We start from the raw sequence: 142,804 nt of genomic DNA on the forward strand, positions 1-142,804 counted from the left end.
CTGGCAGTCTGGGGTTGAGGTAGGGAAACCACCATAGCAGTGCTCACTTGACAAAAGCAAGTTTAATGGCTTCCAGTGGTGGTTCACTTGGGGCATCCCCCAATCTCTGAAAGATCATTTTCAAATCTGGCGCTTGTTTTGTTCTCTTCTGAAAAAAGTATCCGTCTTTACAAATGGGCAGGCGTTGGGATTGGATACACAACTACGGGGCAATCAAAGGGGTAGATCCTTTTCTGCTTACACCTTGAGAGGACAAAGAGCTGTTTGATGGAGACCAACGATGGGAGAAGTGCCTCAATGTGCTGAAAAGGGAGAGAAATCAGGCTGCTAGTCAGGCTGACTCTGAAACTCAGGGCCACAAGAAAATCAGGACATAAAGTTCCCTGGGAAGAAAATTTACAGAATTGTTCAGTCTACAGTTACATTCCCTAATTAGAAGGTGGCAGATTGCCACGGCTTTTATTTCCAGATTTTTCCAAAAGCAAACAGTAGCAACAACATTCTTTTAAAATGGCTTTTATTGAAACACTTTTAGGGCTTCTGCAACATCGTTAGTTGGGGATCTTCTTTATTTCCAATTCTTAGGTGGCTAAATTCTTTTTTGAATGTCAAGAATGCCCGTTCCCACCACCTTAGTGAGGAAGCATGTTCGTCTGTCTCTGCTCAAGTGTCCAACCAGGAACTTATTCCCTCCCCTATTCTATGCGTCTCTTTAGAACTTCACGTAGGCCTCACAAACCCAGGCTTCGTTCTTCCCTGTTCATTTGTTAGGCAGACTATTTGAAACCAGGGGTGGAGAGGGCTTCAAGTCAGCTGCTATTACTATCTTTTAAGAGACCAGCTTTCTCAGTGCCAGTTCTTCTGATTTGATAATCTGTGGCATCTTAGTTGTGGACACCCTGTCTTAAATATCATTAGCTTGTTGTCTATAGAATTTATAATCTCTTGTAGAACAGACTTCAAATAACTCCATGCTAGCCCCCGACTGCCTTAAAGGTTCTGGGCTATTGTACTTTCTCCTGTAGTTTTTGAGAAGCAGGACATTAACATTTTAGAAGGAGGTTGGTCAACTTTCTTTGGTCTTGTTAATGTTGTTATAGCTGTCTTTTGGAAGGAGTCTTAGAAATTATGGAAGCCAGCCACTTAAGAACTCTTTATTTAAAACAATGTCCCCGAGAAGTGCTTGCTAGGCTTCTGCTCTCTGCATGGATTGGAGGTGTCCATGGGTTTTGTAACTAAGAAAAATTGGGGCTTAATACTGCCTCCTCGTACCCTTCCAATCTTTAGTCTGAGCTGCTCTTGGGAACCCAGTAGTAAATATTCTAATTCTAGCTCCTTCCATCTTAACAGCCCTTTAAAGTGTGTGATCTCCAAAGCCTTTTTAATGGCAAGATGGTCAAGAGAATTACAACAAAAGCAGAGAGTAGTTGTCTGTTTAGTACAACTGTGCCCGTTATAAGGTGAAAACTAACATTTACTTCCTTTAGAAGAAAGAACGCCAGGGCATTAATATTCTGCTTGCAAATTAATGCCAATTTGTTTACATCCTTTTATCATTGACACATTTACATATATAAGCAGGCTCCACTCCTTAACAAAAGGGGAACTGAAAAACTCAAGGATGTTTATTTTTGCAGTTAAAAAGGAAAAAGACAAAACAAAACCAAAAGAATTTGTAACAGGTGCCTTGAGAGAAAGCATTCTTAATGCCAATGGCACATCTTGCTTGTCTTCTCTGTAAGTTTCCTTGGTGGCCGTGGCTTCCGCCTCTGCTGAAAGTGAGCCATGGCATCTGCTGGCACAAGACCTAATGGACACATAAGACTGTAATGTGTAATAAAGCAAATATTTACATTAAGCACAATACAGCAATTTATTTAGATGCTTAAAATGAATACAAAGGGAAATAAAGATCACAAAATTATACATACTACAACAGTGTGTCATATATTAGATGGTATAAATGAATACACCGGGTGGTGTTTAACTAAAGATAAAACTAAATATTCAAAATGCAGCACTCATTGTTTTGCTGCTTCAACACAACACACTTTCATACAGGTCTAAAAGGTGTCAAAATTAGTAGCTGCAAAGTCAATTCTTGCATGTGATTTTTAGCTTAAAAGATTTCAGAAAACAGATCTGAAATACCAGTTTTTGTTTCTGTCAGCTGTAATGTCAAGGATATTCAGAACAAGAAAAATTCTATGATACAAGAGAGTCCAGATATATATCTTATGTGGCTGGCCTCTGTTGCAAGATTGTACAAGGTTATGTGCAAAAACTAAGTCTGTCCAAAAGTCCATACTAGCGCAGTTTCAAGCTTTTGCTAGGTAAACTAGATATAGCGTTTATTACACAGCAAGGGCAACACTAAAAAAAGAAACAAATCTAGGATGGGTACACAATAACAATATCATAGGCATCACTTGAATAGGTCTAAAAGACTGTACAAATATACATTTCAACTATTCAGAATGAATACATGAAAAAAAATTGATTTTCCCCAAAGTCTACTATACACATTGGACTGGTAGCTTGTATGTTGGCCCTATACTACCATGTGAATCAGGATAACGCCTCCCAAGAACATCCCACCAAACATTTTACAGAGGGAAAGAAATGTTGAGAAGGCAGATAAAATAAACCTTTGCTTTTCCTCATGTGCGTTCGTGAGCCACCAGCTTATTGGTTTTTCACATTTATTTACTCTGTCTGTCACAGCAAGTTCTGAAGCGAGATCAGCCAATCATGTGTCATAGACTCAGAAATAACCACTGGGGTTAGCAGCGGCCACACCTCCCCACAGCCCGATGACGCAGTGCTCAAGAGGCAGTACCAGTTAGAACAGAGCTTTGCAGTCCCGCCGCAGGGGGCGCCGAGTCCCAGGCGGCAGTGCGCAGCGCGTCCCCAAGGCCAGAGGAGCTGGCACTTACGCCTGCTGGCTGCTCAGTTTCACTCCGGTCAGGCTGCCATGCATGGGCTCAGCGACCCCGTCAGTCATGCTGTCAAACTGCTCCCCGTCCTCACTGTCCATTGTGCTACTCTGCCACTCAATCTGTGGGTTGGATAAGCGCTCATCACTTTCAGATGCGTTCTTCCACTGTGACTGGTCCTTGGACCAAAACCCTTCAACTTTTCCATAGGAACTATTCTTCCATTTCAACTGCTCTCTGTCACCTTGCATGGTAGCCTTTTTTTTGGCAGCTGGCTTACTGCTTCTTGCATCTTCACTCTGGGAAGACTCATCAGACCAGGTTCCTGCTTTCATTTCACATGTATTGTCCTCAAAGTCTGACACCTGTTGGGAACCAGGGCCACTCTCGGATGGAGAAGCACCATCTTTCCACTCAACAACATCGTCTTGGTCAACCTCACTGTCAGAAGCATCGTGCATTAGTTTGGTTGGTTCCTCAGTCAAATGAATAGTTTCATATTTTGAACCATCCTCCTCTTTTTGGTCTAGCTTCTCCTCAGATTCTAAAGCATCCTCAGAAATGACCTTCGGTAGGTGTTCCTCTGGGTTATCATTAGGGATTTTAGGCTCAACTTCAAACACAGGGTCAAAAGGGCTACCACTTCCATTGGATTCTTCTTCCAAATTTTCAAAACTGTCTGAGGAGCTGTCCTCTTCCTTCCCAAGGCTGAGCTTTTTGTCGGCAGTTTTACTAGCATTGACTCTGGAATCCTTCTCGTCATGATTCTCAAACAGCCACTCAGCATCAAAATCCATCTCGTGCTTAACTTTATTGAGTTCTTTCATGTTGAAGCCCAGTAACACACCAGGCTTATACTTTTCACAGTCTCGGACACACTTCTTCCTCTTGTTACTAAAATGGGAAGCAATATCACTCTTCCACAACCACAAACTGGCAGCTAGCTTCTCAATTTCTCTCCTGGTGGGATAGGGCTGTTTGTTGAAATACTTTGTTAGGAAGCTTTTCCTGGCTTCATAGGAATCATCTTCATGACCCTTGGGGTCTAAAGCTAAAACAACAGGCTCCTCAGGCTTCTCTTCAAAGAAGCTGGGTGAATCGCTATCATCGTCTAACTTTCGCTTTTTCAGCAAGGGAAATTCCACTTGCTCATAAGTGCGCTTGACAGGTGCCAGGCCCGGTGACTGATTAAGCCGAGAGGGTGCATTTGTCTTATCCTGGCCATTCTGGGTCTTTCCAACACCTCTGCAGTGAACTAGATGCAGAGTGATAGTCGAGGCGGTCATGTTGCTGGTGTATACACCAAGGCAATGGATGCATTTGTAGGTGAGCTTTTTTTCCACGGGATGAACCGTCTGAATAACTTGGTGCCTCTCTCGTAGGTGATGTGCAAGTGCATCAGATATGGGTCCTTTTAGGATTGAAAAGCAAAGAGGGCAAAGGGTTTTCCCAACATCTTTTTTATAGGGCACTGCAGCTTGAGGTGAACTTTTAACAGGGAGATCTGCCTTTTCCTGAACTTTTGGCTGTGGCTTTGGAGGGACCGGAGGGTTATTTTGGGCATGGTAAGCAACAGATTCAGCTGGGGCATCCCTTAGGTTGTATGTTGTTACAAGGAGATGGATATTAGTGTGACTACCCTGCTGCAATGTCAAATCAAAACTCAAAGTAGAATCTGTTTTAGGTCCCATCTCTTCATCAATGTGAACCATCCGCATGTGTGCCGCCATCTTTTCCACATCATTGAAAGTTGAGCGGCAGTATGGACAAGACAGACCATGAATTAACATATGGTTGAGCAGGGTATCTGTGGGCAAATAACGATTACAGTAGAGGCATTTGCTAGTAAAATTGTGTATTTTCATAATGTAGTTGGCTACTGCTGGGACTTTCTCAGCTTTATGTTCTTTTTCGAAGTGCACACTATACACATTTTCAGGAAAAAGCTCATTACAGATTGTACATATTTTCCACTTTTGAGTTGAGGAAGTATTGGCTGGGGGAGGGCCCGTGGCAGCTGCAGTAGGTTTGGAACTGGACTGACCTAATACTCTGGATGCCTGTGACTGGGAGAGGGAGGGAGACTTTAACTGGCCTGATGAGAGAGAAGAGGCATTAGCAGACTGCAGGGAGTATCTTGCTGGTGCCTGGGACCTTTGCTCTGACCCAAGCCCGTAAGATCTTCCATTTCCACTTGGAAGTAACTGCTTCACAGATTGAGACTGCTGAGGGATGGAAACTGGTGCGTTGCCACCTAGCCCCAGTCTCATTGACTGACCAACGCCATAGCCCTGGCCTACAGATTTGACTCCATAGTTATTCTGCTGTAGGTGAACATTGGACATCATGTTGACTCCTGTAGAATTTAAGTTAGGCTTTGGTATTGAGAGTCGATTTACCATCTGCTGTGATGGCAAAGACCGGACATTTCCAGAAGCAAGGGAACCAATTCTTGATTGGAGTCCCATGCCCTTCTTATCTTGAGGTTTGGGAGCAATTAGCATCAAGGGTTTGGATCGGGGAACCACCACATTTGTGTGCCCAATCATGGCAGTGACCTGATAGCCTATGCGTTCATGGTCTTCGATGACATGTTGTACCAAAGCTTCATAGGACTTTGGCATGAAAAGGCATCTCTTGCAGTGAATACTACTCTCTTCCCGGGCATTTGAACCTAAAGGGACTGCACCGTTGAGCGACTTCTCACCTGCCTTTGCTATGTAAGGCGCTGCCACGTGCTGAAAATGTTCCCTGTAAATGTGCTTCCTAACGATTTCATAAAGAGGATCTCGGTAAGTGCACTTCTTACAGTAATAAACAGCTTGTTCTACACTGTCAGCCTGCTTAGGTTTAAGGCCATCATTTTTGCTTTTATCTTTGAAAGTGCTGAGGCTGCTACTTGGTGCGCTGGCGTTTGGAGCGTGAAATATTTTAATGTGTGTTTCCAAAGTCTTTTTGTCTGCATTGAAGGTACAGTAGGGGCAATTAAGGAGAATCCTATTTTCAAAGTCTTCACTATGGACATTCCGGAAATGACTTTTGTAGGCAGAGAAGAATTTTGAAGAAAATGGACAAGCACTGCAGCAAAAAGGTTTCGTCCGGTAGTCCTAAAGAAAAGACAAAAACTGTCATTAGAATGCCATTTAAGATAGGTAGTAACAGGTTCTAGATTTTATTCCCCAGATGTTCTCTATTTCTAATAGAGATAGAATGCTATTTTTAGAACCTGGAATGCATTGATCTAATTTTTTTCCTTTTCTAAAATTAATTTATAAAAATATAAACCCAAATGAGAAAGCTGTTTCGGTTCCAGAGTAAAAATAAAAAACTCAACTCTAAGTTTCCCCTCAGTGTTTAGAAAAGATCAAGGTCACGTTTGCTGATTGGTTTTAGAGAAGCCAAAGATAAATGGTTTCAAAGATAAACATTTTACAGTTAGAAACAACAAGAATAAACACTGTGAAATCAATCTCACTCCATGAATCAGTAAGTTGCTAAAGGTTTCATATTTACTATTCAGTAAAACTCAGGGCCCAGAGAGCTGTAGTGCAATTAGGCAGTAAGGTACCAAGATGCACCTTTTATCCTTTCCATCATGCAAAATCTTCAAAAATCTCAAAACACTTTTTCCCTCTGATCGAAGTACAGTGTAGTATTTAGATTTCATTACTAATCAAAAAGCTACCGATTTGAAAAGTCGGCTTTCTTTTATAAGCCATGCTCTCTCTTCTCAAGTAAGAGCAGCTTCAAAAGAACTAATGAAGTGATAGCTGCTTTGATTCAAATTAAGAAGTTATATAAAAATTTCCTATAGACTATAAGGAGTGCGTGGTGTTAAAAAGCCAATAAAGTATTGCAGAGTATACTGATATCAAAGAGTAACTTCCAAAATTATGCTCATTAGCACTTGTGCAGTTTGTCCTTTGAAGACTGGTGAAACACAAGCTGGGCAAGAGATTATCTTTCCTTCCTAGAAACCCACTTTGCTTCAGATAACTGGCTTGACGCAAAATAAAATACTCCACGTCTCCTTAAAGCTCAATCCTTATTTAGTGTTAGAATGTGAAACTTTGGGATTCATAAAACCGAATTAAGTGACACATCCCACCTGAAAGCCTTTACATTTGAAGACTTCTGGTTAATGTAATTTTTTCTGGGGTACAGACAAGAAAAAAACCATATAACTATACTCAAATTTCTTTTCTTTTTTTTTTTTTTTAAGATTTTATTATTTATTCATGAGAGACACACAGAGAGGCAGAGACACAGGCAGAGGGAGAAGCAGGCTCCACGTAGGGAGCCTGACGTAGGACTCCATCCCAGGTCTTCAGGATCACAACCTGGGCCGAAAGTGGTGCCAAACTGCTGAGCCACCAGGGCTGCCCTATACTCTCAAATGTCTGAGGCAGAGTTTAAAAGTTTAAAATCCCTGCCTGAGTATATTCCAATAAACATATCAATAACTATAGAACTACAACCACTACAGAACTAGGTAATGGTAAAGTCTGCAGTGACAATCATTTCTCCCTGTGGAACAAGAAATCCCACCTGTACCACCTTTTTTCTGTCACATCTTCACCTGCTGACACTTGCTATCACTGGTGCCTTGGACTACCTAACAGTGTTTTTAATCCCAAATTGTAAAGTCACACCTCTATCAGACAAAGGTACCCATCCCCTTCCCTATGTGCTGGCTTAGCAACCCCAGAGAGGTTGGATGACACCAACACAGAAAAAAACACCCTCTCCAGAAATAACACAAACTGTGACAGACACAAAAAAATGATGGATGGCTTGGATGAACAGAATGTTGGAGGGGACATTTAAGAAATAGAAGAGCCAAAGTACTGCTGACATAGTGTTGATATACAGTAGGACCTTAGAACGTTTAAGTAACAAAATTTCCTGTTTGTTTTAGACTTAAAGTTCTGGTCCAACGACAAAAAAAGACAAATTCTTCCCAGTTTTCCCTGCCACTTAGGAAAATATGAAATAATTTTGACATTTTCCATACTAGGTTGCTGCCCACAAATCAATGCATCACTATGTAAGGCTTAGAGCCAAAAAATGCAGTGCACCAAGGATGTTGCCATTTGGGGAAGTCCTTGGTGCTACTTACCTGATTTTTTGTAAGTGAAGGGTCCCATAGTCCTACATCCTCCCATGTAGTGTTTTTCAAATAAAAGTCATTAGGTTCAAACTGTTTAAAATCCTAGAAAACAGTGAAAGAAGTTTACAAAAACACAGTGATATCAACTCTAGCCCAATCAATCTTACTTATAAATCTCATCTCTAAGCTATAGCTGGGGAGACAGAAAAACCAACCCCAGCAAGAACTAAACTAGGATGATAAGGCTCTTAGGAAATACAAAAAGGCATATGGAAGTCGCATTCGACATTTTCTAACAACCAAACATTCCCCTAATGGTCAGCCAGGTTTCTAAGGAAACCACTGGAAGTTCTAATTAAGTAAAAAAAAATTCAGCCACATATTAATACCAAAGCTCCTTTCATTAGAGTGTTGTAACTCATCAGTTGTAGTATTAGAATGGAGTATAAGCTAGCAACATTTGCTCAGAGCAGCATGGATGTGATGATATTCTGTTTCTCAGGGGAAAAGGGGGTAGAAATGGACGGGGAAGAAAACTTGGGATTTCTGAGCCCACAAAAGGAAGAAAGAAAGCTATTCGAAGAGAGTTCAGTAGTATTATGTTAAATTTATACTTATGTAAAAATTTTATGGTCCGTTTTTCTCCAGGCCAGGAAGATACAAAGTCTTAGGAGAAAATTCCCCTTGGCTTCTAAAAGGTTCACAGTTCAGTGTGGGAAAATCAAGTATTTATAAATTCCAGAGGGTGTAATGGGAGAAACACATCAAATGCAGGATAGAAAAGATACCTTATCATTTGCATTATTTATTCTTGTGCAGATTACTCCACTGAGTGCGAAGTGGAAGTGGATGGACTGTTTCACTGGGTAGATCCACCTGAATTTGAGGGGCTGGACTTCCACACTGGGGACAACAAAACTAGAGAAGCCCACTTTTGAGAAGCTTCAGTCTTCACGATATACCCACCCCCACTCCCCAGTATTATTCATGGGAATCAGGAACAGAAAACCTGTTACATGAAGGAAATTGCTTTTTAACTTTCAATTCCATCCAAACATTTCATGAATGCCTATTATGTACCCAGCACTGTACAAGGTGCTGGTTATACATGGATGGACAAGTATGGTTATGGTCCCTGGCCAGTTGTAACTTAAAGGCTAGTGGGGAAAACAGCTTTAAATATTTCAACCGGAGGCTTTGACCAACTAAACCACAAGACCTGGAGCAATGAGATCTGGAAAAGGAGGAGACTAGTACATTGGCTATCCCACAGGGCTGTTAAAAAGCTCATAGAAAAAAAAGTTAGAAAAACAGTTTGCAAAAGTCCAAACTGTTACACAAGGGGAAGATAATATGTATGATGGGTTAAAAGGGCCAACAAAATGCTCAAATCCTAAGGAAAGAGACAACAAGCACCCAAACTACCATGCCTCAACAATCAGAAGGTGAACCAGAACACTCAGGCACATCAGAATGAGAACAGGCTCTGGACTCTTGCAGACAGACCCTGCCATAAGCTCAGCTGTGAGGTGGACCTCTATCTTTACCAGTTCTTCATTATAAATGGGAGATAAGAATTCCTATATCTCCCCTCAGGGGTTGTTCTAAAGATCTGAATTTAGAAACAATTTTAAAGCACCTAGTTACATCCTCACCAGTGGAACTGCTTTTGCTTCATGATGCAAAGATGAAAAAGCCCATTTTAGGGAGAAGGAAACAAGTTAAAGCCAACTGAGAAAGCTCTGGTGAAGCTAATGCTGCAGTTACAATTCAGAATCACAACTAAGAATTAACCATCCCGACTGCTGACACAAAGTAATGGATCAGAAGCTGAGTCATGTTAAAATTAAAAAATGGCATGCTACTTACTTCTATGTGTTCTTTACAGTATTCCAACCCAATGTCACTAAGTATTTTTTTCACAGTTTTCCGGGCTTTTCTTAAACTGCCAAGATTGTTGACAGGAAGTTGGAACATAGTTTCTATTGGAAAAAAAAATTTAAGTCAAGTCAAAACACGTACAACTTGTAATATTTCCTAGTTCCACTGATGGTAGGACCACAAACCTTGGCCCGCTGACAAAGAAGGTGAGTAGATATCCTTATCTAATATGTTCTGATTACTTAAAGCAGGCAGGCAAAGTAAGTGCTCTCTGATCTTTTCTATTTTTAACAGGACATTTTATGCTATAGATCAACTATGAGTCTAATCTGGCACATTTCTAATTAGAATTTAAGTTCATCATCAAACTTTTTTTTTTTTTTTAAGTTGAGAATTAGGTTAAAAATACCAACCGATTATCTTAAAAATCAAGTGTGAGTGCTTTTCTCCTTGTGATGTTGAGCCTCTGAAAACAGAAAAATTTTCACCGTTTCAGCATCATTACCATATAATTTTGAGTGCCAGGGAAAAGAAGTTTTTGTTTTCTGGGAACTGTCCTGCACATTGCTATAACATTCTTAAATATCTTTCAATGCTTCCAAATACTATCCAAACTAAAGACACTAATGGTCTCAATGGTTGTGCAGCTCACCCCCCAGCCAGCACCACACCTGGACAAAGGTACTCAGCATCAGGGCAGATGATAACTGTGTTATAGACTTTAGGGGATCCTCTTGAAAAATGAAAAGCTTATATGTATGTGTGAAGGGACTGAAAAATTATTTAAATGACCTAATACATTAAAGCAGAAATTTAGATCCACTTCCCCAAGTTCCTTAAAAAACAAAAGTTAAAATAAAATTAGTTATTTGTATGGCTTCCATGTGACCATAAATGTTTCCTATAAAATATGGTAAGAATTTATCATCAATGTAATAATCCAAATAATTTTGTAGGATATAAAATAGTTCCAAAAACCAAAACCAGAGGCAAACCCAAAAGCCAAAGCAACAGGAATTAAAGTTTAATACATGCAAATCTGGTGTTCTAATTAATAAAGGCTGTTACTCTATAACACCACTACCATTTGTAAGTACAACCATAATCAACTAATCCAAATGTAATACAGTATCATGTTACCTCATTTATTATTCTAATCCAAAAATCAATATTAACTATGAAAAATGAAAAGAGTGAAGCCTACCCAAACAAACAACTCCTACAAATTCTGAATTTGGGTATGTCATCAGAACTTAGAAGTTTCAAAATACTCTACATGAATTACAAAGTATAACTGAAGCCAAAAAAGAAACACATTTCACTAAAAAACATTGATCAGCTTTCCCATCCTCAGCAGCTAAGAAGCACGACTGTGTGTCCTCCACACACTCTGCCATCCAGCAATCTGCATATTACTTAATAGTGGACTCAGAAGTCACTTTGGTTACAAATTAATATGCAATTCAAAGCTAAATCCATTATTTCTTGTGGAAATTCTATTGCTAAATTGTTTTAAACCATCTTTTTGAAAATTTTTAATCAATTGCTTAATAAAACTATTCCCATAACCAGGTCATTTAGAGAGAACCACCTGATATCAATGTTTCAGAAATACAGAAAATGTTACAGGCTAATTCTGAGACCAGGCATCAAAACAGATGCCCACAAACGCCCAAATCTGAGAAGAGACATCTTGTTTCTCCATTCATTTCATAAACTCTCTGTGGGCCCAAGTCCAGCATTTCTTTTGGAACTTCCCAAGTCTGTCCTTCGCTTCTGAGGAGAGATGAGCCCAGAAGGCAGCCATTACTCGTTTTCCCCGCCTCCTGGGTATAAGCAGCTCAACATCTCAGCAAAAACAAATACACAATGATTTGGAAATGTCACCACCACTGAAGCTACCAGTCTATACAGAAAACACTCGGGGAGTTAAACTGCAGCTGAGGATAAAGGAAAATGCATTCTCCTAACGAACAATACACATCACGCATTGTTAAGTGCCCACCACTCATGGCTAACCAAGCTGTTTTAAGACCTCCAGCTGAAGCACCTCACTGCATGGTAGGTACCCAATTTATACACCTGCAGTTCTGAAAAAGTAAATATGCTCATAAAGGAGCTCAGTTACAAGAAACTTGTAATTTATAAAACGTGGTATTTCAGCCATAGGGTAAATCTCAAGTTTACTTAGGCTGAATTAAACAGATATATAAATAGTGAATAGCAAAAAATGCTGTACAAAAATTTTTTTTTTTTTTTTTTTTTTTTGTGATTGGCAATAGGAGGAACCTAAGTTAAAGTTTATACTGAAAGATGTAGAATACTCTGAGTTATGATTACTGGTATTGGAAATGAATTTGGGGAATTCTATCTGCCCTCCTCCCCAGATGGAGGTATCCTCTATGTATTGCTTATGGAGGTCACTTAAGATTTTGTCCATCTGGAGCTAGAATAACACATTCATTCATATATGTTAGCATCATCAAAAGCATTTACAAAGACTCTTGTTTTTTTAAGTAAAGCATTCTTTACAAAACAGGCACACAGTGTAAGAATATAAGCAAAGAAGGCTCCCTCCCACTCCTACCCTCCAGCCATGGAGCTCCCCTTCTAAAAGGGGCCACTGTGACAATGTCAAGCTTTTTTAGGTCTGCAACAAGCCAAAGATTCCTTGAAAGAACATCTCCAAAAGATTCTGTGAATGTTAGGATTATCATGAATAACAAGATTAAAGAACTCAAGGACCTTCTGTTGTTTATTGTTGCTGTTAAGAAACAACTCCGTATCAATAGGTGGCTTCAGGGTTCATCAATGTTATCTATTTGATTTATACTTAAAAACTTTTACAAGAATTACTCCTGGCCTCCTCTGCACCCCTCAAAATCTTTTGAATGAGAAACCTACACAAGGGGCCCAAACTCTAAGTGACTAACTGTGGTAAAGGAACAGAGTAAATAGGAAATCAACCGTCTAGGATGGATTTAGGGCTGTTTCCTTTTGAAGAGAATGAGTTAAAAACAAAATATTTACAATAATTACTCTTAGGGAGGAAGATGATGCCTCAACAAGAACATCAAAAATTGCCTAGAGATGGGCTTACTTTCTCTCCAGATTTGTCCCCAGGTGACTAGTCCTTTTTCTGAGCCTCCTTGGCTATCAGGATGGCCATTTTCACTAGGTCAGCACCCTTATCCCAATATCCCAAGGAGAGCTCCCTTCAGTCAAACCATAGACCTTTCAGCTCATGGCAAAATAAGGGGGAGAATACCCAATTTAATGGGATGGAACGACTGTTCACCTATTCAGTCATTTTTGGAGAACCTATACTTTGTCAGTGTGCTGATGAATAGGACACAGTTCTTTCCTCCAACAGTCCATCGTGTCTAAGGGACAGGACCCAGAGCACACTGGAATAAAGATGGATGTTTTTTGCCTGCCAAACTGCCTCTTGGAGCCATCATTGGTGCAAACGATGTGTTATTAGGAGGTCTTTCTTCCACTAGAGCAGAGGAGGTGAGACTCAGGCCCACCAATTAGAGTATTCCACCCATACAGACACTGGATGTATACCCCAAAGAAGGCTGAGGGCGACGCTGAAGAGGACTCAGGACCTGACCACTTTTGCTTAAGCTTTGGTTCATGTTCTTTGCAACCAAAAATCTTAAGTAGACCCACCGGGCAGTGGGACACAGAAGAGGAAGAACAAGAGAAAAGATGGGGGGCTTTAAACCAAGTAATTACACTTGTGAATTAGGTCTAGTAGGAATAGTACCAGTTTGCTAGGAAAACATAGTTATTCTGAAAGATGCTTGGTTTCATTAATCAGAAACAAAAATGGGCACATAGTTTGAAGAGAGTCAAACACAGTTTTTTTTTTGTTGTTGTTGAAATACCGTTCTTTTTGTTGTTGTTGTTGTTAAGAGAGGGGGGGGGGGGGCAGAGACAAGGAGACAGGTGTGGGAGGAGGGGCAGAGGAAGAGAATCCCAAGCAGGCTTGTGCACTGTGCAGAGCCTGCTCAAGGTTCTCAACCTCACTCTGCCCCTCCCCCACTCCCTCTCTGTCTAAGAAAACAACGAAAGAATGAACGAAACATTGAACCATTAAAGGATGTGGGGCAAAGCTCAATGACCTACTAATAACAGAGTTAAGATTTTCAAGTATTTTATTAAAAACTGAAAATAAGTAGCGTTTGGGTAAGCATATGCCACCTGATGAACTAGGCTTAAAATATCAATTTTGAGAATGATTTAAATTCACTGCTGAATGATTCAGTCACATTCCTTCCTATTGATCTTTGCAAATTATACCCACATCTACTGATTGGGTCCAAAATACTAAAGTTTTACTAATAATCCTGGCCAAACTTCCTACTCATATGCTTTCTTAGAAAGCAAGAGTCAGATGGCAGAAATGAAAATCTGTAGATCTGTAGCCCTAGGCTACAGATGAACTGAAAACATATAGAAAAACGATCAAACACACATTTCTCTTTTCTCTCCAAATACCAAAACCAAAACTACTCCTTTACGTCATATACCAAAAGAATAAACGAGGCAGAGTTAGCCTGTCTCAGGAAGGAAAGATCTATAGGCTGGATCTGTTCAGGGGAAGGATGACAGAACCTCAATGACTGGGAAACCTCACTTAGGCAAAGAAGTCATTATCTGAGAAACATAATTATAATCATTTATAGGGCAGCCCCGGTGGCACAGCGGTTTAGCGCCGCCTGCAGCCCAGGGTGTGATCCAGGAAACCTGGGATCGAGTCCCACATCGGGCTCCCTGCATGGAGCCTGCTTCTCCCTCTGCCTGTGTCTCTGCCTCTCTCTCTCTGTGTCTCTATTAATAAATAAATAAAATCTTAAAAAAAATTATAATCATTGCCAAAAGGCTTGAATCAAGTCAAGTGGTGTATTCAGGCTATTCTGGGTCAGGAAGACAAGGGGAACCCAATAGCAGACAGTGCTAGTTTAGTGGTTCAAGGCAAGGTTTACAGGACCTGATGTACCAAGAGCCCATGAGACTTATCTATGTATGTGATAAGGTCCCTTGCAAAGCTACCAGATCAAAATGGCATCATTTAGTCTGTTTTTAGGGGTAGGAAAAAAGCAGAAAAACCTAACTCTGCCCACAGAAAGTTAAATCAAAAAACAAAAAACCCCGTAAAACCCAACCTTAAACCTTTGACCAGGCACAGTTAATCAAACAAGCCAGGAGAAAAAAAAGCTTCCAGATCAAACCTTTTCAGATTATATTTTAAGCTACTGCAAAGTGTGGATGTAACATGTCATTTTTCAAGATATAATTTTTCACATTTTTATGTGCATTCTTAGGTTCCCCAAGTTCTTAATAAGAACATATGGTACTAATTTAACATGCCAGAAAATACAGAAGTAAATATGATACCATGCCCTAATTTCCATCACCTGCAAGTATAACTGCAACTTTTTCTTATCTGGGAAATTCTGAACATACATCCAGAGTGACAACTAATGTATCAACTGTATCAGAAAATATTTCTAACACTGCATTGAAAGCTAGACAGGAATGGTTACCTCTTCCTGGTGACACCTAAACATAAGCTGCTTAGGCTAAATCAATGGTTTTCAACACCCACCAACCCCCTTTTAAAGAGGCAACCCTTGTTTCTAAACAAATCTTAGCTGAATTATAAAAAAGATAAAAAGTGGAGGGGCTCAGAGGTTGCAATGCAAAGAGGAAGAAGGATAAGTTCTCTGTTCCTAAGTATCCCCTTGAAATAGTTACTGGTCTAAGTTTCTAATGCAAATTTATGCCAAGGTGACAGTCTTCTGAAATGCAGAATTGGGACCTAGTGAACAATCAACCAAAGCAGGAACTTTGATGGCTATAGCAGAATCTCAAAGGTTTATTGAAAATCTCCCCCTAGTAAAATTACAGTCTGATCAGAATATGGTTATCAGAATCCTACAATAAACCTAAGGATTAGAATACAGTTTATAGGGGATCCCTGGGTGGCTCAGAGGTCTGCCTTTGGCCCAGGGCGTGATCCTGGAGTCCTGGGATTGGGTCCCACATCGGGCTCCCTGCATGGAGCCTGCTTCTCTCTCTCTGTGGGTCTCTCATGAATAAATAAAATCTTAAAAAAAAAAAAAAAAAAAAAAAAGAATACAGTTTATACTTTGGGGTTGTCTTTTAAACATGTCTACACTAAACTGTAAAGAAAAACACGTGTCTGAGAAAAAAACTTTATTGCGGGTGGGGGTGGGATCAAAGGTTGGAAATAATGCCGTTACTAGTGAAGAAAAATAACAGCTGTATTTTCTAAGTTAATAAAAATTAAGAAGACATTCAAACTACTACAATATAAACAGTTTCATTTTTGGTAACATCCATCCAAATTAACAGGTAAGATGAAATTCAGACCCTTGATATTGAATTAAGAAAACAAAGTATTAAAAAAAATATTCTAATGTTACACAGATACAAATATTTATACAGATCTTATAATCTGCACTGGGGTTTAAGGGTTAGCTATAGTTGAAGTTTCTTAAAACCACTAACTAAAAAAATATATGTATTTTTTAGGAGGCACGGACATTTTAGGATTCTCATACAGCTTCATGCTACCCACGATGGTACTTTTTTTTTTCCAACAGATTTTGTGATGTCTCCGTGGAAACATTTAGGACCCATTAAAATAAAAACTAGGCAGAAAGAAAATATCATTTCCATATTTATGTGCTCACTTTTCCTCCTACCACCCCCTCAGCAACATATTTAATACCTGTCAATATCACTGAGTAAAACTGTGGTCATTGTAAAACACTTTCTTTTTATAATCAGTAAGTGCTTATCTTTCCTGACTATTCTGAGATCAGAAGCAGTGAACAGAGACCCCTTATTTGCTTTTATGGGTGTCAATAAGTCCAACATTTAAATTAAACCTGTTGTAAAAAGGTTTGTATGTTTGTATTTTGAAAAATAAACCCTGTAAAGGCTTTCTAGAACAACCCTCCAATGAGTGAGCATGTTGAGAGCTCAGAGCCTACATTTGGTCTGGAAGCAATCATCCTACTCAATACTTAAAAACAACAACAAAACAAAAAATGACAGTCCTGAACAGAAGCAGCTAATCTTTCAATTTCCTATTAAGCTTGGGCAAAGGGCAAAGGGCAAAAGGCAAAAGATCTTGCAGATGCCAGAGGTTCTTCATAGAAAGGCAGCTCTAATTGTCTTTTTTTTTTTTTTTAAAGATTTTATTTATTTATTCATGGAGAGAGAGAGAGAGAAGCAGAGACACAGGCAGAGGGAGAAGCAGGCTCCATGCAGGAAGCCCGATGTGGGACTCGATCCCAGGTCTCCAGGATCACACCCCGGACTGAAGGCGGCACCAAACCGCTGAGCCACCAGGGCTGCCCCCGCCCCCCCCCCTTTTTTAAAGTTTTTATTTATTTATTCATGAGAGAGAGACAGGGGTACGGGGGGAGGGAGAGGCAGAGACACAGGCAGAGGGAGAAGCAGGCTCCATGTAGGCAGCCTGACGTGGGACTTGATCCCAGACTCCAGGATCATGCCCTGGGCCGAAGGCAGAGGCTAAACTGCTGAGCCACCCAGGGATCCCCCTCCTCCTCTCTAATTCCCAAATACCACAGAACAAGAAACTGACAATCCAGGGGCAAAATGCCCTTCTGGATTAGCAGATAAAACTGGGCAGTATGACAGTGGTAGGAAAAGAAAGTTTAGGCTCCTTTCTCCTTAAATTAATGGAAAACGTGCTGTAGGGTTGAGGCTAAAAAGGGGGCTTGGAAAGTCCAGGAGGATCATCAGGAAAAATACTTTGCAAATGAAGACACACTGTACCAAAAGCTAAATGTGAATACTGTACACCAATTATTTTGCTTAGGTTAATCATACTAGAACACCGTCAACAGAGACAAGAAACAGGCAGGAAATGTAACCAACTTCTGTCTTCTATTCTTATCTACTAACTGCATTGACTTTTACTATTCTCTAATGCTAAAAAATCCCAATGGATATAATTGTGTCAACTACAAAACTGCCTCCAGAAAAAAAGACTTTGGTTTTCTTCAGGTTTTTAACCAATAGTGATTAAATTCCTTAAGCTATCATACTGTTTTGGGGGGGGGGGTAATTAGATTGTCATTTATGAAAGGCAAAATGTGTGCACTTACCTAAATAAAGCATTCAGTACAACAATGCTTGGTCATAGGAATACTTTGCTGGCCACTGTCTACAAACAATGAGTGACTCCCGGCCACAAGCAGCCCTGCTTTAAGACTATCCCTCTGCCTGACCACCTCCACTGAGAGGAGCACAAACCCCTCTAGGCTGCTTGTTCACAAGCCTAGTCCTGATTTCAGCCACAGAAATCTAATTCCCTAGCCACAGAGCAGCCTTTCATTTTTTTAAGGACCTTCCTCATTACCTCTTAAGTCTTTTCCCCTTCTCTAAGTACCCTGCTCCAGTTCTTTTCACCTTTACTTCTGTTATCACAGGAGCTGATCTCCAGTAGATGTGCACCTTTAACTTCTGTTATCACAGGAGCCAATCTCCAGTGGATGCGCTCCTCTGTCACTCTTTGGTGCAGAAAGAAAATATCAGAATAAACTTATTCTGATAAATAAATAAACAGAAAGATAAACTTATTCCAGATGTGACAAGCAGGGCAATACTTCCCTAGTTCTGAGTATGATTTTTAAAAAAAAATTTTATTATTATGTTTAGAGAGAAAGGGAGAGAGCATGGGCGAATGGGGGAAGGGAGAGAGAGAATCCCAAGCAGGTGCTGTACCTGATATGGGGCCCAATGCTGCACACTCAATCCTAGACCCTGAGATCATGACCTAAGCTAAAATCAAGAGTCAAGGACTTAACTGAATCACGCAGATGCCCTTAAAGTTTTTATTCTTTAAAGTAATCCTTATGCCCAACATGGGGCTTGAACTCATGACCCAGAGATCACAAGTCACATGCTTCACTGACTGAGCCAGTCAGCCATGACCTGGATATTATTTTTAAATTAATGCTCCTAAAAGGTGCACTGTATTGGTGGCAGCCACTTTACACATGACAACAATCAACCAAGATTTTTTTTTTTTTTTTAATATGTGCTGCATTTTCAGTATTAGGTGGTTCAGTTGGTGAGAACAAAAATTTTCTGTACTGAATCCATGTCTGGTTAGAAGAGAAATAACTATCAAATCTTTAATATGTTAATTACAAGTGCATAAACATTTTGATTCCAAAATGTAGCACTGTGTATCAGTGGAAGAACCTAAGGATTGCCTAATCTAAACTCTTCTCATTTTACAGATGAGCAACTGAGGTGAAGCAACTGGCTAAAGGGTGATCAGCTTGTCAGTGACAGACCTGGGTCTCAAGGTCATCTCCAGATCTAGGATGTAGTGCTCTACTCATCACCCTCGTGGATGAAGCTCTCTGATCTTAGACAAAGGTAAACAAAAGCATGTTAAATATATATATCTGAAAGTGCCAGAACTTCATACTCAAGGTTGAAATGAACTTAAACAAGTTCAACCAAATGAGCTCAGGTGATAAAACAGAGATTAAGAATACACAGACATCTCAGGTCAGATGGTCCCGTCAGATCCAGAGAAGAACTGAAACAACTTAGCTCTGAAACCACTTGCCCAAAAGTGCTCTTATCATCACCTGGATGCCAGCAGTCATTAGATAGTCACATCAGAAAGATACCCAAATTGTGTCCTTTGCAAAATGATAACTACAACCTTGGCATCCCTAAAATAAAACGACAGCTTTTCATTTATTTTTATTTATTTTTTAATGACAGCTTTTCAAAAACAGATGTATTCTGTTTCTCCTTTATCAATTCCCATTATTAATAGTCAAACCATGCTATTCCAAAAATTGCTTGGGAAAGCAGAGGCCTTGGTGATTGTTCTTTCTCTGGAGAGCAGGGTTAGGCAGGATGCTAATTTGCTTTCAACTACCTCTCAGGCTCCTTTTTGCAAATAAAGTTCTATTCGTTTTTATTACAAAAGCAACTGGGAAATGAAAACATACACCCACACAAAACCTGTACACAAAGGGTATGAGTGGCTCACAGTTAAGTGTCTGACTCTTGATTTTGGTTGTGATCTCAGGGTTGTGAGACTGAACCCCGAGATGGGCTCTGCCCTCAGCTTAGAGTCAGCTTGAGGTTCTCTCCATCTCTCTCTGCCTCTCACCCTCTCTAAAAGAAATACAATCTTGAGGCACCTGGGTGGCTCAGCAGTTAAGCATCTACCTTCTGGCTCAGGGAGTGATCCTGGAGTCCCTGGATGGAATCTCACACTGGGCACCCTGCATCTCCCTCTGCCCGTGTCTCTGCTTCTCTCTCGCGGTATCTCTCATAATAAATAAATAAACAAACAGGGCAGCCCCAGTGGCGCAGCGGTTTAGCACCACCTGCAGCCTGGGGTTTGATCCTGGGGACCCTGGATCAAGTCCCATGTCAGGCTCCCTGCATGGAGCCTGCTTCTCCCTTTGCCTGTTCCTCTGCTCCTCTCTCCCTCTGTGTCTATATGAATAAATAAATAAAATTAAAAAAAATAAATAAATAAAATCTAAGAAAATAAAAATAAAATAAAAACAATCTTTAAACAATAAAAACACCAGAAAAACCTGTACACGAATGGTCTCCCAGTAGTCATTAATACCCAAGGAGAAACAACCCAAATTTCCATGAACTATTAAATGGACAAATAAAATGTGGTATATTCATACAGTGAAATAGGATTCAGCTATTAAAAAAAGGTAAAAGAAGTGAAAAAGAAGTACTGATATATGCTCCAACATGGATGAACCATGAAAAATTATACTCAGTGAAAGTCACAAAAGGCTACTTACTATATGATTCCATTTATATAAAAGGTGAAGAACAGGCAAATCTACACAGATAGAAATAATAAAGCTGCCAAAGGCTAGAGGAATTGGGGGACAGTAGAGGGCAACTGCTCATGGGGACTGGGTTCTTTGTGGGTTGATGAAAATACTCTAAAATTGATCATAGTGATAGCTGCATAACTCTATGAATATACTAAAAAAACATTAAATTGTACACTTTAAAGGGGGTGAACTGTATGATATATGAATTACATCTCAGTAAAGCTGTTACAAAAGAAAAAGGCAACTGGACCTAATAGAACAAATATAAAGGCAAGGAATACAAATAATTATAAAGACAAGAGTTAGCACTGGGTATACTTATCCTTCCAGATTTTTATGCACATGCAATTTTTCTTTTAAAAGGAAATGAATCTTATGTATCTCAGCATTTAGTCATGCAGCAGAAAAACCAATGCTGCCTGAAAGTTTTTAATTTTTAAGTGTCTTCCTTCCAAAAAGGTAGATGCTAGCCACAAACAACTATTCATCAGGTAAAATGTGGCTAGTCTGAATTGAATGGAGATAAACTTTTAAATTAATTAGTTTATTTATATTGTGGTAAAATATACATAAGATTTACCACCTTTGACAATTTTCAAGTATACAGTTCAGCGGTACTTCATCATAATATCATGCTACCATCACTACAACCATGTACCCATCTCCAGAACTCTTTTCATGTTGCAGAACTGAAATTCTCTACATTAAACAGTAACTCCCCATTTCTCCCTTCCCTTCTGCACTAGGCAACCAGAATTCTGTCTCCAGGACTCTGACTACTCTAAGTACTTCATGTAAATGAAATCACAAAGTACTGGTCTTTTTGTGACTGGCTTATTTTACTTAGCATCGTGTCCTCAAGATTTATTCATGTTGGAGCCTATATCAGAATTCTCCTCCTCTTGGGACGCCTGGGTGGTTCAGTGGTTGAGCATCTGCCTTTGGCTCACGGTGTGATCCCGAGGTCCTGGGATCGAGTCCCACATGGGGCTCCCCATAGGAGCCTGCCTCTCTGTCTCTCATGAATAAATAAAATCTTTAAAAAAAATTCTCCTTTTAAAGGCTGAATAACATTCTATAATATATATGCACCATATTTTGCTTATCTGTTATTCTAAGGCTGAATAATATTCCATGCTACATATATACACATTTTGCAGATGATGGGACACTTGGGTTGCTTTCACCTTTTAGCTATGGTGAATACTGCTATGAACATGGGTGTACAAGAATCTCTTCACACGGTAATTCTGTTTCCACAGCACTTCTACCATTTACATACCCAACTGTGCACAACGCCAACGCTTCGTATTTCTCCCCATCCTCACCAACACTTGCTAATGTTTTTTTATAATAGCTATCTTAATACGTATGAGGTACTATTTCATTGTAGGTGTGATGTGCATTTCCCTAATGATTAGTAATACTGAGTATCTTTTCATTTGCTTATTGGCCACTTGTATGTCTTCTTTGGAGAAAGGTCTATTCAAGTCCTTTGCCCGTTTGAGATAAGCTTTTTTCACATGTAAAATATACTTGGGATTTGCAGGGCTTAGAATTAAAAAATGCAAATTATCTTATTAATACATTTTCAAAAATACTAACATGTTGAAACAATACTTTGGATGTACCAGATTAAAAATACATTAAAATTAATTTCATCTTTAAATTAAATGTTAACATTAAATGAAATTAAATGTTAAAATGTGGCCAGTGGAAACTGAAGATATTATGCTAACTGAAATAAGCTGGTCACAAAAGGACAAATATGAGATACCGAAATTCAGACAGAAAGAAGAAGGTGGTTGCCAAGGGCTGGGTGGAGAGGAGAATGGGGACTTGGTGTTTAATGGATATACAGTTCAAATTTGTAAGATGAAAAAAGTTCTGGAGATGGATAGTGGTAATGGTTACATGACAATGTGAGGATATTTAACAAAAAAAGAACTTTACACTTAAAAGTCATTAAAATGATAAATTTTATGGTATATTTTACCATATATATGTACATAGATACATATACACATATACATATTTTTTCAAAATGTTACTAGAAAATTTAAAGCGACAGTACTGAAAATATGGAGCCAAACAAGGTTTGTTCATAATTTTTTTTTTTTGGGTTGTTCATAATTTTATGAGGATAGTCTGGGTTGAAAATTAAAGGCATTTATCATTGATGAGTCTCTGCCAAAACTATAAATATTAAGCATCTGTTAAGATTGCTTTGAACAGGACAGATCCTCTAGAGCAAGTTCTGGATGTAATATAGGAACTTTATAAGGACCTTTATAGATTTCCAGACCAGTTTGGACAATATTAAATGAATGACTCTATGAATGACATTATTAATGGCTCCCAAAGTGTTATTTAAAAAAAATCTCAGAACCCACTTTCCTGGCAAATTTGCTCTACTCCCAGAGGCTAGGAATAGAGGAATATATCACTTCTGTCAATGTCAAAGGCTCCAATTCACTCTGCCTTAACTAATAGATTTAATCCAGTTGGAGTTACTTTAATAAGTTCAACTATTTTTTAGTTTTGCTAAAGTGGAATGATTCTAGAGCACGTAGCACTACAAAAAAGGATTTCCAAAGAATATTCATGTATTAAATTTTTAAATAAACTTAAGTTTCTTTCAAACAGTTAAAAGGACAGAACTGCAAAAAGGGAGAGGTCCTAGGAAAAATAAATTAGCAAGCCTTTTCAAAGATAACACAATAATGAAAATTCAGATTTAGCAAACTTTGTTTTCTTTCACGTGCTGTGGCTCATTAATATCAAACCAAGAATCTAATGGGAAATAAGCATCCCCATTCACATTATCAATCTCCAAAGTTACAGTTACATTGTGACTTAAAATTTGCTGTAAATGCTCATCACAGGTGATTTCAGATTTAGAAAAGTATGACCTGAAATTATAATTGATAAAGAGTTATTTATGTCTATAAATTACAACCACTATGAATCATTTTTTTCAGTGGAGATTGATTTTCCTGAGCTCAACTGATGGACTTATGAACCCTTAAAATATGTAGGAAGACAAGGGTGCCATCTCACTATTCAAAGCAAAGAAAACCTATTAAAAAAGATTGTTTTTTTTTCTTTTTTTAAAATAATGTCTCTGTAAATTAGGCCTTTACAGATCACTTTATTTTTATTTTTATTTATTTATGATAGTCACACACAGAGAGAGAGAGAGAGAGAGAGGCAGAGACACAGGCAGAGGGAGAAGCAGGCTCCATGCACTGGGAGCCCGACACGGGATTTGATCCCAGGTCTCCATGATTGCGCCCTGGGCCAAAGGCAGGCGCCAAACCGCTGCGCCACCCAGGGATCCCTCGTTTTTTTTTCTTCCCCCTGCTAGAGATCAAGAATCTACTGTGTGGCTGACACGGAGCAGACACTCAATACATGTAGAATGAACAAACAGCTCCTGCCTAGAAAGGACTTAGAGATGATACCCCATAAATATCTATAGGAAAAGAGGCCAAGTGTCAGGTGTGTCACAAATTAAATGCTCTAACGTTTCATAAGAGGGAAAATTCATTCTCAGGAGGGGAGCTCAGGAGAAGGTGAAAGTAGATGCTAAGCTGGGGGCCACCAGGTTAGTTAAGGACCTGCATTCACTGCAAACAAAACAAAACACACACACACACACACACACACAAAAACAAAACAAAACAAAAAAAAACCCAAACCAAAACAACAACAACAAAAAAACACCCTCAAACAAACCACCTTGTTGGCACAGTTCCAGAGGTGGGACAGCAAGTTCTAGGAACTACTGTAGAGAGTCCAGAATGGCTATGTCAAACTTCTGAGTAATAATGAATGACAGGGTTGGGAAGGTAGGTTGGAGATAGAAGCCTTGAGTGTGAAACTAGAGTCTGTTGCTGTGTCTGGTAGCCTCTGAGGAGGTGCGGCAGACATTGAGGCAGAGAAAGGATATAATTCTAATGGAGCTTTAAGAGAATTAATCTGGCCCACTTGGCAGGATCGATTACAAAAGGCCTAGAGGAAGTCTATGCAGAGTAAAATACCAAACCTAGGCAACCCTCAGAATCACCTGAGGGTGCTTACACCCATCTCAGACCTACAGGATCTGAAAGGTCTAAAAAAAAAAAAAAAAAAAAAAAAATCACCAGAGCCTTAGGTGTAAGTTAATAAGATACTGAAGTGATGGCAAAAAGAAGATGAAGTTCAAGGATGAAGCCTATAGCGTACATCAACATTTGTTTCCCAGTAAAACTATATTGTTTTCATAAATAAAAATTTAGCTGACCTATCAGACACATGTAAAATTTTTACCTCACAACTTCAAATTTCGGTAACAAGTAGGGTGACAACACAGTAAAGCTTTCCTCTGCTCAAAAGAAAGATGGTATGACATAGCTATTAAGAATATAGCTCCAGGGGAGCCCGGGTGGCTCAGTTGGTTTAGTGTGTCTGCTTCGGCGCAGGTCATGTATGATCCCAGGGTTCTGAGATTGAGCCTTAACGTCTGGCTCCCAGCTCAGCAGGGAGCCTGCTTCTCCCTCTTCCTTTGCCCCTCCCCTGCTTATGCTTCCTCTGTCAAATAAAAATCTTAAAAAAAAAAAAAAAAAAAAAAAGGTTCGAGAGTTGGGCTGATCTGTATCATTACTTAATCCTTACTCTGCCACTTACTAGCTTTGTGAACCTAAAAATGTTACTCAACCTCTGGAGGTCTGTTTCCTTATGGTATAACCAGGACACTACTCCACTGTTCAAGTGCCAGAAGGATTAAATGAGATGATGCCTGTTACACATAAGTAGTTATCATTATTGTCTTAAACCAGATCAGATTCTGGAATAGTCACTTCTAAAATCATGAGCTCACACTGTGGCATATCTTTTCAAAAATGTGGGACTAGGGGATCCCTGGGTGGCGCAGCGGTTTGGCGCCTGCCTTTGGCCCAGGGCGCGATCCTGGAGACCTGGGATCGAATCCCACATCGGGCTCCCGGTGCATGGAGCCTGCTTCTCTCTCTGCCTGTGTCTCTGCCTCTCTCTCTCTCTCTCTGTCTCTCTGTGACTATCATAAATAAATAACAAAAAAAAAAAAAAAAAATGTGGGACTATTCCTGAGAATCAGATGTGGTTGCCATGTATCTGTCCCTAGATACATCAAAATGCACATTTACACACATAATAGTGTTTTCACATAATACTTTGCATTTGTGTGAGAGGGTCATGTTAAAGAGCATATTCTTAACTTTACAAACTCTGTGGCATTTAAAACATCTGCAAGTACCCACAATAAACCTAGGTGACTTAGTCACATAAAAACATAAAGGTATGATCTAGGTTTTACATTATTTATCTTTTAAAAAACTATGTGGGTCACTTTTTTTTTTTTTTTAAGATTTCATTTATTTATTCATGAGAGACACACGAGAGAGGCAGAGACACAGGCAGAGGGAGAAGCAGGCTCCACGCAGGGAGCCTGATGTGGGACTCAATCCCGGGACTCCAGGACAATGAATACCCTGGGCTGAAGGGAGGTGCTAAACCGCTGAGCCACCCAGGGATCCCCCCACTTCTCTTTTAAGAAGACTTTCAGACTAAAAGACTAGTTGCCTACAACTGGAAACTATTATGTTTTGGTTTATCCTGTTACTTGGGAGTATTTAGATTTTAGATGAGAATCCTAACTGTGACCACCCAGAACACCAATGGAACCAACGGCTTTCAGGGTGTTTTGAGAATGTGCTGAGACTATGACACAATACATGGATGGAAGAGAAGACGGAACTGGAAGGACAAAATGAAAGCTGAGCAACTGAAGGTTTGCTCCCTAACTACTGATTGAAATATTGAAGTTCACAAAAATTTTTTTAAAAGATTTTATTTATCTATTCATGAGAGAACACAGAGAGAAGCAGAGACACAGGCAGAGGGAGAAGCAGGCTCCATGCAGGAAGCCTGATGTGAGAATCGATCCTGGGACTCCAGGATCACGCCCTGAGCCAAAGGCAGACACTTAACTGCTGAGCCACCCAGGCGTCCCTCAGGAAGAATTTTATTTAAAAGGGAGAAAGATGCCTCACAGATTATCAAAAAAAAAAAAAAAAAAAAAAAAAAAAAAAAGATTGAGAATATCTCTAATACCTTTATCTAGCTGTAGGGAGTATGAGATGGGGAGAATTTCCCAATTTACTCCATTTTATTTATTTTTAAAGATTTTTTTAAAAAAAGATTTCATTTATTTATTCATGGGGGGCGGGGCAGAGACAGGCAGGGGGAGAAGCAGGGTCCCTTGCAGGGAGCCAGGATCACGCCCTGGACTGAAGGGGGCGCTAAACCGCTGAGCCACCTGGGTTGCCCTATTTTTAAAGATTTTATTTATTTATTCATGAGGTGCAGAGACACAGGCAGAGGGGAGAAACGGGGACTTGATCCCAGGGCCCCAGGATCATGACCTAAGCCAAAGGCAGATGCTCAACCACTGAGCCATCTAGGCGCCCCAATTTATTCCATTTTCTTTTTCTCTTTTTTAATAATAAATCTATTTTCTATTGGTGTTCAATTATAACACCCAGTGCTCATCCCGTCAAGTGCCCCCCTCAGTGTCCGTCAATTTATTCCATTTTAAATAGAATTCCAGGCAAGGCAGGATCACACCATGGGGAATGACTGCAATACCTTGCTGCCTACAGAAGAACTCCACAGTTGAGCGCTATTGCTGTCAATACAGGTAGACAACCTGGCTGAAGAGAAATGTGAACATAAGAAATCAATTCACAAGTAGGCCTAAGCAGACATCCAGACACATCCACTTATAGTCAATCCAGGACCATGTCACTGGTCTGCTCATATAAATGGCCTAAGACAAAAGTAGGTTATTTTTAATTCTTTAATGAGAAAATTTTCATGCTCTATCAAAACTACTCAGAAATAATTTTCCCAGAGTAAGGGAAAAGTACTTTTCTCCTCATTCATGAAAAACAGAATAATTTATTTGAATCACCTCAAGTTTTTCTGAGCCATCTCCTAGGAGTCACCGCCTAAAGGGCAAAGATTTCTTTGTAGCAGAAGCATTATTTGTGTAGCAGGCCTTTGCCACTTGGTGGCTCGACCCTTACGCTTTCTGCAGAAGTTTTTCTTGGTGTTGTTTTTAGGCCTACCTGACTGAATCAGGACTTTGAGCCGACTGCATAGTTCCACTTCCCAGTTCCAGTTCACCCTTTCACAAGAGCAAGAATTCCAAATGTTGACACATTGACAATGCCCAATTTAAAATTTTAATGAACTCTTCCATATTTTCACTAGAGTGAAGTTTCTTCAGATATACTGGATTTCAAAAGAAACCACTCATACAGGTTATCAATTGTTGCCAGTTCCCACCAGAAAAAGGTGCGAGTTTTAAGGGAAGCACAGGCTTCCACAAATTCTGAAATGGAGCAGAGGAGTTCAGAAAAAAGAAAAGGCAGAAGGGCCAAAAGCCAGTAATTATCTAAGCAAAAATAACTGTTCAGAGGAGAGAAAGAACAAGGCTGCCCTAAACCAAAACATTGGGAAAAGCAACAGGACCGTAAACAAACTTTCTTTTTAGATCCTTGTACAGGCAACTTCAAACCAGACATGTGCTGCTTCAACTAGTCACCCCCAGCACAATTATCGCTGGTACTCTCTTGCTGGGGGTATGGCCAGCCTCTTTTGTCAAGCCTATATAGGATCCTTGGGTATATTCACTGACACAAGCAAAGAGGAGCACTACCCAGTTATGAAGCATTCCTGTGAGCCTTCATGAGACAAAAACAAAAACAAAACAAAACTTGGGAACCCTATAAAGCCTGTGTTCCAAGACAGACCTGGCATGGACACATTCATTCTGTGGCTCACTTCAACTAAGCACATTGCAGTGCCTTGATTTCCCCACTTGTGAAACAAGGAAAATCCTGAGAACTGAGAACCTCTTGCTTGGCAAATAAAATGGGCACGCCATTAATATTACCCTAAAGGCCAGCAAAGAGGCCTTTACACTCACAGCTCACCCTTCTTCAAGACATCAAGCAAGTCATATGACAAGTGACACATAAACAGAAACAACCCACAGCTGAGTGACTCAGTTACAAATCTATACCCTTACTGGACAGTGAATTAGGATGTGTAGGGATTTATTTTTAATTCTAAGTGATGATGGTCAAACAATGCAGGAGACTCCTACAGATTACGTGCATGCTTTTGACTTAAACCTTAACTCTTAAACTGCAGTACATGTTCAGGGCAGTCTTCCTTAGTACCTTTATTTCTAGAAATTTCATTATTTCTCTAGCTGCTATCTTAGAACTAAGCCATGCATCAATAAAAGCAAGGAAGCTTGTGAGTCTGAAATAGAAAGAATTACAGGCAGAGGACAAGTGAATGCATATATGGAGACCAGAGAACCAAGAACTGAAATAGTGAAAAGAACTTTACATTTTACACTGATTAGGAAATGTGTGCCCTCAAATCACATCAGTTCCTGTATATAGTTGGCACACTATTAGGAAGTGTGACTTCCTAATAATAGACTCATGCATCACAACATAATCAAGTTGATATACATATATCCCAATTTGAGAAGCCTGATAATATGTGAGGATAGCCTTCTTCAGTGAAGCAGAATATAGACTCTCATTTAAGCCGACTCATTAACTGCCAGATATCAAAGGTAGGTCACAACCAAAACACAGGTCTGAAGAGTACTAAGACATGGAAAGAGACTGAAGGAGCACAATCATCCTTCCCCTCACTTTGTAATTAACAGGATCAGGCAAACAGAACAAGATAAAATCATGAAGTCATGATGGAACCATGGCCACTCATACTGTGCAAAACAAGGATGCCTTCTTTTGTAAAGTATCTCAACCATTAGGGCAGAAGAAAGTGCCAATGAGTAAACAAGAAACAGTTTCTACATTCAAAGTATCAATTCAGTTAGTGTGGGTGGGGGTTTGGTTCTCACCAATTTCAAATGCCAAGTTTTCAAACTATCAACATAAAATACATAACTGACAGTGATGCACATCAGCAAAATACGACATTTGTTCCAGACCTAATGACACAAGCTCTTACAAAACTAAAAGTCTGCATGATGCTAGAAACACATCAAGCTCTGAGAATCTAACGATAAGCCCCTTGGAAGTCCAGGATGAACACGCAGATTACTACACAATAGTATCGGGCATGTTGGTGTAAACTACAAATTAGCTTCTATTCTTATAAAAATTTCCTTTTGGGTACTTTCACCTAAATTAATCTCACTATGATTTTAATAGATTATTTTTCCAAAAATTATAATGTCTAATCCCAACATCTTTTTCTGTAGTTAAATGTACGGTTTCCCAATTATATCTCTAATGCTCGGATTTTGTATTTGATAATATGACAGTTATTTCCAACTCTAAAAGAAACGAGTTGTATTTTGGGTATATACACACTCACACCAATTGACGAAATCAACCTGCCAAGGCCTATTACAACTTATGCAATTTTGTTATAGTTCCCAAAAGACAAAAATAGTACTGAAATTGTGAATTTTTTCTTTTCTCTCTCTCTACTCAAGTACTGATCCCTATTTGAGCCTTTGTAACTGATCAGCTCTATCTTCTTTAATTTCCATCATTAAACATGTAGCCAGCATGTGCACAACATCATAAATGCAATCAACCAAAAGACTGCTGAATATTTAAAGTTTCAAAATACTAAAAATTGTGTTGAGTAGACGTTTTTCAAATTCTGTGAACAGTTACCAGGAAAGCCAACAATTTAACAAATAGTGCACCTTATTTAATCAAATTGGAGTAATTAAATAAACGTGTGCATATATGTTGTAACAAGAAGCAAAAATCATTTTTACTTGGTAAAAGCCTATTAGCTGGTTATCTGGTAGCAACTACATGTTCAGGAAAAGGCCTGTTCTGATCAGAGAATCTTTAAGGTTTTTAAAAGTTTAGCAACTTTTGAGATTGGGTCATCAAAATAACAATAATTGAGAACTTACTTGACACTTAATCTGTTCAACATGGTGACGTTTTATTTTTAATATAAATAGTATTAGAACTTTTCCTGCACTCTGGTTTAAGGAAAAAAAAGAGAAATTTAAGCAAAACAAATTCACAGTGGGTATGTTTACAACCAATGACTTCCAGGATAGGCAGGGCCAGAGGTCTTTTAGAGATTCAAAGCCCAATCTCCTATATTTTCTAAACAGAGACTATAAAAATCAAAATCAAAGGCTTAGTTCAATGTACAGTAGCCTCTAATATGGTAACTTTAGGAAATTTCAACAAAGGCTAAGTAAAGAAGGCATTTCTACTTAAAGCTCAATTAAACAGAATACCCATTCCCACCTTCCGCTTAATTGAGGCTCCCTTCCCCCAACCTGTACTTTTAACAAACCCTCAGTTTACCTAAATTCCAGCCTTCAAGCCCAATAGCCTTACTATTTATTATTTATTTATTTATAAATTTAATTTAGAATGCTCAAACCAGGAAACCTTGAAAAACTGCAGAATACATGCTTTCTAAGAGCTCATAGCAAGTTTTCCCGTAGGAGGAGAATGGCTATTACCACTAAGGATATCAGTTAACACTGCATCTTATGTGTAATTTGCCAAGTCAAATAAAAGCACCTTCACAAACCTCACCTCAAACATACCCTCAAATAAGAAGTGGTTTTCAAACTACTCCTTTAAAAACTCATATAACTATCTATCAAAGAACAAGTACAGGTCAAAATTATATCTGTTTAACAAATACTGATCAGTATTTAAAAATTATAAATATCACCATTAGATTTAATATCTGATTCTTGTGGCTACTAAAATATTGCAAAAGCAATATAGTTAGGTCTCCAATGGAATAACTGAACCAAGCTGCCTCCTTCCTTTTCACTCACCAAAAGGTTACTTGGCAGCAAATGTCCCATGAAAACTCTTAAGCACCAACTGGTTAACTATGTATCAAAGAATACACCCATTCATAAGTTTCCCCATAAACTTATCTTGGTCTGTCTATGTAACATACTTGCAACAAAGTCTTAAAAGTACCTTTGATTATCAACAACCACTGACAATCATTGGTAACAAGGACAGGTTCATGGAAGGGCCTGTTCTGATCAGAGAATCTGTAAGGTTTATAGAAACTATAGCAACTCTTGAGCCTGGGTCATCAAGATAACAATAATCAAGAACTTAACATACTTTATACACAAGAGTGCAGAATGCAAATGATTAAAACAGCATTAGCAACTTCAAAATTTTCTCTTAAACAAGCTACTATGTCATTTCTCTGTTCAGAACCCTCGACTGCAACCAGCTCTAACCGGTTCCTTGAGGAATGTGGCTAGGCTGAAATTTTGGAAGTGTTGGCTTTGGTGGTGACCAAGGAGGAAGAAGTCTCTGGCTTCCCTGTTGCTGCAGTTCCCACCCTCCAAAATGAATATACCCACCGGTGTGAATTGACAATGTGGTCCAAAGAGCAAGGCAGGAACGGAGTCCAGATCCTCAAAATGGTAGTACAGGGCATAACCACTAGGCCACCTATCAGTTCAGTACAAAAAGTACAACCCTGTGCATCATGGTGCAAAAGCTGGGGCCTAGGTTTCGCATTGTGCATCTCACACCTATGGAAATAACAAGAGGAGTAAAATCTACAGAAATCAACACACCCTAAGAAGGTGGGTGCTCACAGAAGACCGGTGTCAACACTTTTGCAAAGGTGGTTGGTGGTTGGCTACTGAGATAATGAATGGCGGCAATTACAAGTCCAAAGTTGGAAGGCAACAAAATTTTACAATCAACTCTGTTGAGTTTGACAATGAAGAATTCAACACGGGTTTGATGTTTACCAACAAGGCTTTGCAAATCATGACACCCATCTACATGCTTATGAGAATTACTACCCCACTAACATTCTAACAACATCCTTCAAGAATGATTTTTAACTCTCAAAGAGTTGGAAAGATTTGGGCCATGAAGAAAGGAGGCAATCAGCAATACCCCCAAACCAATGCATTACTCTCAGGTTTTACACTTTCCCCTTTACCATCTGACCTTGGAAAGACATGGTGACTCATTCAAAGCTTAAGGTGGAAGAATTCCATAATTCCAGAGAATAGAAAATCTGTGTACCAATGATGTGCCAAGAACAAATGTGGATTGTCTGAGGGTCAACAGTTTTGAAAAAGTAAAAAGAGAGAACTTTTAAAATGCAGGGTGGGTTCTTTAAAAGAAATAAAATCACCGCTCTTGACTCCCTTAATCCTTCGCCATGTTGCTGTCAGCTCACCAACTAAGAGTGCGAGAGTGTGTCTTGCTGGGTCCATTTTCCCATGGTCTGTAGAAGGCGCTGTGAAGCACATCCTGTTCTAGCTCTGGGGCCCTTCCCCCCTCTGCAGCCTTACCCAGTGCAGGGAATGCGCCCCCTACTGACTCCAACACTCATCGCCTTTAGCCGACTTGGCTGCGGTGCATTTTGGGTGGGGGCTGGTATTTTCTTCATGGCCATAAACCAGAAGCAACAATGCAGATTTATAAAGAAACTGTATCAAGCCACTCAGGAGATTTCTGTTTTTTGTTTTTGTTTTTGTTTTCATTTTGAAGGTTCAAGACACTGGTACGAGAAGCATCAGGAATAGGAATTGGGTGTGTGGGGATGGACAGCATTAAAATGGCAAACACAGGAAACAGTTTGGTTCTTTTTCCCTCCTAAGCCTTTGTCTGAGAAATGGGGTTATAGCAAGAACTGCCCAGAGGAATTGGTGAATGCAAGAACATCAAGAAGACTTAGTGTGGGTCCATGTGTGGCTAAAAAGGATATTAGACCTTAGCGCCTGATCTTGGGCAGAAGAGGAAGAGAAGCAATCGCGCCTTTTCCAGCAGACAGGCATCCAGGTTGAGGGGGAGGGGAGGGCAGGCAGGCAGCCCAGAGGAAAGAGAGGTGAATAAAAGGGTGCTCAAAGAACTCCTCCCCATTCATTGCATTAAAAAAAAAAAAAAAAAAATCTTTTCGCAGCTTTCTGGATTTCCTTTTTTTTTTTTTAGCCGTCTCATTGCAAAGTTGGGGCTCAGAATGTTCCTAAGAGGTCGTGCTGACCAGGCAGCTGCGCCTGGGGAAAGGGGGTGGTGGTGGACTCCGTGGCTAGGACAGGAGGGGAGCTGGCGTGCTGGGGAGGAAGGGCTGCACGGCGGAGGCAAAGACTTTCCACTCCGTGCCATGCACGCTCCCCGCCCCCCAGTGTCCCCCCTCCCCCAGCCGAGGGTGGGCAGAGGTGGCGGCGGGCTCGTCCCAGGCACCGGGGGTGTGCGTGGGGGGCTCCTTGCGGGAGGAAGGGCTCAGTTCCAGGGATGGGAGCAGCTCGGCGCTCGCTGGGGGCGGGGTGGGGGGAGATGCCATCAGCGGCACAGGCTCCGGGGCCGGGCTGGCTGCCGGCCTCGGCGGGCTCGCGGGGCGGGGAGGGGGGTCGGGCTGCAGGAGGAGGCGCCTGGCCCCCGGAGCGGAGCCCGGGTAGCGGTCCGCGGCGGGGCGGGCGCTCCGTCAGCACCGGAGCGTGCAAAGGAGCGTGTGTGGCCGGAGCGCAGGCAGTCGGCGCAACAATGCGCCCGCGGGGCCGGGGCCGGGGCCGGGGCCGGGGCCGGGGCCGGGAGCGGGAGCGGGGAGCGCGGAGCGGGAGCGGGGCCGGGGCCGGGGCCGGGCCGCGGGGTGGGCGCGCGGCGGCCGCGGGCTTACCTTGACTCGGCCTCGAGGCGCGCGCGGGGCCGGCGTGCTCGGGGGCCGGGCGGCGGCGGCGGCGGCGGCGGCGGGCGGATGGCGGCGGCACGGCGGTGGCGGTGGTGGCGGCGGCGGCGGCGGCGGCGAGGGCGCGCCCGGGGCCTCGTCGCGCGCTGGCTCGGCGGGCTCCGGCTCGCGCCGCGGCCGCGGCTGCTGCCGGGGGGCGCGGCGGGCGCAGCAGAGCGGCGGGCGGCGGCGGCGGCGCGAGCGGCTCCCTCCAGTCCCCGCGCGGGCGGCGGCGGCAGCGTCGTCGAGCGGTGCAGACAAAGGAGGGGCGGAGGGAGGAGACGGAGGGTGTGGGAGAGGCGGCTTCACCGGCGCGGGCGGGCGGGCGGCGGCGGCCGCGCTCCTCTCGCTCCTCAGCAGCGGGGACCGAGAGAGGGAGCTGTGTCTGAGGAGACGCCAAAATCCCCCTTAGCGCTGCCCGCGGGAGGGGGAGGGGGCACAAGATGGCGGCGGCCGGGGGGGGGGGCGGGAGTTCAGCTCATGGATCCCGGCGGGCGGCGGAGGGGAGACCGGGCCGGCGGAGGCGGCGGCGGCAACGGGCGGGGGAGGGGGCTGATCCCGCGTCTCCCCTCAGCAGACAATACAAGCGCCTCGGAGCGAGTCCCCGAACCTGCCCTAGCCAAAATGGCGGCCGAGAAAGAGCGGAAGTGACGTAAATACCTCATTAGCATAAGAGGACTCATTGTCCAGCTAAGTGGGGGGGGGCAGTGGGGGACAGCACCCCTTCCCCCCTTGTCCCCCAGGGACCACTCTCTCACTCCCACCTGGGCTTGCACCTAACTTTTTGGGAGGGAGGGTGGCACCAGCACCCCCACCTGAGGGAAATTATATAATCCCCACTGAGGGGGAGCTCTCGCGAGAACCAAGAGGATTTGCCATTGACCCACTAGGAGGCGCCGCGGATAATGGCCGCAGTGCGCTTCCAAGGCCCGTGTGCACGGCGGGCGCCTTCCTCTGGCCGCAGCGCCGGCGGCGGAGGCACCAGCAGCGGGCCGCAGCACGCCCTGCACTCAGTCAGGTGGCCGTGCCGGGGATCCCTGCGCGGGCCCAGCTGGGCCTGGACTACATCTGGCGGGAGGGGGCGTGTGGGCAGCCCGGCGGCTCCACGTGCTGGGAGGCCTGCGCGCTCACGGGCGGGCCGGGCCGGGCCGGGCGGTAGCGGGAGGGGCAGGGGCACCTGGCCGCTCGAGCGCGATGCCTCCTGCCTTAAAAGAGGTGTGAGGGCCTCGTGCTTCACACACCGCCTGGAGACGGGACACGAGCCCACGGAGCCCCGGTTCCTTCCCGGCGGGTGGGTTACCTAGTGGCCAGGGGCTGACTCTCTTCCAAGTCAAAGATGGGCTCTTCTCTTTGGCCTGAAGAAAACAAATGGGAGCCTAGCGTTTGGGGGCCTCTGGACTGGTGAAGCCTGAAGAGGAGAAAAGGTGCTGCTGATGGGCCTCCAGAAGACGCTCAAAAACTACACGTCAACTGTGGTCCCAAGGACAGTCATTCTAGCGTTACCACAATGTGGATGTCACAAGACAGCACATGGACAGCTCGTGTAAATTTAGGTCAATCCCAACCAACACGTTGTCTCAACATCTTTGAACCCACCTTTTGGAGTAGACTGTATCTAAGAGTATGTCATTGGCGAAACATACTGAAGAGTAAGGAACACCATCATGAAGGATTAACCAAGCCTGTTTTCCTAAGGTGTGCTCTGTAAATACACTGATCTTTGGCCGTTTCTCTAAATTTCAAGTTAAAACAGTTTCAAACAGTACTTAACATCTCAAAGATTCTGACTAAACTGAAAACAGTACAGATTGTGGTTACATATAGCTCAATGTCTAAGACTTCACTTAGCAGGTTTAAACAAGCCATTTGAACCAATACAGAATTCCATTAGTTTCTGAAATTGTGAGAAGATAAATCTTTAAAAGCCAAATCAGTATTTCAAAGGAAAACAAGAGCTGGAAAAGTTAAAAAAAAAAGGGTGTGTGTGTGTGTGAGAGGGTGGCACAAGCATTTGATTTAGAGAAACAAAGATGAAGAATCTAATTACATGTTACAGAAGACAGGCAAAATCTACTATGAAATCAGCAAAACCATTTATCTCAAGTTTCGTTTTCCTTAGGTATAGAGTTCATACAGTGATAATACAAAGGGAAAACATCTGGATTTTATCCTTGGACTAATTTACAAAGTAAAAAGAGATGCTAGGTTCACATATAAATGTTTGAGATTTTAGTGTTTAAATCATCAGATGTCTTACAGAAATGCATCTAAATAGTCCAGATTCTTTTCTAAATAACTTCTACATGAAAAAAGTCTTCACTGCTTAAATACTTTCTTTACTATAAATTCTAGTAGTGACAGTGTTGTGACTATGGGAGTAAGATTAAAAGATTAAAAAGGCATAAGATAGCTACCTACTCTAGTGAGGTCTGAGAAGGCAATAATTTATAATGAGTTCTCTGAGGTAGTTAATCTCTGCTCCATATACTTGACAATAAAATCTTTGGGTTTAGATGAAAAAGAGGAGAATCTAAACACTCCACAGAAAAGAGTATTGTATTTCTATTACATTAGGTTAATTCTACATTAAACAGTGATGAATTTTCTAGTTATTAATGATGAGAGATGTCACTTCCCCAAGGAAGGTGGGTCCCTGGTGTGCTGGATGGCTAAACAGCTCTGTGTAAAAGGGACATAGAATAGTAGAGGCCCTTTTGGAATGTGTCCCATGGATTCAACTATGGGAGTAGGTAATGTTCAAAATGACACCAAAGGTTTTATAGTCTGATATTAATTTCTGATTATGATCTGTTAGAAATGCAATTGAAAAATCAGATTTTAAATTTCTTTAGCAGTCAAATTAAGCCAGGAAAATGTAATTAGGAATACTGTTCAATAAATATGCTTATTAAATAACTTAGAGATGTCTCTTCCTTGCAAAGGAAAGTCAACTTGCTCTTAAGCTTATTTGCTCAAAGTATGCCTTCCCACAAATTTAAAAGATACCATGTGTTCCATAAGCTATGCTACAGTTAAAAATTTTTTTTTGAAACATTTAGCTTAGAGAAGGTAGATAAACAGAATATGTGTGCTGGCTTTAATGAACAACTAACAGTGCACTCACTGGTGGAACACTTAAAGCTTAGTAAGATGTTTAAAAATACTATAGCAGCTAAGTATTGAAGTCATCAAGACTACTGATGCTGACAAAATATTGTCATCAATATTTTTTCCTACTGATAGAAGGTACTGCTGAAGATAGAAAAAAAAAATAGCTATGCAATCAACGGATGTCAAGTTTCCAATTCACAATATGTATTTTAAATAAACTTGCTTTGACAGATGAAATTGTGACCTAAACATATTGTTTTATCTAGTTTAAGAAATTTGAGATACATTTTTAAAGAAGGGGCAGAGGTGTCTACTTCTTCATATATACAGAAACAGCCATATATATTTCATGAATATAATTAACATTCTTCTTACTTCTGGTATCTATTATAATGAGCTATGAATCCAGTTTTTTAATATACTTCAAAGTCTTTACCATGTAAGAAATTCTGCACTCACATACTCTAATGAAAGCTCAGTATTTTCTGAAAAACCCAATACATTTATTTACAAGTCTTAATAATACAGCAAAATGTAAATGAAAATTGAAAACACTGCTCATTTTTCTAATTTAATTTGACATATAAAATGGAGTTTCCTCAGAAAAAAAGATTTGTATGAAATTTACCTTACCTTATGATTTATGCTCTAAGAGTACATTTTATAAAAATCAGCAAGCAGGCTTCTTTTATGTTTAAATGAACTCAACATGATAAGTATAATGAATAACTTTCTTTTATGTAGTAGCAAAGAGAGTCAATAATCCTTTCAAGAAAGAGACTATTTCATTTCCTCCCAACTTGGATTCACCATAAACTCGATCCACAAATGATATTGGAACCTAGTAAAAAATATATATATACGTTAAGTCAGTCTTCAAAAATACCAGAAAGAAAGCACAGCATGCATACAATACAAGTAATATTTGTCTTATGATAGTAAGTCCTTCAAGTTGGTTCAGAATTACATGATTCTTACAGCAAACTGTACCTCCAAATCTTTAAACATTTCATTACCTAAAAATAAGTCATATGAACCAAATCTACACCCATATGAAAAGCAATGATCCTGAATATTAAGCTGTTGACAAAGTTTTAACCTGTATTTTGAGAAAAAATTATACTCCAAAAGTAAAATGGCCTTTCACTTAATTTTTTCAGTGGTCCATTAAATCTGCCACTATGTTTTAGTGTTAAGTTACAAATCTTAACACTTCCACAGGAGACATATGACATTCTAGTTATTTTCTTGCTATGAGTAAGGCATCAGGGTTAAAGGAGGAGAGCCTTTCCTAAGAGCTCACTAGCTAGCTGTAAATATTACTGACCACTTCCTGTCCCCATAATTCCTGTCCTCTTCATTTACTCATAGAAAATGGCAAATGGATTCATGATTTGAGTGGCTCCTGGCTATGGGAAAAAGAAAAGGAGCAAACACATTCATCCCACAATGCTGAGTGGTCAGAAGAAAGGGCAAGCAAGATGCAGAAGGTACCGGCAACTTTTAGTTCTTTAAAAGGGAATGGTGCCTTCTATTAATGTTTTAAATCTCGGTAGGTCAAATGTACTTAATTTGAAAGTGACTTTTCACCCTTTGGTGCATGGATATTCTAAACAATTAGAAGACTTCATATATTTAATAGTCATGCAAGTTAAACTTTTTACTAGAAGTCTAAACCTGTTTCTTTATGAGGAATACAACATACTATTTACCATCAGTCTGCCTACCTCGCCAATAGTATAATTCAACTGTCTTGCCCGAACAATCATCTCCATCTGGAAGACGTAGCCTTTAGAAACACATTTTTCTATCAATTTCTGTAGAACTTCTTTTCGATATAACCTGTGAGAAATTAAAATATACGTGAACACCTAGATATATACTTGTTTACAGGTATCTTGACTTTTTGAAAGTTCACTGGTTATTTATAAACCTAAAACTTTCATTAATCATTTGTATGTAGAAAAACTGTCACAGCTTATGATTATGATACATTTGTCCTGAACCGGAACAGTCATGAAATATTTAGTAAATAATTTAGAATAATTTTGAAAATGAATTTTTAGTATCTTTTAGGAAATTTTTTTTCTACCATACTACCAGAAATTGTAAAAATACAGTAAAGTGAATCATTTGAAGCAGAACCACCCACTGGTTTTAGCTTTAAATTTTAAAATTTATTTTTAAAGTTGACTGAAGAAAACCGGTTTCAAATATTGTAACAATACAGTTGATAGATGATGATTAATCAACAATATAAAGGAGATGACAAGAGCAAACCCAGTAATTAACAGGTGTTTCCTCAAAAATGTCTGAGCAGTTTCTATTTCCCAGAGATCTACTAAATAAATTAACCTGGGATAAACAAAGTCCCTTTAGGGGACTTAATAACAGGGAGCTCCTGAAGAAAGTGACTGGGTTCACCCACAGGACTTCCCAGCTGCTCTCTCTTTGTAAATCTGATGGGCTATGTTTGGCCTGCAGCCCATCTAAAGTGGGGCGGCACATCTGCCCATGACAGGTGTCTAACTGTGACCCCAAATGGTAACAGCTGTATCCTCCCAGGATTGCCTCAATCCTGCAATGCCTAGGTTCCTATCTTTTTTTTTTTTTTTTTTTTTAAGATTTATTTAATTTACTTATTTGGGGGTTGGGGGGCAGAGACACAGGCAGAGGGAGAAGCAGGCTCCATGCAGGGAGCACGACGCAGGACTCAATCCCAAGACTCCAGGATCACGCCCTGGGCCAAGGGCAGGCGCTAAACCACTGAGCCACCCAGGGATTCCCCTTAGGTTCCTATCTTAACCTAGTCAATTTTAACAAAGGACAAAAGAATTAACATCACTTAATGGAAAAAAGCAAATGCCAAGTAATATAAATTATCAACTAATGCATGAAGTTTGGACAGGCAACATACAGTTTCAGAGATAAATTACCCTCCCCCCAACCTGGAAGGAGGCTTTGTTCCAATTAAACAAGAATTTATTTTTAAAATTAAAAACATATAGAGGAGTATCCGGGTGGCTCAGTGGTTGAGTGTCTGCCTTTGGCTCAGGTCGTGATCCCAGGGTCCTGGGATCGAGTCTCACATTAGGCTCCCCACAGGGAGCCTGCTTCTCCCTCTGCCTACATATTTGCCTTTCTGTGTCTCTCCTGAATAAATAAATAAAATCTTAAAAAACAAAAAACATTTGGAGATCAAGGTAACTGAAAACACCCAAAACATTAACATTTTAAACTCTGTGGACAGTGCTATAAATATTCATAGAAATTGCAGAAAATTGCTGGAAGAGGTGCTGTTCTTTGGAGCATATTACCAGTGATAGCAATGTTCTGAATAAGCAATGGGTAGCCACCTTGGTTCCCTGGGTTCCCCGCTAGGGGCTGAGCACCAATGTGAATGTTAACAAGCATACTAACCTAAGCCCTGTCTTTGATGCTCTTTAGAAAGTACATTTTTCCTTAAGAAGATGCTCAGTCCTCATTAGCAACTTTTAAGGAACTTCAGTGTGCCTTTTTCTGTGTGTTCCAAAACAAAAATAGGGTAGAAATGAAAAGCGTTTCTAAAAATAAGCCATTGTATATGAAGAAATTTAGGCAAGAAGTTGGAAATAATAGAAAATATAAAACCACAAGTTTTTACTGTACCTGAAGCTTCCTGTTAAATCAGATGCTCCTGGTCTGAGCAAAATCTGAGTTAAAAAATTGGCCCCGCGGCTGTTTAAATAAAACAATTAGATTTTCTTTATAAAATAATTTTCGAAACAGAGAGAAACACATCGAAGACCAAAGTGCTAAAACTGCTACACTAATTCATACATGCAACACTATTTCACAAAAATGTCAATTTTATAGAAGACAAAGTTTAGTCAGTAAAAGATCTGATACTCTCGTTTTTGAGAAAATAGGGACTTTTATCCTTTGAATGGACATTTAGAGAGCACCTATAAAACAATCATTCTTTTAAGCTTTAGGTAAGAAAGATAACAGATTTTTAATTCAACTTCCATGTTTGCCAACAGTCCTCATTTAGAATTATGAACATCTCTCAGACAGCAAAAGGGATCAGGGATTTGGAGTCTCCTTTTCAGATTCTAATAAGCACAAAGGATCATGGGTTTCAATCAGGCAACAGGTCAGTCTGCATAAAAATGGCACTTTTTTTAAAAAAAAAAGAAGGTATGTAAGTGGGAAAGGGTTTTGGTTTCTGGCACTCTCTGGAAATTGAACAAAGGTTCATTTCAGTCTACTTGGGCCACTATAACAAAATACTAGAGACTGGGTAGCTAACACAACAGATATTTCTTTCTCCCAGTCCTGAGGGCTAGGAAGTCCAAGATGAAGGTGTAGCCGACCTGGCTTCTGGTGAAAACCCTCTTCCTGGCTTACAGAGGCTGCCTTCCCCGCAATGTGCTCACAGTGGGGAGGAGGGCAACAGAAGCCAACCTCTGGTCTCTTCTTGAAAGGGCAATAATCCCACTATGAGTGCCCCACGGTCACTAAATTTAATTACTTCCCAAAGACCCCACCCTCAAATACCAACACTTTGAAGGTAAAGTATTTTAACACATACATTTTAGCAGACATCCAGTCTATAGCAATGACAGCATATGTACTTCAAACACAACTAAGTATCAATTTCAAGCTATTACTAATAGCTATTATTAACATTTCAAAAAGATCTGAAATACTCTTGGAAAAAGTGACTTTTGTATTACAGGTATTTTAGTGAGCTCTAATTCAGGAAAAAAAAGTTTTCTGGGGCAGACTGGAAAGAAGAGCTTCTCTCCAAAGCCTAGGTAACTACCAAGGGCCTCCCTAGGAAAGGTTATTTCTATACAGATAACATGGTTAGGGATATAGCTGAGATAATGGCTAACAAAAACATTTTCCCTTTCAAGTTGCTTCCAATAACAATAATTCTAGGATACAGCTTACCCCTCAAAAGGGTTTAGTCAAAGGAAAGTGAGCATATGTGTATATAGGTGTACGTATACATATATATTTGTACCTCTATCAAGCGAATGTATTTTTAAATTGGGGTTTTTAACATTAAAATGCAGCAAGAGTCAAACAGGCTTGGATTCAAATTCTAGTCTATACAAATGAGTTTGTGGGCAAGTGATTACATAATCTTTCTCAGGAGTATATACTCTAAGTCAGAGTAGACATTAACAACTAATGACAAACGCTACTCAATACAACTTAATAATCCAACTAAAAATTGTAAAGGGTCTCTGACTGGGACTCCCTAATTTTAAATAAGAGCTGCAATGACCAAATTCAGAGGGCCTGAGAGATCACTCACTTGTTGGTCTCAACATTGGCTGCACAACAAAATCATAGAGAGAGCCTGTGAAAAATACTGTTTTGCCCCACCCATGGAGATCCATTCACACAGTGTGTGAATGAGAATGGGACAGATCCAGTCTACAGTGTGTGCATGAGAATGGGAAAATGACAAGGAACAGTTGTGTATGACTTTCTCTCTATGTGATTCCAATATTCAGCAGGATTAAAAAGCAGTTTTATCCAACCCCTTCATTTCACTGAAGATTGAGACTCTTACAGGTCTTAAAAGACTTGCCCAAGGTTCCACAGTTAAAACAGTCAGAACTGAGATTAACAGGATCTTCAATAAGAATGAAAAGAGTAATAAAAAGCACTAATACTAGTAAGAATACATATAAAGGTATGCTGTCATATATTAAGTAGTAAGCGACATAGATCCCTTATAGGCTAAAATAGATCTCATCTTCTCAACAACTACAAAAAGGTGCTATAGGTTAAATATGGTCAGAAATTCTTTGTGGGTCTTTTGATTCTCCTTTTCCCATCCCTTCATTATGGGCTTGCCTTGGCCAAAACAATAATGCTGTTAGCCCTGGGGCCTAAGACTCAAGAGGTCTTGCTGCTGCAGCCTTGGTACTCTTAGATGCTGCCCTTAGGATGCCATGTAAAGAAGCTGGTCTAGCTTTCCAGAAGGTGCAAGAGAACTGAGATGCCCCAGACAACAACCAGCTCCAACTACTAGATATGTGAATGAGGACATTTTGAATCTTCCAGCTCAGCTGACCCTCCAGCTGAAGAAGCTGCATGGATGAGCCCAGGTGAAACCCGCAGAGCCACCAGCCAAGCCACAGACTTGAGAGAAATAATACTTGTTTTAAGTCACTAAACTTTAACATAATTTGTTATATAATAATAGAAACTGAAACTGTTTTCTGTTTCCATTTTCATTTTATGTTGAGGGAAGTAAAGCCAGAAAAGGTACAATATATTATGCTAGGTGACACAGGAATTAAATGACAGTCAGGATTTTAATCCAGGTCTAACCTCGAAGCCTCCCTACTTTATGCTGCTTAGTGAAAGTTGAAATCATAAAGTGTCTCATTCATTTATAATCATTATATACACACACACACACGTGTGCACATAAATATAAAAAGACCACTTATTTAGTCCGAAAATACAAATAGGTTCACTTAAAGCTGAAGGTCCAGTAAAATTAATTTTGTTTAATTAGTCCATTTCTAACAAAGGTTCAAAGATTTATGCTGATTTTTCCTTGGTGAAAAATATCCAAAATAAAATACTTGAATCATGGGAAAAATTGTACATAAGGAGCTATCTGGGAGTCCATATTGGAAGTTTACTATCTGATCCCAGAAATCCCAAGGGAGCATGGTAATGTAATTCAAATGCCCGTCAAAAACAAATTTCCAATAGTTACACTAAAAACTATAGAAACCGCAGCATGTGTATATACCTGATTATTTTTCTTTTCAAATCCCAGCCGTATACACCTCCATTTCCTTTGTAGCGAGTTCCAGAGACAATGTCAAAATTACCCTCCTTCTGCTTCCTGTTGAAAAAAAATAAATTAGCTGTCAATTAGAAAAAGCTATTGACCTTTCAATAGTTATTTTCTTGAGCTACACAAGAAGAACTTTTAAGATTCGCCAAGAAAAACAATGTCAAGAAAACAGATGAACTATATCACCGAGAAATCTTTCAAAGTAAGATTTTCAAACCTGTTTTCCTTTATTAATTCCTAAAACTAAAAAATAGTTGTATTTGCTGATTGCACCATGTGAAACCATCCTAAAACGTAATCCCCCTCCATTCTGTTCTTGGCCCCATTAAACAGTGCTAAAACAGCCTGGTAACTCGCCATACCTTTCCCCTTCCAGAGAAATGAAGACACATATAAACCCCAGGGATTCTGGATGTTTAACAAAACTGGAACCCCAAAAGGTACATTCTGCCCTTTGTCAGTTAACAATATACATAATGGAATCATGGATATCCTATAGGTCCACAAAGACATTCTTTCTAATAGCTGCAAAAATAGCCCAGAGAACACTGGACCCATATACTTGTATGGTTGTTTTCATGGTGGGTCTTCTCACCCCCCAACACCACAACCACAATGAATAGCGTGTGGCAACATTCTTACAAATATTTATCCTCGTGCTTATACAACCCAAAGTGGAAACAAATGTTCCAAGTATTTTGAATAGTTATCACCAGAAATTACTTTCCAAAAAGGTTGTAGCAACTCATGCTTCCTCCAGCAATAGTTGTGTGTGTCCATTTCCTGCCATTTTATCTGTGCTAGATGCGCTGCTCTTTAAGTTTGTAATTGTGATAAACTAACAGGTAATAAAATACAGCCACAGTTATCTCGCTTCGTGTTTCCCTGACAACATCCCAGGGTGTCTTCCCTCAGGTTTATTAGCCATTGGTCTTTCTTCTACATATGGCCTCTTTGTATCTTCCACACATTTTCTATTCCCCTGGTTCCATTTCCTTGTCAGGTCAAAGGGGCTCTTGGGAATTTAGATTATACAGGCAGAGAAGATGTCTCTGAGGTGACTTTATGCAGAGATCAAAGGATGAGAAGTAGCTGGCTATTAAGGAGCAGGGTAAGGGCATTTTATTTATTTATTACTTTTAAAATATTTATTTATTTGTTCATGATAGACATAGAGGCGCAGAGAGAGAGAGAGAGAGAGAGAGGCAGAGACAGGCAGAGGGAGAAGCAGGCTTCACGCTAGGAGCCTGACGCGGGACTCAATCCCGGGAGCCCAGGATCATGCCCTGGGCCAAAGGCAGGCGCTAAAACCTCTAAGCCACCCAGGGATCCCAGGGTAAGAGCATTTTAAGGCAAAAAAACATAGCACCCTATGTGACACAGCAATGGAAGGAGTATGCCTGAAGCAGCGAGTGGAGGGGAAGAGCACAATGATGAGCTCAGAAAGGGAGGCAAGGGCCAGATTACATAGCGGTTTAATGGGCAAGGAAAAGAATGAGTTTCTTCCCATCTGTTAATGAGATCTTGCTGAAGTAATTGAAATAGGAGAGTAACATTACCTAATTGTTTTAGTATATTTAGTTCAATATAGAACAATTTCTAAATTCTTATTCTGAGAGGTTTCAAATTGTCTTGGATTTTCTAATACAACTATATTGCTTGCAAAATACAATTTTGTAGGCTTTATTAAGGTTTACACTAAATTCTTGTTCTCACATCACTTAAAATGTCTACATAATATATAATGACAGCTGGTATGTCTACCTTGATGCGTTTATTAACGATTCAACATTTCACCATTTAGTAAGATGGCTGTTAGGACTGGGCTGTCTTTATCAAATTTAGGTGGTTTCCTTTTATTTCTATTTTCAAGGTCTTATTAGAAGTGGCAAGTACAGTTATTGAATTACCTTTTAATATCTATAGACTTAACCATACTGCTTTGTTAATGTGACAAATAAGTTATATGGATGAATTCTTAATGATGAACCATTCTGGCATTCCTGGAATAAACCCTAATTGTTCATGGTGTTTTACCCTTATGATACAGGGCTAAATTTCCCTCAATAGGGAAGTGACCTGCCATCTTTTCCTGTAGTCTGGGAGAATTTAGATTAGATAATAAAGGAATTATCTGTTGACTATCCCGAAAATATTTCATTTAGTCACATATCTCTAGTTATGAGCCTCAGATCTACATGTTGGTTTCATTTCCGACAGCAAACTTAAAATAGCATGTGCATTTTTAATTAGTAAAAGATGAAAATAAGTCCAAAATTAACATAAATGATTTGAATTATAATTCTTTCAAATATTAAAAATACCTACCTAATGAATTCAGGAATAAATTTTGGCTGAAATTTAGAAAAAATAAACATTAGATGAGTAAAGCAGGCTTAGACTATCATGAATAACTAATAAAGAAAGATACCACTTACATGATGGGAGAGATCAGCATCCATAATAATTATGTAGTTTCCTGTGGCATGTTTCATTCCGTGAATATACGCAGTTCCTAAAAATGAATCCATTAAAGAAAACTGCCAGAAATGCTTAAATATATACCTGAACAGGGAAGAAATTAAGCATCTGAAAAGCATCATTAGTTCCTTAAAGGCGATACTAAACTATAATTAAATCTTTATTTATTCTCTATTAAATACACTTCTCTGTTCCATTCTTTCATCTCCAACCTCACCTTAGTCCCAAGCACCACCTTCTGATGCTTGGATCCCCAGCTAACAATTATTTCCCTGCTTCTGCTTTTCCCATCACTCCTGGCCGATTTCCACAAAAGCTACCCACTGAGTGTCATCTACACTGTAAGCCTAGTACACTAGAGCCCTGGCCTGGTATTTGGGGTCAAAGGCGCAGCCTGCAATTACTTAGCCACCTCCTTGCCTAAAAGTTCCCCAGGGACCTGGCAGATAAGGATAAGTGGGGATTTGGGACTTCCCGCATTCTCTAGTTCCAAACCACCACAGTATCTTATAACAAGGCTGAACTCTTCTAATTTCTTTTGGTAAAAAGTGAGGATCACAGCTTTTTGGATTTCCACTGACTGGTCAGGAATTCTTGGTTGCTTTCATGGCAGGTCCCAGATAATTTCAATCTCAAAGAACCTCTGGGTTCAGATATTCAGAACACTAGATGATACATGAGAACTGATGGTCTTCAAGACAGCAAATGCTCAATTTTTAAGAACTGTGCTTCCAATTTTTCAGTGAAATTATACCACTTCTCAACATAAGCAACTGTAACCAACAACAGAAATCAAGGCACTGAGATATTCATCTCAGAATGACTTAGTTCATCTGAGACTTTCTATAACCCTGTTTAAAAACTAGAAAAGTTTTTAAAAATAAATAACTTTTTGCAACTTATATAGAAATTTTCAAAGATTATTGGCTAAAGTGGTGTGCTGGTCCAAAACATTTGATACCTTCTCTGGCCCTTCCCTAATCTGCTCTACATTGATGGAAATACAGTTCCCAGGTGGTCTCTTCAATTGGCTCAACTGGATAGTTTTGGAAGGCAGGAGGGGATAGTTTCTAGGAGAGAGAAAAGGAAAAGTCTAAATGAGCCCCCATGCTCCTTACCCTGCCTCCCACCCAGCAATGACTGAATATCCTCCATGGCTCTAGCTCCTGTCAGGGACCCCCACTTCATCATTGTACCCCCTTCTAAACAGCCTAGGTTCCTGGGCTCCAAAAGCACCATCTCTTCCAACTGTTGCTCCATTCTTAGGATGGAAGCAACCTCTGGCTATTACTAGTGAGTAGCCTCACTGTTCCATTTGGCTTCTCAGCATTCCTTCACCTATGTAACCAGATTCTTCGTATTAAATTCCCTGTACTGAAAGACTGACAGTGGTTTCCGTTTTCCCAAGTGGACCTTGATTGATACAGGCAACTCCAGTGAAACTATTTAGATGTCATTAAGATCATTAAAAACCATCACAGGAGGTCACTGTATTTTGGCCTTGTTCCAAATTAGGAAAATACACACTGGAAAATCTTACCAAGGCAAGGAGCAGGTATGAGGGGTAAGAGGTTCTACTTACCTAGGCCTAACTTTTTCTCCCGTGGTCTCAGAAGCTGCAAGAATAAGAAATGGCATTTTAACACAAATACTAAAACAAACAAAAAAACCCCAAGAAAACAAAACAAAAAAAAACTTTATTATAGGTGTTTATTCCTTTAAATTAAAATATAGGTGCATTTATTAGACCTTACAGCCAAGTATGCTTAACATTTTTTGCCAAAGCAAAAAAAATGTTTAGTAACAAATCAAATAGTTTAACAGCTTGGAAAAACAACATTCTTTCACTTTAATCCTGCAGGTCATATTCTGAACATTTTTTCTGGAGCTATCCACCAGAAAATAGTATATAAACAATGTTATGTCTATTACTTGATTTATCATTTTGAACAATATCTGTTGATTCTTTCCCCCAAGAAAACCAAGGATTTAACTCTTTTTTTTTTTTTTAAGATTTACTTATTCATGAGAGAGGCAGAAGGAGAAGCAGGCTTCATGCAGGGAGCCTGATGTGGGACTCATCCTGGAACCCCGGGATCACGCCCCAAGCCAAAGGCTGACACTCAACCACTGAGCCACCCAGGCATCCCGTTAACTCATTTATCCTGTAACTTCTTGGAGTACTTGATAGCCACGTTTGTTTTCTCAATTCCTGTTGTGATTTTATTTATTTATGTTGATTTCTTTTTTCTTTGGCTTAAGGTTACAAGGCAGACAATATATGGTCATTATTTAATGGTAGTCAGGTTGGTTCCAGGTATTTGCTATTACAAATATTGCTATAGGGCAGCCCGGGTGGCTCAGCGGTTTAGCACCGCCTTCAGCCCAGGGCCTGATCCTGGAGACCCGGGATTGAGTCCCACGTTGGGCTTCCTGCACGGAGCCTGCTTCTCCCTCTGCCTTTGTCTCTGCCCCTCTCTCTCTCTGTGTGTGTCTCTCATGAATAAATAAATAAATTAAAAAAAAAAACAAATATTGCTATAATAAAGATACTTGTACATATATCCTTTTGCAGAAATCCTGTTATTTCTGTAATTGGCATGATAAAAGTGGAATCACTGGATGCAAGAGTATGCACACTTATTTCTTTGAATTCCTATTATGATTTTAAATGCTGCCATCACTGCATCAACTTATCCTGACTTTATGCTTGGAGACCTCATTACATTCTCTACTGGCCCAATGACATGACTTTAAGAATTATATGCCCAACAAGAAAACTAAAATTTTTCTTTTCTTACTGTTTGTCAATCACTTAGTCTATTATTATTATTATTATTATTATTTTGCTTCATATATAAATCTTGACTTACTTGCTTAGCTTTTTTCTTTTGTCTGGAAATTTATGAAAAAGTAGAATGCCAAGATTTTGACTCTAAGTTTCTGAGGTACGGGGCTCAAACAAACTCACTCCCGAGCCTATCTTGTCCCCTTCTGCGTATGCCAGGGTATAAGAGGGCTACCTCAGACTGCAAATCTCTAAACAAAGTATTTTCTGTTCAATTCAACCAGTTAATTTCTTTTTTTTAACTTCATGCAAACTGCTGTAGGTCTTGGGGAGGAACGCAGATAAAATACACTCCTGCTCAATTAGCTCTTATATAGAAAACTAGACATTCAGTGAACAAAATCAAAAAAGTTATGTTAGGTTTTGATTTTTTTTTTTTAGGTTTTGATTTTGATTGATAGTTACTGACAAAATATTGACCTGGTGTCTGCCTTGAGAAAAACAAATCCATTAAAGTTTACCTTAGATTTTCTATAATACTTTTCTTAGATTTTTCCTACTGGAAAATTTTTTTCTCAAGTTTTTATAAAATATAAATCATGTTGTATATGATAGAGTATTATGGAAGAGTTAAAAGAGTGAGATAATTTAGTGATAAAAAATCTCTCAGCTACAATTAAAAATCAACAGAATGATAGAGGCAGATTGCATTTATGTTTAAAAACAAAAAACACTACATTGCCTAGTTCTACAAATGTAGACACACAAACATATATGCACAAAGGTTTGAGGCAACCCACACCAACTTGCTGACTGGGGTCTCCCCTGGAGAAGGGACTAGGAGGTGGATCACAAAAATGCTCATCAAAGGCAACTTCAGTTCTATCAGTAACTTTTTCATTTTATAACAAGAATGTAGTTTTCCATTTATTATGCAATAAAAAGTTCCCATTGTTTCACTGCTTTACTTTCCAATCCTTAATTTCATCCCCTCCCTTTTCCACCCCTTCAGGTTAATGAGGATGGCATAAAGTAGTGAAATGCACCATAAGGAGAACCATTGTGAGCTCACAGAAAGTATGCACAGACATACTTTGAAGAATGCTTACCACAACTGCTTATGAGATACTTCATGTGATGCTATAATTTGTTTAACAAAAAAATTATTTTGTATAAAATTCTTGTCATAAAAAATCTTGATGACACTTTAGAAAACCTAGGATCACACGGTATTTGAGTGGACCACACTCTCAAATTCAAAAAGTTGAAATAAAGAAGAATGAAAAGAAAAACAAATCTTCAGCTAAGAAAGGCTGTTTTTGTACACTAAGGTACTGATCTTCCTGTTAGTTAATATTTTGGTACTTAGGGATAAACAACAGAAATCAATCTTTCAATCCCACAGTTGTATTAGACATTTTAAAATTAATGAACATATATTACATTTTGTTAAAATAACAATTTGTAAAAATACTAAACTATGAAATAACATAGGTGACTTAAATTAATCTCAAGTTGGAGGCTGAAACAGATGACCTAAATCAAATGTAACAGATGCGTTCAACAAGGAAAGGCTGAAGCCTAATCTCAGACCCTCCTGCCCAGTAACCCTGGTTAACAATACAGGATATGTACCTTCAATTTTTCTAGGGTCCCATCTTCACTGTTAGCTGTGTAACCTTGGAAAGTGACAAACTCTCATCTCAGTTTAGGTTAAAGGGAAAAAACAACTTTGTTTTCTGAAATATTCATTTTAACCAGTTTGAAAGACTAGCAAACAAAGCATCCATGCTGAATATTTTGATATTCTAAGAAATCTTCAATAATTTTTCTCCATCTCCTCTCCCAACTAAACACACACATCACCTAAAAGCAAGTAAGCACCATCCACAGCATGGCTTGATATTGTTGGGGGGAATAATTTTCTAGTTTAAATGATTCAAAGGTCAGTAATAAAATAATGAAGGAACGGGATTTCCCTGGTAATACAGGAAAATCCTAATCCTGATACAATTTTTTTCATTATTTTGAATTTTATGGGGTTGATGGGAAAAATGGAACTTTTTGAGGGCCACATTGTTTTAGAAATTAAAAAGCTCAATTTAGTAGACATACCCTAAGATCAACCAATCAATTACAACTCAAGGCTGAATGAAGTTCTCTGACAAAAGTATTCAAAATACTGTCAGGTTGCTGCTCCCAGATTAAGTAACAACATATAACTCAGAGTATTCTATATAATAACAAATGTGATTTAGTGCATTGGTTCACAGTCTCTAAAGAAAAACTGGGGAACTGTTAACCAAAAATATGAACCTGTTACTACTAGAAGGCTGAAAATCTGTCAATTTTTAATCTCCTCCTGTACATCAGGAGATATTCAGACGATTGGAGGTGTGATAGATCTTTGAGTTACCCATGTGTGATATGGAAAGAATAACTAGCATAGAAGAGATTTACCACGTGTATAAGAGTCAACCTCTTTCCTTTAAACTGTTCCTACTGACCACGACCTCATCTAACTGAACAAAAATTATTTCACTGTCAGGATTAAGTAAGAATATGTGTACCCAGTGAAAGCTTTTTATAATGCTTAATTGCCTTTTCTTAAAATGCAAATATCAATAAAGGTTCTCCAAGAGATTTTTGTTTATGTCTATACTGATGGTTCTCTTTTGGGAGGAAGGGACAATTTTGCCCAAAAGGGGTCATTTGATGCTACTCAAGAGACATTTTGGTTGCCACCTTGGGGAGAAGGGCTGCTAATGGCATCTAGTGGGTAGAGTCCAGGGATGATTTAAATGTTCAATTACAGGGATGCCTGGGTGGCTCAGTGGTTAAATGTCTGCCTTCAGCTCGGGGTGTGATCCTGGGGTCCTGATTGAGTCCCACAGCAGGCTCCTCACAGGGAGCCTACTTCTCCCTCTGCCTGTGTCTCTGCCTTTCTCTCTTTCTCTCATGAATCTCTTTTGAAAAAATAATAAAAAATAAATAAATGTCCTATTACAGCCCTACCCCCCATCTAAGGCAAAGAATTAGGTCCCAAATGTCAATAGTGCCAAGACTGAAAAACTCTAGTCTGTATGTAAAATACCCAATGCCTAGAATGTGTTTTCTAATTAAATCTGAACTTAATTGAATGCTTTTGGCCCAAGAATTATCTAAAGCTGAGCTCACAAGTATATTCAAACACTTATAAATACAAACCATTATAAAAATAAACCAGTGATCAAAAACAAAAATTATAAAGCCATTATAAAATGAATTCTACATCTAAGTTACTCCAGTAGAAAAACAACATCCTTTAAAGTACTGTGGGAAAATCTAAAATTTAAGACTTAGAAAGTCAATCCACTCTGGTAAAACTGTTCTACAGATAAAAAGAAAGATGGCAAGTGCTCTGAAAAATAGAAATGCCAAATTCCACATGAAAACAATCACCCTTCCCAGCTAACAAGGTTTTATAGTTCCAAAAAAGGGAGCCAGAAAGATCAAGACATGCATTACTAATTGCAATCTAGTTCAGTAACATTCCTTATCAATTCAGTATCATGCTTTAATTTTACCCTTCAAGGAAACTTATCTGCAGAGTAAGTTATAAAAACAGCTTATTTAAAGGTTGACTTGGGGCACCTGGGTGGCTCAGCGGTTGAATGTCTGCCTTTGGCTCAGGGTGTGATCCCACAGTACCGGGCTCGAGTCCCACATCCGGCTTCCTGCATGGAGCCTGCTTCTCCCTCTGCCTATGTCTCTGCCTCTCTCTCTGTGTGTCTTTCATGAATAAATAAATAAAATCTTTAAAAACAAAAAAACAAAGGTTGACTACTTTGCTGTAAAATTACTACTGACCCAACAACCAAAGGCATATAAAACTTTAATAAGCACAATGAAAATGCATCTGAATTCCAAGTGTATAAAATGCTTTCTATTGTTCCAGTTTCCAAAAAAAATAGATTGAATTTAAGCATTGTCATTTCTCGTCTTTCCCCTAGACAAACACAAGTGATATAAAAAAAATGTTCACGACTTACAATTTTGTCTGACCCATAGATCTTCTCCAGCTGTTCAGCAACGTCCCTTGTTCCATCTGGGCTTCCATCATCTATGATTATAATTTCATAATTGATTCCACTAAAATTAAAAAAAGTGAAAGTTTGTATTGTTTGGAGACAACATTTCAAATTAAAAAATATTTTTAAATTACTAATTCTTTATTCTTACGAGCATAAGGGGAATTTGTCAGAGTAATCACTAAGGAAAACTTCAATTACCAAATGAAATAAATGTCAAGCATTTAGTATTTCACCTCCAAACTCAGCATGTTGCTGAAAAATGCTATGATGAAGTCCTGAGATATTAAAAAAATTCTCAGAAAATATACTCTTTAGTTTAAAAAATCAGAGCAATTATATATATGATATCACAAAGTTTTACTTACAGACTTTAGAAATAGAATTGTATAACCTTAATATCAAATCTTAGTTATAAAAAATATTTCATGGATCCCTGGGTGGCGCAGCGGTTTGGCGCCTGCCTTTGGCCCAGGGCGCGATCCTGGAGACCCGGGATCGAATCCCACATCGGGCTCCGGGTGCATGGAGCCTGCTTCTCCCTCTGCCTATGTCTCTGCCTCTCTCTCTCTCTCTCTCTCTCTGTGACTATCATAAATAAATAAATAAAAATTAAAAAAAATATTTCAAAAGTACATTTAAAAGATATCTCAGGTTGATTGAGCTGAGTGAATATTCTCTTAAACTTAATCCCAAATAGATTTAAATAACATAATGAGGAACAATTATTTCATTTCACCCATTAAAAAAAAAAAAACCCTCTTTAAAATGGTGACACAGGGATGTCTGGGTGGCTCAGCAGTCCAGCATCTGTCTTTGGCTCAGGTCGTAATCCCAGGGTCTTAGGACAGAGTCCTGCATCGGGCTCCTTGCATGGAGCCTGCTTCCCCCTCTGCCCGTGTCTCTGCCTCTCTCTGTCTTTCATGAATAAATAAATAAAATCTTAAAAAAATAAAATGGTGTCAATCTTTTACACCATTATTTCAAATAGCTGTACCCGTTATCTCACACTATTAAATACAAAAACACAGAATTACATAAGATTTCAATGTGCTTCAAAATAAACATCTCTCTCCGGGCTTTCCATTCTCTTTATGTTATAGTTTCTATTCTAAAAACAAGCCAACACAATACTTGGTTGTACATGTGATCACTATTTTTTCCCCTACCCTGTTTTAGAAGATTTTTTTTTTTATTACTTTATTGGGAAACTTATGGGGAAACTATAGGAAGCGCAGCAAAACCCCTCCAACACTGTTTCCTCTTGGTCCATACTAAGAACATGTAAGAAAACTGATCAGAAAACACATTCCACAGTTAAATGTTTTAAAAAAGTCAGCCCTAACAAACTAGGAAGAAAGCTAAACTCAAACCCAGCCTATGGGTTAAGAGTAAATACCAGGACTTCAGTTGCTCGAGGGGCTTTTGGGCAATTGCTTTACAAGCAGAAATATGTAAGATGTTGACTCTAGTTGGTAAGTTGAAAGAGCCAAATTTCATAAATAAATGAAGTCATTTGTTAGCAAATTATACTTTCTCTCACTTCACGGTGCCCAGACCACCTGAGGGTAAGGTAGTTAAAGGAATTTGACTTCATCTGAAATGAAAATCGTTTCCTTCATTAAACATCTCTGATTAAGGCAAGAAATATGTGAGACTCAGAAGACACACTGAACAAGATTGACGATATGACGATTTCTCTGTGGAAAGTGCTTATAGAAACCAAAATAAAAAGATAATTAAAAAGAGGAGAAAAGGTATGAATTAAAAAAAAAAAAAAACTATGAGGAGCCAGGCACATTGAGATAATTATGCCAATGAAATAATTATAGTAAAAACAGCAATGTTTGGAGAGTAGCATTTCCAAAAACGTTAAGTTTACTAAAGCTCGGGTTGACTGGTTGGTGGGGAAACAGGCACTCTTCCAATGACAGTCCTAAGTCGGCACAACCTTTTTTTGGAGGGGGGGGGGTGAGCAATTGTATAATAACTGTCAATTTTTTTTAAAGATTTTACTTATTTATTCATGAGACACACAGAGAAGGGTGGGGGGCAGAGACGCAGGCAGAGGGAGAAGCAGACTCCATGCGGGGAGCCCGGTGTGGGACTCCATCCCGGGTCTCCAGGATCACGCCCTGGGCGGAAGGCAGGTGCTAGACCGCTGAGCCACCCAGGGACCCCAACAACTGTCAATTTTAAGCACATCTGTTGACCCAGCAGTTCTATCCTGAAGACTTTATCCCCAGTACACTAGTAAAAGTATGGGTGTTATTTGTTGCAACATTCTTCTAATAAATAAGCCCCCACTATGTGTTGAGCCCTTATCTAAATGCTGGAAAATACCGTGTGAACAAAGCCCCTGTTTTCATTTGTAAAGCAAACGTCAACAAGGGGAAAACAAAAAAGTCCTAGAAATAATCCGCGTCCAGGGATGACCCGGTTACATTACAACACAGTCATGTGGAATATGGTCTCATTTTCAAAAGTTAATTTCCTAAGTTGGTCCGTGTTGATAATGGAAAGGCCTTCAGAGATCCATCCGTCCCACCCATGATCCCGCTGGTGCAACCCTAAAACAAGTTACTTCTCTACCGATACCAGGATTTTTCTGAAAAAAATAAAAAAATAAAATAAATAAATAAATAAATTAAAAAAATTTTTTTTTCAAATATATCGTATAACGCTTTCAAATTCAAACTCTAAAAGGTCCAGTTTCTAACGACCGTTATCAGACATCCACGAGTGACCAACGAAGTTGCCCAGCCCAGTAGCAGCAGCAGCAGCAGCAGCTCCCTAACCCACAGAGATCAAACCTCATGCTTACATAAGCACTCGGCACGGGGGCGGGAGTGAGCGTGCTCAGACTCCCGGCTCCTGCCGCATCCTGACCACCTAGAAGTAAAAGAGGGAGGTCAAGCTTTCAATCTCGCTGCAAACCAAAGGATGCCCAACCCGACCAAAAAAAAAAAAAAAAAAAAAAAAAAGGAAAACAAGGGAAAGCACACGGGGGAAGGGGGAGGGGGACGGGAGTGTACAATAAACGGGGCGTCTCACAACACCCAAGGGCAGGCATGAGACCCCGACACAACCCCAGAAGCATCCGCGTCTGCTCGCCCCAAGGGTGGCCTCCTCTCCAGGGCTTCCCTCGAGAGCCGAAGGCAGGCCGCGCAGAGCCGCCTCGCGCAGCCAACCGCCGACACCCGGGCCGGCGAAGCCAGCTCATCTCACTCCTCGGGGAGGGAGGCGGGCACGCTACCTCTCGGAGAAGCTTTTCACCAGCAGCCACACGATGAGCGGTAGGTTCTCGCGCTCGTTGTAGGTAGGCAACAGCACCGAATACTTGTCCTGTCGCGGGGCGCGCCCCTCCGGCTCCCGCCGAGACCTACGAGGGCTACCGCTCGCTTCCTCGGAGGCCATCGCGGAACTGCGCGAGTCGCCGGAAGCGGAATGACGTCAACGCGGCGCGGGAAGGGGACGGGTCGGACCGTACCAAATCCGGAAAGGGGGGGGGGGAACGGGCTATGTGCGTGTCTAGGGGGAAGGGTTCTAGCTCTCCGAAAGCTCTCTTCGTGATTCCATTGGAAATATTCAGGAACTGCGAAACATTAATGTTGAATCTGAGCGTTTATTCGTGAGGTTCATGTCTACTTATCACTTTCCCCCCCAAACTCCGTGGCCACGCTTTAGTTTATTCCAGTCGCTAGGAGACGGCAAGCCGGAACCGGAAGTGCCTTTCAGGACGACTTCCAGGAGTGGCGCCATGGCTTCCAGGGAGGAGGTGCTCGCTCTGCAGGCAGAAGTTGCCCGGCGTGAGGAGGAGCTGAGTTCCTTGAAGCAGAGACTGGCGGCGGCTCTTTTGGCGGAGCAGGCGCCCGAGCGGCGGGTTCCGGTGTCACCCCTGCCGCCGAAGGCCGCTCTGTCTCGGGAGGAGATTTTGCGTTATAGCCGGCAGCTGGTGCTCCCGGAGCTGGGAGTGCACGGACAGCTGCGCCTGGCCGCCGCCTCGGTGCTCGTCGTGGGCTGCGGCGGGCTCGGCTGCCCGCTGGCGCAGTACCTGGCCGCGGCCGGCGTAGGCCGCCTTGGCCTTGTGGACTACGACGTAGTAGAAATGAGCAACTTGGCCCGGCAGGTGCTGCACGGCGAGGCGCTGGCCGGTCAGGCTAAGGCCTTTTCGGCCGCTGCCTCGCTGCGCCGCCTCAATTCCGCGGTAGAGTGCGTGCCCTATGCTCAAGCGCTGACGCCGGCCACGGCGCTAGACCTCGTCCGCCGCTATGACGTGGTGGCCGACTGTTCTGACAACGTGCCCACTCGCTATCTGGTCAATGACGCATGTGTGCTCGCCGGCCGGCCTCTCGTGTCCGCTAGCGCCCTGCGCTTCGAGGGCCAAATCACAGTGTACCACTACGACGGCGGGCCTTGCTATCGCTGCGTGTTCCCCCAGCCACCCCCAGCGGAGACTGTGACCAACTGCGCGGATGGCGGGGTGCTCGGTGTCGTAACTGGGGTCCTGGGCTGCCTGCAGGCGCTGGAAGTTTTGAAGATCGCAGCAGGTCTGGGTCCGTCTTACAGTCGCAGCCTGTTAATCTTTGATGCCCTCAGGGGCCAATTTCGCTGTATTCAGCTTCGGAGCCGCAGGCTTGACTGTGCAGCTTGCGGCGAGCGGCCCACTGTGACTGCCCTGCAGGACTACGAAGCCTTCTGCAGCTCCTCGGCCACCGATAAGTGCCGCTCCCTGCAGTTGCTGAGCCCAGAGGAGCGAGTTTCGGTCGCCGACTATAAGCGACTTCTGGACTCCGGCTCACCCCACCTGCTGCTGGACGTCAGACCTCAAGTGGAGGTGGACATCTGTCGTTTGCCTCATGCCCTGCACATTCCTTTGAAACACTTGGAGCGGAGGAACGCGGAGAGCCTGAAACTCTTAGGAGAAGCAATCCGGGAAGGGAAGCAGGGCGCACAGGCAGGGGCAGCTTTCCCAGTTTATGTGATTTGCAAACTGGGCAATGACTCCCAGAAGGCCGTGAAGATCCTGCAGTCTTTGACAGCAGTCCAGGAGTTAGAATCTTTAACAGTTCAGGATGTTGTGGGGGGCCTCATGGCCTGGGCTGCCAAAATCGATGGAACATTTCCTCAGTACTGAAGTGGATGGTAGAGCCTGACCTGAGCAAGATGTGGATTGATTGCCCTGTGTTACCCAAAAGATACATTTCTTCGTTTTTTTTTTTTTTTTTTTCCAGGAATGCGTGGAAGAGAGACTGGGATTGTCCAATAACTGAATACATGGGCTCCTTTTTATAAGGGGCTTTTTTGTTGTAATGTATTGGATGTTGTAGTTATTAATGGGTTTTAATACAGTTTCTGAGAAGTGGCTTGTGTTTTCAGCATTTGGAAGCTGTTTTGAACATGTGAATTTTATTTTTTATTTTTTTGTTTTTGTGAACATGTGAATTTTAATGTTAAGTGACAGGATTTTGTGTTTTGACAGATCATTTCTCTGTTCTGCTTTTTTTTCTCCACCTCCCCCAACAAAAAATACTTTTTTTAAAATAATATTTTGTTTATTTATCCATGAGAGAGAGGCAGAAGCAGGATTCCCATGGAGCAGGGAGCCTGATGTGGGACTCGATCCCAGGACCCCGGGATCACAACCTGAGTCAAAGGCAGACACTTAACCGATTAAGCCACCCAGGTGCCCCTCAAAAAATATGTTAAATCGTCTATTTTAATGCTTGGCAAGTTGTAGTAAACTTAGTCTTCCTGAATTGATCACAGATGATATACTTAAGGACAGTTTATTTACTAAGACACTGGGTCTTCTCTCTACTTCAAATGATAGCATATTTTCTAAAGAAATGTCTAAAAATGTAAATTAGTTTAATTATATGGGAAAGAGTCATTCTATTGAATACTTCAAATTAATATCAAAGATATTTCTAGTAAGCTTAAGGAAACCACCTTAGCATTCTGTCAGTTTCTCATAAATTGCTGGCTTAAAAAATATTTTTTTTCTTGCAGTGATTGTACTCTGTCTTACTGTGGTTTGGCTTGCTTTGGAATCTTCAAGCCTGAGCCCCAACCTCCTGCCCTCCCTTGTCCTTTCTTCCTTATCCAGTTTGTTCTTTTACTTTCTTACTGGCCAAGGATGCCAAATACGGTATTGAATTAAAGTGGAATAGTGAGCATTTTTATCTCCATGATCTCAGGTGAAAAACTTTGACTATTTGACCAATATTACTTGTTACTTTACTGTAGCTATCCTTTATCAGATTAAAGAAGTTTCCTTCTTTTTATAGTTTGGTAAGTTTTTGTTGAATTCATCAAGTCCTTTTTCTGCGTTATTTTGTCCTGTTTTTTTCACTTGGGTTAATGCAGTGATTAACATCAATAAATATTGATTCTATTTATGGTGGCAAAACACACAGCTTTCACCTTCTCATTAACTTCCAAGTGTACAATACATACTGTCAACCACATGCACATGCTGTGTAACACATCCCAGAACCCCATATCTTGCATGGCTGAAATGTTACACCACCAAACAGCTCCCCATCTCTCCCCTTCAGTTTGCCTTTTCTATTTTGATTTAATCTATTTTATACCAGTATTTCATAATAGCACAAGATATAGGTGTTTTTATGTTTATTTACTAAACAACATTTTCTTAAAATGATAGTCTGCCTAACTTCTATATACAAAATTAAAAGGAAAGATTTGGGGGGAATCCCTGGATGGCTCAGCAGTTGAACGCTTGCCTTCGGCCTGAGGCATGATCCTGGAGTCCTGGGATCGAGTCCCACGTCGGGCTCCCTGCATGGAACCTGCTCCTCCCTCTGTGTCTCTGCCTCTCTCTCTGTGTCTCTCATGAATAAATAAAATCTTAAAAAAAAAAAAAAGATTTGGTCAGTATCTGTGGTAAGTTGAAGAATACATGCCTTGTCAAAAGGGTCTCTGCTCTCCAGCTGATTGTCGCATCCAGGTCTATATTCCTGAGAAATGACAGATGTAAATGTGAAATCTTTGTGTTTTGTTTTGTTTTGTTTTTGTTTTAAAGATTTTATCCATTCTTGAGAGACAGAGAGGGACAGATAGAAGTAGAGGGAGAAGCAGGCTCCATGCAGGGCGCCTGACGTGGGATTTGATCCCAGGTCTTCAGGATCACGCCCTGGGCTGAAGGCGGCGCTAAACCACTGAGCCACCTGGGCTGCCCCAATGTGAAATCTTTGTATCTCTGGCTATAATTTTTTTAAGTTTAAAAGCTTGTGGATCAGACAAAGCCCTTGCAGGTCAGATTTACTCATCAGTTTGCAACCTCTGATATAGACTCTTAACATAAAAGGATGGTATTATTTAACCATCAAATTAAAAATTAGGATAATCCTTACTTTTAACTGTGAAACATTGTAACCCATGGTTTTTTGTTTTTTTTTTTGTTTTTTTTTGTTTTGTTTTTTTTGGTTTTTTGTTTTTTTGTTTTTTGTAACCCATGTTTTGAATGGGTATGCCTCAACCTTTGTTGTAAAGATGGAGCAGGTTTTTTGTGACTTTTTCCCAAGGAGTTGTGGAAATATATAACTGAGACCAGGAGAGCAGAGTAAAGATGGCTGGCCCGTGTCTCAGCTTCTTACTTCCAGGACAAAAGCTGGTTCTGCTAAATACCAAGAAACAAGAAAGTGGACAAACATGGGAACTATTGCTTGTTCTATAGAATGACTTCCTAAACAATTCTGGTAGTTCCTGCAAACTTGGTTCTCTCTCTCTCTCTCTCTCTTTTTTTTTTTTTTTTTAAAGATTTAATTTATTTATTCATGAGAGACAGAAAGAGAGGCAGAGGGAGAAGCAGGCTTCATGCAGGGAGCCTGATGAGGGACTTAATCCCACGATTTTAGGATCATGCCCTGGGCAGAAGGCAGATGCTCAACCGCTGAGCCACCTGGGCATCCCAAACTTGGTTCTCTATAGGACAGGTAACAACAGCAGGTGACTCTTGTTGCTTAAGTAGGAAAGGGGCTTATGAAAGTAAGATGAGATGCTTCTGAGAATCTTGGGGACAGCCTTGAAGCTGTAGTTCCAGGAGTGATGCCCCAAACCATGCACAGATCTGACCTGAGAACACTTTGCTATGCTGCCCCATCTAGCTCTAGAGGAAACTGCTAGAATAGCCTCACTGCTCTTCCAGAGAGCCCAGCACTTTGGCCACTGCTCAGGGGACAGGAAGCAGAATCACTTGACATGGATTGCTCTTTTGAGTCAGTCTCCTGAGGTGCGTCTGGTGGGGAGGGCCTAGTCCCATGCCTCCATCCCAGCTGCAAAAATGGCTGGGTATTTGAGTTCTGAGGTCTACAATTGGAACACCATCCGGTGTCTTCTCAAATTAGTGAAGGATTTTTTCAAAAGTTGGGCTGTTGATATGACTAGTGTCTGTTACAGGACCCAGATTTTTTTTTTTTTTTTTAATTCTTTGAAGTTTTGTTTTCTCTGGATATCATGGCCATTTTTTTTTTTTTTTTTTTTTTTTACATTCAGATGGGATTTTTAACTTGATTTCCCCCCCCCCCCCCTTTTCATTTAACAAACATCAAGTGTACCAGTTACTATTCTAAACTCTGGGATAAAGATAAACAAGAGACTTCCCATTTTGGAATTTACATGTAAATGGGGGGAACCAAACCAACGAAGTAGCATTAAGAGTCATAAAAGACATGAAACTGGTGTATTGGGGGTGGTGAAGGAGGATCTATTTTGGGTAGATGAATTAGAGGAAAGCTCTTTGCAGAAGGTTTGACATGAAACCCAAAACCTAAATGGTGATAAGGAGCCAGTTAGATTTGGGAGAACATCCCTGACTGGGAGAAAAACCAGTGGAAAGACCCTAAGGCAATTAAACTTGTAATGTTCAAGATACTGAAGAGGCGAGTGGGTTGTGAACAGTTGAGAAAAGTAGAACAAGGCAAGATTTATGGAGGTTGGGAACACATCAAGTAGGATGTAGACTAGAAGCTTGGTTTTTATTCCAAGCAAAATAACAGCTAACATTCACTGGGCACTTACTATATGATTTGGAATTTGAACACAGATGGTCTAGCTGAAGAGCCCGTGTTCAAGGCAATATGCTACACTGACTCTCAGTGAGAACTTTGTACTTGTTTTACATGTTTTCACTTTTGAAAAACAATCCATGCCCTAAGAATCAGAATGGGAAGGGCTTGGATTTCAGATGCAGAAGAAACATACTCTGACACGCTTGTCTTGCAGACTTCTCTCTAGGGAAGGAAATCCTGAGGGTAATCCCTGGGAGCCCTCTGACACCAGCGTGTCACCTAGGTAATGTCAGTTAATAATGAGCCACTTTAGTCAAGGAAATTGAGAAATAAGGTCTCAACGTGAGTCACAGCTGGTAAATAGAAGGGTTGCCAAGGAGGAGATCAAAAAAGGGGCAGGAAGTCTCTTGAGACTGTTCCCATGAGGGAGGAGCAATTTTTTTTTTTTTCAAGGTTGTTTTTAGTTAGCTGCTCCTTCCCACAGCAGCAGAGGGGTCCCTCAGAGCCTGAGGTCAGGTATGTAGCCCTGTTTACCCAGGAGAAAATTTCTTTGCTTTTATAAATTGTATCTTCTCAGGATTCCATATGTAACATGAGGTAGTCCTGTCCAGGTAAGAGTAAAATCTCACTTGAAATCATGCACCTGCCTTAAGATTCAGGATCATTCTAGAGTCAGTTTGGAATATTAGGGAAAAAATGGTGCAGGGGTGGGTAAAGTATTGTGCAAATTGTAAAAAAAGGTTCATCCATACCTTCAATGAGGATGTGAGAGAAAAGCTAATTAACCAGACCAGAATTGGGTGATAAATAGGGTACCATATATTATGATGTCCTATGTTGTGATACTGGTTCTGGCTTTTAATCTCCAGCCCAATTACTCAGGATGTTTAAAAAAAAAAAAAGCCAAAACAATGAATTTGAATTGTTCAGGTGTTCCATTCCTAACTCTTAATGCCATTTGTTGGACAGGCTGCTGAAGATAAGGAAAGAGTAAAGTCTTCTGTCTTAAAATTTCCCTTCTTGGTGGCACCTTGGTTTAAAAAAGTGCCAGAGTTATCTTTGTGTATGGTGAAAGAGAGTGGTCTAGTTTCATTCTTCTGCATGTGGATGTCCAATTTTCCCAGCACCATTTATTGAAGAGACTGTCTTTCTTCCAATGGATAGTCTTTCCTCCTTTATCGAATATTAGTTGCCCATAAAGTTCAGGGTCCATTTCTGGATTCTCTATTCTGTTCCACTGATCTATGTGTCTGTTTTTGTGCCAGTACCACACTGTCTTGATGACCACAGCTTTGTAGTACAACCTGAAATCTGGCATTGTGATGCCCCCAGATATGGTTTTCTTTTTTAAAATTCCCCTGGCTATTCGGGGTCTTTTCTGATTCCACACAAATCTTAAAATAATTTGTTCTAACTCTCTGAAGAAAGTCCATGGTATTTTGATAGGGATTGCATTAAACGTGTATATTGCCCTGGGTAACATTGACATTTTCACAATATTAATGCTGCCAATCCATGAGCATGGAATATTTTTCCATCTCTTTGTGTCTTCCTCAATTTCTTTCAGAAGTGTTCTATAGTTTTGAGGGTATAGATCCTTTACATCTTTGGTGAGGTTTATTCCTAGGTATCTTATGCTTTTGGGTGCAATTGTAAATGGGATTGACTCCTTAATTTCTCTTTCTTCAGTCTCATTGTTAGTGTATAGAAATGCCACTGACTTCTGGGCATTGATTTTGTATCCTGCCACGCTACCGAATTGCTGTATGAGTTCTAGCAATCTTGGGGTGGAGACTTTTGGGTTTTCTATGTAGAGTATCATGTCATCGGCGAAGAGGGAGAGTTTGACTTCTTCTTTGCCAATTTGAATGCCTTTAATGTCTTTTTGTTGTCTGATTGCTGAGGCTAGGACTTCCAGTACTATGTTGAACAGCAGTGGTGAGAGTGGACATCCCTGTCTTGTTCCTGATCTTAGGGGAAAGGCTCCCAGTGCTTCCCCATTGAGAATGATATTTGCTGTGGGCTTTTCATAGATGGCTTTTAAGATGTCGAGGAATGTTCCCTCTATCCCTACACTCTGAAGAGTTTTGATCAGGAATGGATGCTGTATTTTGTCAAATGCTTTCTCTGCATCCAATGAGAGGACACCTGCACCCCGATGTTTATAGCAGCAATGGCCACGATAGCCAAACTGTGGAAGGAGCCTCGGTGTCCAACGAAAGATGAATGGATAAAGAAGATGTGGTCTATGTATACAATGGAATATTCCTCAGCCATTAGAAACGACAAATACCCACCTTTTGCTTCAACGTGGATGGAACTGGAGGGTATTATGCTGAGTGAAGTAAGTCAGTCGGAGAAGGACAAACATTATATGTTCTCATTCATTTGGGGAATATAAATAATAGTGAAAGGGAATATAAGAGAAGGGAGAAGAAATGTGTGGGAAATATCAGAAAGGGAGACAGAACGTAAAGACTGCTAACTCTGGGAAACGAACTAGGGGTGGTAGAAGGGGAGGAGGGCGGGGGGTGGGAGTGAATGGGTGACGGGCACTGGGGGTTATTCTGTATGTTAGTAAATTGAACACCAATAAAAAATAAATAAAAAAAAAAAAAGAAATGTAATCTGAAAAAAAAAAAAGTGCCAGAGTAGGGTGAGGGTGACATTGATGGAAGATATTTTGGGCATATTTAAAAATTAATAGTGTTTTCTTTACCCAATGCTTCTAGATAAGGGAGACCAGAAATGAAGTAGGATTTAGCTGCCCAAAGTTCAGATGTGTTGAAACAGTAAAACTCCCAAGCAAGGCTTGCTTTATGTACGAACAAAGGGAAGTAGTATTTTACAATCTTGCCTTAATTACCCCTGGGGGTAAACTCTGGCTTGTCTATCCAACAACCTCCCCACTCTCACTTTCCTCCTCACTGGCAGGGCTGAAACATCCTTTCTTAACCTCTCTTGCAGTTTTTGAAAAAAAACTGCCCTTCTAAACAATTTCTTCCATCAAATACGTTCAAATCCATTCACTTCTCACCATCTCCACGGCTGCCACTCTAGTCAAGCCATCTCTCCATCAAATGTGTAGCTTTTTAGGAACACACACACACCATCAGTTGCACTGTTGAGTACCAAGAGTGCTATAGATCTTAGGTCCAAAGATAATAAAAGAGGTACCTTTGTACAGGGACCACAGCCTCAAATTTATGTTAACGTAAGTGTCCTTATTAGTAGTCTTGAGAGCTGTAAAGGAAAATAGGACTTTAAGATCACAAGTTTCGTTTGACATAATGAACAATAAATACCAATTTTGCACAGAGCTTAAAGGGATTTGTAAACTGCTAACTACAGTAAAAGTGGCCACCAAGGGAATGTGGTAGACTAGGAACACAAAGCGCATCTAAAGCCACAATACAGCTTTAGCCAACTTTGCCATGCGGGAATGTGGATTGGGTATTCCCAAATCTTTCTGTATTAAGGAAAAACCTGGACATTTGTAGATCTGAAATGTGATCCTTGGAATTTTCTGTGAAATCTTCTGATTTTAAAATGTTGACGGGGTGCCTGGTTGGTGCAGTCAGGTAAGCATCTGCCTCTTGGTCTCAGCTCAGGTCCTGATCTCAGGGTCGTGAGATCCAGCCCTACATTGGGTTCTGCACTTAGCATGGGGTCTGCTTGAAATTATCTCTCCCTCTCCCTGCCCCTCCCACTTGTGCTCTCTGTCACTTTCTAAAATTAATCTTTAAAAAAATAAAATGAAATGTTGAAGATGAATTTTAAAATTTCAAAACTGTTTAGCAGTTGAAACATACTTATAGGCTGGATAAAGCCTTAAGTTTAAATAAAAACAAAACAAGACATGATTTGGGTCTTATTTAATTTGGTGGACACAGAGTTGAGTGTTGGGGGTAGCTTAAAGCAGTTTAACAATTGAACACCTGTATTTTGTGCTTTTCATTTATACCGTATTTATAAGCTGATCACCTTAGGTTGTTAAAGTTTTGAAGAAAAGTATATTTCTTTCTTTGTTTTCATGCCATGTAAATTGAGTATCGCATACGGTGGTTTAAGATTGATATTTTTCAAAGACTGAAAAGTTGGGGAGCTGACCAAGATGGCAGAGGAGTAGGAGACCTTAGTTTTGTCTGTTCCCAGGAATTCAGCTAGATATCTATGAAATCATCCTGAACACCCGCGAACTCAAGCAGAGATCTTTTTTTTTTATTTAAGATTTTATGTATTTATTCATGAGAGACACACAGAGAGGCAGAGACACAGGCAGAGGGAGAAGCAGGCTCCCTGTGCAGGGAGCCTGATGTGGGAATGATCCCAGGACCCCGGGATCATGACCTGAGCCAAAGGCAGACACTCAACCACTGAACCACCCAGGTGCCTCTCAACCGGAGATCTAAGAAAAGAATAGCTGCAACTCTACAAATAGAAAAGTGACCACTTTCTGCAAGGTAGGAGGCATAGAGAAGTGAATCCGAGGTGATCTAAGGGAAGATAAACCACAGACAGGGAAGGGCACCAGAAAGTAGAGCAGCAGAGCACAAAATTGGAACTTTTAGAAATTTGCTCTGGTGAGGGACATCCTTGCCTGAAAGGTGCACAGGTGGCCAAGCAGGGGTGGAATTCCAGGTGGGACAGTGTGGTCTCAGGATCCGCAGGGGTCACAGGGAGACCGGGGGTGCCTAAATGGGGCAGAGTTTCCAGGCATGGGAGTGGGGAAGTGGGCTACAATCAGCAAGCCAAGCAGCGGGCTCTCAATTGGGGGTGGCCATAGACTGTGAACCGGGGCGCAGTCAGTGTAATCACTCTCTGAGCGGGACCCAGAAAGTGGTGAAACCGGAGGACCCTCCCTTCCTCCCCACGGAGGAGCAGTGCCCCAGCAAGCAGCAGCAGCCTACAGGGTTCGGAGACTCGAAAAGGGGTGATGTGCCTGAAATAGAAATGCTAGGTCACAGGCTGGGTGAGCACTGAGTGCGGTGGGGAACCAGGGAGACAGGAGTGATGGACTGCTTTTCCCTGGGGGTGCACTGAGCACTGAGGGTGCACTAAGGAGCTGAAAGCTTGGGGGCTGGAGGTTGGGAAGCCACCATTCTCACTCTCATCCTCTAATACAGCTCCAGAAGCCTTTAGGGAACAAAAGTCACCTAGAGCAATCTGGGGCAGATTGCTTAGCCTAGCCCCCTGGCAAGGGTGGCGTAAATCCACCTGGGGGCAAAGGCACCTGAGAATCAGTGCAACAGGTCCCTCTCCCAGAAGACCAGCAAGACCATCCAGCCAAGACCAAGTCTACCAAACATTGAGACCTGCAAAACTCCAGTGCCAGGGGCATATAGCATAGAGGATTCAAGGATTCCCCCCAAACACACAATTCATTAGTCTTTCCATTTTAATTTTTTTCTCTTTCCTTTTTCAACCAACTTCTTATTTTATCAACTTTAAAAAATTATGTTTTAATTTTCATTTTTAGTTACATTAGACTCATTGGTTTTAATTTTATCTAATATATATATATATATATGTTTTTCTTTTCTTTTTTAAAAATATTTGACAGAGAGAGACAGAGCGTGAACAGGGGGCAGAGGCAGAGGGAGAAGCAGAGAGCCCCATGTGGGGCTTGATCCCAGGACCCTGAGATCATCACCTGAGCTGAAGGCAGACGCCAAACCAACTGGGCCACCCAGGTGCCCCAAGTTTTTCTTTCTTTACAATTTTGGGATGCAGTTTCTTCTAACAGACCAAAATAGACCCAGAATCTAGTATATGGCTCTAGTCCCTTCACCTGTCTGATCATATTCACTTTCTTCTTCTGTTTTTTTTTAAGTCTTTTAAAATTTTCATCTTTATAGTTACATTCTATTCTTTCAATGTATTTAATTTTATTTTTGTTCATATGTTTTTCTTTCTTTACAATTTTGAGATATGGTTTCTTCTTCATTTTTTATTTATTTATGATAGTCACACACAGAAAGAGAGAGAGGCAGAGACATAGGCAGAGGGAGAAGCAGGCTCCATGCACCGGGAGCCCGATGTGGGATTCGATCCCGGGTCTCTAGGATCGTGCCCTGGGCCAAAGGCAGGCGCTAAACCGCTGCGCCACCCAGGGATCCCAATATGGTTTCTTCTAACCAACCAAACTACACTCAGAATATAGTGTGTTGCTCTGTTCTGTTCACTTGTTTATTTTCCCTCTTTTTTAAATTTTTCATTTTTACAGTCATATTCTTTCCTTTCATTGTACTTAATTTTTTATACATATAAGTTTTTCTTTCATTACAAGTTTGGAATCTAGTTTTATAAGAAACAGACCAAAATATACATAGGATCCAGTATATTGGTCTATTCTGTTCACCTCTTTGATTATATTCTCTCTCTCTCTCTCTCTCTTCAGTTTTAGGTCTCTTTGGATTTGTTTAATATATATTTCTCTGGGGTCATTGTTGCCATTTCAGTTTTGTTCTCTCATCCATCTATTCTTCTCTGGGTAGAAGGACAAGACAGAAAAACTTGCCTCGAAGAAGAGAACAAGGGGCAGTACTGACTGACAAGGACCTAATCATTATGGACATAAGTAAGATGTAGGAACTAGAGTTCAGAATAATGATTATAAAGATGCTAGCAGAGCTTTTAAAAAAGCATAGAAGACACTAGAGAATCCCTTTCTGGATAAATAAAAGTAAAACCTAATCAAGTCAAAATAAAAAAGGCTATTAATGAGATGCATAAAAAATAGAGGCTCTAATGGCTAGGATAAATGAGGCAGAAGAGAGAATTTGTGATCTAGAAGACAAAATGATGGAGAATAAAGAAGCTGAGAAAAAGAGAGATAAACAACTAGTGGATCACCAGGAAAGAAATAGATAAGTGATACCATAAAGCAAAACAATATTAGAATAATTGGGACCCCTGAAGAAGAGGAAAGAGAGAGGGACAGAAGGTCTATCAGAGCAAATTATAGCAGAGAACTTCCCTAATTTGGGGAAGGAAACAGGAATCAAAGTCCAGGAGGCACAGAGAACTCCCCCTCATAATCAGTAAAAATAGGTCAACACCCCAACACATAATAGTGAAACTTACAAATCTCAAAGAGAAAAGCCTGAAAGCAGCCTGGGACAAGAGGTCTGTAACCTACAAGTGTGGAAACATTATACTGGCAGCAGACCCATCCACAGAGACGTGGCAGGCCAGAAAGGACTAGCGTAATATATTCAGAGTGCTAAGTGAGAAATATATGATGCCAAGAATATTTTATCCAGTTAGGACCTTATTCAAAATAAAAGGAGAGATAAAGTCCTTCTAGGAAAAACACGCTAAAAGAATTTGTGATAACTAAATCAGCCCTACAAGAAATATTAAAAGGGATTCTTTAAGCAAACAGAGAGCCCAAAAGTAACATAAACCAGAAAGGAACAGAGACAATATACGGAAACAGTGACTTTACTGGAAATGCAATGACACTAAATCCATATCTTTCAATAGTTACTTTGAGTGTAAATGGGCTAAATGCCCCAGTTAAAAAACACAGGGTATCAGGTTGGATAAAAAAAAGCAAGACCTGGGGTGCCTGGGTGGCTCAGTTGGTTGAGTGCCTTTGGATCAGGTCATGGTCCTTGGGTCCTGAGATTGAGCCCCACATGGGGCTCTTTGCTCAGCAGGGAACTTGTTTCTCCCTATCCCTCTGCCGGCTGCTCCCCCTGCTTGTACTTTCTCTCTCTCTGTCAAATGGATAAATAAAATCTGTAAAAGAGAAAAAAAAAAGCAAGACTCATCAATATGCTATCTGCAAGAGACTCATTTTGGACCCAAAGACACCTCCATATTTAAAGTAAAGTGGTGGAAAACCATTGATCATGCTAATGGACATCAAAAGAAAGCTGGGATGGTGATCCTTTTTGTCAAATTCTTATACCAATTTAGATTTTAAGCCAAAGACTGTAATAAGAGATGAAAAAGGACACCATAATAGGACATCATAATTAAAGGGTTTATTTAACAAAAGATTTAACAATTGTAAATATTTATGCCCCTAAGTTGGGAGCAGCCAGTTATATAAGCCAATTAATAAAAAAATTAAAAAAACACATTGATCATAATACAATAATAGTAGAGGTCTTTAACACCTCATTCACTGCAATGGACAGATAATCTAAACAGAAAACAAGGGCTTTGAATAGTATATACTGGACCAGATGGGCTTCACAGATCTATTCAGAGCACTCCATCCTAAAACAACAGAATACACATTCTTCTCAATTGCACATGGAACTTCTCCAGAACAGATCACATATTGGGTTACAAATTAGGTCTCAACCTGATTGGGATTATTCCCTGCACATTTTCAGGGCCACACTGCTTTGAAACTAGAACTCAATCACAAGAAGAAATTTGGAAAGAACTCAAATACATGGAGGTTAAAGATCAACCTACTAAAGAATGAATGGGTCAACCAGGGTATTATATGGAGGAATTTTAAAAATTCATGGAAACAAATGAAAATGAAAGCACAGCTGTTCAAAAACATTTGGGATGCAGCAAAGACATTCCTAAGAGGGAGGTATATGTTTCTTTCTCAAAAACAAGAAAAGTCTCAAATATAACTAACATTACACCTAAAGGAGCTGGAGAAAGAACAGCAAATAAAGCCTAAACCCAGCAGGAGAAGAGACACAATAAAGATTAGAGCAAAATCAATGAAATAGAAACCAAAAGAACAGTAGAACAGATCAATGAAACTAAGAGCTGGTTCTTTGAAAGAATTAATAAGATTGATAACCCCCTAGTCAGACTTATCAAAAAGGAAAAAGAAAGGACCCAAACAAATAAAATCATGAATGAAAGAGGAGAGATCACAACCAATATCAAAGAAATACAATTTTAAGAACATATTATGAGCAATTATTTGCCAAAAAATTAGGCAGTCTGCAAGAAATGGATGCATTCTTAGAGGTGTATAAATTACCAAAACTGAAACAGGAAGAAATAAAAAATCTGAACAGACCCATAACCAGCAAGGAAATTGAAGTAATAATCAAAACCCTCCCAACCAACAAGAGTATAGGGCCAGATGGCTTCCCAGGGGAATGCTACCAAACATTTAAAGAATTAATACCTATTCTACTGTTTAAAAAAATGGAAATGGAAGGAAAACTTCCAAACTCTTTCTGTGAGGCCAGAATTAACTTGATCCCCAAACCAGACAAAGACCCCACCAAAAAGGAGAATTAGAGACCAAAACCCTTGGTGAACGTGGATGCCAAAATTCTCACCAAGACACTAGCCAGTAGGATCTAATAGTACATTAAAAGGATTATTCACCATGACCAGATGGGATTTATTCCTGGGCTGCAAGGGTGGTTCAACATCCACAAATCAATCAATGTAATACACCACATTAATAAAAGAAAGGACAAGAGCCATATGATCCCCTTGATGCAGAAAAAGCAATTTGACGAAGTACAGCATCCTTTCTTAAAACTCTTCACAGTGGAGGGATGGAGGAAACATACCTCATTATCATAAAATCCATATACAAAAAGCCCACAATGAATATCATTCTGAATGGGGAAAAAATGAGAGCTTTTCCCCTAAGGCCAGGAACATGATTGGGATGCCCACTCTCACCACCGTTGTTCAACACAGGAGTACTAGAAGTCCTAGCTTCAACAATCAGACAACAAAAAGAAATAAAAGGCATCTGAATCAGCAAAGAAGTCAAACTTCCATTCATTATCAGATGACATGATAATCTATATGGAAAACCCAAAAGACTTGACCCCAAAATTGCTAGAACTCGTATAGCAATTCAGCAAAGTGGCAGGATATAAAATTAATGCACTGAAATCAGTTGCATTTCTATACACTAACAATAAGACAGAAGAAAGAGAAATTAAGGAGTAGACCCCATTTATAATTGCACCCCAAACCATAAGATACCTAGGAATAATCTTAACCAAAGAGCAAAATATCTGTACTCAGGAAACTATAGAACACCCTGAAAGAAGTTGAGGAAGACACAAAGAAATAGAAAAACATTCTATGCTCATGGATCGGAAGAACAAATATTGTTAAAATGTCTGTGCTACTAGAACAATCTATACATTCAATGCAATACCTATCAAAATACCTTCTACTTATTTCACAGAGTTGGAACAAATAAACCTAAAATTTGTATGGAACCACAAAAGACCCCAAATAGCCAGAGGAATGTTGAAAAAGAAAATCCCAACTGGCAGCATCACAATTCTGGACTTCAACCTCTATTACCAAGCTTTCATCATGAAGACAGTATGGTACTGGCACCAAAACAGACACATAGATCAATGAAACAGAATAGAAAACCCAGAAATGGACCCTTAACTCTATGGTCAACTAATCTTTGACAAAGCAAGAAAGAATATGCAATAGAAAAGACAGTCTCTAAAAAAGAAAAGAAAAGAAAAGAAAAAAGTCTCTTCAACAAATGGTGTTGAGAAAATTGGACAGTCATATGCAGAAGAATGAAACTGGACCATTTTCTCCTACCATACACAAAAATAGACTCAATATGAAAGGATGAAAGACCTAAATGTGAAACAGGAATCCATCAAAATCCTAGAGGAGAACACAGGCAGCAACCTCTTTCTTCTTTCTTTCTTTCTTTCTTTCTTTCTTTCTTTCTTTCTTTCTTTCTTTCTTTCTTTCTTTCTTTCTTTCTTTCTTTCTTCTTTCTTTCTTTCTTTCTTTCTTTCTTTCTTTCTTTCTTTCTTTCTTTCTCTTTTAAAGATTTTATTTATTTATTCATGAGAGACAGAGAGAGGCAGAGAAACGGGCAGAGGGAGAAGCAGGCTCCATGCAGAAAGCCCAATGTGGAACTCGATCCCAGGACTCCAGGATCACACCCTGAGTCGAAGGCAGACTCTGCTCAACCACTGAGCCACCCAGGCGTCCCTGAGATATATATTTAAGAAAGACCACTTGGAGGAGAAAGTCTACATTCCTTAGCAAAACAGTTTTGAATGAATTCATTTTGCAGATTTATATTGAAAGTCTACTATGTACTGGGCACTGATCACATTCTGGATACGAGATAATTAGGATGTTAAGCTTGCCTTCCAGGTGTTTGTATCTCATTTTACAACTTTATACGTGTAATTTACAGAGCCTTTGCCACCTACATTATTTCATCTAATTCTTCAACAGGGATTTAGTCCTTCATCTGAGATACAGAGAACCAACTCTTATTCAGAGGTTCCTCTTATGTGTTCTTACCAGTAATAGATTTCCTTGAAATAACTTAGTTGGTGGGGAGCCTGATTCTCAAAGTGGAACCCTTCCATCACTAATGAGGTCAGCCTCTCTTGTCCCTGTACAGCATTTTAGAAAAGATTTTACTGTAGCCTGGGTGAATTCTTTTTAGGTGTTCCCAAGTGTTTTATGTGTCCTGACTGTCATCAGAAAACCTTTTTCTTGGAGCCACAGTGGGTCATCGTAAGCAACGAATGCCACTGTAATGAGGCTTGTGTCCTGTTGGTCCATTGTTGATGGCTCCTTGATGGGGTCAGTGCCATCTTGTGTCTTAATTTAAGAGGAAATGGTTGAGGTCAAGGCACTTGGGACACCTAGATCGTAAGCTAAGCTCAGATATTTCTGACACACATTCTTTATTTCCAATGCATGGGTTGCATATACTATTTAAGATTCCCTGTGTACATATTTATGATATAATTTCACACTTGAGGTTCTTGACTTGAAAACAAACATATCGTGGGGACTAGTTCTCACTGGTTGAATTTCTGAAAGCTGGATATACAGGGATAATGGTTTTAGCACTTACCACTTTTCCAAATCTTTGGTCTCACTTCTCCATTAGAGCTCTAGCTCCACTAGAGCTTCCTGGGATCTCCTCCCATAAGGATGGCTCCACCCAGATTCTTGTCTCAGGACTGCTTCTCTCACTCAACACTCTCCTGGGACCCGACACAGCAGGTATCCAGAAAGCCTTTAAACAATGCCTCTGGAAGCTGAAGTATATAGAGAAAGACCGACATGGAAGCTTAGGATTTCATTTCTTGTTTGGGTTTTGACTTACTTTTTAAAAGGAGGACTAGAGAGTATATTTGTCTTGGTTCATACCGGATTTTACCTAAATGGACTGCATTACATTTTATGCACACCACAAATATTCTGGTTTCTTTTACATACCAGGTACTGAAACTTCTTCTCCTCTGGAACTTTATTCCTGGGGCCTTTAGGAAGCATACCAAAGGGACTTCTGCTGGGGCCTCCCCTACCCCAACACCTGGTCTAGGCCCCCCGTCCAGAAGGTTGCACGAGGAGGCAGAGCTGTCCTATCACTGGATTCTTCACTAATGAAATGACCAGGCAGAAACAAATGCCTCCTCACGCCCATCACTGCTCCAAACTAGCAGATTTGCTTGGCTGGGTGCTGGGGACATCTGATGGTCCCCAAGAGATTGACCAATGACAGTCACCCAGTGAATCAAATCTATTGTAAATCTCACAAAAGATGCAGGATTTCAGAAGGCTAATAAAGGTGATGTTGGAAAACTTCTTGAAACTCCCAAAGGTGCTACATGAGGATTTGGAAGACAACAGCAAAGAGGAAATCCACATGGATGATGGTCCAAGTGGCACTCCTTTAGGAGAATGATATGAAAACAATGAAGAGAGTTATTTAGAACATCAATGAAACTTCATGTAATTTCCACGAGTGTCCAGAAATTATATTCCAGAAACTAATAACCCTCCTGTTTGGGCTATGAAAGTGGATGTTTGTTGGACCATGGAATGGTTTTTGTTGAAAAGTTACCAAAAAAAAAATCTATTCCTGATCTGTTCTAGCCTTTGTTCTAAAAATGAGGTCATAGTCTGCAATAACCTAACTTATTAAGTCAAATTACTCAAAAATTATTTTTATTTTAGAGTAATTATAGATTCATATGAAGTTGCAGAAAATGTACAAGAGGTCCATGTACCCTTCTGTAGTTTCCCAAGTTTTTATCTTTTTTTCTTTTAAAGATTTTATTTATTTATCCATGAGAAACATAGAGAGAGAGGCAGAAGCAGGTTCCCTGTGGGGAGCCCGATGTGGGACTCGATCCCAGGACCCCAGGTTCACGACCTGAGCCAAAGGCAGATGCTCAACCACTGAGCCACCCAGGTGTCCCTCCCAAGTTTTATCTTGCATAAATAACTATGCAACAATATCAAAACTGGGGAGATACTATTATTACAATCCAGGGTTCATTCAGATTCACCAGATATGTACATTCATTTGTGTGTAGCTTTGGAATTTTATCAGGTGTAGATTCTTAGCTGCAAAGATACAAGCCTATTCAATTACCACCAGCATCCGTCCAGCTAACCCTTCATAGCCACACCCACTTCCCCCTATTCCCAAGCCTTGGCAGCCACTAATAATTTTGTAATTTCAAGAATGTTATATACACAGAGTTGTATAGTGTATCACCTTTAGCAATTGGCTCTTTTTCACCCAGAATAATTTCCCTGAGGTCACCAGTGGGTTGAATAGTTTCTCCACAACAGATAGTTCTTAGTCCTAACCCTTGGAGCCTACCAATGTGACCTTAGGTGGAAATGGAGTCTTTGCAGATGAAATTAATTTAAGGATCTTGCAATGAAATTATGCTAGATATATGCTGGGCCCTCAGTCCTACGATTGGGGTCCTTACAAGAGAAAAGGAGAGAGGTGAGACAAGGAAACACACAGAGGGAAGGCCACGTGGAGGCAGAGGCAGAGATTGGCCTGATTCAGCCACAGGACCAAATGCTAAGAATCACTGGCAGCCCCCAGGAGCTGGGACACAGATCTGGAACAGATGCCCCCTCAGAGCCTCCGGTAGGAACTAACCCTGCCCAACCTTTTGTTGGGTTTCTGGCCTCCCGAGCTACAAGGATAAAATCCCCTCTTTTGTTTTTTTTGAAAATTTTGTTTATTTATTCATGAGAAACACACACAGAGAGGCAGAGACATAGGCAGAAGGAGAAGAAGGCTCCCTGCAGGGAGCCCGATGTGGGACTCAATCCTGGGCCTTCAGGATCATGTCCTGAGCCGAAGGCAGATGCCCAACCGCTGAGCCACCCAGGCGTCCCCAAATTCCTCTTTTTAAAGCCACTAAATTCATGCTAATTGGTTACAGCAGTCCTAGGGAATTGATGGAAACCCCACCCAAGCTGTTGTGAGGGTCCCTTTCATTGCTGAGTGGGGTCCATGGTGCAAAGGGCACAGTGGCTTGTTTCATCATTTGTCTGGTTATTTCCAGTCTGGGGCCATTTCTGAAGACAGCTGCTGTGAACAGAAATAGATTTATTTTTAAAAATACATTTTGCTTTCATTTTTCAAGATAAAGCCCCAATACAATTTCTTCCCCTCCACTATTTACTCTGAAACTTGGGCCTCCCTTTTAAGTCGATTTACCATTAACAGCCTTTTTAAAAATAATTATTATTATTTTTTCTGGTGCTAGTCCTCCTTGCCTAGCTAGGGCCTGCTCTCTGTAGCTCGTCTGGCTCTAAGTATTGCAGCCTGGTGGACCCAGATTTTTGGATGGGGGCGCAAGCTAAACTGGCCAGAATTAATGCAAAGTGAAAGCCTGCTTTCAACGGGCAGAGTTTAGAAATTCAGTGTGAGGACTCTCGCCCTGGCCCTGTCTTCTTACATCTGGGGATTACTGATCAGTCCAGCTGACATGGCATATGGAGGGCCACACAGGGTACACTTGCCGCTTGACACGCATGAGGAGTTTGGAAGAATGTTCCGGCAGCCTTGGGAAGGAAGGCTATTGAATAGAGCGACTTCAGCGGGTTGGCTGAGGTTATATTTCCTTTCTCTTTCTTTGCCAGGAGAGGCTGCAGGGCCTTGATTCAGTTTCTCCCCTGCTCCTTGTCTCCTTCAAATATTTTTTGAGCACTTTCTCTGTGCCAGCACTGGGGTAACAGCAGTAAATGAGGCAGACACGCTCTTCACTCTTAAAGCTCCTGTTGTAGTGGGAAAGAAGCATTAAAAAAAAAAAAAAAAGACCCAGGCACAGAACTAGAACCAGCTTTATAATTTAGGGGACCCCTTATTCAAACACTGCTGAAAATTTCACGATGGGGGCAGCAGAGCATTAGACCATATGTGGGACTCTGTGAGTACAGTTGCAGCTGGCCTTGAGCACAATTATAGCATGTAGGATATTTGGTGATGTCACAGCTGGGGATGGGCAGGGGCGTGGGGTATTGGCCCCCAGTGAATGGAGGTCAGGGATGCTGCTAAACATCCTGCAATGCACAGGACAGACTTACAACAATGATTCGTCTGACCCCAAATTTCAGTTGTATCAACATTGAGATATCCTGCTTCAGTCAATGACAGTTTGATTTTTATTTTAATTTTTTAAAAGATTTTATTTATAAGAGCACAAGCAGTGTGGAGAGGGAGAAGCAGACTCTCCACTGAACAGGGAGCCCAGTGTGGGCCTCAATCCCAGGACCCCGGGATCATGACCTGAGCCGAAGGCAGACCCTTAACCGATTGAGCCATCCAGGTGCCCCTCAATGACAGTTTTAATAGGTGCCAGAAAAAAAAAAAAAAACTCAGAGGATTTTATGAAAGCATACAGCCAGGAGACCTCCCTTAGTCTGGGGAAGGCTTCTTGGAGGAAGGCCCTTTAAATTGAGACACAAAGAATGGGTATGAATGAGCCAAGCAGGAGGGGAGATGTCAGCTGGTGAGGTCTGGGGGAGGGGGAGCCCTATGTGGGAGGTGAATTTTTAGCATCCTTTTCATCCCTACGGTGGTTCAAAACCAAGCAAGGAAGAGACATAGGATTTAGGTGGACAAAAGTGACACTTCCACCTTTATAACTAAAAAAGCTACTTGGGGACTGTGTGCAGGTGTGACCACACTTGCTAATATTCTGTCCTGGCCACGCACTCACTGTGCCAGCCGGGGGCCTCACCCTGAGGGACAAAGCTGCTCTGCTCTGCACCACAGCCCCCACCAATCTCCAAAAGAGGAGATTGCCCAGTATATGCCCAGTACTTCCCCCCCAACCCCTTGCAACTCACCGGCTGGGTCAGTCGTCCCCCGACCCAGGGCGTGAGAGGGTAAGTGAGGATCAAGGGAAGACAGACTTCTGCTCCAGGGCAGTGTTCCCCACCGTGGATGCTGAGTAAAATAACCTGGAGACCTTTGAAAAGCCCTGTTGCCAGGGCAGCATTCTAGCTCAATGAAGCCAGAATTTAAGGGGTCGGGCACTGATTTCTTTTTTTTTAAGTTCTCCCTCCCAGGGTTGTCAGAAAACCCACAGGATGCCCAGTCAATTTTCAGATAAAAAAACCCATACATTTTTTTAGTTCAAATATATCCCAAAGATTGCGTGGGACATGCTTATAATACAAATGGGTGTGTTGTTCATCTGAAATGCAAAGTTAACTAGGCATCTCGTTTTTTGATTTGCTCAATCTGGCAACCCTGTGATTCCAGAAGATTTCCACCTGCAGGCAAGTTTGAGCCCCATTGAACCAAGGATGCAGGAAGCGTAGGAAATGGTTGTCCTCCCACATTTTTCTTCCTTTGGTTGTCTTTATCCATTAAGCATTAACTATTAAGCCTGCGGATAACCAGTGTTGGGCTGTCCCCGTGGGTGGAGAGCAGTCCCTCTGGCCCAACTTGGGCCTGCCTTCCTGGACCCCAATATCAGCTAGTGTTCCTCGATGATCCTCCTGGACTGATTGGCTCAGCAGTGGGCTGGGAAAAGCCTGGTCTTTAAAACCACACAAAGCCTACTCAGTACTCTTCACCAAAAATGAATCCCCTATTTATTTTCCTACCTCAAATGATGCCCAGCCTTGTTATCCAATGTGGCTCATTAAGGGTTCAGTAATGAGATTATATATACTTCTCAGAATAAAAGCCAATAGTGTGTTCCCCCGCATTTGAATATAAAGTCTTTATTATATTCCCTGAGATGAATTAATGTCCAAAGATTCCTTGTAACTGAAAGTGCAAATAAATGGAAGTCCAAAGGAACTAAAAGCTGAGCTCCAATCCACTTGCCTTGTAAGTTATAAGATCAAAGCAATTAGGCTCCAAATTCATTTTCCCTAGTTCCTTACTCAGCTTAGTCTGAGCCATGAAGGGTCTCATTACTATGACAGGTAGAGCTGGGAGTCCTTCAGGAACAGTGGTCTGGGCTGCTTCCTCCTGAACAGGTGTAGTTCCTACAGGATCTCAGAGGTTGAATCAGTCTCCCGGGGCCCCTGCTTCCAGGGCTGAGAGAAAGTGAAACCAGCATATGGCATCACCAGCCCCATGCCCACAACATTTTCCGAGGAAGCAATTCCCGCTCCGAGCAGCCCTTCAAGCAAAATGATTATGTCACAACCTTCCTCCTAATATCGCCCAGGCCCACATTATTATTGCTAAGGACAAGACCAGACAATACCAACTTCCTCAGGATGCAACACAGCCAGGCTGAATTTCCACATGCCCATGGCTAGTAAACATAAATCCAGTTGGAAAAAGAATCAGAAAGCTTGTTCTGTAAAGGGCCAGAAAGTAAATATTTTTGGCTTTGCCAAACATATGGTCTCCCTTGCAACTACTCAACTTGGCCACTGTAGCGTGAAAGCAGCTACAGACGGTATTCAGCTAAAGGGTGTGACTGTGTGGCAATAAAACTTTATTTACAAAACCAGGTGGTGGGCTGTGATTGGCCAATCCTTTAATTGGGAGCAATCTCCCACCAAAAAGTTACTCTTGGTTCTAGCCATTTACCCTACCTGGGGTGAAAACCATGGACTCATGGGACTCTCTTCCTCTTAGAGTAGCACTTAAATTGTTTCTATCTTTTTTGCCAAGCTTTAAAATAGGATCTTATTTGAGCTCTTTTCCTTCCCACATAGGATAATCATCTACAGCAAATAATGATCCAATTCAGGTCACTGTGTCCAGCACAGATCTGAGTGTCTTATACATATTTACTTATTTGATCTTCATGAGAACTCATTAGGCAGATTCTGTTAATATTCCAGTTTTACAGTGAAGGAAACTACTGTACAGCAATTAGATAACTGGATCCGAGTCTACACAACTGAGGGGGTAGTGGTAAAGACAGGATTTGAATCCAGGCAGCCTGAGCTGGTCCAAAGCCTAAGTTTGCTTCCCCTGAGAGCCTGTGTTTCCAAGGCCTTTATGAAAAGCAGGCATGGGTTTTCGGTGAGAACCTATGTCAAGGACTGGCCCTTGGGGCACCTGGGTGGCTCAGTGGTTGAGCATTTGCCTGTGGCTCAGGTCATGATCCCAGGGTCCTGGGATTGAGTTCTGTATTGGGCTCCCCGCAGGGAGCCTGCTTCTCCCTAGGCCTGTCTCTGCTTCTCTCTGTGTCTCTCATGAATAAATAAATAAAATCTTAAAAAAAAAAAATAAAAAGGGCCTGGCCTTTATGTCCTCAGGAGGACGTTCTGGCCTCCTTTTTTTTTCTGTGGGAGTGAGCTACACTTGGCTAACAAGGGTTCTTAATTTGGGAGGAGGGCATGCCCTAGTGCCTTTGGCAGATTAGGGCTGCCCATGAATCCATTCTCAGAATATCTAACTGGTTTCCTTTGTAAGCCTCTGTATGACTTACAGGGAAACACAGTTACCTTTTTATAGAGACAAATTTGTGAGGTAGGGATATTTGTGCTCATTGTGGTTTTCATGTTATTGATGACTTGGATAGCAATCTGATGGCAAGGTCAACCGCCCCAACTCTGAGCAGAAGCAGTATTTTGAAATGCTTGCAACAACTCTGATGCATCATAAAAATACCTATGATTTCTGCTGGTGACCAAGTCCTAGGTACTGTTAATCTGCTAGTACTGAAACATAGTATGTTGGTTAAAGGTTAGTGAGAATAAAGTTGTTGTTTTTTTTTTTTTCCTGATCCAAGTTCAGAGACACCTTAGGTGTTTCTAGAAGTCTATGGACCTAGCTTAAGAACATCTGCAGTCAGATTTCTCCTGCTAGTCTTATCCCATAGGAAAGGCTCATTTGGATTTATTTATTTATTTATTTATTTATTTATTTATTTATTTATAGATTTTATTTATTTATTCATGAGAGACAGAGAGAGAGAGAGAGAGAGAGAGAGAGAGTCAGAGACATAGGCAGAGGGAGAAGAAGGCTATCTGCAGGGAGCCCAATGAGGGACTTGATCCCAGGACCTTGGGATCATGACCTGAGCCAAAACTAGATGCTCAACCTCTGAGCCACCCAGTGTCCCTACTGTATCTTTTTATAATTTTTAATTTTTATTTATTTTTAATTAAATATCTTGTTTATTCATGAGAGACACAGAGACATAGGCAGAAGGAGAAGCAGGCTCCCCACGGGGAGCCCGATGCGGGACTCGATCCCAGGACCCCGGGATCACTCCCTGAGCTAAAGGCAGATGCTCAACCGCTGAGCCACCCAGGTGCCCTGTATCTTTTTTTTTTAAATAAAAGATTGTATTTATTTGACAGAGAGAGAGCACAAGCAGAGGGAATAGCAGGGGGAGAAGGAGAAGCAGGCTCCCACTGAGCAGGGACATTTAACAGGCTGAGCCACCCAGGTGTCCCCATTATTGTATCTTAAAAATAATGATTATAACTATTATTGGATATTAACTGGATATTAATTGGATGTGAACATCGATAGATATCCAGTAAATATTCATATTTCTAATTGTCTCCTAAATATTAGCATTAAAAATTGAATGAAGATTTAAATAATGTTCACATATTCTAGTTGATTGATATATGTTTTATGTATCTTTTAATCTATAGACTTTGTGCTCCACCTTTCCCTTCTCCCTGGCAGTGTGTTGGTTGAACACACTGCGAGGTGTGTCCTGTAGGGTTTCCTGCAGTCCGGGTTTTGCTGATTGCAGCCCTGCACTATAGTTTAAAATGTTCTTCTATCTTCTGTGTTTCCTGTAAATTGGTAGTTAGATCTAGTGGCTGAATCAGATTTAGGACTAATTTCTTTAGACAAAACATCTTCATAGGTGGTGGTACGTTCCTCCAGCAGGAGGTTCATAATGTCTGAGTGCCTCTCTGTGATGTTAGCTGCCCTTCATGGTCTACAAGAATATGTTCACCTGGAGTTGCAAAAACTTGAGTGACCCATATTAGTTTTCATTTTCCCACTATTTCTGCTCTGATGTTAGGAACAAAGCTCATAGGTTTTGGACTATCTCTGTTCCTCCTCAATTCCCTGATCAGATCTGACTTTGGGAAGCAGAGCAGAACCCAAATTTTATGACTATTTTCGAGGGAAGTATTAAAAACAGTAATTCCCTCAAAAATAGTCATAAAATTGGGGGCAGCCAATTAAGCAGAACCAATGTGGGCCTGGCAGCAATTATTTAAAGCCAGACTCTCTGTAATGTGGTTGAAAAGTCTAGCCTGCAGACTGGGCTGGAAGCCACAATAAAATCAGCAACAATTGTTATCAAAACTCAGTCTCTTAGTAGGTGAGGCTTTACTAGAACCGGAAGGTGATCGCTTCCAACCTAATCACAGCCTGGACCCAGACCTGATGAGTACCAATAATCAATCATTTGTCCTCCATAATCAAATGTCAAGGTATGCCCTAGTCAGTGGCCAATTCACCATGAAGCTAATGAAGCTTAAGCTTTGAATCCTTTTTCAAGGCCCTGGATGGGATCCTACTAATTTTGTAGTTAGAATTTTGTAATTTTTTTTTTCTTAACGAGGATCCCCAGATTATATGAGAATTGGGCTCCTCAGGCCTGGATCCACCTTTCAGCTCACTTTCTCTAGTGCCTCAATCCCAGCCATGCTTCGACCCTGGGGCCCTACAAATCCATGATCCTACAGCCTTCTCGCTGTACCCCGACCCATAATTTCACTTCCCTCTAACCCATTTTAGATTCTATCACTATCACCACTTTCTGCCATACTCCACACCCTTGCTCCTCCTGCTGTGTTATATGTGCTGTTGGCAAAATCCCAGAGCTAACTAACTCCAGACTCTGATCTACTTCTGCACGTGTGCAGCTCAACACCGCTGGAGAAAACACCAATGTGCTGCTTGCTGCTGTTCAGGCAAGTGGGGTCCGGCCACCCACGGGGGAAGGTCTGCTTGAGAAGTGAGCAGAAGAGCAAAGTAGACACCTGAGATCATCTTCTCAAGCACTTTGCCCATTGCGCTAACTCAAACCTCAAGACAGACTCTCACTGGGCATTTAACTGTGGGAAGCAGGGATGGGATGCCCTGACTGGCCAGGTCTGGTTACCTATGCTGCCCTGGAACTGGGCTAGGAGGGGGGGAAGCTCCACCTAATGCCATGGACTGCAAGGTGGCTCTGGCTAATGCAGGGTTTATTATTATTCAGGAATGGGGAGGTCAGCAGATCAGGAGACGACTGCTGTTGATAAGATGGTTTTACACCCAGAGCTCCCAAGCGGAGGGGTCATGCCATGGGGGAGGGGGAGCCACATGGGGAAGCACTGGCATTGGGCAAGGTGCGGGGGTGGGGGGAACGTGAACAAGTGCCTTTCTTGTGGTTTCTGTGAGAAGGAACAGGGAGACAGGGTAAGCAGCCTCAGGATTGGCTAATTTGAGTCATTTCCCTGGGCTCTGGGGGCAGGGGGACTGTCCCTAGCTGCTTGGTACCTGGTGCTGGGGTTTAGGGCAGGTCATAGCCACCTGGAAGATAAGAGGAGATGGAGGAGAAGGTTGGGGATGCGGCTCAGGATTGGTTGATCTGCATATGAAAAGTGCGCTCCGGGGCAGAGAAGCTTTCTAGGAACTGGCTAACTTAGGGCAGCCCCTCCATGGGCAGCAAGGCATAAAAAATACATAATGAAAAGACATAACTAATACAGCTCTCCAAATAAAAATCCAGTTTCCGTGGGCAGAAGTAGAGACAGGTGCTGGGCAGGCAGAAACAAAAGATGCACATTACAGAAATGCAGTTCTAGCCGCTTCTGACCCCAAATTAGAGCCTGGCTCTCCTCGTTTCTCTACCCTCGCGCCCCAGGAAGGGCCATCTCTCCCTGTCGATGGGGCTCGCTGCACCCAGGGCCCCCTGGTTAGCCCTCCTTGGGTCTGACGGAGGGTCCGGGTCTTCCCCAGGCTTCTCCGCCCCAGGTCACGGGCCCCTGGGTGCACCTGCCACTGCGCTCCATTCGGGACCACTGTCAGTTTAAAAGCTGACAGTGGCTGCAGTTCTCACCTCCCCTGGCACCAGCCCCTCCTGCTTTATTCACAGCCATCCAGAAACTGTGCCTGCTGTCGCCGGGAGCGAGGGGGTGATCTGAGCCATTTAAGATGTTTGTCTTCAGGCGTTGAGGGGAGTGGGAGTCACCTGAGAGACGTGGGCGTTGGGCGAAGTGAGAGACACGCGGCGGGGCAGCTGCCACTCTGACGGGTGCTGCTGGGAGGAGACTGGCAGGTTTTGAGACACGTCGCATGTTAAGGGGTCTTGCCCCCTTTTGTTCCTGCCTTGTTCCTTACTGAGATCCTTCCCCAGGGAGCCTGGCGTTCATCAGAAGCTGCAGATCCGAAGCCCCGTCCTTGGCGGTGTTGTGGTTGTCACATCAGGATGGGGGCATGGATTCCGCGTGGGGAGAGGGCTTGGTGCCACCCAACTCCCGCAGGAGGCCTTTGTGCTCAGCCTTCATCCTCCCCCGGGCTTTAGCCGCCCCTTTTGTTCCTCATCGGATGCCAGCAGGAGCATCCGCACACCCACGTTCAACGGTTTTCTCTGCCCTTAGCACAAAGTGCCTGAGCTGAGCAGCCGCCCTGGCGCTGGCCTGATGGTGGGGTTTTTGTGAGGGGTTGGTTTGGGATCATCTTGAGCTTTCTGGACCCAAAGAAGCTTGGTTTGCTAACTGATCTCCCCAACCGGCCCCTCCTCCAGCAGTCTCAGCTTTGAAAGAGCCACCACCATCCTCCCAGGCTCTGAGGCCACAGACCTGGGACTCACCCTCATCCCCTGTCTTTCTCTTTTCCCCACATCCCACCTGTCATCAGACCCTGTTGGCTCTCCCTTCAAAATACAGCCAGAACCAGCCCGTTCCTCACTGCCTCCGTTAGTCCAGGCACTACCATCTCTAGGGCCCCTGGAATCCCTGTGTCACCTCGCCCACCTCAACCTCAGCAGCCAGAGGGAACCTGTAATGCCTAGGTGGTGTCCTGTCACACCTGTACTCTAAAGCAGGTCTAAGGAGGTCCTGGCTGGCTCCCATCTCACTCAGAGCAAAAACCAAATTGCCCAGAGGACTGCCATCTGCTCTCCTCCCATCTCCTGCTCACTCAGCCCCAGTCACACCGCCTCACTGCTGTGCCTCAACACACCAGATGTGTGCCTCAGGGCCTTTGCACAGGCTGTTGCTGCCTTGCCCACATGTCACTTTTCAGGGAAGTCCTCCCTAATTAGCTAATTTAAATAATTTAAAATTAAAAACGCAATTTCAAATTGCATCTCCTTTTGGGCTTTCCTGCTTTGTTTTTCTCCATAGTGTCACCCTCTGCTGTACCATATGCTTCCCTTGTTTATTTGTTTACCATCTGTCTCTAGAGTGTCAGCTCTGCAAAGGTGGGGACTTGTGTCTGTTGTGTTTCCTGCTGTATCCCAGTGCCTAGAACACAGTAGGTGCTCAATAAATATTTGTCAAATGATTGATCAAATCACCCGGGCAACCACCTTACGGTCTGAATAAGGGCTTGGAATAGCCAATGACTCCTTTTTTTTTTTTTTTTTTTAAATCTGCTTGATGTGTCTGAGTTTTGAGTATGCACAAGGGTTCCCCTTCTGTCCATGGCCCCAGAGGCAGTTCACTTGCCAGTTTGGTGCCCGAGGGAATGAGTAATCTATTGCTCTTGCCTGTGAGTGAAAAGTTCCATTGATACTGTGTCTACACATTCTTTGAAAATGTCAGTGGGGATGAATCACGGGGCTGAGGATTGTACCATGGAGTTGGCCAGTGAGCTGGCTTGATGACTAAATCTCCCCCACGTGATGTCACCAGACTCACAGTCCCACTCCCCACCGAAAGGGAAAAAAGCAACTTCAGCTGGAGACGCCTGACCCAACTCTGGTGCGGCCATGCCAGACCTGGGCAATGTGGCTTAAGTCAAAGGCATGAACTTCTGGGATACTGCTAACTACCTGGGAGGTCACTCCACTTCTCCAAGTTTCCTTGTGTGTAACGTTCATTCAGGAAACCGATATTTACTGAACATGAAGTAGGAGCTGGGGATGGCGAGTGAGCCAGCCAGGTGGGCACCTGTTTCCTCAGAGCTCACAGCTGGTGAGACAAATAGGTGACAAACAGGGAAGGAAAGAAAGACAATAACTGCCCTTTTGAGAATGTCAGGGACAGACTAGAACGGGACAGAGTCATAGAGAGCTGAGGGAGTGATCTGGGTTGGGGGCCAGAGTTAGTGGGGCCTTTAGGAGGGAATGGCAGCAAGGAGAGACCTGTAGGCAGGGACAGAGCGTGTGAAAATCTGGATGGAGGAATCAGCACGAGTAAAACTAGCTCTAAGATGGGAAGAAGCTCCCTACCCTGGAGGGCAGAGGCCAGTGTGCTGCCTTGGGGAGAGAGAAGAGGGAGTGGGATGAGGTCAGGGTCAGAGGATGTAGGGACTGGAGAGCCCAGTGGGGAATTCATGTATTAAGGACCTACCAAGGAAATGTCATGATGTATAAAGAGCAAAAGGGCAGCAAAGGTGAGTTCATCCTGATGGGTCTTGGCTGGAGGGGCCCAGACCCCTGCTGGAGTGGGGAGGACCACCTGGTAGGCCTTCCCTTGGGCTTCCTCAAGCCTGCAGACCTTCCCTGGAGAAAACCATTGTCCAGGGCAGGCCAGACTGGGAAACCAGAGAGGGATCCTGGGTAAGTGCAGGGCGATTGGCTGAGTCTCAGTCACCTTCCAGCCTGGGCCACTTTGAGCCCTTAATTACCGTTGGACGACAGCGGCGTGGAAGGTGGGTTCACGATAAGCTGCATCAACGCTGCAAGGGCCCCATTTCTTGGGGCTGGCCATCCAGAACACCACACGTTCTGCCTTTCTGATTTTCTGCTGCTGAACCAGAGGCTCAGCCAGATAGCTGCCGCTTTGGCACCAGGAGGGGGCGCTAGGTCACTTTAAAAAGTGTCACGATGGATCCTAAAAAAATGTAACGTTCTTTAAATCAACTTTTATTTATTTTTTATTTTTTTAAAATCAACTTTTAAAAATTAAAAACAGACTCTAGTCTCAATTTGAGAAATAACATCCATGAAATCATTGATTTTCTGTCCCAGCCAATCTTTTCGCTAATACATGTGAAAATAAATACATCCTAACCACCACAATCTTTATAGAGCACGTCCTGTGAGCCAGGCATTGTTCTAACAGCTTTATAAATACGGCCCTATTTAATCCACACGACAACCTTATGAGGTGAGTCCTATTATTACCCTCACTTTACAGGTGGAGAAGTGGAGGCAGAGGTTGCCAGACTTGCCCTGGGTCCCACGGTGGCAACTGGTACTGGCACCTTTATGATGTACCTCCAGTAGGCAAAACCATAGAAACAGAGGGTCGGATGGTGGTTTGCCAGGGGCTGTGGCGGAGGCGAACTGGGGGCCTGTTCAATGGATTCAGAGTTTCAGTTTTGCAAGATGAAAAAGTTGTGGAGATCTGTTGCATAACAATGTGAATATACTGAACACTCCTGAACTGTACAGATAAAAGGGTTCAGATGGTAAATTTTTTTTGGCCTCCATTGAACATTTTTTAAGAAGTAGAATAAACTTTTTTCTTATCGGAGGTCCAGCCATTTAGATATTGTGCAATGCAAAATAAAGAATATATCTTTTCCAAAGCAAAACCTTGACATGAAACGTTCAAGGACTATAGAAAGAAAGGTGTGGGGGATCCCTGGGTGGCTCAGCGGTTTGGCGCCTGCTTTTGGCCCAGGGCGCGATCCTGGAGTCCCGGGATCGAGTCCCAAGTCGGGCTCCCGGCATGGAGCCTGCTTCTCCCTCTGCCTGTGTCTCTGCCTCTCTCTCTCTCTCTATGTCTATCATAAATAAATAAATAAATCTTAAAAAAAAAGAAAGGTGTGAGTGGCAGATTTCACAGCCTGGTGGTGTGATATCCATGCCCTCCTGGTGTCACTCCAAGGGCCCTTGTTTGGGAGAGGATTCTGAGCAGGGTGGACCAATGAATGTGATCTAGCATGCCCTAAAACAAACAAACAAACAAACAAACAAACAAACAAACAAACAAATGTGGTCTCTTCATCATGTGTGTATGTATTTACCTTTTCCCCCAACAAATGTAATAGGATTCTATTAAATGCTGTGGCTTCAAGGATTAAGCTTCAGATTTATTTATACTTTCCAAATTTAACTCTTTAAAAAGAGATGCCTTGCAGTGTTTAAAGAAAAGAAAAAACAGTACAAAAAGAGTAAAAAAAAATAGTAAGTACCTGTTCCCCCAGCCCCCCCCCCACCTCGACCCCCTCATTCATGCCCTAGAGCAGCCACAGTTACCAGGCTTGTGTGTCTGCTTCCTGAGATGGCTCGTGTGTGTGCCCAAGTGAGCATAGGAAAGCCTCCTCTTAACTACACATGTGAGCACACTCTACACACCATTCTGCACCTTGCTTTTTTTCACTTAGCAAATGAACTTTTGAGATGGTTCCAGATCAGCACATGCACATAAACTGAATTCATTTTAACAGTTCCATTACTATTTCACTGTATCACACACCATAACCACAATAGCCAGTCTCTCCCTCTTTAAAAAAGATTTTATTTATTTGTTATTTGACAGAACGCGGGCGACAGCACAAGCAGAGGGAGCAGCAGGCAGAGGGAGAGGGAGAAGCAGGCTCCTCGCTGAGCAGGGAGCCAGATGCGGGGCTCCATCCCAGGACCCTGGGATTATGACCTGAGCTGAAGGCAGATGCTTAACTGACTGAGCCACCCAGACACTCCTAACCAATCTCTTTTGATGAAGGATCAAAGGATCATCCTTTCTTGGGCCATAGTTCCCTCTGGCAGTCCACTGAAACCTACAGACCTCAGGAAAAAACGAACAAACAAACAAACAAACAACATGTTTTTTTTTTTTTTGTGCATACAGAAAAATATACAAGAGTATAAGAAAACCGATTACAGTGTATAGAAATTCTCTTCATGGGCACGTTGAGTCTGGACCCTGCAATAAGGACCCCTGGCTAGTTCCCAGTTCCCAGCTGCAATGAACATCCTGTACACATACCTACTTATTTCTGTAGGACAGCTCTCTAGATATGCAATGGCTGGGGCAAAGATCTCAATTTTCTACCAGGAGAAAACACTGCCTTTACATTTAAAAAGGGGATATTATATAAATAATATTAGTCCTAAAGGGTATGTGTTGGGGGGGGGCAAATTAGACTAAAATTAAAAAGAGACTCTAGTCTCAGTTTGAGACTGAGACTAATATATGTGAAAATGAATACATCCTAACCACCACAATCTTTAGAGAGCACGTCCTGTGAGCCAGGCATTGTTCTAACAGCTTTATAAATACGGCCTCATTTAATCCACACGACAGCCTTATGAGGTGAGTCCTAACATTACTCTCACTTTACAGATGGAGAAATTGAGGCCGAGGTTGCCGGACCTGCCCTGGGTCCCACGGCGGCAACTGGTACTGGTACCTTTATGACGTACCTCGAGTAGGAAGGGTGCTTACATTCTATTGGGGTCAACAGATTATGGGCAGATAGAAAACAAATGACAAATAAGTTTAGCTATGAAGGAAATAATTCCTGGTGATGTGAAAAGAGGGATTGACTGGGTGGGCAGGTGAATGGTGGCTTCATACAAAAAGTCTGGGTAATCCTATAGAGTGGGTGATCTTGGAGTTTGAGGTCTGAGGACAGAAGTAAGGCAGGCATGTGTATTCCTCTAGTGCTTACATTATCCAAGTTTTGGGATTGACGTCTCATCTGAGGTGGAAACCATAAAACCATCCTGAAGACAGTCTACCAAGTGCCTCCACGTGACAGAGAGCGCACGATAGAGACAGCCTGAAGGATTGCTCCCTGCAATCCTATGGAAGGGTCCAGAGGAGCATGGGGGACATAGAGGGGGTATTTGGAGAGAACTTCTTCCAGAAGCATAGATATTTTAGGGTTCTTCCCTTCTTTATGGAGTTTTGCAAACCTGGATACTTTACAAGCAAGGTCAGTGGGGGAGAGCTCAGTCTGGACCTTGATGGTCCTGAAGGCTGTAGTCCCTAGAAAGGCCTGTAGGCGGGGCTGAAGGATCGGGAACAGTCAAAACGGCAGCATCCGGACAGTTGCAGGTCCGCTTGAGCCAATCACGCCCTGCATCCAGCGAAAAGTACTGCATACGAATGGCAGCTTCTGCTCCATTAGTATGACTGAGTGTGCACGAGCTCCACAGGAGGCAAGTCAAAGGAGGCCTATGTAGCACCTGTTATGGGTCGAGGCACCTCCAGGTTATTTGCATGCAAGCATCTCCCTCTTCCTTCCCACTGCTGTATAAACCAGGGATCATGCAGGGAATGTAGATGAGTGGATAAGGCATGGGGTGTGAGAAACACATGCTCTTTTGTGATGTCTTCATTTCTCCATTTTGGGTAGGCATCACAAGCACTGAGAAAGATTTTCCTTTTATAAGAAACATGATAGGCTTCAGAGAAGCAACAGGCCCTCTGGCGGGAGGTCAGGCGTGACTGGTCTGCCTGTCTGAGCCAAAGGACAACACCTGCCCATCCGAAGGGGATGCCTGTTACTCAGCTGCACCTGAGAGCCTGCTTGGCAAGAATTCAGGCCTGGTGCTTCCAGAGGTTCAAATTTTGTGGAGAAGCCAGGAATCTAGATTATGTAAAAGCTCCAGGTTTTAAGATGTTAGCGACTCACAATACAGTGTGTAGCCCAAATTCATCGCTTCCAGGGGCTAAAGGCGTTCTCCATGCCACTAGTTTTCCACCTCTGGAAAGAGTTGCTATTGGTCTCTTGACTAGGGCAAGAAGGGAGCCCTGGCGAGTGTCACCGGGTGCTTGGGAGGAGACTTGGTGCCTGTCACCTCATGTTACTGTCTTGTCCGCTCTACGAAGTGGCCATTCTGAGTAGGCTGATAAGCTCAAGTCACTGCCTGGGGTTGCTTAGTTAATGAGAGGCAAAGCAGAGTTGGAAGCCGGACCATACTGCCTCCTTCAGAAGTTGGTGACCGGACATTGGGAAATCATCCACTTGAAATTCGTCTGCCTCACAGCAGCACTATTCAGAATAGCTGGGGGGTGAAAATGGCCCAGATGTCCATCAGCTGGTGAGTGGATAAACCAAATGAGGTCTCTCCCTCACAATGGAATGTTCCTCGGTCATAAAAAGGAATGAAGTTCTGACACATGTAGCAACATGGATGTGCCTTCAGAACATGATGTCAAGTGGAAGAAGCCAGACACAAAAGCCCCTGAATCGTGCGATTCCGTTTCTATGAAATGTCCTGGGTTGGCAAATCCATAGAGACAGAAAACAGATTCGTGGTTGCCAGGGGCCCGGAGGAGAGAGAATGGGGGGTGATGCTTCATGGGGATGGGGTTTCTGTCTGGGGTGATGAAAATGTTCTGGAACTACGTGGCGGTAATGATGGCTGCTCAACATTGTGAATGTGCTGATTGTCACTGATGGTAAACCTTACATTGTGTGTATTTTACTACAATAAAAAAAAGAGAGAGAGAGAGAGAGAAAGCCACTGGGGGTGGGGGAAATCAGACTGGGATTCCCTTCCCCTCTTGTGTTGAGACGGCCTTTGTGCATCACCCCAAGGCTTCCTGTGCACACTAGTCACCTGGAGAGCTCCTAAAACGCAGTTTCGGATGCAATTTGTCATTGGCGGGGCCTGAGAATCTGCATTTATACAGGCTCCCAGGCGAGGCTGATGCTGTAGGTCCCGTGACCACTTTGAGCACTTCTGGGTACATTAAGAATGAGCAAAATAGGCACAGAGTTCATAAGGAACGTGGCCAAATCCTACACCTCGTAAGTGGCTGAGCCAACACTTTAAACTCACTCAAGCCAACTAAACCTTAGCGGAGGCGGGGAGGCCACTAATTGATGCTAAGGGGTTAGCTAATAGTTAAGTGTTACTTTGTGTTGGGCCAAGGGTTCAGAGCTAGAATTCAGAGGGTGCTTGAACTTGGGGAATGAACCAAATGAACTTCTTTCCTTAATGAACTTGGGAAAAACAACCCCATCTTTATTTCACTAACCTCTAACTGAAATTAGCATCTTCTCCCACCGTGTACGCAGCAACGACCCTCCACAGCCTGAGCAGTGCCCTTGGCCCATGGTGGAGTTAAGGACCCGGGAAGGAATTCTAGACCTGCCGCCTCCAAAGGTGCTGCTTTGACATATTGATTATTTTGAGTGGAAGGCACTGGAAAAACAGCAGGTGCAAAAAAAAGGGCACTCTGACCTCCCTCCCTTTTTCTTTTTTGAAAGCAGAGGACAAATACCCACGTGAAAGATGTCTCCTCCCTGCAGCAGGAGGAGAGCAACATTCTTATCGCCAGAGACGGGGGCGCCTTGGCTGAGAAAAATCTGCACAAAGTTTGTTGAAATAACTGGTCTTCCTTTAGCCTTCCCGTATATTTTAGTCACTTTTCCATAATTTTTATGCTTTGTTCAACTCAGTGTAGTGCCAAGGCCTTGCCACTTCTTGGGTCTTCACTTCCTTATGAGGGCTCTGGTGTCACATAAAACTTATTAAATAATTTTTCAAAGATTTATTTGAGAGAGAGAGAGAGAGAGAGAGAGAGCGAGTGGGGGCGAGGGGCAGAGGAGAGGGAGTGAGAGGATCCTAAGCAGACTCCCCACCGAGTTTGGAACCCGACCTGGGGCTCGATCTCACTACCAAGATCATGACCTGAGCTGAGACCAAGAGTCTGACACTTAATGACTGAGCCACCCAGGTGCCCCTTAAGTAAGTTTTTGTGCTTTCTCTCTTGTTAATCTATCATTTGTTCCACAACCCAGCCGAGAACCCAGAAGGTAGAAGGAAAGAGATTTTTTTCCTCTCCTACATGGATCACTGATAAAATCTCAGATCTCTTCATAATTCTTTACACATGCTGCAGATATTTTGAAACATTCTTTATGTTCCATGTTATCTCCAAATTATGCTTAATTCGAAACACTGCTCTATCTTGTTAATGGGTGAATAAAGAAGCTCCTGTATTATTGTTTTCTTTTTTTGCTTTTATATTTGAGTTTATTCTTCATTTAACTTTTAAAACACTACTATAGTTGAATATTAAAACAAAAACAATAGCAAGTAGTGAGCTATGGTTATGGTCCTTCACTCATTCACTACTGCATATAAAATGCCAGCAGTGTTATTCGTGCCCCATTAAAAGGTCTGACGCTGAACACCCCCCCAGGATGATGTTCATCATCCTCCTATGCTTCCCCATTGTAATGGCACCATCTTTCCTGATTGGAATCAAAGTCCACCAGTTCCACCTGGTCCATTTCATCAGTCTCCTCTACTTCCTTCCCCTCAGGTAGGAGTTTTTCCAGCAAATAAAGTCTATCAGGAGAGAGAAAGCCATTCTCGGGGAAGTTTACCTTAAATCCGATGATTGGGCGACCCTTCTCGTATGGTCTACAACAAATTGGCATGCCTCCGTTTAGCACACACTTGATATCCCCAGGCTTGACCATCTGACCTGGATGAGAGGTGATGACGATGGTTCGGTTGTCAAGAGTAGATACTGGCTTTTGAAAGCCACACAGGGCTTCAACCAGCTGTATATCCATACTCATGTACAGATCTTCTCCTCGTGGAATCAAAACAACATGGTCCTTCTGATCTAAAACAATGATAATATCTCCTGGTTCCAGTCCTTTTACATTTATCTTTAGGACTGATCTGCTCCCCACGGCCCTGGCACTCCATGCACACAGATTGAATTTGCTGAACCATTCCAGGTCCTATCTGATGAATTCTTGTTTGCATTCCAGTACCTCGGCAATTGGGACAGCATTCGACTGCTCCTTTCTTACCACCTCGGCCTTCACGTTTATCGCAAATCACATTCTTTGGCAGAGATAGTTTTCTTGTTGCACCATTATATAAATCTTCTAAGGTTACTGAGAGCTGATGTACAACATTTTTACCTCTCCTTTCTCTCTGCATCCTGCCTCCTCCTCCAAAAAACATATCAAAGATGTCCATGGGGGAGCCAAAACCACACCAGCTCCACCTTTAATTGCCCGTTCTCCTTTGTCACGTAATTCCCTTTTCTTTGCATCAGAGAGCACTTCATAAGCTTGAGAAATCTGTTTAAACTTGTCTCCTTCATTTGGATTCTTATCAGGGTGGTACTTCGAGGCCAGTTTCCTATAAGCCTTTTTCAATTCCTCCAGGGTGGCATTGGGTTAGACCCCCAAAACATCATAGTAAGTGGTTTCTTTCACCATTTTCTACAGCCGGTGAGAGGGCGGAGGCCAGTGTGGGGGAGCGGGAAGGACTACGTTGCTGGACGCAGCTAGGGCAGCCGCTGCTCCTCTGCGTCTTACCGAGTGTTCTGGAAAGTTCCCAGCTCATGTATTATTGTACCACCAATTTGTTTGAAAAAAAGTATTTTGGTAACTGTATTTCATTACGATGGGTTTCTATTGCAATACTATGCATTTTATTTTCTGAATTGAAAAGCAATGTTCTGGGCAGCTCCGGTGGCTCGACGGTTTAGTGCTGCCTTCGGTCCAGGGCGTGATCCTGGAGTCCTGGGATCGAGCCCCACGACGGGCTCCCTGCGTGGAGCCTGCTCCTCCCTCTGCCTGTGTCTCTGCCTCTCCCCCTCTCTCTCTGTGTCTCTCATGAATAAATAGATAAAAAAATCTTAAAAAAAAAAAAAAGCAATGTTCTGAGCAGGTGTCCTTGGCACAAAATGGTTAAGGGCCTGGGTTTTTAGTGCAACATATATGCCCTGCCTTACTTAACTTTCAAAACAGTTTATTTATTTATTTTGTTAGTTTGTTTTTTAAGTAGGCTTCATGCCCAACGTAGGGCTTGAACCCACGGCCCTGAGATTAAAAGTGGCAAGCTCTACCGATTAAGCCAGCCAGGTGCCCCCTTACGAGCTTTTACATATATAATTATATTTATATATCTTTTTCACAACAGCTTTTCGAAGCCAGTGCTGTTGTTAGCACTTCTTTTTTGCAGAGGACGGAACTGAAGATCTGAAAAGTTACTTGGCCCAGGTCACCTACGTGGAAAGTCAGAGCCTGGATTTGAGTGACATGGAGCCTCTGCTCCCAACCATTATGCTCGTGCCTAGAAATGGTAACAGAAGTGTTGGTGTTAATGGCTGGGCCTATTTAGAAAGATTCTCCTAAAAGTCCCTGCAGCCTTCCCAGTTCAATGGAACACTGGCAGGTCCCTGTTATTGCTGCCAAAGACGGGCCCAGGCCCAGAGCAGGCATGGGAGGAATCCTGCACAGTCCCTGCCTTTTCTGGGCCACCCTTGGGCCCCTGCCTCTCATTGCTGGATCCCGTCAGGTGCCTGTGCCCTGTGGCGAGAGAGGCTGGGAAAGTGAGTCTAATGGTAGGGGTCTGGCTTTGCATCGTAAAGTTGGGGCTTCCACAGAACTGGAAGGAAGTTTGGAAGACAAAAACAAAACAAAACAAAAATAAGTTTACTACACACCCTAACATAAACCTGGCTGCTCGGTGGGTGCCAACTTCTGGCAGCGCATAGGCAGGAGGCTGTAGTTGGCGGATAATAGTAATTACAGCAATACTAATTGAATATTCACTGTGTGCCAAGCAGTATTCTAAGCACTTTTTGTGCAGTAACTTATTTTATCTTCACAGCAACCCTGTGAGATAGATATTATTGTTAGCATACCCATTTTACAGATGAGGAAACTAAGTCTGAGAAAAGTCAATGCCATTCACTGACTGTGCCCTGCTTCGGCTGCCACGTTGACAGCCTTTGAGTGGGTCGTGTACTTCACCAGCCCCGCCACCCTCTCTTATCTGACACGGCTCCCGATTTCCACATGCAAGTCTTTGGTCTGAGTCCTGTAGTTCCACATTTGAGTTTCCAACCCCTGCCCAGTTCCCTGAGACCTTTGGGGCAGGAATGGGGGCCGGGGGTGTCTTGCAGATTTATCTTAGTGGTTCCTGACCAGAACCTCTGGTATCAATAATTTTTAAAAAAGCCCCCAGAAGATTCTGGGGAGCATGGCTGAGACCCTCTGGATACCTTCAGAAACAATCTTGGCCCAGCGCAGCGGGATGAGTCCTCTTTACACACCGTCCACTCGCTGGATGGGCAGGCCCCAGGTCGGTGCTGGGATGCAGCGGTGAAGGAGGGGAGAGACACAGCTGCTCACAGTGGGGCTGGGCAGGGAGGCAGGGCATGAGGAGAAGGCAGGCTGGAAGGGCCTCCCAGGTAGCGAGCTCGGCAAGGTGGCAGCGAGAGGACCTGAAAAGTTTGACATGAATTCTTAGTCATCGACTGCAGCCTGCCTGCGCCCGAGCCTCCTGTCCTCTTCATGCCCATGGCCTGGTTGCAGACCCCTCCTGGAGCTTCCAAGACAGGAAGGACAAGTAGAGAAGGAGGAGGATGGGGAGGGGAGCTGGGGCCTGGCCAGGATGACTCAAGATGGCCTGAGGCCTCTTAGACGTTAGCTTGAGGGCTGAGATGTTTCCTCTGTTTTTTGTTTTTGTTTTTGTTTTAAAGCATGTAGGGCCTAGAAGCTGGTAAACATGGCTGGGGTAGCAGCTGGGTGACCAACTGTTCGGTTTGCACAGGATGCCGAACCAGGAAAGCCCCAGGCAAACCAGAGACAGGTGGTCATTCTAGCGGAAGCTAAGCGTCCCTGCACCTTCATCCTGGGCTGCTCTGGTCCCGCCACTGTGGGTTGAGACAGGTGTTTCTCAAACCTCACCATGTACATCAGCTCCTGGACTCTGGTTGAAATGCAGACTGATTCTACATCTGGGATGGGGCCTGAGAATCTGCATTTTGAACAGGCTTCGCGAAGCGTGGGTGCCACTGGTCCACGCACCATTGCTTCAGTAGCAAGGGCTAAAAGTACACGTAGGCTCATTGCAAACCAACTAGGGGAGGGAGATAGAGGCTTTGCTCATCCAAACAACACACTGGTATTTCCACTGGGTCGCTCTGGCCTCAGATTTGCAGTGCAGCTCAGTTGCTGAACGTATTTCAGTTTAAAATCCATGCACACCACTCACACACAACGCCCCTCACAGGCACCATTGACTTGCTTTGCTTCCTAACTGGATGCAGCGGGGTTGCATTTGGCAACCTCTTCTCCTTTCTCCTCCTTGTAGCTCACCTAGTTTTCACCCCACAGGAGCCTGGGTCCATGTGCCAATGAGGCCAATCCCAGGGAAGATGAGAACACTTGCTGCGCTGCCTGCCGGAGAGTGATTGAAATAAAGATTTTCTTCCCCCTCTTCCCTCTCCTGAGCAAGTAGAGGCAGGTTTGTTGAAATTGCTGGAGGTGACAACAATGATATTTGAGTTCTAGAAATGTTGTTTCGAAGAGCAGGAGCCTGTTAGAGCCCCCCGCCCCACTCCCATCGCCTCTGCCCCCCTTGCACTATTGCTTACATAGGATGGCTCCGATGGCAGGGCAGCTGAGCATGGGGGAGCTGAGTGGGGCGTGACCTTGGTGACATTCTTACCCCACCTGTAATGTGGGGATAGCGACTGGGCCTTCTGAGCTGGGCATTCCTTGTTTGTTCCCCAGACCCATTCCCTGCCCCAGGGGGACTGACCATCAGAAACCGCATCACTCGGACATCCTGCCTTCTGGAGTCTGGTTGGGTTTGCAAAGAGAGGCACTGGCAGGAGGTGGGTGCTGGGGGGATTTATTTATTACCTGTTTCCTCCCTACTCTGGCCTGAAGCTGTGTGTTTCTCTCTGCTGGGCAGATGTCTCTCTAGCTCCAGGCCCGAGGATGTGTTCCAATTACCAGCATATTTTGCCTCTCAGCTCCAAATTCATCCTTCAGGACTAGCTGTTCTGTGATATGCCCAGGGTTGCTTAAGCATCTCTCCTGTGCAATGCGTGCAATGTCAGGCTCTATCAGTAGACAGCGCCAGAGGGCCACAGCTGGCTCTGCGGCTTTCATCCTTTGCACCCTCTCAGCCCCATCAGGTGGAGCCTGTCCCCAGGCCTGGCCCATCAGCAGGCCAGAGGCTCTGCTGGCCTCCCTGATTGACACAGAGTCAGGGTGAATCTCAGAGCTTCTGGCAGGAGCTACCCAAGAGGTGCCTTGCTCTTGCTTGTTGGACTTGAATCTGGGGAGATGAGAGGCAAGGCAGGTGCAGCCACGTTGTCATCACGCGGGAGAGTCTTGAGCTGCCAGGTGGAAGCAGAGAGTGAAGCCGACCGGGTGGAGACTCTAAGATGGAGAGAAAGTGACTCCTCCTGACATTGAGCTGCACCTGAGCCTGGCAGGAACTTGGACTTCTCAGTTATGTGAACCTATGAATGTTCTTTCTCTACACTTCTTCCTCCACCAGCAACCACCACCCCGCTCCCTGGCCCTGCCTGGCACTTAAGCCAGTTTGAGTTGGGTTCTCTGCTGTTTAGAAATATAATAATCCTCCCTGATATAATACCCATTTAATTCTTACACAATGGCTGTAGGAAAATACTATGACTAAATATCTCCCCCCTCTCCAAGCACTCGACTGCATGATGTCATGGGATCCTTTCCCCATCCCCATCCCAAACAGCCTTGGGGGAAGTTATTATTATTATTATTATCCCCTCCCAGATGAAGAAGAACAGTGCTCGGGTGTCTAGGTGGCTCAGTCGGTTAAGCATCTGACTCTGGCTTAGGTCATGATCTTGGGGTCCTGGGATGGAGTCCCGTGTTGGGGCTCAGCGGAGAGTCTGCTTCTCCCTCTGCCCCTCCCCGCTGCTTGTGTATGGGCTTTCTGTCTCTCTCTCAAATAACTAAATAAAATCTAAAAAAAAAAAAAAAGAAAAAGAAAAAAGAAAACAATGCTCAGAGTAGCCAGGTAAGCAGCTCAAGGCCACCCAGCTAGTCAGTGGTAGAGGCAGGACAGAGCCCCAGGCTGCCTCCCAACAGAGGGAAGCCGGCTGTCCGCCTTCACAAGTGGCCTGAGCCGTGCATCGCAGCCGAGGGAGGACACCCTGGTCCGAGGGGGGAGGCAGGGGAGAAATCTGGATCCCTGAGTAATTGTGCAACAATGCAGCTCCCCCACGTTCATTACCTGACTGCTAATGAAAAGATCTCCGAATTGTGCTTCTGCCAAATCTGTTGGAACAAAGCGCGAACATGCATTTGTAATTAGCAGCCGCCGCTGTGCGGGCAAATGAGAAATGTGTGAAAGTCCCCTGAAATGTTATAAAAAAGCAGGCTACCGCATACCCTAGTTATCTAGTGTATGCTATTAATTTACCAGACACTTTTCATTGTTGCTAGTTGAGTTCTTGGCGAGTAATGAACAATAATAGCAATAGCTACTATTTATTGAACACTTACCATGGGCCAGATTCTGTTCTTGGGGCTTTATATGCTTTGTTTCATTCAATCCTCCCAACGCTCCAGGATGGTGCGTATTATTATTACTTATTCACAGAGGACAAATGAGAGGTGTAGTAACTCACCCGGGGACACACAGCAAGGCAGTAGCTCGTCAGGGAGTCGAACCGGAGATTCCTTGGCTCCAAAGCCCGAGATCCTCCTTTCTGTTCTGGTCCATGCACCACCGTTTGCTACTCCAGCTCGTCCCACTCATGTACTGGTATGGGGTGGTTTAATTAAGAAAATTGTGTGGATTGACTCTTCCGAAGGCAAGTGTGCCTAAGTGTGGCTAGAGAGCTAAATTCAGCTTTTTTTTTTTAATTCAGCTTTAAAGATTTATTTATTTTTATTTGAGAGAAAGAGAACACAAGCGAGCACTGGGGAAAGGGCAGAGATAATCCTCAAGCCGACTCTCTGCTGAGCATGGAGCCTGATGTGGGGTTCGATCCAGGCCCCTGAGACCATGACCTGAGATGAAATCAAGATCCAGACTCTCAACTCACTGAGCCACCCAGGTGCCCCCTAAGTTGAACTTTAAGACGGTCTTCTTGTTAAGCTTGTTTTGGTAGATGCTAAAGTTCATAGGATCCTTCCTGAACTTCTGATTCAGACTCAGGTACATACCATGGGTTGAAAATGACAGAAACCCAATTTATTGAATCATATGAAAAAAAAAAAAAAGTCCAGGAGAAGAGATAGCTTCAGGTACGGCTGGTTCCAGAGACTCATCATTGACTAGAACCTAGTTTCACTCTCTCCATCCCTTGGATCTCTTTCCTCTGTGTTGGCTCCATTCTCAGGCTCTCATCTCTATACCACTCAGGTTTATATTCAGTGAGCAAGAGGGATCTTTGAGGGTAGGGGATCGAATCCTAACATCCATTTAGAGCATGGAGTCCAGGAAGGTGACAGCTCTAAGGTATCCTCAAGGACCCAGATTCCCATCTTCTTGTTCCACCACCCTCAGCATTTGGCTTGTATCTTTTTGGTCACCTCATGGTCCAAGAGGGCTGTTAGAGATCCAGCAATCACATGTATGATCCAGGGACAGGAAGAAGAGAAGTACCATCTCCTACCTTTTTAAAGAACCTTCTCAAAGTCCCCTACAAGACTATGTCTTACAGGCCAGAACTTTTCCATTTGGCCACATCTAGCTGCAAGGGGTGGGGGTCCTAGGAAACATAATCCCCATTCTCAGTGGCAGTGTGTCTGGATCAAACTGGTAGGATTTTATCCCGACATTAGTAAGAAGGAAGGGGAGTGTGGATGTTGGATGTGCAGCTAGAGTGTCTGTCTCAGTGGCCATTGCCAGGTGCTGGTGGGGAGAAGAACTACAGGTGTCCACTAACGTTGGCAGGTGGTGTTGTGCTGGGGTCGTATAGTTCCTCCTCATTGAAATGGGTATTTTAGAAAGAGGTCTGGAATAGTGGCTGTAAATTCGTGATCGCTAATCCCAGCTCTGCCACTAACCGGCTGTGTGATCACATACACATCATTTTCCCTCTCATGTCTCAGTGTCTTTAACTATAAAATGGGGATGAGCATCACATCTGCTGGATATGCTTCTGGCTGCAAGCGGAGAATGCCTGAAGAGCAGTAGGGTGACCGAATTATCTGGGTTTTCCAGGAGCTTTCCCGGGGTCAGAATTGAACACGGCATCCCAGGAACCGCCCCGGGGCTGGACAAACCAGGAGTTGTTATCCCAGTAACAGTAACTTAAACCAGATAGACCTTTATTGTTTGGGGATAGGCATCGCTTGCGTGGGTCCTGCAGGTTCTTTGCGATTTTCAGCCCCACCTCCTTCACAGGCTGGGTTTCCTTCCTCCAGCCCACTGTCCTGAGCGTGGCCACCCAGCTCCGGCACCCACTGTCTGACCTCGGGCTCCCGAGCTGCAGAAGCCACGGGCTGAGATGGGGAGTGAGGTGCCTGTGATTTGCCAGGTGTGCTCTCCAAGCAAACCAGGGGGCAGGAGGGAGGCAGGACTGGGTGGGGAGGAGGACAAGTGAAGATGTGGTTTCAGCTGGAGCTGGGTTTCAGCCTGACCCCATGGGGAGCTGGGGTGCACGCACCCCGACACGGGACACGTTCTCCCCGAGGACTTGCATGGACCCAGTGCCTGGGTCCGCCCGGTCACTGGCTGTGAGCTGCCTGGGTGACCTCTCTGCATGCTGCAATTCCCTGGAGGGGGGGCCGCCATGAAGCACGACAGCACACAGAAGCTGGGGCTGGGCCCCCACAGCATCTTTGTCCCATGTCCCCGTTCAACAGCATCCAGGACAGAAGGGAGGGAAGAGGAGAGCAGGGCTTTCTCTCATCAGAGGAAAGACAGCTGCGGCAACCTCAGGCCTGCTTCTTCTGGGGTGCCGTTGGCCGGGGCTGGTCGTGTGCCCACCCCCAGGACTCACGTGATGGGATGGGATGACCACGGTTGGCATGAACCCTGGGACAGGGCAAACACCTGACCTCCTGGTGGGAAAGCTGGGGGAATGGCTTTCACGTAGGCAACCAGCAGGGTCTGCTCCCAATCTATCACAGACACAAGTGGTTGTCGGTTCCCCTCTAGATCATTCTGTGGTTGCTGCAGGCAAATATGTTAGACCCTGTCCCCTCCTAACTGTCCCAGACCCTGCCCTGCAATTCCTGGGAAGGGCACATGCTCTTGCTTTACGCACGAGGAGGAGGCTGGAGGGCCCACTCTGAGTCCTTGCTAGCAGACCATCAGTCTCAGCATTTGGGGATGTGCTTTCGGAGGGAGGCCTCCCGATTTATTCTCCTTTGAAACATAGCCCAGCAGCCCCTGATGGGATAAAATTGAATAGTAGAGGGCAAGAGAATAGAGAAAGATACCGCTTCTTTTCTGCAGGCTCTCCTCTTTTTCCCACAACTGTCCCCAGATACCGTGATTGACTGTCGCTGCTGAGTAATTTTTATGCCAATTGCAAAAGACCTCTGAGCTTCTAAGGTGAGGAGGCAGTTCCTATTTAATTGACTTCATGGAGGAACAGTTTCTGTCCATTTAGCAGCAATTCTGGCCGCCTATTAAATGCACTTGTCATTTACAGAATGATTCTAATTACTTTTTCTTGGGTCCCATGTGTATATAATAAGAAACCTAATAACCAGTAACTGAGACCTAGGATCTAGTCCTATTACATTCCCCCCACCCCTCCTTATTTCTGAAAGCAAGGCCAGTTGATGGCTTTAAATTTATTCAAGAAATTCATTTATTTGGATTTTATGGGTCCTTTGCATACGTGGCACGTTCGTTCCAGAAAAGGAAATGAAAAAAATCCTTCAGCCTCCGTTTTACGGTTGCAAACAAAATCCCACAGTATGTTTTCATACGTTTAATCTGAAATATAAGGATGTTGGTGGAAGACTAAACTCACACAGTACACTTTGTTTCCAAGCAGAAACCATCAGGTGACCTGGAAGGGGAGGGTGCAGGTTTTCTCCCTGCCATAAATGTGGTGTCAATTCATAGGAATAGATTTTAATGAGATTCATGTCACCATGTGCATGAACAGATATGCCCAATATGTGCATATATTTTGTAGAACTCCATGTAGAAGTGAGGGATTCATGGATTCATTGACCCAGCAAATATTTATTGAGCATCTACTATGTACCAGCTGATGTCCTAGACCAGGGATACTCCTGTGAAAGTCCCTGCCCTTATGGAACTGAATATCTAGTGGAGAAAAAAAAAGACCACGAGTAAATAAATACACAACATGTTAGGTGATAATAAGGGTTTTGGAGAAGGATGAAGCAGGGCAAGGGGGCTGGGTGCCTTAGAATATAGATTTTATTATCATTTAGGTATGGTGAGGCCAAAAGATCAGAAGAAACTGCCATTAAAAAGCTAGTTTGGGGACACCTGGGTGGGTCAAGGGTTGAGCGTCTGCCTTTGGCCCAGGGCGTGATCCTGGAGTCCCGGGATCGAGTCCTGCCTTTGGGCTCCCTGCAGGGAGCCTGCTTCTTCCTCTGCCTGTGTCTCTGCCTTTCTTTCTGTGCCTCTTATGGATAAATAAATAAAATCTTAAAAAAAAAAAAAGCTAGTTTGTCATACTCACAGTTCCCAAGAAGAGGGGGCACACCACAAAATTGGGGGGCCCAGGGCTGGTCAGAGACAGAGGTGGCAGTGGGAAGATCCATGGCAAGAGGTTTTGTAGTGATCTCTGAGGGAAGGAAGAGGTGAAGCTGGGCAAGAAGGCTTAGGATTGTCTAGTTGAATGATTTCAGCGGCTCCGGGCATGAGGGCTGCTCCTGGCTGTCTGGTACCTGACCCCTGGGTGATTAGGGCAGATGGAGAGCGTCCTAGTGCATGAGAGCCTGAAAAAAAGGTGGTTCGGTGTGGGCTCTGGATTGCTTTGTATGTGAAGAGCACATTTGTGGGTGCATTGCTCATCATCTCTGGGAAATGGTTAATCCTAGGAGGGGCAGTCCCCCTACCGTCTGCAAGTCCTCAGATATCAAAGCATCAGAATACAGACAATAGAGACAAGGTTAATACGCCGGGGGTGTTCTGGGAATGTGGCCTTTACCCAGGGCTGGGGGAAGAGGTCAGGTAAGTCTCTCTGTGTAAGTGACATTTGAGCAGAGAACTGAATGAAGAGAGGGAGCGAACAGCTACATCCTAGGGAAGAGTCTTGCAGGCGGAGGGAACAGCATGTGCAAAGGCCCTGAGGTGGGACTGGATTTGGTCTGTCCAAGCTGCTCAGGGAGGTAGGGCTGAGACACTCTGGCTGGTACTGTGCACGGGGTGGGGTGTCCCCAGGTTGCAGGAGGTGGGGTGCTTTGAGCAGAGGATGAGCATGAGCTGACTTGGGTTCTCACGGGGCCCCTCCGCTGCCGTGCAGAGGAGGGGTGGGAGGGGAGGCGGGAGAGCAGGGGGACCGGGGATGAGGCTCTGGCAACAACCCAGGGGGGCGAGGCTGAGGGCTGCACCACCGGAGGAGCCAGTGGACGGGTCCCTGCTATAAGCTGGCAGGCCTGGGTGGGGAGAGCTTTGACAGTGGGAGCCACAGGACCTGCGTTAGGAGGAGCGCTTTATCTGCTTCTGAAGGAAAACATACGTGGAGCCGTTTTAGCAAGTGGAAACGAGTGAAAACCACGCTTTCTTTGACTGACGTCTTTCTCTGTGCTCCTACCGCCCCCGTGCCCGCACCCCTGTCACTCATTCCATAGGTTTGGAAACACCTTGTTCCCGTGTCTTTTTCTCCATCAGATTATCAGCACCTCTGGGGCAGGGACCGAGTCCGGTTCTGTTCTGTTCGTTTGGTCCCCAGCTGCTGTGATAGGGCCTGTGTCAGGGTCAGTTCTCTGGAAATGTTTGCTCAGAGCATCTACTTTGCATCTGAGGTTTCTCCCTGGGAAGAAGGGTGTCCCCAGCAGGGACGTGTTTCCATGCCCACGTGCTCCCTTGACACCTGCTGGAATGTCTCTGTCTTCCCCACCTCTTGGCCTTTGCGCTGGCTGTCCCCTCGGTGCTTAGATTGCTGTCCACCCCCCTCCTCCAGGTCCCCTCTTAAACACCACCTCCTTAGAGAGTCCTGCCCTGACCTTTTTTTTTTTTTTAACAATTTAAGTAATGTCTACACCCAATGTGGGACTCGAACTCACAACCCCAAGGTCGAGAGTCACAGGCTCCTCTCCCTGAGTCAGCGAGGTGGCCCCTTCCCTGATCTTCTCAGGTGGGCTGCTCTCCACCTCTTGCTGGTCCCAGTCACTCCTTGCCAGGTCACTCTGTGCTTACCCACATCAGAAGTGATCGTCTTCAGTTCACACAGCCTGCTGTGTGGGCCCTGTTCTGCGGTGGGACGTGGTCTTCATGCCTGCCCTCAGCCCCCTCGGTGGGATGGGTGCTCAGGCCCCAGCAGCTGTGGGTGCCAGGTGCTAAAGGCTCCCACCTGTACTTCTTGGGAGGCTGGCCCTTGGCTAATAGGAGCTGGTTTGCAGGATATGCCAGGGGGGGTGGCTCAGGATCAGAACAGAGAGGTGGGTGATGGGGCAAGTGGGGCCAAGTCTCTAAGTGCAAAGGCAGATCCTATCTTTACTTAAAATTCTGATATTTTGTTCATTCTGGATTTAGGGTCTTAATTTTGATTTTTTCTTTCTTAAATATTTCATTTTTTTAAAGTAATCTCTACAGCCAGCGTGGGGTTCAAACCTACAACCCCAAGATCAAGAGTTGCATGTTTCACCAACTGAGGCAGCCAGGCACCCCTAATTTTTATTTATTTTTATTTTTTTATAAAGAGTTTATTTATTTATTCATGAGACACACACACACACACATACAGAGGCAGAGACACAGGCAGAGGGAGAAGCAGGCTTCCTGCATGGAGCCCGATGCAGGACTAGATCCTGGGACTCCAGGATCATGCCCTGGGCTGAAGGCAGACGTTCAACCACTGAGCCACCCAGATGTCCCTAATTTTGATTAAACAAAACAAAACACCGCATTAAAATATGGTTGATTTTGATTACTGAGTCTTTCTTGGCTCCTAAATTTTGTGTTCAAGGCGAGAAGTCCTGAACCTGCTCAGAGGTGGGGTCTGAGAATCTGTATGTTAAATGTGCTTTCCCAAACCCCCGCTGTTTCTCCTAGGACAGTGACTTTCGCATATGGTCTCCCAGCTATACGGGGCCAGTTGCCTGTAGCAAGGTCAAAAGGGAAGCCCCACTAGCCCCACTAGGAAGCGTGAATTTGCCTCTACGCTTCAATGAGAAGCATTATCTTTCAGTGTGATTTATAGTTGGGCTTTCTGCATCAGATTGCACATTGCCAGAAAAAAAGTAGAAGAGCCACCATCGTAAAGTTGGTCACTTCTACTCTAGAAGCAGCTGGTTAGAAGTTCCAAGGCCTCCTAATTCTTATTAGGGCCAAAGACCCTAAGCTCCCTCTGGATGTGCAGGTCAGTGTCTGGAGCCCCTCTGTCCCTCAGGGGAGGTCTGGAGAGGTGCCTAAGTCTGGGCCTTTATCTCGGCCACCAGCGCAGATCAGAATCTGTGCGAGACCCCAGCTCTTCCTCTATGACCCTAGAGTCTGTCCTCCCCCACCAGGTGCTGTCCCATTTGGGGCTTCTCCACCCCACATGGTATTTGCTTTCCACTCCATTGAGTTTTAAACGGCTCCATTGTATACCTCTCTGTGTCACGCTCCTGTCTGTTTAGCATCTTCAGTGATCTCCTGTCTCTCACAGCCTCTGGGGGGGGGGGGGAGCAGAATTAAAGGTCATTCCATAAATCTACGGTATTATTACCATGACAGCAATGCCTGATGGCTGTGACACCCACCAGGCTGGGGAAAGTAGAGATAATTAGTCGGAAAACTTACTTTTCAGATGTGAGTCACGGGAAGCAGGTGTCAGGGGAGGCTTTCACAAGGTCCTCGTGACTCAAGTGATATTTCCACTCTGCCTCACTGTGTGTACCCCATGCTGAGATGGCCATGCCTCCCCACCCCCCCAAGATAGAGACATGACATGCTCGAAGGCGTTTCTACTTTCTGGCCGTCTTTCCCGTTTCCCTTCATTCATTCACTCCACAGACATTTCGGGAGCACCTACCAGGTGCCAGGCCCTGTGCTAGGTGCTGGGAGTCAGCAGCGAGTTTCATTACTCAGTAGGGACTCACAGCGCGAGAGGAGTGTTGGTCTCCTTGGGCAGGAGAGAGACGGTAATCGAGTGGCAGGGAAGACACGGGACAACGTGGCAGGTGGACAGGCCGGTGAAGATCAAGCAGGGTAGGAGGGAGTTAGGTGGAGGTGCTGGTGTGCCTTCTTTAGAGAGGTGGTCAGGGAGGTGAGGGGAGGGGCAGCCATGCAGGGTTCTTCGGGAAGGGCATTCCAGGCAGAGGGATCCACAGACGTGAAGGCCTGAGATGGGAACGGGCTGGAGGGCCCCGTGGCCAGGTGCAGTGAGCAAAGCAGAGAGAGGTGCGGGATGGAGGCTGGAGGGAGGACAGGGCCCTTGAGTCACTCAGGGCATTAGGGTTTTATTCTCAATGTAGGGGATGGCCCCCGATGGACTCAGGCAGGACAGTGAGGTGGTCAGATCTGTGTCAGAGCGTGCTTCCTGCGGTCAGCCCAGGGGAGCGGCCGCGGCCAGGGCAGCAGCGGGTTTGGGACGAAGACAGCAATGTTGTCGTACCTGTGAGGGTGAAGCCAGGGTGTGGCTGTCCCCGGGGGATGAAGCACTGAGGGGCTCTGATGCCCTCGAACTAGGTCAGTCTGTTGGTTGGCCGGGGGGGCTTCACCCGCGCTATGTGACATCGGGAGCAGTACCCAGCCGGGTGGGTGCTCTGCAGGCCTCTGGAGGGCACAGGGAGGCCTCTGCAGGCTCCAGACAGTGCTTCTCAGACTCCCCGGGGGACCACGGCCCATCTTCCCAAAGCATCAATCCCACTCTGGATTTAGATTTAGATTCAGGTAAGTGATTAAATCACTTTTTTTTTTGTTAGACTGTTACAATACATGTGGAGTAGAGAAGAAAGTCCATAGTATTTTTAAAAGATAAAATGAAACGATTTCACTTCCATAGTCGGAGATGCCGATGGGCCCCTCCGCGTCCACTTAACCACTGGGGTGCCTTTGGGGAAAGGTTTGAGAACCCGAAGGTACAAAACAAGAGAACAGAGGATGGAGGAGAAGGAAAGGGGAGGAAGCGAGGCCAGGAGGTAGGAGGAATCAAAGAGAAACAGGAGAGAATGCAGTATTTACTGGCAATTTCCCCAAAGGTATCTGTTCTCTCCCTGTTCCCCAAACCCTGCCGGGCCCGACCAGGCCTGAACGAGCCAAGGAAACAGGCCCCGTCCTCCCGGTACCCACGGTGGCTGGCTTTGCTGGAGAGCAGCGTCCTCTCTTCAGAGCCCCACGGAAGGCATCTTCTCCCTTTTTCATCGCTTTGCTTTAACTGCACACGGTCCACGCTAAACGCAGACATACTGCTGCTGAAATTTGTCTTTTTTCCCTCTGGGAGGACCCATAACGCAAGTCTTTGCCGGGCATGTTATTTACATGGTGGAAAGGACAAAGCCATCTCCTTGTTGGGGGGAAACAGAGGTGGGAGCTGGGGGGGCTGGAGGGGGCTGTCATAGGTGTGTGCTGGGCTCTTGACCGGCTTCTGCCCCACTTGTGGAGGCGGAGGGTAGGGACCCCTCTGTGGATGTCCCAGCCTTCCTTCTCGGGGTGTGGTTGGCGCGGGTCCTGCGCCAGGGCCGCGCTCAGAGCAGCACGTGCCTTTGAAGGCTTCTTGTAGTGACGGCGATGGCTTCAAGCCGCGGAGGGCAGGCAGGGCTGGGGGTGTCCTGGCGGTGGCGGTGGTGGTGGCGGCGGCGGCAGCGGGGCACGTCCTCTGGGTTCAGTTGTTGTCTCTGGTGTCCGAGGAGGCACTTCCAAACAAGATGTCACTGTCGTGGGACATGGTGCTCAGCTGTGACTTGGTCTTGATGAGGAACTGGGCCCTGCGGAACATCACCCTCTCCTGCTCCTGCTTGAGCTCCAGGTAGGAGCGGGAGAAGGTGTGGAAGATGGAGGTCACCGGGAAGGCCATGAGCAGGATGCCACTGAGGATGCTGCTGAGTGCCACCACCTGGCCCGGCGTGCTCCTGGGGACCATGTCTCCATAGCCCACAGTTGTCATGGTGATGACGGCCCACCAGTAGCAGGCGGGGATGCTGGTGAACTCGGGGCTATCGGCCATCTCGTTCTCGATGACGTAGAGGAGGGGGGCAAAGAGGGCGATGGCCACGCAGAGGAAGAGCAGCAGGAGCCCGAACTCGCGGGTGCAGCGGCGGGCCGTGAGCCCCAGCGTCTGCAGCCCCAGCGAGTGGCGGGCCAGCCGCATGACGTACAGGATGCGCAGCGCCCGCAGGACCCGCAGCACCAGCCCCACCTTGTCCAGGTAGCTGTTGCCCGCGCCCGACTTGCGGCGGCCCGCGGCCGCGCCGTCCACCAGCAGGGTGATGTAGTAGGGCAGGATGGCCACCATGTCGATCAGCGTCAGCGGGCTCCGCAGGAAGGCGAACTTGCTGGGCGCCTGGATGAGCCGCAGGAGGAACTCGAGGGAGAACCAGCCCACGCACACCGACTCCACAATGAAGACGTTGTGGCACATCTGCGAGCACTGGCCCTGCGAGGCGGGGGGGTGGGGGGGAAGGAGGTCAGGGGAGATGTCAGTGGTCCCACCTGCAAGGCCGCGGGCTTGGCCCTGGTCCCACCCGGTCCCCGGCTAAGCTCACTTCCCTGGGGACCCTGGCCAGGCCTAGAGCTTGAAGCACCTACAACGACCACTCTTCATCTCCCTCCCCAGCCCAGACCTCGGCCCTGGATTCCAGACCCCAGAAGGGGCTGCCTCCTGGACTGCTCCCCTAGGGTGTCTGAGGGGCGTCTCACATCCCAAACTGGACTGTTGATTTCTTTTTAAAATTCTTTTTATTGAGATATAACTGACATATGATATTGTGTCAGTTTTGGGTGTACAACATGTTGATTTGATACATCTACATATTGCAATAGGATTACCACCATAGCCTTAAGCTAACACCTTTATCATGTCATGCCAGGTAATTATCATTTCTTTTTTGGGGTGGAAACAATTAGCCTTTTCGGGCTCTTGATTTCTCCTGCACACCCGCCCACCAGTGCTTTCCCTTCTTAGCAATCCTACCTTTCCAGTTGCTCAGGATGGGAGACTAGGCCTCATTCTGACACCTCTCATACAGTCCTCAGGAAATCCCATCAGTTCTTCATTTAAAATGATTCCAGAAATCTAACCACTTCTCATGTGTCCGCTGCCCTCACCTTGGTCCAGCCACCATCATCTCTTGCCTGGACAGTTGCAGCCACTTCCTTCCTGGAATCCCTGGTCCCTACAGTTCATTTTGCACACACAGCCAGAGGGATCTGAGAGCGTGAATCAGATCCCGTGTGTGCTCTGGTCAGCACCCTCCATGGCTCAGAGAGATAGCTCCGGGGGTGCACAGGGCCTGGCTGCTGCCTCTCCCACTTCCCAGTCCCCTGCCTGCCTTGTTCCTGTGCTCCAGCCTACACCCCAGGCTCCTCCCCGCACCCCTGTGCCCCCAAGTCAGGCCTTGACTTTCTGCTCCCTCTGCAGGAGTCCTCTTCAACACCCACATGGCTCTGCCCTCCCTTCCTCCGGCTCATGACCCCCTCAGTTCAATGTCCCCCCTCCCTCTGTCCTCTATCCTGATTCTTCCTTTCCTGCTTTATTTGTTCAGAGAACTCATCATCTCTTAAAATGCTTTATAAGTTACTTATTGATCATGTTTATTATCTGTTTCCACCCTCCCCCTCCCTTGCCCAGCAGATCATGGCCCCATAGGGAGGGGTAGCTTGTGCATCATCCACTCTCAGGACCCCAGTACCTGGAACAGCCCAGCACCTGACAAGTGACAAATTCATGTTTGTCACTGGGGTGGATGGAAGCCCGTGGGACTGGTGTTAAATGAGGGCGCCAACTCAAGGCCAGGTGGGCACAGGGAACCCGAGGAAGCTGGGCCAGGCGGGGTGGAGGCCGGCCAGAGAGCACAGCTGTCCTGCTAAGTGGCTCCTGATTGCCGTGCCAGGACAATTCAGGCTGGAGGCTGGAAATGTGGAGTTTTGCATGAAATCTCTTGGGTTTTAAATGTATTAATTCAATACAAAGCAAACACTCTGTGGACCACTCCAACACATCTGTGTACTGCATTTGGCATGCAGGCTGCCAGCTTGTCTCTGGTCTGCAACAGAAGTGGACAGTAGACTGTCCCTAGTGACTTAGGGCCTCAACCTCAGAGGGGCCTGTGACAGAGTGGGAAGGCACACATGGTTTTAGCCCGGGGCATCTGTCATTCCTGGGCACAGCTGGACTCTAGGAGTCCTGTACTAGCAGCTCTCTCTCTAGGAATATGTTAGAGACTGGAGACAAATGAACTAGTACTTGGTGGGGTTTTGAGGTCTCAGCCCTCTGGGATGGGAAGCCCTCTCCTCTAGGAAGCCTTCCTGGAGTGTGCCTCCTCCAAGTACCCCCAGCACAGTTGATGGGCCTTTCCTAACAGCTCCGTTGGCTTATGTCTCACACTTATGGTCACAGGGGTGTCACTGTCCCTCCTCCACCAGACCTGAAGTCCTTGTAGCTGGCATTCTCATTCTGGCCCCCCTGCATGCCTGGTGATGCCTGAATACAGTAGGCGCTCAAATGTATGCTCAAGGAGCAAGTGAAACAGTGAACCCCACTGGCCTCCAGAATGAAGTCAAAGAACCGCATTTTCACTGAATCAAGAAAAGTCCAGGTATTATTAAAAAAAAAAAGTAAATGTCAGAAGTTGAATAAAACAGTGGCTTTATGAGTATTTTCCTGATAAAATCAGGATTGCATATGTTGGAGCCAAGAAAAAACTTATACCATGTGCAGGTACTTCCAGACAGTTCTCAAATGGTGAGCATTCTCTCTCTCTCTCTTTCTTTGGCAGGTGTGTGTAATCCTTATAGTTAGCGCTTCCTGCATGCTCAAGCGCCCGGCACTATTCCAATCACTTCCCTTGGACTCACTGAATCCTCTCAACACTGTGAAGTTGAGCCTGTGCACAGCCCCCTTGGATGTGTGAGGAAACTGAGGCACAGCAAGGTTAAGCAACTGATCTACAGATGTGCAGCCAGAGTGGATGCACTGGCATTCAAATTCAGGCCACTGGGCTCTAGCCCTGCCCTCGTCATCACTCCCTCTTCTGCTGATCAAAAATTGATTTTACTGGTTGAGTGTCATTTTTTTTTAATATTCACTTTAAAAATTCAGTGTATTAAAAAGTGCCAGAAACATCCCCGCCCCATGTATTATAAATGCAAAAGCCATCACTACCTCCTCCCTTATGCAGAAAAACCCTTGTGTCGTGAGTAGTTCCAATTTTCCATCAGACACTTCATGTGAAGCACTTAGCACGTGCGGGGTACACAGCCAGTGCTCAATAAATGCTGGCCGGCACGATGTTTGTGTTGAGTTCATACATCGCTTCTCGGCCTTTTGGCTAAGATCAAGTGAGTTCATACAGCCAAACCTATTTCTCCATTGCCTGTACAATCTGTACTTGCCTAAATGTTTTGGTATGCTTTTATGCTTCTAGAAACCTCCCCACCCTGCTCCCCAGTATGGGGGAGAGGGTCCCCATTAAAAAACCCAGAGATTTCATACATTAGGAAGCTGGATGGGGGGAACACGCACTTTGCATAGACTCAGCTGCCACCCACAGCTGCTGCGTGGACTGCAGGCCAGGGTGCTGGGACTGTATATATTTTGAGAAGCTGAGAGTTTGAATTTTTAAATGCAAAACACTTCACTTTGAAATGCTGATAACCGAGTAGAATTTTTAGGGAGCACAGTGTGGGCCAGTCACGCACTTCTGTGGGGCTACATGAAGTCCTGGGCTGCCAGGTGGGACCCAGACTTCTTGGTTCAAGAATGTAGAATTCAGACTCAGTCAGACCTGGGTCTGGGCAAGCTGCCCCGCCTCACTCTTCTCGTCTGTCAGCTGGGTATGAGAACGCCTCATGTACGGGGTTGCTGGAAGAGTCACCGAGAATGCTAAGTTGTAGGCAGAACTGGCTGCTGCTAACTGCGTGCCGCATGCTGCCCCTGAGAACCGGGCACACACCTCGGTCAGGCCACGGAGCAAACACTTTACACGCATTCTCTTGTTTAACAGAGATGCTCCTTATCGGAGCACAAGTGCACACATGCATTAACTATTGATAAAAATTAGATGCAGGACCTACAAAACGGTTCTGGGATATTTTTAAATGAGGGGATTAGGGAGGTTGAGATAGGGCTCATGTGGGTGAAATAAAGGTTGATGACATGTCTTTAGCTCGGGGCAGGCACACCATAAACCGCATCATTCATGTACTCGCTCATTCGTTCCCTCCACAGAGTGGCCGAGTGCCTTGTCCATGCTGACACTGTCCTAGACCCTGGGGGTACGGGACAGACCAGGACAGGCACGGAGCTCGTGTCTGAACGTGGAGGTGGACAACACATGTAAACAGGCTGTCAGAAAGGGACTGGAGATGCTGCTCGGCCAGCGCAGTCAGGGAAGGCCTCCTGGTGGAGGTGACCGCGCCCGTGTGAAGGATGTGGATGTTGGGGAGGGGGCTGCAGACTGCTCTGTTTCCTGAGCTTAGAGACCCTCCCTCACTGCAGTGAGCCTCCCTGCGCAGCTGTGGCTCTTACCTGCTCCTCCTCCTCCCGCAGGCTGGGCAGGGTGCTGATGGACAGGTTGACGGCCGTGACGGTGACGAAGAGCACCGAGAGGCAGGCGAACACCTTGCCGGGCAGCCCCGAGTGCGGCCTCTCCACCATGTCGCGCAGTCTCCGCATGCAGCGGCCCAGGCGGCCCTCGCCCTCGGCCGGGCCCTCGCTGCCCGGGTCCTCGCTGGACAGCGGCTCGTCGTCGTCGTCGTCCCGCTCCACCACGTCGGCGAACTCCTCGATCTTCTGCAGGTAGCGGCGCTTGCAGCAGCCGTCCAGGCGGTCCTCGGCGATGCCCCAGTACAGCAGCTCCTCCTGGAAGGACAGGGCGCACATCTCCCGCAGCAGCCGCAGCTTGCCGGCCCGCAGGAAGGTCAGGATGGTGCCGAAGGCGCCCGGGTGGCGGTCGAAGAAGAACTCGTTGCAGGTCACGTCGTAGTCATCGCACACGTTGAGGATGTCGTCGAAGTTGGTGCAGGCCTTGAGCTGGCCCAGGCGCGTCAGCGGGAACTCCTCGAGCGTGGTCCAGGGCAGCGAGTACTTGATGCCGCCCACGTTGATGATGATCTGGCGCCGCCGGTCCTCGGGCTGGCCGGCCTGGCGGGGCGCGTCGGGGGGCCGGGGCCGGGGCCGCAGCCGCTGCGCCCGGCGGTAGAAGACGCCCTTGAGGGACTGGCCCTGCGGGAAGAAGGCCGGGTGGAAGGAGGCGTCCGAGGCGCAGCTCAGGGCGCTGTAGTCGTAGTCAGAGTTGTCTCCCGGTAGGAGGGTCATGTTGGGCCTTCACATCGCCCTCGGGCCTGGGGTGGAGAAGGGAGGACAGACCCTCAGTGACGCCGGAGTCTCGGCCGACAGTGCTGATTCTGCAGACATTCACTGTTAGGGACCGAACTGTGTCACCCCCACCTCCGCTCCTGCCCCCAGATTCCCAGCGGAAGCCCTGACCCCTGTGGGCCAGTATTAGGGGGCAGAGCCTGGGGTGGGGGGTGATTACGGTTAGCCCAAGCCATCAGGACCCTTGTGCGAAGAGGGAGAGACACCAGAGCTCCCTCTCTCTCCACCAGGTGAGGACACAGCGAGAAGACAGACACCTACAAGCCAGGAAGAGTCCTCACCAGAAGCCAACCACGTGGGCACCCTGAACCTTGACTTCCAAGCACTTGTGGGGACAAGCACAGCCTCTGGAGCCTCATGGCCTGGGCATGCTACTCAGCCTTGATCTGTTTCAATTTCCTCATCTGGAGAGTGGGTAAAACCATTTGACCTACTTCATAGGATTAGAGAAGATTCAATGAATTCCGTGCCTAAGAGCACTTAATAACACAATGCCTGGCACACAGTAGGTACTCAATCATTGCTGTCCATTATTACTATTTGTGTTTACCTTAAAGAGACACCTTGCATTGCTTCCATAAGTGGAAAGCCCATTATCAATGGCCATAAATAAGAGGCAATGTCCAAAGAAATGCCTAAGTATCACAATAGTGATACTTTGAGGTTATAGGGGTGAGCTGGACAGGCACGTCCACTTCTCCAGGAAGCCTCTCCTTGGTTCTTCCTTGGTTCACTCCCAGGGGTGAGTCCTCTCACCCCTGTGCCTGCAGCATTATCCTTACTATATCTGTGTGCAAGCCTGGCTCCTTTATAAGGCTGCTCGCTCTGTGGGGCAAGAACTGGGCTTTACCCAGCTCTGCATCTCTGTGTCCAGCAGTGTAAGAGCTCAAAGAAGTAGTTGCGGAATGAGGCCAACACGAGGAAGGCACTTCTGAGAACCTGAGGTCAAAGTATCCGCTTACACAGGCTCCTCCCTTCCCAGTGCTCGCAGCTAACTAAAGGTGTGTGCTACTAGCATGACATTGCTTATTCATTCATAGCTCATGGGCTGAATTTGGTTCACACGTAATATGCCTGGCTTGGAGAAGATTTTGAAAATTGAAGAATTTTGTGTAAAAATTTATATTCTTGGTTTCTCTTGAAAAGTCAGACTATTGGGGTGCCCGGGGGGCTCAGTGGTTGAGCGTCTGCCTTTGGCTCAGGTCACGATCTCGGCGTCCTGGGATCAAGACCCACATTGGGCTCCCCATAGGGAGCCCGCTTCTCCCTCTATGTCTCTCATGAATGAAGAAATCTTAAAAAAAAAAAAAAAAAAAAAAAAAAAAGACTATTTGGCAACATTTGGCCTGAATTCCAGCTGAGAAATGACTGCCCGCTGTAGGCAGGGCACACATGTTACAATCTACCACAGTCCCCCGTTCCCTGGGATCTTCCTTGTACCCATTGTCTTTCACATGTATGTTTCCTTCCTGGCTCCCCGTAGGCATTTGAGTTTGAGAGCCCCAGATTATAGCAGTAGAGCCATCCAGAATTAGGCTGATCCATAGGAAAGAAGTAAGAGTCTAATACTCTGCTTTATAAAATCACCACCCCTCCCTCCAGCCCAGTCCCCCATGGAAGCAAGTGGTACCAGAAGTCTACCAATTCTGATGGAAACCCATTTCCAATACCTGAGCGTCGATCTGTATCTGATCTGTTGCTCAGGGGAAACGCACGTACACACACACACGCACGCACATACACACCTTTGTGGACAAGAAAGTGTTCAACAGGAGCCGAGGGGGGGTTCCATTTGAAAGAGAATCCTTCCTACCAGAAATTCTTTTACGGAAAGCAAATCGTTGCTCCACTCATTTATCTTTGGGGAAAGCTACAGGTTCAGAGATTGGGTTCTGGAAAACTAGGTACACCTGCGTTTGAAATGAAAATGATTAGATTTTAGAGTGTTGAGAATGTTTCTGAACTTCACCTAAAATTGGAACCCATCTCCTCAGGCACAGCCTGCCAGACTCCCTTGGAGGAGTGAGAATAATCCCTTTCAGGCACTTCACGTTAGTGGTACCGCTTTTCAGCTCCCCTGTTTTATCTTTGTCACAGAAGACAAGAGGAAAAGTGACATTCTGTTTGGCAAGAATGACGACGGAGGAAAAGGAACCTTCCTCTTGTCCTGCAAGTCCTAAAGAGCCCCTGTAAAACCCCCTTGGCTGTAATCACCTTTTACAGAATGTCTTCTTTCAAGCTCCCAGCTCTCCCTCTGGCACAAAGCTCCCCCAATTAGCAATCCCTCATTTCTTTCTCTCATGACCCATGTCAGTTGTGAGTTAAAGCTTCAGCATTCTATGTGGAAAGTTATCCTGCCTCAGCACACTGTTTGGCATGGAGAAGGAAAAAAAACCTTGCTTCATGCAAGCTGCTTGTACCTGGAAGGCTAGATGCTGGGATTTGCTAAATGAGGAGGAATGGGCACACTTCTCCTGGGCCTTTGGTCTTGGGGATACCCAGCCTGATGGGTCTATAGGGAGATGGCTCTGCATGCTAGACTCTAGTCTCCAGTGAAGTTCATAAATCAAACAGGCCCCCAAACCCTGCTTCTGGAAAGCAATGCCACCTTCTACCCAGCCTGATACCCTCATGAGAAGTTTGGTCTTTTAAGATTTCTCTACAGTGTTAGGTCTGTCCGTCCAAAGCATGATGGATTTTAGTGATTTTTGTCTCTGAGGGTCTATGGATGCTTAGGAAGGGAAAGCTACTCAAGAAGGGGGCTGTGATATTGAGGATGATGAGGATGATGAGGAGTTCTGGGCTGGCATTCAACATTTTCCACACGTTGGGCCTGTGCCAGGTCTATGGGCATGACAGAGACCATGACAGACTCAGCCTTGTCCTCAGGGAGTGGACATTCCAATGGTGAAGGTGGTCTCTAAGTAAGTATACAGATCATTTCAGGAAAGAGAGCAAGAACATGATGGCAACATGAGCTGGAGGGGTCTAGGAGGGCTTCTAAGAGGAGAGAGCCTGGAGGCTGAGGTTGGGTGGGAAGGAATCCACCCTATAAGGCCCTGGAGGAGGGTGTCTAGGGCTGAGGGAATGGGAAGAGCTTGCTCCTTGACCTGGGGGTGGGCTTGGGTGGTCAAGCCAAAGAAGGCCAAGTGGTGGGGTGCAGGGAATGAGGGGAAGGTGGGAGAAGCTGAGTGTGGGAGTCAGAAGACACCAGATGGAACAGTCTAGTAAGCCATGACAAGGGGCTGGGGTTCACTCTCCAAGGGATGGAGGCGGGGGTCCTCAGGAGTAGATTACAGGCAGGCCGGGCACATCAGGCTGGAATTCTCTGCAGTCATTCTCAAAAGAGTCAACTAAAGCTTGGACCAGTGGAGGAGACTGGAGAATTGGCTGTGTTCCAGATAGACTTTGAAGGAACTGCTGCCAGGACTTGATGTGGGAGGGGAGTGTGGTAAGGGGGAAAGAGAATGGATTCCAGTAGTGCCATTCACTGAGGTGACACTAGGTGGCATTATGATGAGCCTTGCATAGCGGGCAGCATTTGCTGCCTGTGGGATGATAGACAGGAGGGCAGATGGGCAAAGCAGGGAGAGACAGTAGGGATGAGGGTGGCTTGCATGGATGGATGGATGGATGGATGGATGGATGGATGGAGTCAGACCACACCAAAGCTGTCCTGATGATTGTGTGTGTGTTGGGGGTGGGTGTAGTATCAGCTATCTGACAGCGCTAGGCTGTAGAGGGCAGGAGGACCAGGCTAGCAGAGAAAGAGCAGAGCCCAGAGGCCAAGGTGCTTGCTCCCTGTGCCCAGCACCCAGCACCCACTTCTCCCATAGAAGCTATACTCCACACCAGGCCTGGTTAAGGCAGGTAGACACCACTGGGGGACATGCCCTAATCCTAATCCCTGGAACCTGTGAATAAGTTAGACTACATAAGAGGAGGAATTAAGGTTGCTAATCAGCTGCCTTTGAGATGGGAAGATGATCCTGGATTCTCCAGGGGCCCAAGCCATCCCAAGGGTCCTTAAGAGATGGAAGAAAGAGGCAGGAAAGAGGGGTGCAATACGGTGTGAGGAAGACTCTGCTGGCCACTGCTGGCTTTGAAGGTCAAAGGGGCAACAGGCTGATGACAGCAGCAGCCTCTAGAAGCTGGAAAAAGACAAGACCTGACTCTCCCCTGGCCTCTCCAGAAAGGAATGCAGCCTGCTGACCCCTTGATCTTAGCCCTCCCTGTAAGGCCCATTTGAGACTTCTGTCTTCCAAAATGTGAGGTAAGAAGTTTGTGTTGTTTTCAGCCAGTCAGTTTGGGGTACTCAGTTATAGCAGCAATAGGAGAGAGTAACACAGGGATGTTGACAAAAAGCAGGTCCTACTGCAGCTTGGGAACAGCTTCCCCCAGTCCAATCTGGGGAAGCAGAAGAGCCCATGGGCTCTGGAACCAGGAGACCTGTGTTCAAGGCCGGTTACGCTGACTCCGGGCAAGTCGCACCTTACCTCTGAGACTCACTATCCTCGTCTGTAAAATGGGGGCATGAATAGCTCCTACCTCCCCGAGTTATGGTGAAGACTAAGGCAGATGACATGGGTGATATGCTTGGCCCAATGCCTGACACACAGTGAACCCTCAACAGACACCTGCTGTACTGTTAGCTACGAGGGTGGTCTTTCATCTTTCTCTTCACCAGCCAAGGGTGACTCCTCTCTTGACCCGATCCAGTGGGATTTGAATGCAGCATTTGTCTGACCCCCAGAGCTCCCTGCTGGAGGAAGTACAGTCTGGTAGAGCCTCAGGAAAAGCCATCAGGGGTGCTGAGGGAAGTGAAGGGTGTTGCTGCTGTCTGACCCAGGAATCCCAGTCCTGGGTGTATTTCCCAGGGTCCACAGGGGTGTGGCACACAGTAAGATATTATCTATACTCAGATTCTTGACTCAGGGTCTGCTTCTGGGGAATCAGACCCAAGGGAGGAACCAGGTATAAGAATGCGTGCCCTGCGTTGCCTGTGGCCCCCTGGTGTCCATCCTGGGGCTGGGGGGCGGGCCAAGTGAGTCGTGGTAGACACAGATGGTGGACTCCTATACATTGCACAGGAATTAGAAGCATTGAACTAGATGTAGGTTTAGCAACACATTTAGATCTTAAAAGCATGATGCCGAGTGGAAAAGAAACAGAAGTTTATAGCACTATGCTATTTATGTAAATGAACACACACGCACACACACACACGTTACATATTTGACAAAGACTCAAGCACATGGAAGGATCTATATCAACTACAGGCAGGGTGCCTGGCAGGACAGGGGAAGGGGATAAGCAGGATGGTGGTGTGGAATGTGGGAACAAGGGGTAAGGCAGGCTGGCACAGGCCAGTGATGGATAGTGGCATGAAGTGAAGAGCGTGGTTAACACAACTCTGGGATTTAATCCAGGTAAAGGAAAATGAAGAGCACAAAACCAACCAAGCCACCAGGTTCTGAATTGCACTGAGTGCTCAGTGGAGATAGATTCTTAGGACCATCCCCAGACCTTCTTGGTCAGAATCCCCGAAGGAGGCGGGGGGAGAGGGCAGGAATTGGCATTTTTGGCAGGCTCCCTCACAGATTCTCATGTATGCTCAAGTTCAAAAGGGATAAAAAGAGAGGGTGTCTTGAATACCTGGAGTCCATACCCCAGGGGCTGGGGGCTGCAAGAAGCTCTGGATATTGGTGGGGAGCCTCCTGACCCACTCCTCCATCTCTTTGGGGGTTCTGGAAAGCTCTGTGGGTCCCAATCTTGGGGAACTTCCCTGGAGAAGTCGAAACCCTTCTGCTTCGAGGGAAAAACCTCTGCACTGAGGCTGCCTTGGTCCAATTCCCCTTTGGGAGCCCCCAGATTTGCTGAAACTTCCCATGCAGCTTCTTTTCCTTCCTCCTGGGAGAATGATGAGGTGCCCAAGCTCTGACGGAGGGCTGAGTACTCATTTCCAAAGAGAAATGGTCACTGACCCTGAAAGGAGTTCTGAGTGGCAGAGGCCGCTCTGTGGTCAGTGTCTGCTGCGAATGGAGGTGCTAGACACAGGGGTGCAGGGTAGGAGGGGATAGCGGGGTGGGACAAAGTCAGGCTTTGCCCGGCCACCACAGCTGCTTCTGTTCATGACCCTCTGGCCTGAGACGGTCATCTGCACCCACCGAGTCACCTGCCCTCTCTGCGCCTCTTTTCTCCCTATAAAGGGGGGAGAAGCATGCCCATGCAGAGGGCTGCTGTGATGACCCAGTGAATGGAGGTTTGCTGCAGGAATTAGCAGTGTCGCCAGATCGCTCACCTCCCATCAAGGTCATGAACGGGGTTCCATAAACTGTGATGCACTGATCCTAACTGCTACAATACCTCCTGGTACTTTTACCAAACCACCGCTCTCTCCTGACTGTCCTTCTAGTCCTGAGCCCCTCCCCTGGGACGGAGTTCTCGGCCCCTCTTCTGAGTCGGAGGGGGAGGCAGAGAGAGTGCTGGACACGCACGGTGCTCTAATGACAACAGCCATGGCCACCCTTGATTGCACACAAAGTGCTAGGCGCTGTGCCAGGCTGCTACCACTAACACCCTCATTTCATAGATGATGAAACTGAGGCTTTGACAATAAAAACTCAGGACTCTGGGGATATGAGTGTCGAGGCCACAATCAATCTACGTCTGTAGGACTCCAAGGCAAACCTCTTTGACCTCGGTATTGACCTCTTTGACTGTCTCCCTGGATTACTGGTTCCCAGGGGGAACTACCTGTAGCAAGCCAGGACTGATCTCCCATCTCTCTATAGACACGCTTTTGGAAAGTCTTCTGTGATGGCGAGAAGCAGGCAGTTGCTCACGGCTGGGGGAAACACATTTATTCCTATTGTATATTCACATAAGAGCAGGGGAAGGAATCAACAAAACTCCTGGTGGTGTCAAATTCTGACTTGCCATTTTGGCCTCCGACGGAAGAGCCCTCCTGTGCCGTGAACAGGTACCAGCCAGAGGTGACGGTGTGGCCTCTGGGCCGGGATGCCTGTGTCACCACTTCTAGCTGTGCACCTTGACGAAAATAACCTCACCTCTCTGTGCCTGAGCATTCTCAGCTATAAACCAGGGTCATTATCATACTTCCTTGTAGGTGCTTGGAGCTGTGTCTGCACATGTTAGGGCTCTGAGTTTGCTAGAATGGCTTTTGTGAAGCAAGCTTGGCACCTCCCTTCACATTTCCTTTCTCAGAGGAGAAATGTGAAGCCGAAAACATTTTCCAGAAGGGAGGCTTCAGTGCTGACTCTCCTCTCACCTGGCACGACATCACTCACTCTGGTGGGCCTCAGTTTCCCCATCTGTAACATAAACCGATGAGGCATGCCCCTAAAGTAGGCAGCGTAATGGTCCCCCAAAAGAGGGCTATGTCCTAATCCCCAGACCCTGAGGATATGGGCCATTACGTGGCAAAAGAGATTTTGCTGGTGTGATTAATTAAATTGATGAGATTTAATTGAGGCGGGGAGATGAGCCTGTATTATCCAGGTGGGGCCGCATCGAATTATAAGAGATCCTTAAAGAGGAGGCAGGAGGGTCAGAGCCAGAGAGGCAGATGGGATGGTGAAAGCAGAGGTCGGAGTGATGTGGGGCCAGGAGCCAAGGGTGTGGGCAGGTTCTAGAAGCTGGAATTCCAGGGCAGGGAAGTGGGATTACCGCCCCCCCCCAATCCCCGCCACAAGGAACACAGCCCTGCAAACCCCTTGGTTTTAGGTCAATGACACCCATTTTCGACTTCTGATCCCCCAATCTGTAAGATACTAAATTCGTGTTGCTTTAAGCCACTACTAAATTGGTGGTAATATGTGGCAGGAGGGAACTAACACAACCTCAAATGCAACTTTCTAAAGGAAGAGCATTTCTCTCCTGGGCAACTCGGGCTTTGTTTTTTACCTCTCACATCACGATTCTCAACCTGGGCTATTCCCTCACCCTGAGATCTCTCCACGCTGCCCTTCCCCTGCCAGGGGCTTCATCTGTCAGGGTTAGGGCTCCTGGCTGGGGTGACTCAGAGGCGGGTCATGCTGCATCAATTCCCAATTAAAACGTTAATCAAAATGGATCCTGCCAGTAGGCTGGCCCAGGTCCCAGCCTGCTGGACCGCCTCGAGATGCGGCACCCACATGGAGAGTCTGTCTTTCTTAGCTACCTGCTGTCCATCCTCATCACCACGCAACCACACCGGATGGATCTCAGTCCCGCAGCTTGGGAGCTGGGCCCAAGACACTGGTGATAGTGAAGTATTTGCTGGGAGCTGGGCTCTTCCCTCCATCTCTACCTGCTTCCCCAAGGTAAGCGTGCCAGAGTCCACCTCTCCTGCCATGGAAAAGACCAAGTGGCTTCTGGAGCCTCCTTATTCTGCTTGTGGCAAAATAACACCAAATGCACATTTGCCTTCTACCAGGACGTGTTTTGGGGTGGGGTAGGGGAGCCAAAAGTGCTTTTCTATTTGCCTCCTTGCAGCCTGAAACCTGGGAGCACAGGCGCATAGGCAGAGGAAGAGGCTGGTGGTGGGGAGCGGGGGAGGGGGGAGGGGGGGTAGCCGGGACCTTGGGCAGCAGGAAGGGGACAGCTGCATACACAGTCCCTCCATTCTTTCTCTTTAATAAGTGTTAAGGCTGCAGCACCTGGTGGCTGTGGTGGGCCACTGAGGAGGTGGGCCACTGAGGAACGAGGGAGAGCCTGGTTGTACATGCCTGCCTGGGGACACGCAGGTGTGAGGCACAGTCACCACAGAGCAGGGACAAGTCTGAGGCAAATCGCTCAGATCCGGTGTGTGGCATGCTACTTTGTGTTCTGATTTTGTTAACCACATACTGTCTGCTACATAATAAAAATGGCCAAGGGTGATTGAGTGCTTGCAGGCTAGACTTTCCTGCCTCTCTGTTCTTATTCATTCTATTTAGAGTGGCTTTTCCAGCCACCATTTTCCACCCAGGGACTACATTTTCTGGGTTTAATAAATCACCCGGGAGTAGATTCCCAGACCCCTGTGTCTTTGGCAACCGGAAATGCTGACTCTTTATCATGTATTCAGAAAGGGGAGGTGGAGAAAGACAGCCCAGTCAACACAGTTTTTAGGGGTCCAGGGGGTTAATTCCTTAGTTCTGGTTTGAGTGTCTTAGCCCTGCATCCAGAACACATTTCTCTGCTCTCATGCTCCCTGGGGGCATCAATTGAGCCTCTCGCTGGGGCCCAGCTGTGTGTCTGATGCAGAGAATTCAAAGTGGCAGTGGGAATGGAGCTGGGCTCCCAGATCTGTCCTGGCTGGGCTCCAGGGTGCCCCCGGCCTGGGTTCCCAAACTTTGGGACGGGGATCAAGGCTGCCTTGTTTCAGTCCCCCATGGGTTTGGGGCATGTCCCACAATAGACATCTTTCCACTGGAATGGGCAGTGTTAGGGAGTGACTCATAAGGGCCATCCCCAGAGGCCATCGTAGCCTGTCTCTCAAACACACCTTTCCCTCATTCCCCACTCCAGAGGGGCCTCTGCTGGGGTCCAAGACAGAGGACACCAGGGTCAAGCTCAGGTCTGGGAGAACCCAAGAAATCCACTCAAGAAAGACAGCGTGCCCTGGCCCCAGCACTGGCGTTGGGTCTCCAGCATGCCGAACTTTCCTTGGAGACTCGTTCCTCAGGAGTGACTGACTGCAGTCAAGTGTGTGGGTATCAGACACACCCTAGTGCATAAACCTCTTCAGATTCATACAAGCAGGAGCCCCCCCCACCCCCCCAGTGAATCAGAGCAGTTCCTGTTTCCTCCTGGCCGCCCCCCACCCCAGCACTTATCTCAAGGTATCAGTGAAGGAAGTCTGTGTCCTCTCATCCTCTGGGTGACTTTGGTGCCGGGCACCCTTTACGTGCTTAAGAAAATGCCTGCTGAACAGACAACTTTAATAAACCGTTATCGGTCGGAGTCTGCATTCACCCGGAACGTTAGGCCAGTATTTCCCAACACCACACCACCCCTCTTCTCTCCCGCCATGATCAGCCTCCCCTAAGGAGCTTTTTGAGGACATTTTCTTCCTATCCAAGAACCTATTTCAGTTTTCCCGCTCTCTTTGAGAATGACTGCATTACAGGAACCAAGGAAGGGCCATTCTGCTTCTCCCTATAGACATGGGGGCTGCGGCAGTCAGCCACCCCCGCAGGCTGGGCCTCCTCTAGGCAAGGGCTGGGGCTTAATCCCTACTTCGCTCCAAGCTGCAAGATGCTTCCATCCACCCCATCCCTCTCCTTCAGAGTCCCTCATGTCCCAGCTCAGGAACTGTTTGTTAAATGAAATAATGCATGTCGGGCACTCGGCATGGTGACCCGCGCCTAGTAGGTGCTCACTCAACCCATCTTTGTCCAATTCATGAATGCACGAACTTCTCTCCTTTCCTGCCTTATCCAAAGATTCCCGTCCACCCTGGCAGAGCCCCTGGGGGGGGGTATGGAGTCCCTGAGGCTGAGGAGGCCACCCCCACTTTTCCTATGAGATGCTAGAGCCTCCAGTGACCACAGCTGTCGCGGAATCCCCAGCGCCGAGCACACACTGGGCGCTCCATAAAAGCTGGCTGAGTAGATGACGGACTTAATGAAGCCCGCTGGTGGAGATGCTCCGTCCCTGCCCAAGGTGGAGTGAACAAGCCAGGGCCGGCGCCCCCTCTTCCACCTCTCCCTCCTCCCGGGATCCAGAAACCGCCGCGGCGGCCAGGATGCGCCCCCCGCCCCGGCCCCGGCCCCGCGGCGGAGCACGGCCGGCCCTTCGCCCCCGGGGCCCGCCGGGGACAGCCCGAGCCGGACCCGCGCCCCCCGCCGCCCCCGCAGCCGCTCCCGCCGCCCCGGCCGCCCCCGCCTCCCCGCCCCGGGCAGCCCCCGCCCCGAGCCGGGCCGAGCCGGGCCGAGCGAGTGTGCGGGCGCCGGGGGCCGCCGGCGGGGCTGCCGCGCGCAAAGTTCCCACCTCAAGTTCCCGTCACGGCGTCTCCGCGGCGGAGTTGGCCCGGCCGCGGCTGCCGTCCCCCCGGGCGGCCGGCGGGTCCCGGGCGAGGGCGCGCGCAGGGGCGGGGAGCCGCCCGGGCCGCCTCCCGGAGCCGCGGGCCAACTTCGGTCCCCGGGCCCGGCTCCGCTCCGCACTCGGACCCAGGGCCGCCCCGCCTCCGCCTCCCGGTCCCCGCCGCGCTCCGAGTGCGCCGGGAGCGCCGCGCCGCAGCCGCCGAGGGAGGAGGGAGGAGGGAGGAGGAGGGAGGGAGGGAGGGAGGAGGGAGGGAGGGAGCGGGGCAGGAGGCGGGACGGAGGGAGGGACTGCGCGCCGGGCGGGGAGAGGGGGCGCGCGGCGGGGAGAGGGGGCCCGCGCGTCGGGTGGGCCGCGCTCCGGCCGGGACCCGCGCCCTGCGCCCCCCGCCCCCGCGCTCCGGCCGGGACCCCGCGCTCCCCCGCATCCCCCCCCGCACCTCCCCGCGCTCCAGCCGGTACCCCGCGCCCTCCGCCGCGCCCCACCCCCACTTCGCGCTCGGCCGGAACCCGCGCCCCGCGCCCCCCTCGCGCCTCCCCGCGCCCCCCCGCGCTCCGGCCGGGACCCCGCGCATCCCCGGGACCCCAGCGTCCCCCCCCTCCGGGCTCCGGCTGGGACCCCGCGCCCTCCGCGCCCCCCGGGCTCGGGCCGGGACCCAGCGCCCCGCGCCCCCCACCCCGCGCCTCCCGCGCCCCCGGCCCTCCGCGCCCCCGGCCCTCCGCGCTCCCCCGCGCTCCCCCGCTCGCTGCCCCGGGGCCGTCCGTGCGCCCCGCATACCCCGGGATCGCGCGCCTGGTCACCTGCGTTCCCCCGCCGCCCGGGTGCCCCCCGCGGGTCCTCCACGTGAAGCGCCCCCCACCCCCGCTCCGCCGCCCCGGGGCCACATGCCGCCCGTCGTGTGCTGTTCCCGCGAGGTCCGAGTGCCCCGGTGCCACCGCAGGGACCGCACGGCCCGCAGCGTCAAGTGCTCAGGGATCGCACCTGCCGCGCCAGGCGCCTTTCCCTCGGGCCGCGGGGCCCGGCCGCCTGCACGCCCGGCCCGACGCGGGGCGCTCACACCGGGCCTGGGGTCCCGGGTCCAGCACCCCGTGCGTAGGCAGCCCGTCGGGCCTCGCTTGGGAGTCGGTAGGAGTTGCCCTTTAGCGCGGGGCGGGTTAGCGGCTCTTCCTGAACCCGCGCCCCCGCAGAGCCCGCCTCCGAGGGTCGCTTGCCTCGCCCCCCGCCCCCCTTCCTCATCCTTCCAGCCTCGACCCTCGGGGGTGGGGAGCGGGCTCCGCAGTTGAAAGCCCACGTTTCCTGGGACTTGAAGAGAAAGAGGGTCCGTTGGGCAGCAGGTGGTTTACTGGTGCCGCAGAGGTGACCGCAAACAGAGGACTTGTCCGCAAGAACTCACCTGCTCACGGAGAGGCTGAACCAGGAAACCGCTAGCTAGGGAGCAAGACTGCAGTCCGTGGGGGGTGGGGGGGGGGTGGGGGGCAGGGAAGAAGCCAGAGCAGGGGTGGGGGGTGCAGAGTGAGGGGGAGAGCACTTTCCATAGACCTTTGAGGTGGGGACATTCACACAGCCCCGAACAAGGAGGATCTCCTAAGAGAGCTTTCCAGGTGGGCGGCCCAGTAAAGGCAATGACCGTGAAGCAGGAAGGAGAGGGAGGCCTGTTTGAGGGACCGCAGGGACACCAGAGGGAGGTACTGGGGAGGGTCTTCCTAGCTGTGTGAGCTTTGGCATCAGGTGGCCCCTGGAGCACACTTTGAGAAATAAGGTGCCTACGCAGTGGGCCCCTGCCTTCCTCTCCTGTCTGAAAATTGGCATTTGTATCTTCTTTTCCTTTGTTGTCTGTCCCTTGTTGTCCCTCTCCACACTAGACATCGGGCTCCATCAGGGCTGGGACTATGTGTGCTCCCTCCGGCATCTTCCACACTGCCAGGCACCGACAGACCAGGTTTCTGAAATAATTGTTGGGAGGAACATCTATTGGGGGTAGATGTGATGGTCCCAGGGAGATATAGGGCTTTCTGAAGAGCACAGGATGAAGATGCAGAAGTGCCCCCCCCCCCCCCCCACTTCTGAGTCAGTAGTTTGGGGCGGGACCCTTCTCCTAAGTTCTTTGGTCATTCTGATGCTCCTGGTCTGGGACTTTGAGAACCATTGATGTTGGGGCAGCCCCAGTAGCTCAGTGGTTTAGCGCTGCCTTCAGCCCAGGGTGAGACATGGGATCAAGTCCCATGTTGGGCTCCCTGCATGGAGCCTGCTTCTCCCTCTGCCTGTGTCTCTGCCTCTCCCTCTCTGTCTCTCATGAATAAATAAAATCTTAAAAAAAAAAAAAAAAGAACCATCGATGTGGAAGACTGAAGCCTATCCCAGCTAGGTCTGACTTCAGAGCCCTCATGGTCTACTGAATCCACTGGGGTGTAGGGTCAGCTGGGACCCTACACCCTTATGACCACTCCTGGGAGAGGAGTATTGCCCCTGGGGGCTGGGTCACCCAGAACACTATGTGCCAGAGACAAATATTGGGGTGATCTGTGGACAGAGGACCCTGAAACGCTGGTTGGAGACCATCAGTAGGGACAGTCCTTTCCTCCCGCACCCCCCCAATCCACCCACATACACAGACTCACTTGCTGTGCCCAGGAGTTGAATTACGGCCTGATCTTATCCCTGACTTGTGCTAAACTATGTCCAATAAAATTCTTTTAAATCCTTTTAAGGAATTCCCTCTTTGCAATTCCTCCCTCCCTTTAGAGCTTTCCAGATTTTCAGCTCGTCTCATCATATCTTCATTTCCCTCCTGAGAAGCATTCCTTCTCAAGCTGTTGTGTGGAAATGCACGTTGACGATGCCGGAGAAGGTTTTCTGGAAAGATGAACCATCGATGCTTGCTGAGCACCTACTAGGTGCCAGGCAGGTTGCTGGGTGGTTTGTAGGCATCAGAGGCACAAAATGGGTTCTGGCTCTGGCTCTAAGACCCGTTTTCTTTGGCTCTGCTGGATTAATTTTTTTAAAAATTGCAAATTAGTTGCCAACCTTTAAAAATGGGGAGATTTCACATGGTATTTTTTCTTTAGAAACATGGAGAGATCTGGCTGACGTCCCTCCAGTGAGCCATGCACTGCTGCTGGGCTGGGGACACCCCTTCACCTCAGCCCCTGAGCCCATGTCATGTCATTTGCACGACTGCAGGGCCCCTGGAAGCATGAATCGCTGACCTCTCGTCTTGGCGGATTGTCTAGGGGCACACAGTTGATGGCAGAGCTGGATCCGAATCCAGGCCCGTCTGACCTAAAAGCCCAAGCCTGTCATGGGAAGGAAGCTGCTATTAGTATGGGGGCAGGAGGAGGATGCGGCTTCACTGGTCCTCAGAAATACCTTAAAAGGGATTTACTGCCAGCAGTTTAAGCATATGCTTTCCTTCCCATTCATAACCAACTGTCAGTAAGTCATAAAGTTCCAGGTCATTTTTCCATGGTGTGAAGGGTTATCCAGAGCTGTCCAAGCTTTTTTTTATGCAACCTTCTCCTTGAGATGGGAGGGCTTCAATCTGCAAGATAACTGGCAAGAGTTAGGAAAGGAGCCTGGAGAGGGGGGCCATGGGAGATGGGATTTTCTCCCTTGGCTCCTGGCAGGGATGTGACTGGGTGTCTGAGGAGTGCACACCCAGTGGGAAGAGTGCTGCTCTCTGAGTGGTGGTGGGGTGGGGATGGCTTCACGGCCACCTCTGACACCTCCCATCACTTTGCCCCAGGCATTCTGTCTTTGTGTGCCTTGGACACCCCCAAGCAAGAGCTCTGTCCTTTTACTCGGAGTGACCCGCCCTAAGCTTTCCACATAACTAGTCCTCCCCATCTCACCTGGTCCTGCGGGCCTACTGGCCCAGATCAGGGTGCAGAGGGTGAGGTTGGGGAGTGCAAGGGCACGGCTGTATTCAAGTCTTTATTTTCAAAGTTGGTGTTTTGTTCATCGTGGATTTGTTTTGGACTCAATTCTGATTTTTTAAAAAATATTGCATCAAGATGTCATTTATCTTGATTGCTGAGCTTTGTAGTGCTTCCTGAAATTCTGCATCCCAGCTGAGTGCCCCAGATTGGCTCCTCGTCCAGGGTGCTCGGGACTGGCAGTCAGGAGAGCTGGGTTCTGGTTCAGGTTGTGCTACTAGACAAGGTGGGTGAATGGACACGAGTCCTCTCGGTGGTGCCCTGTGCCTCTCGGCTGTACCATCTATCCAGGGAAGGGGTGTATCTGACGCTAGTTCCAGAGCCCTCCAAGACACCCAGTAGAGCTGATGGATTGTGCGTTGTGTCCATCTCCTGGGGGCTTTGGGGCTCTTTTAGGCCTTACTGACTCTGGTCATTATGAGACACCACCGTCTTCTTCTGGGTACCCCAAGGCAGGTGTTCCTCTGTGCAAACACTGAATCTTTGTCGCTACTGTGAGCAATGAGCATTGATTTTCTGGCTTATTTTCCCTGTCCTGGGGGAAATTTCCTGTTTTGGAAGTGTGATCATACACCGTCTTCTTTGATGTCTTACTTTTTATTCTTTGGTTTCATTCATCGGATCACGTGACACACATTCTTTAAGAACCTTCTAGAGGCCAAGCACCGAGCAAGCACTCGCGATACAAGACACATTTCCAGCCCTAGAAGAGCTTACATTCTACTGAGGGAGACTGCACATAAGCAGATCTGTGTGCTTCGAGCAATCTGCATGAGGTAGAGGACTTCCGGCCATGCAGGGAACTGGGCTCTGTCCTTTCTCCTGTGAGGACCCTACAACCTGCTATCTCCAAATGCCATCAGCCCAGAGCAGTTTATGATCGCCTTTCTAATAGAATCTTCTCGAGAGAGTGCTGCGGGATTTCAGATCCATGTTTGAATGGGCAGAGCCCTGAGTCAGAGCTTCCAGTTCCTTCTAACTCTCCTTCTCCCTCCATCCCTCCTCTAGATTGTGGTTTTTCCTAGTCCTGATGGCCCTCAAAGCCTGTCTCAAAGTCCACCACTTTCTTTGGCTTTCCTCCACTGCCCCAGCCCTCAGGGGACTCTCCCTCACTCTTGTCCAAAGCCTTTATCAACTAATAGGCTCTCTGCCTGGAGTTTAATTAAGATTTGTCTCGAGTTCCTTTTGCTCTAGTGCAGCTGGGTGTTCTGGGTTTTGCAGGGAGAGGTTACTTGTCTGCTAGTCAGTAACAGCTGGGAAGGCTCTGTCCTTTAGCTCCCAGGATGCAAACAGGTGCACCTTGCTAGGGCCTCCATGTTTTAAAAATAATGAATTATGTGACAATATTTGTAAATCAGATCTCACATAAAAATCTGGGTTTCTGGCTTCCCTTGAAAACACAGAAGATGTGCCAACCCCGAACCTCATATTCCTCCCTGGCCAAAATTGGCTAGAGCTGGTGACAACTTTTTCCTTTAGATGGAGTTTTCATTCTCTGATTTGCCAGAGTCCCCACTACTCCTTCATGTCTAACAGGGGGCTCCCTTTATTCATCCGGTTTATTGTTTTGACCCCCATAGGCGTTTGAAATTTTAACCCCTGCTTTCAGCATTTTTCTTTAAAAAGAGACAGCTCATCAGAGTGCTCTGTCCCAGCAGATGCTTAGCATGGTCTGGCCATGATTGCTGAAGATTTGCTGGGTAGACGAGGGAGGGGAAAGCCAGGAGGGTGCTTGCTATGAATCCAGTCCATAGATTCTTAGGATCAATGAACTCACATGGGGGTTTGAACCTGGCTGGTACCATTTTGCTTTATCTGTACGTGCAGAGATGTATTTAATGTGAATATAAAACAATCCATTTAAAAAATTAAAATTAACTTATTGAGAGCCTACTGTTCTCAGATTTCCGCATATATTTCTCACCCTCTGCGGGCAGTACTATTATTTCCCCCATTTTAGAGCAGGGGAACGGAGGCCCAGGTTGGTAACTTGTACAGGATTATGCAGCCAGGAAGCGTGAGGCTGCGATTGCAGCACAGCCGGAATGACCTGGGATCTCGAATTTGGCAGGATTGGAGGCACCGATAGATGATGGATTCGTTATTGTTGTTTCCTCTGGCTGGGGTTGTTGCCTCATTTTCTGGGGATGCAGCCTATCTCCCTCCTGTCAGGTTTGGGGCATTCTTTCCTTGGCACAGGTTGAATGAGCCGGCCCGCAGGTCTGTTAGATCCGGAGACAAGCAGGGGAAAAAGGCTTCAGCAAGGGGAGCACAGGGTGCGGGTGAGGCCAGAAAGCAGTGCCCCCCGCCCCCCAGCCCGGGCCAGGTCCCCTTAGACAGCCCATGGATCCCCGAAGCACAGGGCCCACCAGCAGCCCCTGGGCATGAGCTCATTGCCGGTGTCCCCAGGTCTGAGGTCAGTGCCCCGCTGAGCATCCGTCTTGCTGCAGTGGAAGATTTTAGTACCCTTGTCGTTACTTTGCATTGCTTCTGGGCTGCGTTCCCTCTTATTTCATTTCCATCTGAAATCCTGAGCTCACCCTCCTCGGCAGCTGACGGGACCATTTATCTCCAAGGCTGCAGCCAGTCGGAGGGCTGCCGACAGCTAAGCCGAGCACTCTGGGTTTTTGCCACCTTGTTTTGTTCCTGCAGACAGGGATGGGAGACAGGAGAACATCTTCATTTTGGAGCAGCAAAGCTGTCAGAGCTTTCGAGTCTCGGCTCTATCCCCTTTGCCTCAGAGGGCACTGCCTTGGTGGACTCTGTCCCTCGGTCTTCTGCCCCTGGGGACTCCAAATCTTAAGAGAGTGTGGCCTGTGCTCTGCAAGTGTCCTGTCAAACCCTCCTGGATCTCTCAGTTGGAATGGCACGTAGAGATGGTGGTCCAAACCTTGTCTCAGGGCTCAGATAATCAAACAAAGCTCAGAGAGGGTGAGAGATGTAGGGTTTGCACAGCAAATGAGGCAGAGCACAACCGGCAGCATTGGTCCCAGCTGCCTCTTTAGGATCTCAGAAGGCCAAGCCTCAAGGGCCCCCCTCCCTATGCACCAGCCACCTGGCACGCTCTTCCGCCAGCTGTCTGAGAGGCTGCTCCTTCTCCCAGTCTGTTATCTCAGAGAGGTTCCCTCCTCAGAGAGGCAGCCTGATGCCCCCCAGCGCCACCCTCTGCCACGTTCTCTCACATCCACCACTTTTTATCCTCAGAGCTCTGATCAGCACCAGAAATGATCCCCTATCAAAGTCTAATTTACATTTTTATGATCTCTGCCACCAGAACTCAAGCCCCATGGGGGCAGGACTGCAGGCTGGCTTATTCACTGTTCTTTCTCAAGCACCTGGCACTGGAGAGGCTCCACAACCGTGTGTGGGATGCAGGAAAAACCTAGCCAGGTAAATTTTGGGGACTTCAAATGGCCCTTAAACAAGGAAACAGTTTTCAGTGCAATGAAAATGGAAACATCTGCAGAATCACCTTCATTTGCTTTAGATAAGGTTTTATTTGTAGAAACAAAGTCCACCCCTAAAAATGCCCCAGGGCCATTGATTGGGACGTTTGACACCATTTGCTAAGCTTGGGGGCCATGCTGTGTGCTCTGTGAGGGGGGCTGGCTGTGCACAGACGAGAAGAGGCTGGGGTTCACCAGGAATCCTCTCAAATTGGCTTAAACACAAAGGAGAATCCATTGGGTCACGTGGTTGAAAAAGTCTAGGGGTTGATCTGCTGGTCTGCTTGATTCCAAAGCCCACAGTCCTTTGAAACTACTTGAAAAATTATTGTGTGGGGAACCTGGGTGACTCAGGGGTTGAGCGTCTGCCTTCTGCTCAGGTTGTGATCCCAGGGTCCTGGGACCGAGTCCCTATCAGGCTACCCATAGGGAGACTGCTTCTCTCTCTGCCAGTGTCTCTGCCTCTCTCTCTGTGTCTCTCATGAATAAAGAAATAAAATCTTCAAAAAATCATCGTGTAATTTATATACAGTGAAATGAGCAGATCTTGTGTGTATAGTTTTGACAAATGCACACACCTGTGTAATAATTCACACACCTGTCCAGGAATAGAACATCTCCATTACCCCAGAAAGTTCCCTCGTGCCCAGTTCCAGGCAAGCCTGCCTTACCCTGCCCTGCCATCCCAGAGGGCAAACACTATCCCAGTTTCTTTCACCATTAGCTTTGTGTCTTCTGGAATGTCATGGAGATGGAATCATACACATTGTACCCTCTTGTGTCTGCCTTCCTTTGCTCAGCATCGAGTTTGGTATTCAGAGTCCACGTTGTTGCAAGTGTCAGCAGTTCATCCCCTATTATTCTATGCCGAGCAGTGTGCCATTGTACAGACACGCCACATTTTGTTTTTCTATTTATCGGTTGGCAGACACTTTGGTTGTTTCCAGTTATGGGCTTCGTGAATAGAGCTGCTGTGAACATTTGTATGTGAGTCTTTTTGTGGACATGTGCACTCATTTTTAATAAATTCCTAGGAGAGAACTTGCAGAATGTAGGTGAGAAAAATCCTGTGTCCTCAATAGTAATGAGAGACTACCCCTCTATGCTGGAAGCTTCTGTCTGTAGATGTGACCAAAGACTGGATGTGAACTGTGTGAGGGCCCAGATCACTGTAATTCAAAGCACTGTGTTTGGTAGCTGGTCCATACCCAGCATCGATGAGGGCTGAGTCTGTTTTGGATTGAGAGTCGTTTGGAGACAATTCTCCATGGGTGTCTTAAATTTATGCACATCTCACAAGCAGAATTACTAACCACTTTCCTTCTACACTGTATTTTAGAGGTTGTTTGTGTAGTAATAGATAGAGATAGTATCCTTCTCCAGAGCAGAAGGTAGGCATGTTTACTGTCCACTATAAAAGATTTGGGTTCCTAGGGGACCTGGGTGGCTTACTGGTTGAGTGTCTGCCTTTGGCCCAGGGTGTGATCCTGGGATCCTGGGATCCTGGGATCGAGTCCCACATTGCGCTCCCCACAGGGAACCTGCTTCTCCTTCTGCCTGTGTCTCTGCCTTTCTTTCTGTGTTTCTCATGAATATATAAGTAAAATCTTAAAAAAAAAAAAAAAAAGATTTGAGTTCCCAAATACTATTCAGACTGAAAAAGGAAGGGAATTCTTCTGTTGACACAGGTGACAACATGCATGAACCTTGAGGACATTATGCTAAGTGAAACAAGCTAGTCACAAGAAAGACATACTGTATGATTCCACTTACCTGAGGTCTCTAGAGTGGTCAAATTCAGAGAGATAGAAGGTAGAGGGATAGTCAACAGAAGCTGGGGGAAGGGCAGATGGGGAGTTGTTATTGAATGGGTGTGGAGTTTCAGTTTTACAAGAAGTAAGCGCTCTGGAGATCTGTTGCACGACAATGAGAATATATTTAACACTACTGAACCGTACACTTAGAAATGGTTAAGATAGGGATGCCTGGGTGGTGCAGTTGGTTAAGCATCCAACTCTTGGTTTTGGCTCAGGTCATGATCTCAGGGTCATGAGATCATGCCCTGCATTGGGCTCCATGCTCAGTGCAGAGTCTGCTTGAGACTCTCTCCCTCCTGCTCTGCCCCTCCCTACTGCTGGTTCTATTTCTAAAATAAATAAATAAATAAATCTTAAAAAAAGAAAAAAGGCTAAGATAGTAAATTTTATGTTCTGTGTTTTCCCCTTCCACCCACACGCACACACACACTTTGGGTTTCCTAAGCTCAGAAATCCTATCCTATCCTGTCCTGTAAGGTGACTCATTGCACATCTTTGCAACTTGGGGAAGTGGAGCAGGAAAATGCTAATACTCTGGTTATTGCTGGGCCGTGAATAATAAACTGTCCCTTGTCTCCGATCCAGGGGTCTCCTGTCTTCTGCCAGCATCCCTCAACCTGCAACAGGCTGACTTGCCAGCTGCAAGTAGCATAAATCTCAGACCTTTCATCCTTCTAGAGAATAGTAATCTCTTGTTTTTCCTTGCAGCACATTTTAAAACTAAAGTTTAAGACGTATCTTTAAGTATCTTTAGGTACTTTAGTCTACCTCACAAACTCTATGCTCCCTTCTTCAGAGCTTTATTCTCAGGGTCTCACACGGTGCGCTTGGCACATAAGAGATGCTCAATAAATACTTGTAGGATGAATGACTGGAGAGCTGGGTGAATGAATGCTGGTTGCCTTGATCCCACTGTCTTTTCTTCAAGAAGAGTGCTTCTGGAACAGGCAGCCTGGCTTACTCTCCCAGCTCTTTGGAGGCAAGCTCCTGGGGAACCATCTTTGCTTTGTGCCTGGCTGGCTCTTGTCTCTTTCTTCCCCCCCAAACTCCTCCTTCACAAAATACTATGGAAGGCCCTTCCAGGGAAGGAAGGGCCCACTTCTCTCAATCTGCCAGCTGTTTGGCTTGTGATGGTCAAGTTTAACCCTCTCCATTTTACAGGAGAGGAAACAGAGGCTCATGGAGGTAAAGGTCTCAGGTAGCCCTTACCCTGGGTTTGGCCACTCACTGTCCAGTCTCTGGTAGGTCCAAGCTCTGGGACTTTTGTTCCCATAGACCACTGGTGGCCCTTTGAACATCAAGAGGGCTGGTTGGGGGTGGAGTGTAGAAGTATCTCAAACTGTTGACAAGAAGGTTGACCCACAGTAGTTCAGTTAATACTCAATAGGATCCTTGGGAGCCTCTGAACAACTGTCAATGGAAGGCCCTTGCCTGGCTCTGTGTAGGACACTTCACTGGCAGTGGGTGGTGTGCAGGGTAGACCTGTCTTCCCAGACTCTCACAATGCTGACTTGAATCCTATTCTTGCTTCTTTTAGGTCTGGTCCCCTAAGGCTCCCAGGCTGATGGAATCTCTTCCAGCTGCCCCGTGATGGCGGTCTCTGGCAATTTCTCTGTTCTCTTTTCATAACATTATTATGACATATGCTTTATGCCTTGTTCCCCTTGAGGCCTCCCATTTATTTTCAAAAGCTTCCTTTTGAAGTAAGAAAAAAAAAAACCCAAAGGAAACTTACCAATTTCTCCTTTTATTTCTGCAGAAACAGCTTTTATTCTATTCCACACAATGTGGGTCCCTCTGACTTATTGGGGCAGAGTCTCCATGGGAAAGGTGGGCAGAGAGGGCAACAAAAACATAAATGTTCATATTTAAGATAGGATGCTGTGGCATTCAGGAATTGTGGGATGGGTTTGGGGCTGAATTATGGCTTCCAGGTGACATCCCTGGTCAAGTCCGTGTGGGATTTATTGAGCACCTATTGTGTGCCAAATGCTTTGTTGATGCGTGGACCTTGAGTGCTTAAAAGATACACTTTCTTCTCAGTGGTAAAGCTGTAGTTCTTGTGTTTCTATTCGTGTGGGCTGGAATGAAAAATCTGAAGAAGAAAAATTAGCCATCAGCAGTAGAAATAGCTTGCATGGTCATCGATCCACACATTCATCTTGAAACAGACATTCATTGAGCACTGCTATGTGCCAAGTCTTCTAGTGGATCTTGGGGCTAGGGCTTTGGCTATGATAGGTAAGATCCCTGTTTCATGCATTTAAAATATTAAACAAAAAACTTTAAACAAGTAAATGAATCTGTGACAGATAATGATACACGAAGGGCAGAAATGTATCCCAGGTGAGTGATATGGGCAAGCTCTGGGAAAGTGCTGCTTAACCCACTCAGCATTTCTCGAAGGGCTCAGAGCTCTGTCATGGATGCTGCATCCATGTCGCATGTCCTTTGTGTTCTTTTCCTGCTACCGAGACTCCCTGTGCTGGGCTATGGTCACGCTTACCCCATTCTTGTTGGCTCCTGCCCTGCCTTCATTCCCCCAAATTCAGTCCCTCAGCTGGATCCCTCGATCCTCTCGTGCCCTGGGCCACCCCTTGCGCATCTGTTCCAGCTGCCCTTGTTCTACCATACCAGGCATCTGGAAAGTTCTTCCCCAAGATATCTGCATGACTTGATTATTCACTTGTATTTAAGTCTTTGCTCAAATGTCACATTCTTGGTGAAGCCTTTCCTGGCCTCCCAATAATCCTACCTCCACTCTAGACCTCTCCATCCTCTATTCTGTTTTCCTTTCCTCCTTAGCTTTTTGTCATCACTTGATAAACTGTGTATTTTGATTAGTGGTTATTACCTTAGGTCAGAAGTGATTAGAAGAGGCAGCAGTTAACTGGAATCTAGAGGAAGAATGCTGTGGGGACAGAGAGAGCTGTCTTGAGTGGACCAGTGACCCTCTGTTGAGGGTCCCAGGCAGCCTGATGTAACCCCATTCCCCTCCTCCCTCTGATCTTGCTGAGGCTCCCACTTGGCCAGGCCTAATCAGAAGATGGGGACAAGTGTCTTCCAGTCTCCAAGGGCATGGAGAAGCTGGGAGAAATTGATCTAACAAACTCTTGTTTGGAGCCACCAGGGGTTTGCTGAAGAGTTTTGGGGACATCACGGTGGGCAAATGGGTGACCCAAAGTACTGGACTTTGGCCACCAACATTTCCACCAGTATGTGTGTGATGAAGAGAAGACAGAATTACAAGGCCTGAATTTGAACTTCAGCTCTCCCAATAAGCAGAACTGTGACTTTGGACAACACAAGGTGCCCTCTGAGCCCAGATACTCATCTTAGTTAACTGCAGCTAAAAATCCCTGCTCTGCATCCCTTTCTGGATGGTTGTGAAGATTCAGTACAATTCAGGATGTGGGAGTGCTTTGCAAATGGCAGGATCTTGGACAGAATTGGTTGTTTTCATCTCAGCTGCCAGAGCACGCTTCCACCGTTGACTCAGAAATTCCACGTCGAGATGCAAAATGTGTTACTGGTCGCTATGAGGACCTGGTAGTGACCGATGTTTTCAGTGCAACTGGTCCACTGACATTGGTTTCTGATGAAAAAAAATCCACAAAATTCTTAAGATCCCAGGTGTGGCTAGCAGTCCTGTTACCCACCAGTATGTAAGAGACTCTCTTTTTGCTGGGGGCCTACAGACAAGATCTCTGTTCCAGCTTGATAAATGCTTCAAGCAGTGACTGGTTCCCATCCTTCATTCCTCCCTCTTTCAAGCCAAAGGGAGCACCTCTCTGGGGGTGAGGGAGGATGGTAGGGTGGTGGGCAGGGCTGTGTGCTCCCTACAAAGCTTCAGGAAGAGCAAGCAGGGAAAACTGTAAATCCTCCCTTCTTGGTTCAGGGGCCCAGGGGCCGTTCAGCAGCAGGTAGGAGACACCCTGCAGGCAGACCCCTGTGGTCCCAGCTCCAGGGACAGCAAGAACACTGCCCGGGGGTGCCAAGGCATTTAGCTGCAGAGGGCACGTCTCTTTAGCAGTCTGGGCCACTGGCCCAGTGTGAAGTCGGCTAGTGGGCACGACGTGGCTAATTGCTGTGATTTGGCATTCAGTGCGGAGTACAGCACATTGTGCCAAATGCGAGGGTTAGAGGCGGTTCGTAGCCAGCCCCTGCTGCCTGCTGCCAGTCTTTGGCTTTGCTAACGAGTCAGAACCATGTTTGTTATTGGGGATGGGGAAAGAGGCCTTCATTTTCTCTGTATGGCAGCTTTGAAAACATTCTCATTTCCCCGCCATGGGATCCTGTGGCTCAGCGGCCTGCTTTGCCGCCTCCTTATCCCATATCTTTGGACAAGTTGCTTCATTTTCTGGGCCCCAGTTTGCCTATTAGTCAGATGAGGAACCTGTACTTGGCATGAGACGTTTCTTCCAATTCGAAAATGTTGTGGTTGTAGGGAGGGTTTCTCCACCTGGCAATATTGACTTTTGGGGCAGGATCATTCTTAGTCGGGGGCGGATTCTGGACACTTAGAGCGTTTAGCAGCATCCCTGGTCTCTACCCACTAGATGCTGGCGGCCCCCACCCCAAAAGTTATGACAAATTAAAACCACTCTGGTAGGAAATAAAAACAAAGATGCCTCAGAGAGCAAATTTGTGCCACGTAAAGAACTACTGATTTCGGGTGTAGGCTGAAGGTTTTGTGAGTTGTGGAAAATATTTCCCCTGAGTATTACTCTGGAGGGTAACTTGTTATCATTATTAGTTACTGTTTACATATTGATCGATCAACTGATTGATCGATCGATTACCCAGGATGTGTCAGACATTGGGGATATAAAATTGAATAAGACAGGCCTATCCCTGCCCACGCAAAGCCCATATTCTACAGAGGGCCTGTGGAGAGGGGACAATATTCATGTAACTGCATGAGTGATAGTGCAATTTCAGATATCACCTTGATAAGACAGGTGGGCCTAATGGAAACATAGAGGCCCTTATAAGAGGGAAGCAGGAGTGCTGAAGTCAAAGAGGAAATAATGCAAGCAGAGCTCAGAGAAGAGGAGTATTTGCTACATTGCCGGCTTTGAAGGTGGAGATGGAGCTGCCAGCCAAGGGATGCAGGTGGCCTCTGGAGGCTGGTACGGTCCAGGAGCCTCTCTCCCTTGGTGCCTCCGGAAGGAACACAGCCCTGCTAGTCCCTTGATTTTAGCCCAGTGACTAAAACTCATTTTAGACTTTTGACCACCAGAACTGTAGGAGGAGAAATCGTTTTTTTTTTTTTTAAATAAAGATTTTATTTATTTATTTATGAGAGACACAGAGAGAGGCAGAGACCCAGGCAGAGGAAGAAGCAGGCTCCTTGTGGGGAGCCCGATGCAGGACTCGATCCCAGGATCCCAGGATCATGTCCTGAGCCTAAGGCAGATACTCAACCACTGAGCCACCCAGGCATCCCTCTCAAATAAATTCTTTAAAAAGTAAAAAAAATATATATATATCAAATATATGTATTATCAACCACAAATATATAACCAACTGCATATGTATGTGTCCTTTTCTTAGATTAATAGCATTTTATGCATGCTCTTTCTCTTGTTTCTTTCACTAACCATATATTGTAGAGATAGCTCCACAGAAGCATGTAGATATTTTTCATTCTCTTTTACTGCTGTCTAGAATTCCATTGTGTTGCGGTACCGTATTTTATTTGTTGTTCTCCTTTTGATGAACATTGTGTTACTTCTAGTGTTTTATTCCTGCAAATAGGGCTGCAGTGGGTATGTCTTCTCTTACTTTTGCCTGTGTATCTTTAGGATAGATGCTGAACTCAAAGAGTAAGTGATACATAATTTTGTAGATATGACCAATGTCCTTCATAGGGTTATCACATTTTGCATGACCACCCACAATGTTCAAGAGCGCCGGTTCCCCCTAAACTTGGCCAAAGCCACACATTTTCAGATCTTTAGAATTTAGCCAATCTGAAAGAGAGAGGTGGGTTACCAGTGTGGTTTTAATTTACATTTTTCTTACTCTAAGTGAGGTTGAGCATCTTTTTGTATGGCTAATAAGCATTTGCTTATCTTTTTATGAATTGTTTAATAAAGTTTGTAGTGAATAAGCTGAACAGGTGTGTGAATGAGTGAATGAGTGAATGAGTGAATAGATCAGAATTTCCAGGAAGAAGATGGGCTCTTTGAGACAGTCTGCTATTTCTTTGTTTCCCAGCCACGACCACTTCAACAGACACCCAGTGCTAGTGCTTGGTAAACATTAATTTTTATCAGGCAAAGTCAAATCTGATAGCATTTCCCTTCAATTCGATAAAGGTAACAGCAAAAGCAGGCTTGTGAGTATGAGCAAACTTGATTTGCCGAGGTCTGCTGTGGAGGGCTAGGGTTGGGAAGCTGAGCAGCAGCTGCAGGTTGGGACGGACACCCCCGAGACACATCTGTAGCAGCCGCAGCCTCGGCTGAGACCTGCCCACCCCATCCCACCCCACCCCTGCTGCTGCAAACTATCTGGAGATTCCTGTGTCTGTTCTCTACCCACCAGCCTGATCTGGGTCTTTGCATTCCGGAATGGGACTTGTTGGAAAGGACGAGAAGAGCCCAGAGGGAATGAGCCATGGCAGAAAGATGCCTGGCTTTGAGCCTGGTAGCCCTGGGTTTGAATCCTGGCTCTGCCACTCAGCTTGGAGGACTTGGGTGAGTCCTTTAATCTGCTGTGTGTCTTAGATGCTATGTGCAAAATGAGGGTAATTGTATCTTCAGCAACGTTGGTGAGATTATATTTGTGAGGTGTTTACCCGGCAGCTGATAAGTGTCATCGGCTTCCCGATTCCTAGTATAAGAGAGGCCTGGGGCTATGTGATTTTATGTACTATCCCAGGAACACTATCTGTGTTCCTCCCAGAACCGCTATGAGGTAATGCCATGATCACTGTTCTCGCTCAAACT

The 142,804-nt window shown here is 45.1% G+C and overlaps 4 protein-coding genes, 1 long non-coding RNA gene and 1 pseudogene across 9 annotated transcripts; 2 read left to right on the forward strand and 4 right to left on the reverse strand.

Annotated features, from left to right (window-relative positions):
* Positions 1 to 500: 500 nt before the first annotated feature.
* Positions 501 to 34,633, reverse strand: ADNP (activity dependent neuroprotector homeobox). Of its 4 annotated transcripts, XM_038572599.1 has the most exons (6): positions 34,575 to 34,610; positions 32,296 to 32,469; positions 30,847 to 30,918; positions 9,916 to 10,028; positions 8,056 to 8,148; positions 501 to 6,043 (listed from the first exon to the last, which is right to left on the reverse strand). In XM_038572599.1, the coding sequence occupies exons 4-6, from the start codon at positions 10,021 to 10,023 to the stop codon at positions 2,933 to 2,935; spliced, it is 3,312 nt and encodes a 1,103-aa protein (XP_038428527.1). In that variant the 5' UTR covers positions 10,024 to 10,028; positions 30,847 to 30,918; positions 32,296 to 32,469; positions 34,575 to 34,610; the 3' UTR covers positions 501 to 2,932. The 4 variants fall into 4 exon arrangements, with proteins under 4 accessions (XP_038428527.1, XP_038428525.1, XP_038428528.1 ...); XM_038572597.1 differs by lacking the exon at positions 30,847 to 30,918; XM_038572600.1 differs by lacking the exons at positions 30,847 to 30,918; positions 32,296 to 32,469 and having other exon boundaries at positions 34,575 to 34,633.
* A 1,149-nt stretch (positions 34,634 to 35,782) lies between these two features.
* LOC111092107 lies at positions 35,783 to 45,713 on the forward strand. Its single transcript, XR_005377977.1, has 3 exons — positions 35,783 to 36,317; positions 39,105 to 39,223; positions 43,800 to 45,713. It is a non-coding gene; the product is annotated as an uncharacterized LOC111092107 (long non-coding RNA).
* On the reverse strand, positions 36,699 to 57,338 carry DPM1 (dolichyl-phosphate mannosyltransferase subunit 1, catalytic). 2 transcript variants are annotated; one of them, XM_038572603.1, is made up of 9 exons: positions 57,146 to 57,336; positions 53,851 to 53,950; positions 48,614 to 48,647; positions 46,989 to 47,065; positions 46,879 to 46,904; positions 44,503 to 44,598; positions 41,382 to 41,450; positions 39,461 to 39,575; positions 36,699 to 38,574 (listed from the first exon to the last, which is right to left on the reverse strand). In XM_038572603.1, exons 1-9 carry the CDS (start codon positions 57,304 to 57,306, stop codon positions 38,470 to 38,472), a joined length of 783 nt encoding a protein of 260 aa, XP_038428531.1. In that variant the 5' UTR covers positions 57,307 to 57,336; the 3' UTR covers positions 36,699 to 38,469. The 2 variants fall into 2 exon arrangements, with proteins under 2 accessions (XP_038428531.1, XP_038428532.1); XM_038572604.1 differs by lacking the exons at positions 36,699 to 38,574; positions 39,461 to 39,575; positions 41,382 to 41,450; ... (1 more) ...; positions 46,879 to 46,904; positions 46,989 to 47,065 and adding an exon at positions 47,993 to 48,101 and having other exon boundaries at positions 57,146 to 57,338.
* Positions 57,339 to 57,501: 163 nt separating this feature from the next.
* Positions 57,502 to 60,178, forward strand: MOCS3 (molybdenum cofactor synthesis 3). Its single transcript, XM_038572602.1, has one exon. The coding sequence runs from the start codon at positions 57,530 to 57,532 to the stop codon at positions 59,024 to 59,026; it is 1,497 nt and encodes a 498-aa protein (XP_038428530.1). The 5' UTR covers positions 57,502 to 57,529; the 3' UTR covers positions 59,027 to 60,178.
* Positions 60,179 to 94,314: 34,136 nt separating this feature from the next.
* On the reverse strand, positions 94,315 to 95,427 carry LOC119865752 (annotated as a pseudogene).
* A 13,541-nt stretch (positions 95,428 to 108,968) lies between these two features.
* On the reverse strand, positions 108,969 to 126,697 carry KCNG1 (potassium voltage-gated channel modifier subfamily G member 1). Its single transcript, XM_038572605.1, has 3 exons — positions 126,606 to 126,697; positions 114,780 to 115,594; positions 108,969 to 110,687 (listed from the first exon to the last, which is right to left on the reverse strand). Exons 2-3 carry the CDS (start codon positions 115,566 to 115,568, stop codon positions 109,917 to 109,919), a joined length of 1,560 nt encoding a protein of 519 aa, XP_038428533.1. The 5' UTR covers positions 115,569 to 115,594; positions 126,606 to 126,697; the 3' UTR covers positions 108,969 to 109,916.
* Between the last annotated feature and the right edge of the window lie 16,107 nt (positions 126,698 to 142,804).

The sequence above is a fragment of the Canis lupus genome, chromosome 24 (assembly GCF_011100685.1).
Source record: "Canis lupus familiaris isolate Mischka breed German Shepherd chromosome 24, alternate assembly UU_Cfam_GSD_1.0, whole genome shotgun sequence".
Classification (NCBI taxonomy): domain Eukaryota; kingdom Metazoa; phylum Chordata; class Mammalia; order Carnivora; family Canidae; genus Canis; species Canis lupus.

What these genes read in the sequence shown, in the direction of transcription:
- KCNG1 (XM_038572605.1), bottom strand. Translation starts at nt 115,568, where the DNA reads ATGACCCTCCTACCGGGAGACAACTCTGACTACGACTACAGCGCCCTG. An exon ending in TGCGGGAGGAGGAGGAGCAG is followed by an intron (nt 110,688 to 114,779) that starts GTAAGAGCCACA and finishes CCCGCCTCGCAG; the next exon opens with GGCCAGTGCTCGCAGATGTG.
- ADNP (XM_038572600.1), bottom strand. Translation starts at nt 10,023, where the DNA reads ATGTTCCAACTTCCTGTCAACAATCTTGGCAGTTTAAGAAAAGCCCGG. An exon ending in ACTGTAAAGAACACATAGAA is followed by an intron (nt 8,149 to 9,915) that starts GTAAGTAGCATG and finishes ACTGTTTTCTAG; the next exon opens with GATTTTAAACAGTTTGAACC. An exon ending in CTTCACTTACAAAAAATCAG is followed by an intron (nt 6,044 to 8,055) that starts GTAAGTAGCACC and finishes TCTTTTCTTTAG; the next exon opens with GACTACCGGACGAAACCTTT.
- MOCS3 (XM_038572602.1), top strand. Translation starts at nt 57,530, where the DNA reads ATGTCTACTTATCACTTTCCCCCCCAAACTCCGTGGCCACGCTTTAGT.
- DPM1 (XM_038572603.1), bottom strand. Translation starts at nt 57,306, where the DNA reads ATGGCCTCCGAGGAAGCGAGCGGTAGCCCTCGTAGGTCTCGGCGGGAG. An exon ending in GTGAAAAGCTTCTCCGAGAG is followed by an intron (nt 53,951 to 57,145) that starts GTAGCGTGCCCG and finishes TTTTAATTTTAG; the next exon opens with TGGAATCAATTATGAAATTA. An exon ending in TTTATTCCTGAATTCATTAG is followed by an intron (nt 44,599 to 46,878) that starts GTAGGTATTTTT and finishes TTTTTTCAACAG; the next exon opens with GAAGCAGAAGGAGGGTAATT.